The 125,281-nt window shown below is 39.1% G+C and overlaps 12 protein-coding genes across 13 annotated transcripts; 3 read left to right on the forward strand and 9 right to left on the reverse strand.

Annotated features, from left to right (window-relative positions):
- Positions 1–4,931: 4,931 nt before the first annotated feature.
- Positions 4,932–6,295, reverse strand: LOC104438743. The gene is made up of 2 exons (XM_018870527.2): positions 5,682–6,295; positions 4,932–5,302 (listed from the first exon to the last, which is right to left on the reverse strand). The coding sequence occupies exons 1-2, from the start codon at positions 6,076–6,078 to the stop codon at positions 5,157–5,159; spliced, it is 543 nt and encodes a 180-aa protein (XP_018726072.2). The 5' UTR covers positions 6,079–6,295; the 3' UTR covers positions 4,932–5,156.
- Positions 6,296–9,845: 3,550 nt separating this feature from the next.
- Positions 9,846–14,527, reverse strand: LOC104435955 (afadin- and alpha-actinin-binding protein). 2 transcript variants are annotated; one of them, XM_039310453.1, is made up of 16 exons: positions 14,322–14,527; positions 14,208–14,236; positions 14,019–14,130; positions 13,762–13,859; positions 13,324–13,420; positions 13,153–13,242; positions 12,989–13,051; positions 12,765–12,839; positions 12,622–12,687; positions 12,447–12,524; positions 12,109–12,219; positions 11,939–12,016; positions 11,737–11,856; positions 10,922–10,965; positions 10,799–10,826; positions 9,846–10,259 (listed from the first exon to the last, which is right to left on the reverse strand). In XM_039310453.1, the coding sequence occupies exons 1-16, from the start codon at positions 14,355–14,357 to the stop codon at positions 10,236–10,238; spliced, it is 1,149 nt and encodes a 382-aa protein (XP_039166387.1). In that variant the 5' UTR covers positions 14,358–14,527; the 3' UTR covers positions 9,846–10,235. The 2 variants fall into 2 exon arrangements, with proteins under 2 accessions (XP_039166387.1, XP_010046980.1); XM_010048678.3 differs by having other exon boundaries at positions 14,208–14,239; positions 14,322–14,526.
- An 11,793-nt stretch (positions 14,528–26,320) lies between these two features.
- Positions 26,321–32,354, forward strand: LOC104435956 (NADPH--cytochrome P450 reductase 2). Its single transcript, XM_010048680.3, has 18 exons — positions 26,321–26,982; positions 27,117–27,176; positions 27,285–27,361; positions 27,464–27,521; positions 27,613–27,696; positions 27,834–27,870; positions 28,443–28,512; positions 28,613–28,807; positions 28,913–29,005; positions 29,149–29,374; positions 29,471–29,554; positions 29,864–30,015; positions 30,334–30,430; positions 30,715–30,864; positions 30,949–31,026; positions 31,135–31,257; positions 31,344–31,457; positions 31,900–32,354. The coding sequence occupies exons 1-18, from the start codon at positions 26,710–26,712 to the stop codon at positions 31,978–31,980; spliced, it is 2,052 nt and encodes a 683-aa protein (XP_010046982.2). The 5' UTR covers positions 26,321–26,709; the 3' UTR covers positions 31,981–32,354.
- Positions 32,355–32,911: 557 nt separating this feature from the next.
- LOC104435957 (probable small nuclear ribonucleoprotein F) lies at positions 32,912–35,103 on the reverse strand. Its single transcript, XM_010048682.3, has 5 exons — positions 34,920–35,103; positions 34,011–34,098; positions 33,817–33,854; positions 33,615–33,679; positions 32,912–33,249 (listed from the first exon to the last, which is right to left on the reverse strand). Exons 1-5 carry the CDS (start codon positions 34,923–34,925, stop codon positions 33,180–33,182), a joined length of 267 nt encoding a protein of 88 aa, XP_010046984.1. The 5' UTR covers positions 34,926–35,103; the 3' UTR covers positions 32,912–33,179.
- A 14,198-nt stretch (positions 35,104–49,301) lies between these two features.
- Positions 49,302–50,500, forward strand: LOC104438744. The gene has a single exon (XM_039308365.1). It carries the CDS (start codon positions 49,379–49,381, stop codon positions 50,183–50,185), a length of 807 nt encoding a protein of 268 aa, XP_039164299.1. The 5' UTR covers positions 49,302–49,378; the 3' UTR covers positions 50,186–50,500.
- A 4,125-nt stretch (positions 50,501–54,625) lies between these two features.
- On the forward strand, positions 54,626–55,874 carry LOC104435958 (DNA repair protein XRCC3 homolog). Its single transcript, XM_010048683.3, is given in 2 exon segments — positions 54,626–55,040; positions 55,043–55,874. Coding segments are annotated over 2 exon segments (876 nt in total). The 5' UTR covers positions 54,626–54,763; the 3' UTR covers positions 55,642–55,874.
- Positions 55,875–58,402: 2,528 nt separating this feature from the next.
- On the reverse strand, positions 58,403–62,257 carry LOC104438745 (glutamate receptor 2.2). Its single transcript, XM_018869936.2, has 6 exons — positions 62,128–62,257; positions 60,507–61,828; positions 59,623–59,935; positions 58,963–59,348; positions 58,582–58,881; positions 58,403–58,486 (listed from the first exon to the last, which is right to left on the reverse strand). Exons 1-6 carry the CDS (start codon positions 62,255–62,257, stop codon positions 58,403–58,405), a joined length of 2,535 nt encoding a protein of 844 aa, XP_018725481.2.
- Positions 62,258–69,949: 7,692 nt separating this feature from the next.
- On the reverse strand, positions 69,950–73,362 carry LOC104430661 (glutamate receptor 2.7). The gene is made up of 6 exons (XM_039308507.1): positions 72,988–73,362; positions 72,186–72,870; positions 71,541–71,868; positions 70,982–71,294; positions 70,469–70,857; positions 69,950–70,385 (listed from the first exon to the last, which is right to left on the reverse strand). The coding sequence occupies exons 1-6, from the start codon at positions 73,331–73,333 to the stop codon at positions 70,023–70,025; spliced, it is 2,424 nt and encodes an 807-aa protein (XP_039164441.1). The 5' UTR covers positions 73,334–73,362; the 3' UTR covers positions 69,950–70,022.
- Positions 73,363–96,651: 23,289 nt separating this feature from the next.
- Positions 96,652–98,588, reverse strand: LOC120291304 (glutamate receptor 2.3-like). The gene is made up of 3 exons (XM_039308510.1): positions 98,306–98,588; positions 97,485–98,008; positions 96,652–97,377 (listed from the first exon to the last, which is right to left on the reverse strand). The coding sequence occupies exons 1-3, from the start codon at positions 98,586–98,588 to the stop codon at positions 96,652–96,654; spliced, it is 1,533 nt and encodes a 510-aa protein (XP_039164444.1).
- A 2,082-nt stretch (positions 98,589–100,670) lies between these two features.
- On the reverse strand, positions 100,671–107,788 carry LOC104430899 (glutamate receptor 2.7-like). Its single transcript, XM_039308511.1, has 6 exons — positions 107,590–107,788; positions 105,961–107,291; positions 105,400–105,712; positions 104,885–105,273; positions 104,499–104,801; positions 100,671–100,919 (listed from the first exon to the last, which is right to left on the reverse strand). Exons 1-6 carry the CDS (start codon positions 107,786–107,788, stop codon positions 100,671–100,673), a joined length of 2,784 nt encoding a protein of 927 aa, XP_039164445.1.
- A 7,616-nt stretch (positions 107,789–115,404) lies between these two features.
- LOC120291230 (glutamate receptor 1.4-like) lies at positions 115,405–116,410 on the reverse strand. Its single transcript, XM_039308312.1, has 2 exons — positions 116,068–116,410; positions 115,405–115,986 (listed from the first exon to the last, which is right to left on the reverse strand). Exons 1-2 carry the CDS (start codon positions 116,356–116,358, stop codon positions 115,627–115,629), a joined length of 651 nt encoding a protein of 216 aa, XP_039164246.1. The 5' UTR covers positions 116,359–116,410; the 3' UTR covers positions 115,405–115,626.
- A 156-nt stretch (positions 116,411–116,566) lies between these two features.
- On the reverse strand, positions 116,567–119,501 carry LOC104438746 (glutamate receptor 2.7). Its single transcript, XM_039308512.1, has 3 exons — positions 119,219–119,501; positions 117,615–118,936; positions 116,567–117,043 (listed from the first exon to the last, which is right to left on the reverse strand). The coding sequence occupies exons 1-3, from the start codon at positions 119,499–119,501 to the stop codon at positions 116,567–116,569; spliced, it is 2,082 nt and encodes a 693-aa protein (XP_039164446.1).
- Positions 119,502–125,281: the final 5,780 nt, after the last annotated feature.

The following is a 125,281-nucleotide window of genomic DNA, read 5'->3' on the forward strand; positions in this document are numbered from 1 at the left end:
TTGACTGCAAACGCCACATTTTCTATTTTCCGCGAAACAAACGAAACCTTAAATCCAATCTTCCATGACTCTCTCTTGATCTCTTGCAAGTTCACTCTACACTTTCCTCTCAATTCGAGTATGATTTTTGTTAGATCAAATTAAATATGGAAATATTTCAATAATATAGATCAACTCAAGTATAAATTGAGTATGAGTAACTAAATTTGTATTATAAAGAAATAAGTCAAAACGGTTTAAATAGGTCAATTGAAATCTGATCATTTTCAATAGATCCACTTGTTTGACGGATAGATATATTATGTGCATTCTAGCCGCCAAAATGCATAGAACAATAGAGGCGAAATGAAATATAAATTGAGCTCGTTCGATCTACAAAGCTACTGCTCTGAGCAATGAACACGACAATGACACTTTTCGAACTCCCATGTTGTTCTTTATTTTTCATGAATTATAGTGATGCCGGAGCCTTTACTGAAGCTGGTCCACTGGTTCCCAAACCACCCTACAAAAGGGTCGCTGAGGGCCGATGTACTTATAAGCCTCATTGATTGCACAAAATTGATAATTTCAATTGGACATAATTAAAACAATAGAGCAAGTACTTAAAAAGAAGGCAAGTCCATGTGCCTGACGTTCGCTTTATTGTCGTCTGTAATTCCAATTTTTCTTTCGCAAATGGATGAAGCAAAGTATAGAATCAATCGCAACGTCGAAAATTGAGCTAATTCTATATGCCTCTTCTAGAAGAGTTAGAGCACATCCCACAAAATTTAGCAAGCCATAATTGACTCAGAGTTGGTAAAAATGAACATAAAACGAGACTTTTTTGGTTTTTCAATCTACTCGTATTGCTCTTTCTGATTTCGTCACTCCTACCACGAGTGTTGACTTAGAAGAAACATCAATCGATCCTATTGTTTGCTCGAATCGTAAGAAATGGTTTTGAAGATAATGAAGTTACTTACTAAAGAGGAAAAAGGGAATCATAAGGAGGGTGTAATTATTTTCGAAAGTGACTAAGACTTGGTCAATATCAAGCTTAGGTTCGTCGAACTCATTATTTAGGAAGTTAGGCATCTACGCAATTATCCATTAGACCGTCCAAAAGACAATCATGCTGATCAAATCTAAGGAAAATTCAATGTCTTCCCATGTTAGGCAGCGTTTCTCACGCCCCCATTCTCTCTCTCTCTCTCTCTATGGGGTCAACTTGGAAAGCCTTTACTCAATCACGAAAATTTACGTAGTTGTTGCCATTTTCTTCCCTTATCTTGATCGGATGACTATTTCACTCCTATCAACATCATTTGATCATATTGGGAAGAAGGTGGAGTTGATGCCAATCTGGTTTATGGGTCCCGTTTCTTATCATTGAAATTGGAGGGCTTTCCTAATGCAAGTTCTAATAATTGACTCACAATGCCCGGCCGAAAAAATAATTCGACTCTATCATAATGCTTCCCACCCAAAATAATAATAATAATAATAATAATAATAATAATAATAATAATAATAATAATAGCTTGACACTTTATGTTGTTAAGCTTGAGTAAAGAGTAAGAGAGGTATCTGGACCAGTAATTCATTCTAATCGGGCCATCTTTCCTAATCCAAGCTGGGGCAAAAAAAAAAAGGCCCACTTTCGGTCCATTCGTCGGCCGGTGTACAGTTAGGATTGATCTTCAAACGCTTTCATTGGAAAATGTAGAGGCTCAATTATTTCATGGGATATAGATGTTGTCGGTAACAGGTGATCGGCCTTTCATAACATCTATCTTCCAAGCAAGATATGCAAGTGAAGGATCACCGATCTTTTGTTTGTCAAAATGGCCATCACTGAACTTTAGGAAACATATCTTCTAGGTGATGTCCTTAGGAGTGAGCAATCTAAAAATCGGAATGGACCACCCGAAAAATAGGTTCAGGAACTAGTTCCCATTGGGACTGGTCCCGAAATAGGTTCCAAATTTTAGGAACCAGTTGGAATTGGTACGGAAACAAGTTCCAAGTGAATACCCACCCAGGAACCGGATCAGATCTCCCTATTTTGGAATTGGTTTTGAAATCAATTTTTTGAACTAAATGCCAAAATCCAATTTCTTTTCTCCCTAAATTCTAACCTCAGCACTTCTTCGTATTTTATCCTTCCTCAAAACTTCTCGCTAATCATTCATCTTCCCCTAAATTTTTATGAATAAATGGAGAATGGAGTTTTATAATTTATGTTTTATGTTATGTATTTGAACTTTTTATCGTTTATAATTGTATGTGAGTATGCATTCATCTTATGGATTGTTGTTTTCTGTGGATAAGGATTTCTATTTTTCATCTTTCACTTTGAATCATTTTGTTACTCATAACCTCATATAATTTTGCTGTAAAAAAAGAAAAAAAAAAAAAAAAAACATGTCCTTGGGTAGACTCTAGAACCAGACCGGAAAAAAATAGAGCAAGTTTGGAGTTCAATTCAAGCAAATAGGGCTTTTAAGATCCAAAAACTAGGGGTTGTTTGTTTTGTGAAAAGAATTTTCGGAAAAACGTTTTTCTCATTTTCAGCGTTTGGTTCGTTTAGGAAAATGAGTCGACGGAAAATATTTTCTAGTCAATAGAAAATATTTTCCTTCCAAAGCTTAAATTCAAGGAAAATGATTTCCCATTTGAAAGAATCGGAAAACGTTTTCCAAAATGTTTTAAGGTCCTTGCTTGATGAAAAATTTATTATTAAAAAGAATTTCTAATCAAAAATTTTGAATTTGTTATTATTATATCTTTTCTTTTATTTTATTTTTTTTTCTTTTTTCTTGTTTCTCTTTTCTTTCTTTGCCTGTGAACGTAAACCCTAACTCCTCCTCTCCTCTCTCCTTCTCCTTCGCCCCCTCCCTTTGGTCACCGCTGCCTCCTCCAACCCTAGCCCCTCTTGCCCTCCCATTGGCTTCACTTCCTCCTCTTCCTCTTTGTCAGCGTCTTTTACACCTTTAATCATTTTTCAAATACAATCCAAACACCAGAAAATATTTTCAATCACATATCACCAAACAAAGGAAAACTAATCATTTTCCTGGAAAATGGTTTCCCATAAAACATTTTTCAAAAACATTATATTTTTCGTGAAACAAACACACCCTAGGAATTGGTTATAATAACATAGGTTCCAAGTTCTAGATTTGGAACCTATCTACCTTAAAACCGATCACTTCTACATGTTCTAGACCGTAGTGTGATCGATTTTGGCATTAATACCATTGTCACAAATTGTGGACTCGTGTACCTCCTAACATGAAGACTTAAGTATTGGACTAAAGTTTAGATATCATTTATTTTATTATCGTTTTGGTATAACATTTATGATATGTAAGCTCTGAAGAAGAACATCTCTTAGACCTAAATGGGTGCAATTTCTTGAAAGACTTTGCAAAGGAAAAAGAAACTAAGAGGATGTGTAGCACTTCCAAAGATTCAAATTTGCAAGTTCATGAGCTCTACCTTAGCAATTGTGTGTTTAGAGTTGTTGGGATTAGTCCAAGAATAAAAGAATAAAACATTATGTTTATAATCATCACACACCACCAATCCCAGATGAACTTCGAATAGAGGCCTAAATCGTTTGTATAGATAGACTTTTAGGGTGCTAAGATCCAAAATCGACAGGGAAACAACTCAAATCGTATGCTAAGGTCCCTAAGCAATCACTTAGGATTTATTTGTTTTGCAAGATATGAATAGTTTATAAAATATTTTCCTAAAAATAACCAATTATATCATTTGAAATAATTAGTAAATAAAAAATATTGTTGATATCAACAATAATTTATGTCAAAATATTTTCATAAATGATGAAAAAATTTCTTTTTTTTTATGAGCAATACAAATGATCATTTTTAGAAAGATATTTTTCAAATTATTCCTTTTTCTTGAAACAAACGCAGATTTAATAGAAAAGGAAATGATTGAGCAATGACAACAGGTGGGCTTGAAAGCAACCATCCTCAACTCTTATTCCAAATGAATTTCAGAAAATTCTTTTCGATTTTTAATTTTGAGGAACCATTTTGCTTATTGATGTCAAAATAGGGGTATAAAAATGGAGACTCTATGAAAAAGGAGGAAACCCCCTAATAAACAAACAAAAATAGGGCTTGAATGCACCTGTCTCCCAAATCTGTATAAATTGAATAGCCCATTTATATAGAACGGTAAAGAGGCCCTGATGACCATAAAAAATGACTACAATAATGAATGAATTTTTTAAACCGTACCAATTTGATCTTGTTGCCCCGGCCAACAAGCATGCATAGTCCCACTGGCTATTAATGGAATTAGAGATACTTCTAGCCAAAAAATATATAGAAGAGTTGGTGCAAGGCTAGCCAAAAATCAATGGTTTGATCCAAACTTCCTGAAAAGTCACACACCACTTACGTTCGACGTGTGACGCAACCAAACTTGCCGTAGCCTAATGGCATACCTAGCTCGGCATGCTATAACTGAGAGCCAACTACAACATGGAACTTAATTAGGTTGGTGTCTTGAAATGCATCCAAGACTAAAATGACTTCAAATTTAGAATCGTATGCTTTCACTATCATTGAAATTTTTGACAATATAAGGCACTGGAATAAGCTTATCTTTTCTGTCTTGGCCAACAAGGACTCGATGGAATTAATCATCTAGTACTCCATGACCATTAAAGGGAAAACGTGATCATCTTGAGGGCGACAGCATAAAATCCCATCATCACCAACATAGGACATAAAAATTTCTGCATTTTCTCAAATTTCATCAGAAGTCTATAGCTCGCAGTTAACTACATGATATACATTGGTGACAACAACACTAGCGCACACCACCCATAGGCATGTCTAATAAATTAAAGTTACATTTAATCTTCTGAATTTAGATAGGAATATGACGGAATAAGGTTGAATTATAAATCCTCTAAATTTCCGCCGAATGCTGCGTTTGGTAAATATATATATATGGATATGAATATCCTGGACCAAGTGTCCATTATCTCAAGTCACGTGATCAGGACAAGATGGCTGTCCGGTTCTTGGCGCCGTCCAACCTCAGCCGTCGCCTCACCACCATCATCACCCTCATCCCAGGTCACGAGCTGTCTCCATTTGGCTTTTATTCGCTTCTATCACCGGCCATTACTTTCCTTCATCTCCAATAGCCTTCCGTCTGAAAATTTTGGGAAAAGAAGGGGACTTTTCTTTTAAAGCTTCGATCCTTCTATTGGTTGCTAACACGTGCCCCACGCAACTCGGTTGATGATTCTCTTTCCAAGACTCTTCACCTGTGAACACAACATACACATCAGGGCTTCTTTTCCCAATCTCTCATCTCTTTCTTACATAATAATATCTCGACGGCGACGCCAAATTCACTTATGAATTTCATCGAAAAATTCGTTCACGCGCAACGATTGAATATGCTGATAGTTCCTTCGACCCCTCCTTCACTACCCACCCTTAGATGGGGTTTTTTTAGCCAGACTATATCCAAGCTATGTCCAAACAACTTCGGATTTCGCATCACTTCAAAGGCAGGATAGAATAAAAATTATAAAATTTATCCTATTCAGAATTTGTCTGACCAACCAAACGGTGCCTAAAATCGACAAAACTGACTATCATGGCCAGAAGTGCAAGGCCATTCATTTGAACTGAACTTACTCGTAGCTTCTGAGCCCCTTGCTTGATTCTTGGATCTGGACATCACCAACCGGGGCAACTTGTTCATGATCATCCTCCAAAGCTTCTTCTTTAACCATCTCGAAGACGCCTCTTTGATGCCACCATTATGTTTCGGCATCGATGGCAATTCCATACTCGAGGAGGCCGAGATTGGAGGGGGCTTGATTCTTGGGACGTTGATGGGTGGGTCGACTTTGCATTTTCCAGGCTGCAATTCCCATTCAAATGGGACTTGACCAGGGCTGCGATACTGGTCATAGTGGTTAGAGTTGCCCATCGACGGCCGCCTTGAAAGGATTTTCTGCACGGAAGAGCCTTCACCTTCTAGCACAGAGTCTGCCCTGCGAGCTTCAGCTGTTTTTCTGTGAAAATCCATTTTTTTTTTTTTTAACGTTTTTGATCCGAGAATGATGTCTGTGGGTGTGTCGTGTTATATTACACATCAGAGGTCGGAAGTGTATCCGCCAAAACTGGTAAGGTAATCCATCCTTAGCGGCAAAGGACTTTGGGAGTAATTATAATTCCTATTCCTTCAGATCCTCCTTACTCTTTTGTCACTTGCCGGTTTTGAAGAGAGAGACTTCCTTTCATGTATTTCCCGCATCTCAAATGGGCATTTGGTCCAGCTCTTTCTTCTTTTAATGAGCCAGACACTTCTTCTTTTTTCTCTTATTTGACTTTCGGGCCCAGAAAGTGTTCCCTATTGATTCCATGGTTGAATTAGCGCAACGATTCAATCATGACGCTTGCTTGGTAGATAATTCCAATCAACTTCGCATCCAAATCTCAAAAACCCATCTTTGATTAGTTTGCTTTGTCACATTTTACTATCACATGGAACGGTCAAAATATAAAACGGGCTCCTTGGACACCTACTAAGGATGACAACCCACGGGTGGGCTTGACAAAGGTGGGCTTGGAACAACCATTCTCGACTCGCATTTCAAATGAATATCAGAAATTTTTTTATTTTAAATTTTGAGAAACCATTATGTTTATTGGTATCAAAATAGGAAATAGTGTATAAAAATGGAGAGTCTATTCTCTCTTCCTTTTTCTTTGAAGAGGATGCCCTGATAAACAAACAAGAACAAGTTCGAATGTGCCCCTCTCTCATATCTGTACAATAGAGTAAGCCCATTTATACGGAATGGCAATGGGCTCCAATGACCAGAAAAATAAAACAAATTGTTTAAACCTTACCAACTTGATCTTGTTTCCCTCGACGACAAACATTGTTATAATTGGGATTAAGGATACTTCCAGCAAAAAAACGTATTGAAAAGTTGGTGCTAGGCTGGCCAAGGATCAAAGATTATTAAAAGCTTGGTTTAGAATTCCTGAAAAATTACACATCACTTACGTTCAATGTGTTGCATCAACCTAATTGACATGCCTCACTTGGCATGGTACAAAGGAGTGCCAAAGACAACACGAAAAATGTGTCCAAGACTAGAATGAGTTCAAATCTAGAATCGTATCCTCTTGCTATCTTTAAAATTTTTGAGCGATTTGATTCACTGGAATTAGCTTTATCTTTTCTGTTTTGGCCATCCATAATTCAATTGAATTAATCATCAAGCAGTCCGTGACCATTAAAGGAAAACTGGGATCATCAACATAGAATTCCACCATCACAAATATAGCAAATAAAAATTGCTGAGTTTCTCAAGTTTCATCAAAAAGTCTATAGCTCCATATTAACTACATGACATATGCTGGCGGTACCAGCGTCAGCGCATGCAACCCATAGACATGCCCGATGAACTAGATTCCCAAAACTAACAACTAAAACACAATTAATGAAAAAAAGAAGAAAAAATCCACGTCAAAAGAAGAAGGAGAAAAGGAAGAACATCTACATGCTCATCTAGAAGGCCTATGGTTACGTCCTTTCGCCAAGTCTGGTGACTGCGGAGGAGCAGCGAAGCAGAAAGACGAGGCCGAATGCGTTGACGACGACGATGTGGACGAACTCGAGTTGCTAGAAGAAGATGACATACGGTTGTCGTCGCTAGAAGTGCAAGAGGACCCGTTCGAACTGCACGTGCACGCGGCTGCGGGGCCTCTCGCTCGGTTCTTGGATCTGAGCATCATCAGCTGGGTCTTCTTGCTCTTGATGTTCCTCCAAAACTTAATCTTCAACCAGATCGAAGAAGACCCTTTGGGGCTATCGCCGCAGTACGGCCTCGGCGGCAACTCCATGCTCTTGGAGGCCAAGACCGGCGGGGGTCTGATTCTCGGGAGGTTACCAGGGTGGTCATTCTTTGGCGGGTCGAACTTGCATTTTCCAGGCTGCTGTTCCCACTGAAATGGGATCTGGCCGGGAAACCGGAACAGGTGGTAGCGATTGGAGTTGCCGACTGATGGCTCCCTCGAGAGGATCCTGGAGAAGTAGGAGCCTTCACCTTCCAGCACGGAGGCTGGCTGGTGGCCTTCAGCTTTTGATCTCTGAAGATCCATTCTTTTTCATCTTCTTGATCTGAGAATGATGCCCGCGGATGTGCTTGTGTTAGTGTTATGTTATATATGAGAGGTTGCCAGTGGAGTGTATCCGCCAAATCTGGCAACGCAAATCAATGTATAACGGCTTGGGATTTGACAGTGAGTAGAATCCCCTAATATCCCTCCAAATCCTCCTAATTTGTTTGTCATTTACTAGTTTTGAACAGATACTTCCCTTCATGAGTTCCTTCATCTTAAATGGGCATTTTGAACAGATACTTCTTTCCGCCAGCCAGACACTTTGGGTTGTTTTTTTCCCTATTTTTTTCCTTTCTCGATTTCAATGTTCGGGCCCAAAGAGTATTCCATAGTGATTTCATGAATGAATTGGTCATAATGCTCGCTCGATATGTAATCCCAATCGACTTCGCTTTGGAATCTCGAAAGCCCCCGTCTTTGATTAGTTGGCTTTTTTCGAATTTTACTACCATGTGGCATGGCCAATATATAAGACCTTTTTAAATGGGCTCTCTCGACACCTACTAAGCCACCAAAACGTCCCTTTGTAACTGGGTGATTAACAGGACTTGTGTGTTTCTTTCCTTCTTGGAAATAATACATGTTTTTCCACCTCCATCTTTCTTGCTTGTCTCACTTTTGACCTAATAGAATTAGAATATGTGCAAATTGCAATAAGTGTGGGCAAATAACAGTTTTGGGTTTTACCAAACCATATGGCAGCACAATCATGTCTATGCTACAATGAGGAAAGATGAAGACAAATGTAATAATAAAACTCTTTATAGCCTTCCAACAACCGAATGCAATTTCAATCTAACATTGGTCTTAAATACAGATAAATAAATAAACATTCAAATGTCACAAATTCTCTCTTTAGCACAATTTATTCATTTGATTTTTAAGAACGAGAGTAAGAAGATATTCGTTTCAAGCACTGGATCCAAATTTGAAAAATGTTTATCTATCAATAAGGGACCGCAAAAAGTTAGATAATTAGTTCAATATATTTGTTAAAAGGAAGAAAGTTTATTTGCTTTTCTCTTCTTATGAATAAGGACTAGCAGTCTAGTATTGATGCACACGGGATACATGTGTAAAGTTGAATTGCACGGTAAGAAACTATCAGAATTTAGTAAATTTTAATGTGGTTAGTAACTTCTTCTCCGTCACGTGTTACAAGAACCAAGTCTTTTTCAAACCGTATCCTAATCTCTTTGCTGGAAAAACAAGTTCTGTCCTTCTCAGATCGGCAATTTTGTCCCGTATATAGTATCTCCTACTGTTGACAACAGTTTTCAAGCTACCAGAAGTTAGGATTTTTTAAACACGATTAATGACTTTTAACGCGAAAGATATGAGACCATAGTTTTTTAACGAAAAATAAAAATAACTTAAAAAACATTTCTCATCGCTTAATATAATCAGTCAATTAAAAAATATTTTAATAATTGACAACAATTTCTGATTAAATATTTTCATGAAAAATCAAAATTATTTTTCATTCTTTCATTTTCATAAAAGATACAAGTAATCAATTTTTTTATTAAAAAAAATTCTCCAAATCACTGACTTTTCAGAAAAAAATTCAGCCTAAAGGAAGCTTTCCATATTAATTGATATATTTTGCATATTTGAAATAACATACCATTCATTTGTGAGATCTTCATGTCTAGTATCTTTCCCAAGCGAAAAGTAATTTTCAATAAGTTAAGTGGCCGATAACTTTTCACTGTGAGTTACTCAGAAAAGTCAGCATCACGATCTTCCGAAGTGTCCCACAGGCAATCAGCCTTCACTCTAACACCATTTGCTGAAGACAAGCTACAAGATGATCAATATTGACAGACAATGAGGTACAAACCTCCTGATGATCTACTGATAACTGTTTTACTAGCTTCTGAAGCAGTCTCACATGGAGTAAACGAAGGTTTACAATTTGTATCGCTGCCATCATCTCAGGGCATTGCTGAACTTGGGGGATGTTTGAAGGACAATAATACAGAGAGACAAGTTCAGTCTCCTTACTGAGTTGATAGGAGCCGACACCTTCAAGAGAATCTTTACCCATCAAGCTGGGTCAGTTCGGAGCCCCTAAAATTAAAACTGAAGCAGTCAGGGCATATCAATATGAAACTCCTGACACAAATTTATGGAAAGAGATGATAAGCATCTTGAATATGCATTATCCGCATGTGATAACAGGTAACCCTTTCATCCATCAAGTACAGTAGTCAGAGAACTGGTGGTCTTGCCCACAATAGGTAATTTCATTATCAGTGTCATCCTCACTTAATTTTCTAAAAATTACGGTCTCCTCAAATCAAAAGGGAACAGTTTAATTTGTCTAAGAGGATACTCAATCGTCGAGGGAGATATACCCTGAACCACCAAGACACCGTCCTTGCAGAGTTAAGGTTCCAAGAAATTACTCCATGCACATTAAGAGGCCACATTATCTTCTACAGATTAAAATAAGTTCTCAAGAGCCGAGACCAACTTGGCCAAAATATACACAGATAAAGGAATCACACAGCAGGACTAACTCTTTTTAGTTAGCATCATCATATGCATAAAAAAAAAAAAAAATCTAAACAGGGCACCACCCAATTTAGGTAATGATCAACCTATACCTCGAGAGGAGATGATATAATTGGCTCCCTGTCAAGGCAAAAAACATAAAACAGGTCCATTAGGTTTCCTTCTTAAGGTAATTCTGAACATGACATCCACTGAAAGGCAACATGAAAGGATACCTTGTTCTCTCGGTCTTTGCAAGATGTTTGGTCATTATCGATGCCTGCAATAAATGGTTAGGGTTATACAATGGTTCAACTTCAAAGAAGACTCACGGCAACCCCAAGCCCACATGTCAAACGAACCAGACAGGGAAAGTTATGTAAATGACAAGGAAAAACAAGAAATGGGACATACTCATCCCTGGTTCAGCTATACCAAGCCATGAACAAATTGGGGAATGGTTGAAGAACATTCAAGTGAAAAGAGTTAGTGAGTATTAGCCAAGACCTCTAAACTTGGACTTTTTCCCAACTCTAAAGCTGAAAAATAAAGGAAATCATCATTATTTACGTCTTTATTACCAGTTTACAGTGTATAGGTTCGCCAATTGATGGGTCAGAAAAATCAAATATTTTTTTAGTAATGAGCAGAGCACATTAACATGCCTCAGAAATTGCAGCAAAAAGGAGAGACAAGCAAATTGCAAAATTCGATGCACGAGTTTAGAACCTCTATGTGAGAATTAATGCTAGCAGGACATGCAAAATAAAATTATGGTAAATCATAGCTCCAAGCCTCCAGCAAACTGCCCATCAGGTGAAGTGTACAAAGCTTCTGATTGGAATCCACTTCTATGGCTAAAGATGATAAATGGTAAACAGGTTGATAGGCATAAATAAGAAGGGTTAAGCGGCAAGATACAACAAGATAATGTTACCTAAAAACTAATCAATAATTTTGACAATGATGACAATCAGCAGCATGACAAGCCTTAGAAAAACATATGACCTGAAATGCCCGTCTTTTATGCAGGATGAGCAAATTTCAGTACCTGTTCCTGAATGATGCTCCTTGCCTCAACAAGTTGAGCTTCAAGTTCAAGCTCTCTCTCAGTAGCTTCAGAAGTAACTTCTGCCCCTCTCTGTGCATCTTGCAGTTGGACCATCCGTTCCTACAGTGTCGCAGCATAGAAGTCAACTACGTGCTTGAAGTTGGCTAGATCGCTATTTTTTTCGAGGAAGGTTGAAAATTACCTTTATAGAAGCCATTTTATTTCTAAGACTTTCTTCAATTTGATCTCTGGCCATATGAAGGGGCAGATCGAAGACATCCTAGAGATATTAAACAATTAGTCACTCGAGTAAAAGCAGCAGCACTTCAACAAGGAGGAATAAGATACCACCAGTTTTAAAAGATGGCTCACCGTTCTCCCGCCCAACGGAGACTGGGAAGGGTCATTTTCATGTTTTCCATTGGCAGCTTGAGATTGCTTGGGTAATCCATTTGGAGCATTGAAAAATTCACGCATATCTGTCTGCAGGCCAATACCGGTGGTGTGACTTTAACTGTCCATTCAATCCAGACATTACCAGGCCCAACTAAATCGACTACTTTCATTCTATGAAGATGAAAAATAATTGAGTATGTGGATGGTCTAGTTAGCGAATTCATGCGGGATGCTCCCAAAGACAAGCCTACGACTCTTAGCTCAGCAGAAATGCAGATGGGAAAACATAATTGAGAAAGTTCTAGCATACATACTTGCATTGACCGCAATAATGCCCGCAGATCATTGTTCTCAGCCATCAGCTCTTGATTTTTGGCTTCATAAGCATCAACCTGTCGGTATCAGCAATGACATCATAAAGGGATAAAGGGAATGACATGCCAATACCCCATATATCATCAAGCTAGGCAATAGAAATAGGTTACGCACAATTTTTTTGTAGAAGTCATTATCAGCCTTCTTCCCGTTCCATGTCCCACGTTGCCGACCTTCTTTCTGTTTATACATAAGATATCATCAGGAACCCCCAACCAATAGACCAAAAGGCTAAACTGCAACAGAAAAATGGTTACCTGAAGCAAATTCATTATCTCCATCCCCGACCTAGATTCCTTCTTCTTTTCCATCAAAACTTGGTTTAGCCTCTCCTGCAAATGGAAAAGGAGTTCTTCAATATTAAAGCCACGGTCCACGGTCTATATAGTTAAATTCAAGGAATGCAGTATAAGCTGATACATCTATGACCATAGAGCATAGGTTCTCTTAAAGAATCTCAAAATACAACGTAGAAGTGAACCTGCAACTTTATGTACTCCTTTTCTTTTTTCTTCATCTCGTGTATCTGCTGAGTCCTCACTTGCTTTACAACGTCAGCAAAGCACATTAACCATGATCAGTATCCGACATTTCATTTCATGCAGCCAAAATGAAGACGCAGTGCTAAAATTCAACAATCCTAACCTGATTGCCAATGACCATCCTCTGAAATTCATCTCTCTCCTGTTGTAACTTCTCAATCTGGGCCTTAGACTGAGCTGCAGCTTTAGCTTCCTGATCATGACGAAGACATGAATCATCAACCAAACCATGGGTCGCAACTGTAAGCACTTCACAAAGGTCCGAGCTTCTTACCGTTCGTGTAATCGTAGCGATTTCCCTGTCCTTGGCCTGCAGTTGTGACTCCAGCCTCTCGACTTTGGCTTCCAATCTCGAGATGTCCGAAAGCAATCTATCACGCAGAAAAAACTTATCAATGCACGCAAAGATCACATACCCGGCACCATTTCAATTCCTCCCGATATACTCCTTCCAAGCCGCGCTACAAAAAAGTACTCCGTCCGTACTAATGGCAGATTCTACTTAACCACATTGTCGAGCAATCATTTATGCTAAAAGGCTAAGAAAAGCCAAGAAATTGATCTAAGCAAAACAAAAAGGACCGTGCTTTTCAGCAAAAAATTCAAAATTTGAGCTCGATCTGCCCAGATGGAACGATTGTCTCATTATTATTAGATCAAAATGAGGCAAAGAAGGAGAAAGGGAAGAAGACGAGACGAGATGGGGAGGTACCGCTGCCGCTGCTCGTTAGCGGAGTCTCTGAATTCGACATCGCGCTGCCTCTGCTGAAGCAGAGAGTAAATGCAGTTGCAGGTCCGGGCGATCGACACCTGGCGGAGAAAAGCAAGCGAGCAAGCGAGAGCAACCAGATCAGGACCACCGAAACGCAACCGCCAGCGGAGGGGGGCCCAACCTTTCGTCAACAACAACAACAAACAAACCACCCCCAACAAACAAACAAACAAAAAAGGGAAAGAGGGAGAAGGGACCGGATCGGCGGCGAAGAGGTCGAGGGAGGCGGGGAAGCCGAAGGTGACGAGCGTCTGGTTGAGGTAGCGAGCGCAGTGCTCCAAGTTGCCGGCGTCGGCGAACGCGTACTCCCTGCACGGAAGACCCCGAGCGGTCAATGGCCAGGGCACGCAAGCACGCGAGAAAGGAAGGGAGGGAGGGAGCGTTACCCGGTGGAGAAGGCGGCGTGGGGCGACGGCTGCTGCCGACGAGAAACGCAGACAGAGGTTAGAGAGAGAGAGAGAAGGGAGGAGAGAGAAGGGAGGAGAGAGAGTGGGACTTACGCGGAGATCGAACTGGTGGGTGTCAGTGGCTGCCATTGATGTGGGAGGAAGGAGAGGAGAGGAGAGATGAGGAGAGAGAGTCTCTCTCAGAGTAGATCTGCGGAGGAGGGAATTTGAAATATCGAAACCTCTCCCATCAGTATCACCACCACCACCTCGATGGATAGATGAGTCTCTTCTTCCTTTCTCCTTCTCCTTCTTCTTTTTTTTTTTTTTTTTGTTTAATTCGAAAGTTGGACTCGTCCCTTGGACTCCTCCTCCAACCCCCAACACCCCCTTTTCTTGGAATAAAATCTACTTCAAACCCCCTCGTCCTTTTCTCTTTCCTTTTTCTTTTTGTTTTTTTTTTTTTTTAAGGAAAACGAACATGGTGAAATGAAAAAAAATACAAAAGGATGACCAGCCCCATCTCTCCATTTCACTTCTCGAATAAAATATTGGGTGTTTCAAAAAATCGGAATTCATTTGACCAGCAGCACATACCAGACCAGAAAACGTGGTCTTGGAGATTCCTTCTTGCACCGATGAGGTAAAAGACGAATGAACCCCACGACATATAATCATTTACCTGTGAACGCAAATTCCCGGTTGAAAACTTCGCTTGATGAAATTATCACTTGGACCAAAATACCCTCGTTCTTCGTGTCGCCTCACCTCACCCCACCATGATTTTGGGATTCATATGCTTTTTATATATGGCCTCCTTCTCTATGATTTTGAGTTTTTTTGCGTTGGATTTTTCCATCGGAGTGGGTCAATTTCCATCCTTTCTCACATGTACGTCCACTCTACCGATTGAATTTTGACTTGCACATAAGGGTGTCGCGCGACCTAGATGCACCGACAATCTAAGCCATTTGCCAGCTCTACAAAGAGTTTAAGTTTTTTCCTAATATAAAAATATGGCCAAAACCCATTGCAAATTATTATTATTATTTTTTTTTTTGCCTAATATTTCATGAACCCAAAGTCACTTTACAAAGAGCTTTTATGGGTAATTTGCATTTCCTTAAAGAGTTTTGGTTTTCAGCATCTGTTTTATACCCAAAACCTATTTTCTAAAGTTGAACCAAACCTACCCTCAATTCTATTGCCAACACTTGGCATGCCATTTCAATTGCCCTCATGCTCTCCCTCTTATCGTCTTCATGGGCTTGATTGGAATTATCTTTACACCTTATTGTAATCGATATTATAAGCACTCTCATGTCCTTGCATAGTCAGTCGACAATGCCAAAGGCCAACAAGGGGCTTGATGTTGCCATCCAACTTCAAGCGACACTAGACTTAGCCTCACTAAAGGCTAACGAAGTTGGTAGGGAGGCAAAGGCATGGCTAGGCATGCTCATGTCCGATGGTCCAGGCTTGAGGTTGATTGGCAGTTCTGGTTGACGTTGCGGCTTGGGCTAGTATCGGGTAATTTGAGCAAGGGGCGAAATGAAGAGAAATGGGAAGGATAGGAGGAAAAAATTAAAAAGGAAAAGTCGATTGCTAATCAAAGCCGTCCAATTTTACTTGTCAATGACACACCGAAATTATAAGGAATAACTTTATTTAATTTTAGTTTTTTTTGCGTTGGATTTTTCTATCGAAGAGGGTCAATTTCCATCTGGGTCAATTTCCATCCTTTCTCGCATGTACGTCCACTCTACTAATTGAATTCCAATTTGCACATAAGGGTGTCATGCAACCCAAGTGATCGGCGCCAAATTTGACTTACCGGCGGCCTAAGTCTTTTGCCAACTCTAGACAGAGTTTGAGTTTTTTTCTAATAAAAAAATATAAAAATATAGCCAAAACCCATTGCATTTTTTTTTTGGCCTAATACTACATGAACCCATAAATCACTTTACACAAAGTTTTTATAGGTAGTTTGCATTTCTCTAAAGAGTTTTAGTCTTCAGCATTTGCATTACATCCAATACCTATTTTCTAAAGTTGAACCAAACCCACCCTCAATCCTATTGCCGATGCTTGGCCTACCAATCCAATTGCCCTCGTGTTCTCCCTCTTCTCATCTTTATAGGCTCGATGGCAATTACCTCGACACCTTACTACAATTGAGGTTACTGTCACTCTCATGTCCTCGCATAATCGTTGATGACACTAGAGTCATTTGCCCTAATAATACATGAACCTAGAGTCACTCTACAAAGAGGTTTTTTTAAATGTAATTTGCATTTCCTTAAAAAGTTTTGGTTTTCAACATTTGTTTTATACCCAAAACCTATTTTCTAAAGTTGAACTGAACCTACCCTCAATCCTATAGCTGATGCTTGAGCTGCCAATCCGATTGCCCTCGTGCTCTCTCTCTTCTCATCTTTATGGGCTCAATGGCAATTACCTTGACACCTTATTACAATCAAGGTTACAATCACCCTCATGTCCTTGCATAGTTGTCGACAACACTAGAGGCCAACAAGGGGCTTGATGTTGCCATCCAACTTCAGGCGACACCAGACCTGGCCTTGCTAAAGGCTAGCGGAGTTGATAGGGAGGCAAAGGCATGGCTAGGCATACTCGTGTCCGGTGGTCCAGGCTTGTGGTTGATTGGCAGTTCTGCTGAATGCAATGGCTTGGGTGGGTACCAGGCAATTGAGCAAGCGGCGAAATGGGAAAAGAGGAATGGGAAGGATAGGAGGAAAAAAATTAAAAGGAAAAGTGGATTCCCAATCGGAGCCCTCAATTTTACTTGCTAGCGACACGCCGAAATCATAAAGAATAACTTCATTTAATTTTAGAGGATCCCAGTCATTCGTGTAATATTCAATTTTAAGTCATGATTACTCGATTTGTTGAGAAATCACATGCTTGAAAGTGACGAATCTGTCATTGCAATGTACTCGGCATGTCTGGAGCTTCTCGACAAGAGGTAACAGATGAGTAGGTTTGGAAATTCGCCCGCGACGTGATTTAAATTTGTGATTACTTGGAAGGCAAACATCGTACTTGACTGAATGGAGTCATCAATTGGGTATTTCAAAATTCTAGAGTTGCACTCTTTTTTTTTGGTTGAAATGCAGGATCGCCGTATTGAAAAGTGATCGGCTTCTTCACGTTCACGTCAAAGGAGATTGTAGCTTGGAGGGACTTTGGCGCCAGATGGCACGACCAAGGGAAGGCGTGGAAGTAAAGAGCACTCAAAACTCAAGGACAAAATAATATGGGATGCCAATTAAAGTACAATTAAACCCTTCGAAATAAAAAAAATAATAATAAAAAGCACAATTGAACTCGAATTGAAAATAATTTAACCCAAATTAACTCATTTTAACTTATTTTGACCCATTTTTACAAATATAATAACCCGACTCAATCCATATTTGCTAAAACACTTAGGCTACGTTTGGTCGACCAAATAAAATCAGGATAGGATATGTTTTATCATATTCCGTGTTTGGTAGCTGCTTAGGATAGAATAAGGTCGGATATAAACGGGATATAAACCGGATAAAAAAGTCCGAGTGGGGTGGGATAAGGTCGGATATGATTTCTTTTATCCGAAACATAAAACCTTACACTTTTTTTCTTTCTCTATCGTTCACCCACAAACGACTCTCTATTTCCAAAGTATTGACGTTGAAACCTTCTCCTCAGTAGCTCTTCGATTCTCATCATAATTTTACAAAAGCCTTTTTCCTCCGCCAAGGTAAGACCCCCTCGTCCGTTGGCAATCGCCCGCTAATCACCCTCCCGATTGATTCCCCCCACCACGATGTTTTTCCCCTCTTTGATTGCGCCCCGGCCGCCGAGACTACCAGCGCCTCGATCGTCCCCATTGCGCCGCCGGGTCCAAGCGGTTGCAGCCCGTTTCAGCATGGCGGGGATGCGGGGGAAGTACGTGAATTCTTTTGTTGTTGTGTTTTTGACTTTGCAGTAAGTATTAGATTAGCATCCGGTTTTTAGGGCAACTGTCTTCCAATTTAGAATGGCATCCTACTATTTATCTTGGAGACCTCGTAAACTTCTTGTTTCAAATACAAGGTTGTCTGGGAAACAAAGATGATGGTACAGTTGAGCTGTGTATGTGCTCAATGGGCAAAATTTTTTGGAGTAGTGACTTATCAATTATGTCGATGTATTACCACCACCTTGGTAGCCGCGATGGTTTAGACTCTCTCCTCCTCATGAAGGGGAGGAATTCGAATCCCTTCACGATCGCTTGGGGTCTTAAGTGTGACGTCGGGGTGGTGGGTCCTCCGCTAGCGTCACTCCAGGATTTACCTACCGGCTGCCGGCTATACAGGGTTCCCTAGGTATAAAAAAAAATAAAAAATAATGTCGATGTTTTGCTTTTTTATTTTTAACTGATTCTATCTTGTCATCATATAAAGGTAAAACATCATAGTAGCTTTTAATATTCTAATTGGGTAGACTCCTATTGTTTCTTCTTTCTCAGTGAACATCAAATTGGATGGATGGGTGTTGTGGGCCAGAGGGGAAGAGTGTACAAGCGATGAGTAGTTTTTTAATGGATCTGGATTTGATAGTTTGAATGTGCATGTAATGCAAATTATTCTAAAAGTATGTACAATTTATGGGTGGTTTTTTTTATGAATCTGGATTGGAATTTTGAATGGGCATGTGCTGCAAATTATTCTAAAAGTTGGCTTCTTTTTCTTCATTCTAGCATTGATCGAAAAGTTTGTTCCTTACTCTTAGCTTGTGACAGATTCAATGTTTATCTAGCCTTTGGTGGGAAAGAACGAAACCTTTTTTTTATTTTTTTTGGTGGTGGGGGTGGGAAGAGGGGGAGCTAGAGATTTGAGATAAGGAAAACAAAAAAGCTAAACATAACTCCTTTTGTAATAAAATTTGGTGTGATTATCATAACTTGAATTCCAATTTTCATTTTTAAGAGCTTGAGATTCATGCTTGATTGCTTGAGTTTAAAAGGAAAATGATTGACAAAGAGAAGCACGCCATGGATGTGGGAAAAGCCCTGCTTATTAATCCCTTTCTATTCCCCTGCACTAGCATAATTTATTGCCATCTTGAAGGTTTACTGTTCACAGTTAGTTCAATACCTATAGCCCTCCACTAAAAGATTGATTCTCAATGAGATTGATCTCTACCATTTCCATTTTGCTTATGTGAGGCAAAGTCACTATTGATATTGCATCACTTGCGAGGGAAGGATATAACTTGTTGTGTGGGTTGAATATCGTGGCTGATTGAATGCTGAGTTAGTTTTCTGTTTCTCCATTTTTTATTACCTTAAGAAATATGGGAGTGGCTCAATTGACATATATGCTAAGTTAGTTTTCTGTTTCTCTCTCTATCATTAAATTTTCACTACCACGATATCTTCCATCATTAAATTTTTTGAAATTGCAATGAGATGTTTAGGAATCTAAGGTAGCGATTTCAATCAAACTCAAGGAAGGGGAACAAAGAGAGACCGACATATATGGACAATAGATGAAGAAAATACACTTCTAGATGGTCTTGAAGAATTACTTACGCGAGGAATGAAAGCCGATAATGGCTTCAAGAGTGGTTACATGATTATATTAGAGATGTGGTTTGAAGAAAATTTCCCTTGTTCTGGCATCAAGGGTAATCCTCACATAGAATTGAAAATAAAAAACTTGATAAAGTTGTATAATCAGATATATGACTTGAGGAATCAAAGTGGTTTTGGGTGAGACCATGAAAAGCATTGTGTTGATATTCATTCCAAGGATAGTTGGCAAAAATATTGCAAGGTTTGTGTCACTTCTTCTCATTTTTCTTCTTTATTAATTGTTTCATTTTTAACAAAATAATGTAATTTTCTTTGTAGACCTATCCAGGAGCTGCTTCTTTGAGAGGGAAGTCCTTCCCTCAATATGATCGACTAGCAACCGTATTTGGAAAAGACTGTGCCAAGGGAAATCTCTGTGAAGACCCTTCAGAAGCTCATGCGGCTGTAGATCATGAGGAATGTGAAAATCATGATAATGTGGCATGGCACCCAACGGTGTAAGTCAAAACTCACTGCCACTATCATCTTCTCAAAGTTTTTGATTCTTCAAGAAGAAAAAGGGCTAAAGCAAGTGACAAATGGGCTGCTGGCTTAGTTGAGATAACAAGAACTTTTGGATCATTCTTGGAAAAAGCTAACAAGAGAATGGAGATGGTCGCTAACCGCATTGGACATGCCAAGGATTTGGATAATGACAAACCAAAAATCAATGAGGAGCTTCTTCAAATGTCTTTAGGTACTATGGATAGAATAAAATTATGTAGAAAAATTGTGTAGGATCCTAAGAATATTCATCTATTTTTGGGATTTCAAGGAGACGACGGGAAAGCATTTGTGGAATTACTTCTCCAAGAGATGAGAGAAGAGAATGAGTGATGATTGAGTTGTTTCCGAGTTTGTAAGAGATATGTTTTCTCTCCATACTTTTTTCTTTTTTTCTTCTTTATTTTTTTAAAGGGTTTTTGGGGCTAGCTATAAGCTTTAATGTTATCTTTTTGGACCTTTCGGTTGTAGCCATGACTTGAAAAGAGATGGATATGGCTTGAAACTTTATCTCTATGTTCATTGCCAATAAAACAATTATCTATAATATTCTTTGCCTCTATCTTTTATTTTCATAAATAGTTTCTCCATCTCTTTGGCAAAAAAACCTAGCCATGAACTTAGTCAAGATAGTTTGCATCTACTATTTTAGATGGGTGTGAACATGAGTTTACTTTGATCAAAATGCAACTAGCCAATACTCAACAAATGTAATGTACTTTATAAATGCAAATTGTTCAGAGATCGTTTGTTAACGTGATTAACTGTCATTGCATCCTCATGACAGCTGGAAAAAAAAAAAGCGAATGAACTTTGGACTTTATGCTTTGTTCTAAATGGGCATTTGTTTGATTTGGTATTGGACCTGTAACAAAATGGAAACAAATGAAAAACTTGTAAGAGAGAAAAAAATTCATGTTTCAAAGTGAATATATTGAAATTGAGGTTATTCTAAAAACGTTTGATGTTGAAGGGGGTATGCAAAAGATTATTTCAAAGGAACGGAAAAGATTATTACGATGCGTAATCATGAAATTCGATGAGAATCTGTTAATTTGTAAACCTGCAAATTTGTACTTGCCTAATGTTATTGTTTTTAAAATATTAGAATTTAAATCCGTAGCTCACCAAACGATAGATTGGATAAAATATGAGGATATCCGATTTTAAATCCGTAGTTCACCAAACAATAGATTGGATAGGATATGAGGATATCCGACTTTAAATTCGTAATTCACCAAACAATTGATGTGATATGAAGAAATCCATGGATTTCTTATCATATCCTATCCAGTCCTATCTTGTTTAGAAATCTAGACGACCAAATGCAGCCTTATATGTTTTATTTAATTTAGGAAAACACATATCCAAACTAAGATGAGAATATGGAGTGAACGGGCATGAGATCAATTTTGAACATATAAATAAGTTGTAAACCCATTTAACGCCTACATCATTCTAAGTTTTACCATTTTAAACTTATTTATGATCCATTTATTGAATATAACTAACCCAAATAAAAATTTAGTCTATCAAATATGAGTTAAAAATAAGACCTATTTTAACAAATTTAAGTACACAAATTCTAGATGTCGTGTTGCTTGCGCATTTTGATATTTCAACTGCTAAATTTATATTTATCTCATGAAAAATAAGTGATTCAATAAATATCTTTTAAAAGAATTGTCTATATCGCTTCTAAAAATAAAAAAAACAAAAAAAATATGTTTTCATTGTTCACAAAAATATGTCGACATAAATTATTGTTGATATCGAAAAAAATTTCAATAACTAATCATTTTAAGTAATACATGAAATTAATTTTAAAAAGATAGTTTTCAAATCATTCATTTTTTGTGAAATAAATAAATCATAAATCTAGCTTTATTTTCAGCTAATCTTTTTTGTTTTCTCGTGACCTTTTTCGAAAGAGAATGCCAAAAAGAAGTCAAACTTTTAAGCCTTAATTTGTTTTTTCAAATGCCCCCAACCAGAAGTAACCCAAACACCAGAAGCAAGTATGGCCGCTTCACCAATTCGACAGGCCATTGATTCTTTGACATTAAAAGCGGTTCACCTAGATTTCCCAATTTCCTAACGTTTTGCTTCCTTAACCTAAGGGCCTAAGACTATGATTTATACTAATCAGTTGCATGGCCGAGTCGACAATACAAAATGATAATGTCGGAAAAAGAGCACGACATGTAAGTGTGGTGCACGAGCCGACAATCGCCGTTGATTGATTCAATTAATGACGTAGTGGAGAATGCACAAGATATCGAGTGCATTCTTACAAGCGCTCGTGACGATCGGTGCTCGTCCGGTTCGAAAGTGGGGTAGCATGCTCCATGAATTGAAAGCTGGCTTTGCCGTTAAGTGGGCTCTTCTGGATTCATCGATTCATCCTTCAATAGCGACGTGGCTAGTGGTCTTGACTTGAATGATTATATGCACACAGCTCCTCATCACCATCATCATCATCATCATCATCATATTCGTCCTTGCAAGAGTGCCTTTGAGCTGTTTTTTCAACGGAGATCACGTGCACGCACGTCCTTATGAATCCTCCCTCCAAGACCTTCCGGATCCGGCAGGCCAAAAAGGTGGGGGGCCCGAACCGTCCCGATCGGCTGGTCCTTAAAAGGCTTGGAGTTAGTGCCATCTTCGACAGTTGACAGCGGCTTGAAACTTTGGCCGGATGCTGCCCATGTTGCTGGTCCACGTTGATCGAAAATGATTTGATTTACCCTTAAGGCGTGCTATTTCGGAGAATAATTTTTTTTCAAAAATAATTATTTTTTTATTTTTATTTTGGGGAACAATTTCTAAATAAAATAACGAGTTTTGTAATTATACAAAATTTCTATTTTTAGAATGGAAAAAAAATAAAAATATATTTTGTATGATTCACAGATTTTTGTATTTATTCATTTTTTCCTTATGCTCATAGATGCCAAACACTGATCGCTACTTACCGCCGCATGACCATTGACCGTCGCTCGTTGCTGCACGATCGCCGCCCATAGCCCATCAATCGTTGCCGTTGATCGCCGTTGGCCAACGGCTAAGGGAGGGGGCGGCAATTGTGCGATGGCGGGCGGCGGCGACGATCGATAGTTGTGTGGTGGTAGGCGACGATTAGTGGTTGGCGGTAGGCCGCCGCGGTTGGGCAACGACGGGCGTGCGATGGCAAGAGGCGAGTGGCAATTAGCGGTGGTGGGGGTGGGTAGTGGTCAGCGAGTGGCGGAAGCGACGGGCAGTCGAGCGACGGTGACGGCGACGGTGGTGGCTGGAGGTCAGAAGATGGTGATGGTGACGACGGTCGACAGCCGGAGGTGGCAGGTGGTTGGTGGGCGGCCAGCAGTGGCCGAGGCAAGGAAGAAGAACAAAAGAAAAATAGAATAAAAAGATGACTTATTTTTAGAAATTATTCTCGACAACAAGAAGTAACTTTTTTTGTTATTTTTTTTGTTCTAAATCTATTCTCGGCTACTTTTTCCGTGGAGTAAAAAAATAAGTTGGCTTTACCAAACGCATTTCTATTCTTTTTTAATTCCGGGAAATAAAAGAACAAAAATTAAGAGAAACAAAAACGTTGACCCTTGATATTGGTATCTCACGAGGCTGTCGGAGCGGAGGGGGAAGCGTTCGTCATTCAAGCGGCGGTGAAACTCCTGGATTCGAGTTAACACCGCATCTCATCACGGTGATTCCTAGGAGCGCATAGACATCAACGGGGGTCATGTCATTTCCCTTCGCTTGCGTGGATGAGCTGGTATTTGGGAAACCTCAAACGAGATATCAATGGCGGCATCGAGGGATTCACCTCTCCGGCGGGGTGCCTACCAATTCGGCTTCTCGCACTCGTGCTTTTTCACGACGTGCTTCAGGACGAGGCGATTTGTGTGATCCAAAGAGGTTTTACTAATTTAAAAGAGCTAGGAAAATTGTCAAAAAAAGAAGAAGACATAAACCTATTGTATGGTAGCTAATTTAGTTATAATTCTTTCGATTGTGTCAATTTAGTTTTAAATTTTTTGACGATTTGCTAATTTAGTCATAAATTTTTTAACACTTTGTCAACAAAATCCTTTGGTGATTTTTAGGCAAATTTACTCTAAATGACTAAGGGTCTATTTGATAAAGTGCTAAACAGTTCATGATTATATCTTTTTTTGTTCTCTGGAATAATAATAATAAAAAGAACATAAATTATTTTTTATGATTTTTTTGTTCTCAATAATAGATTTGAAACAAAATGAATAAATAAAAAAATAATTTTTTATTCTCAAGAACAACTCCAAAATCAAACTATTTTTTTTCCCTTTTCCCTTTCTTTTCTTTTCTTTTATTCTTTCTCTAGTCGGTCGTCGAAGTCTTGCTAGGTTAGGGCGAGGTCTTGGCGAGCTCATTATAGCCTCGCTAGGCCGGGGTGACGTTGAGCCTCGCCGGTAGGTGAGGGAGGTCCTCCCGCTTACATCCAAAAAGGCCGATCTTGTGTCAACTGGGTGAGATCAAGTCTCGCCGATGGTTAGGCGAGCCACAAGCCACTAGCCACCAATGAGGCTTGACCTTGCCTAGATCTGGTGAGGCCGAGTCTCGTCCTAGCTTAGCAAGGCTCCAAGGAAGTTGCGGAAGAAGAAGAGAGGATAAGGGCCAAAAAAAAAAAAAAAAAGAAAAAGGAAAAAATATAAATGTATAATAAAATTATTAAAAAATTAAAAGAAATTCTAATTTACAAAAAAAGTTTGCAATTTTACCAAATATATTTTTATCTCGGGAATAGAAATTTTATAAAGTTATAAAATGCCTTCAAATATTAAGAAACTCGTTTGTAGAGTAGAATAAAAAAAATTATCGAAGGGAAATAGTTTTTGGGAATAAAATGGTTGCCAAATTGGTTTTACATTACCAAATTATTAAAATGTTTTAGAATAAAATTGATAAAATGTAGCACGGTTAAAATGTTTATAATCGAATTGGCTATTACATAATAGGTTTATAACCGAATCGATTGTCTTATAGTAAATTTAAGATTTTTTGGATAATTATTTTGAAAGAGGTGGAAAGGGGTATGAACTTATCTTGGGAAAAGAAAATTTGATTTAGAAAAGCATATATGGAGGGACGGAAATGGGGGAGGAAAACGAGTGGTGGAATCCTTGTCCACGACCCATCACGAGAACGAACGACCCCTCAAAGCCAGGAGGAGGAAAAGGTGTGGGGGCGACTTTCGCCTCGTCTTGTCCGAATGCTCGACAAGACCAAAGTCAGTCCCACTCGAGCAAAAAGCAAAGGTCAACATTTCTCCAATCCGGTCGGCGGTCCAGAAATTACTCCTAATTAAACTCCCTCCCATTCTGAAAAGGACAAGCCACAAAAAGAGGTACTTCATTAATCACGCTGTCTAATTGCTATTTATCCCTTTTCATTGGCAAAGCAAAGTTTAAGCGGCAATCACCTTTCGCCTTCAAGAGTAGGTGACCGCCATTCGCCATCTAACCATTTCTCCCTGCCACATAAGCCAAAGGGTAAAAAATGATCGAACTCCAAAATCAAGTATATCCTTTCCTTAAAAGAATAGTATATATAAAACTTGTGCGTTCGTCGCGATGTGGAGTTCAAGAAGCAAGCTGTGGATCTTGACAACAAAGTAATCGTATCGAACTATCGGTCAAGGGAGAAAAAACAAAATTTTTCTTCCATTGTCTAAGTAATGTATGTACAGAAGATTTACGAGTAGTGTTTTTGGAATAGACAAACGAAAGAGATTGATCATGATATTGTGATAATCGTTTTATCAAATTCAAAACTTTAAGTTCAACAAAAACTAAAAGTTTGCTTTTTTATCACAATACTGGAGAGGGCAAGAAGCCCGATTTGTTTGCACGGACGGTCTGAAACTCGAAAGGAAGAGAGATGAAAATAAGGAGAAAAAGTAGAGAAAGAAAAGAGAAAACTCTTTTCAGATGCATTTGACTTGTTTAGTCTCTCTCTCTCTCTCTCTTCTTTCTCTCTCTACCTCTCTCCCTCTCTCTCTCTCTCTCACTCCAACCACAACTCACCAAACCTATCGCCGAACAGAGAGAGAGAGAGAGAGAGAGAGAAGAGACAGAGAGGGAGAAGACGCCTCTGCAACTCTGCAACTCCCTCTCTCCCTCCCGAATCCGGCGGCGACCCATTTTTCTACGCCCCTATACAAGATCTGGGTTGTCCTTACTTTCCCCGAGCACCTCGTCAAGTCATCGCTTTCTGTGCCCCCCCTCTCTCTCTCTTCTTGAAGCGCAATCAAGCTCCGCCATCGTAGCCCTCCGAGTAACTCGAATTGCCGCCGCCGCCCCGTGTTGATCTCGCCTCGGCTGCCGGACGGGGGGCGACATGGACCGCCCCAATGCCTCGTCGGAGTACGTCGCCGAGCTGGCCTCCCTCCTGTTCGAGAACAAGGTGCTGGCGATTTTGACCACCATCATCGCGCTCCTGATCGGGTGGGTGGCGTTCCGCTGGAGCCGATCCGGCAGCCAGAAGCCGAGATCCTTCGAGCCACCCAAGCCCCTAATCGTCAAGGAGACCGAGCCCGAGGCCGACGACGGTAAAAAGAAAGTCACCATCTTTTTTGGTACCCAGACCGGTACGGCCGAAGGTTTCGCTAAGGTGTGTGGTCTGTGTGCACTGATGGCGCCGATCTTATCCGTGAACTTAATTCCCGTGCGGAAATCCGTGTTTTTTCATGGTTTGATTGGCGTGGACGTGTTTTGACTTTGGTCTCTCTGGTTCTTGGGCTGCAGGCAATGGCTGAAGAAGCAAAAGCTAGATATGAGAAGGCGGTGTTTAGAGTTGTTGACTTGGTAAAGTTTGACTGTTTCTTTGATTGGTGTTCTGGTTATGATTGCGAGTATAATTTGCGATTCGGGATGCTTGATGTGATTCTTGAGAGTGTTTCTGTTTGGCATTAGGATGATTATGCTGCTGATGATGAGGAGTATGAGGAAAAGCTGAAAAAGGAGACTTTGGTCATTTTCTTTCTGGCCACGTGAGCTTTTATATACCTGGAACGAGATATCATTCACAGGTTTCATCATTTCCTTACTTTATTCCCTTTCCCAATGTTAATTTACTTTCGATGTTGGTGTAGATACGGAGATGGCGAGCCAACTGATAATGCAGCAAGGTTCTATAAGTGGTTTACAGAGGTAAATTGGACGAACTCAAATTGACCAACTCTTTGCTAGTTGTGAGAACTAGAGTTTGGCTCATTTCTTGATCGTATGAAAATGTGGTTAGGGAAATGAGAGAGGACAATGGCTTCAAAACCTGCAATATGGAGTGTTTGGCCTCGGCAACAGGCAGTATGAGCATTTTAACAAGGTCTGACTCAAACCCGATCAAGTATTTAGCAATTTGTGTTTTTTCCTGCTATCCGTATAAGATGGAGAACCTTTGGTTTGATTTATACACAGTCTTCATCTTTCCATGTTAGTTTAATTTATGCTTTCCTGACATAGGTTGCAAAGGTGGTTGATGATGCCCTTGTTGAGCAAGGTATTTGAACCTGCTTCGTACATCCCTATTCTTGCTCTAGACTTTAAGTTGATTCTTGACCAGAACTGTGGGCTCTTTCAAATTGCAAAACAAACCTCTATTGTTGCGGTCGCTTACCTTCATACAGGAGGAATATGTATCAATGTTGTATTACTAATTTTTAATGTTATCATGGTAACTTTGTTTTATTTCTTTTCTGACACAATTGGCATTTTGAAATTGCTTTGCTGGTCAATCATATTTGTGGCATTGGTCATCTATTCGTCATCTTCACTAAGAAATGCTCGACGAGTTACGTTGCTAATAGATACTTAGAAAAGAAAGAGGGAAGAAAACAAATGGATTGGTTTACCTATAAATTTGTTTATTGATGATGTCATAGAGTAGGCTATGCAAGTCCATGCCCATCCTCATTCTTGTTGCTCTATACCAAGTGCTACCAGAGTAGCATTTGCAGGAAATAATTAGGTGGGAAAATAATATAGTTCATCCCAAGCAAGCATTAGCCCTCTTGGCTAGGTGGTCTGTTCTAGTTCTCATTGCTTTCTCTCTGCCGGTTTGTGGCTCTGCAGGTGCCAAGCGTCTCGCGCCAGTGGGTCTTGGGGATGATGATCAGTGCATTGAAGATGACTTCAGTGCATGGTAAGTGTCTCAGCATATGCTTGGTTTAATTCATAGCTCAAATACGTAAGGCCGATCAGTGCTGTGAGAGCTCATAATTGTTCGGTTGTCAATGCGACAGGCGGGAGTTGGTGTGGCCGGAGCTGGATAATTTGCTACGGGATGAAGATGATGCTACAGCTGCTTCTACTCCTTATACTGCTGCCGTATTGGAATATAGGGTGGAGTATCATGACCCTATGGATACACCGGCTCTGGAGAAAAGCTTAAGCATTGCCAATGGTAATGTCGTTATTGATGCTCAACACCCACGCAGGTAGAGAAATAAGTATCTTTTGAGATTGCATTTTGTTACTTTCCTCTGGCTTCTTGGTTATTTCCTTGTTTTTACCCTCCTATGTACCTTTTCTGCTGCATGAAGGGCTAATGTTGCCTCAAGGAGAGAACTGCACACTCATGAATCTGATCGATCCTGCATTCATTTGGAATTTGACATTGCTGGGACTGGACATGCGTAAGTAGCCAATGGTGTTGTTTCTGATATGTGTCTTCTGTCTTGTCGCTTGTGTCATTAAGTCTGATTTTTTGTAGAATGTAAAGATTTCTTGTGGGAGATATTATAGATTTTCCATCCTCTCATGCTTGCTTTTTCTCCAGATATGAGACTGGGGATCATGTTGGTGTTTACTGCGAGAATCTAACGGAAACTGTTGATGAAGCATTGAATTTATTGGGCGTGCCACCAGAGACTTATTTCTCCATCCACACCGATAAGGAGGATGGTACACCATTAAGTGGTGGCTCATTCCCTCCTCCATTCCCACCCTGTACATTGAGAACAGCCTTATCTAAATATGCAGATCTCTTGAATTCACCGAAAAAGGTCAGTGCGCAGTATATGGTTCGTATTATGTCATAATGTTTTCACATTTCTGTTTAACCTTACTGATGATTGATTGTGTTGTGGATGTGGTTTCAGTCTGCTTTACTTGCGTTAGCAGCTCATGCTTCTGATCCAAATGAGGCTGATCGACTGAGATATCTTGCATCACCTGCTGGAAAGGTCTGACTTGCAAATTATCGAAATATTTCTGCCTCCATCTTATCGTGGTAGTGTATTGTGTAATAATAAAAATAATACAGGCAGTGCTAGGGGTGCTAGATCTTACTAAATGGCCTGAATTATGCTTGGAGGTATTTGAATGGCTAATGAAATATGCGGGGCTCAAGTTATGGTTGTAAGCTTCATTCAATTTAGCAATGAAAACATCACATACCATTTAGTAGTCACTGAGTAATTGTTCTTGGTACGTCTATAGTTTCTCTGTAACTAACATAGAATATGACTCGTACTACTTTGTAAATGTGACAGGATGAATATTCACAGTGGGTAGTTGCCAGCCAAAGAAGCCTCCTTGAAGTTATGGCCGAGTTCCCTTCTGCAAAACCGCCTCTTGGTGTCTTCTTTGCAGGAGTTGCTCCTCGGCTGCAACCCAGATTTTACTCAATCTCCTCCTCTCCTAGGTGATTCTACGCTTACATATTGCTCTCTATTTTCCCTTCTCCTTTGTTAAACTGGATCTAAGGATCTGCTTTAGAGAGAGGTTTGCCTGTTGAGAGCTTCAGGCATGCTGGTGTAGTATGCTCCCTCCTTGGAGCTTGATGCTTGCTCAAAATGCACAAATGACAGTTCTTAAATCACAAAGAAGGGAATTTCTCTTTGTAACATCACAAAATTAAGATTGTAGTTCATAAGTTTTGAGCACTTACTAGTTTTCTTTGTACTATTTACATAATCATACTTGACTTGCCAAACTTAGAATGTCGAGTTAAAATTTCCAGGATGGCGCCCTCTAGAATTCATGTTACCTGTGCACTAGTTTATGGAAAAACACCAACAGGAAGGACTCACAAAGGAGTTTGCTCAACTTGGATGAAGGTATTATTGTTACTTCCCTTCTTATTGTTCTATTCTCTGCGTGAAGGAAGTAGAATAGTTGGACAATTATTGCTAGTAGGACTGGAGAAACTGAAAGTTATCAAGCTTTTGTTGAATACAAGCCTATGAGGATCCTTAAATTTCGAATGGATAAATTATGTGGTTCATCCATCTTGGCTTCTGCAGATTCCTTCTGTTCCTTTTCTAAGTTGGGGAGTGATGTGAAGGTTACACGTATTCATTATATTTTAAAATTTTTAATTAATTATTCCTCCTCTTTTCAGAATGCTGTGCCATTGGATGAGAGTGATCAATGCAGTTGGGCTCCTATTTTTGTGAGGCAATCAAACTTCAAACTTCCTACGGATTCTAAAGTACCCATTATCATGATTGGACCAGGCACTGGATTTGCACCTTTTAGGGGTTTCCTACAGGTTCAGCACAAGTCTTTATTCAGTTTTGTACCATGATCTCCTCTGTATTCAAGCCCCTGATATCACCAAGATAATCGTTTTCAGGAAAGATTAGCTCTGAAAGAAGCTGGAGTGGAACTTGGACCATCTATACTATTTTTCGGGTGCAGAAACCGCCGAATGGTAGGTTATTTCCTATTTCTGTGTAGATGTTTAGATAGATCTGGGGGCAGATGGTAAAAATTTAAAATGATGCGACTGTAAGCATTTAATTCGGTCTTCCTATTGCAGGATTTCATTTATGAAGACGAACTGAACAACTTTGTTAATGCTGGCGCACTGTCTGAGCTTCTTGTAGCCTTCTCGCGTGAGGGACCAACCAAGGAATACGTGCAACACAAAATGTTGGAGAAGGTGTTGGTCATCGTTTGCTTGCTTCTAGCTGATCCTCTTTCTTCAGCTTCCATCAACTGACTTCAATGGTTTCCATTTTATCTCAGGCTTCAGATATTTGGAAAATAATCTCTGAGGGAGGCTACGTATATGTTTGTGGTGATGCCAAAGGGATGGCTAGGGACGTCCACAGAACTTTGCACACAATTGTTCAAGAGCAGGTATGACTGAAATTCCGTACTCAATGCCTAGTTCCACCTACCTTACCTAATTGGCATGGCATAGTATTAAAGTGGAAAGACGTTATAACTTGCCAAGATTAACCATGCATTGTTACAATTTAAACATTGTTTGCATGCTTTTGTGTTAGAGAGCGGGATCTTGCAATTTGATGAGTTTTCACCTTAACAACATTGGCTTGGCATTAGATTTCAAACTATTAAGATAACCAACCAAATCCTTTTAATTTATGTACTTGTGTGCATGCTCTTGTCAGCGTTTAATAGATTCAATGCTCAGTATGTCATCATGCTTTGATATAATCGGATTCAAGTTCACCAGCTCATTTACGTTCATCCAATTGTGCGGTGCTCATGCTTTTGATAAGGTTGCCGGTCCAGCCCCGCCATGACACGTCTCTATTTTTTTTCTTGTGCGTCTCAGGGATCTCTTGACAGCTCAAAAACCGAGAGTCTGGTGAAAAATTTGCAAATGAACGGTCGGTATCTGCGTGATGTGTGGTGACACGCACCTCCTCGGTAAAACCATTTTGAAGAGGAGGGACAGAGGAAATAAAAGTACACAAGATTTCATCAGTGTCCATGTGACGGGAGCTGGGATAAATCAATGGTAAGGTCCTGCACCAAAGCCTGCCGTTGTACCACTCAAGTCACATGTGGTAGTTATAGCAAAGCTTATTATGTAATTCTTTTTAGTCTTCTGACATATAAGGTGCTATTTATTGGCCATAGTATTAAGCACATACAGATTGCTAATGACAATTTAGACATTACTCCGTGTATTCTCCAATTTTCGTTGTATAATCCTTGAAAGACGTTAAAATGACAATTATGCAGTTTTCCATGCAATTATACTGGGATTGTATTTGCCTTAATCAATGACTTTTGTGACTTGTGAGCAGAGAGTTTGCTTGCATTGGATTCCTGTCCTCTCCTGTAATCCTCACGTCATGGCTTTGAACAAAAATTATTTTTTGACGGCGAAACGGGGATTCCTTGAAAAGAAGAGTGAAATCTCTCTGGTAGCATGCTTTTGTAAAGAAAGGACGCAATGTTAAGTCATACCGTGGAAATGGAAATAAGACTTTAAGTCATACAGGACAAACGCAATGAGTTTTATAGTCGAGAAACTTCGGAGCAATTAGTTTCGATATTCGAGTACTTGGTGGAGCGTGATCGTTACAGGAAGGAGATACATGGCTCCGAATTTCTTTCACGATAGAATAAACACGATGTTGTGAATATACACGCGGTCTCGTCTTCCCTTATAATCTAACAGAGAATGTTGATTGGGGTTGCGAATTCATCACGTTGCCTTAATGCAAAGAAACCTTTCATCGTGTCACATGTTCCTCAGTCCAATTGTCTTGACCTTCGCTTGCAATGAAGATTGGGTAATTGCCTTACGAGACAAAAGAAACAGGGAACACATGATCTGCAGAAAAGCCCAACGTATTTGGAAGCTAAAACTCTAGTCAAATTCAGGTTAAACTCAAGTTATCCCACCAAATTCATATACAAGCCCATGGATGATTTTTGGAGTTTCAGACAAAAAAATGCTTCTCCGGAAAGACACATAAAAACGACACGAAATCCAGCTCTTGTTTTTGATGATTACGGTTCTCTTGGATGAATAACATTCGGCTTTACTCAGAACGCAAACCGCGTAGAGCTAAACATTTGATGTTTGAAGATGAATCGCAATTAGTCCTGATTTGCATCTTCAAGATCTTCATCCTCAGGGACACCTCGAAGATACAGGACATTGTTACATCTGCAAAGAGGGAGCGAGGGCGTGTAAAAGAAGTGAGGCTCCTGAACACTGAGCTTAGTCTATGAGAAAAACTCAGAAACATCAATGTTTACAATTCTATAATACCCAAATTACCCAAGTAAATAAAACAAGAATGTATATTGACCGCCTTAAAGGGTCCACATGCAACAAAAGAGCACAAGGATAACTACTAAATCATGCAAAGGCCACAGCAAAGTACAAATAAGATCACTCATCAAGAGATCAGATTTACTGCTACTGTAATATCTCGTTCTTGCTCAGACAGAAGTAACAAATAACAAAGAACTTAAGCTTGCCAAAAATAATGATGACGACTTCTTTTATCCAGCACGTTGGGGAGTTACCTGATCAGAATCTCTCCTAAACTTCCAGTGAATTGACCATCAATGTACTCTTCTGTGTTGGCAAGCTGCACAAGTTTTCAGATTAAGGAAATCCTTCTGAACCATTAATAATTACCAGGAAGAGCTACCAAGCCCATTAAGTAAACCGGATATTCAACCAACATAGAAGAATCTATTTACATATCAGTCAGAAGGGACAAACCTGCAAATTCATGTAGGAATCCACTGAGACAAGAAAACCTACAAAACACATAATCGAAATCGTACTAGGTTAGTCAAGAAAAGGCACGCTTACATATCTGATTGCAGCTAAAGAAGCCCAGCATATGTTTATCGCAGGAAATACATAGTGATAAAGTCTCCAATCTGGAAAGTTCACATGATTGCTGGAATTACCTTTGTATTCCATGCCCCACTTAAGCTTCACAATAACTGGCTTCCCAGTCAAGTTGTTCAAGAAAGGCTTAGGATTAACTGGAATAGTCTGCAGCGTATGGAAAACCAGTCATAAAGTGGATGAATACTATATCCATCAATTCCAAAAGTTCAGTGACTCGATAGACAATCTCGGGAAGCATGGCATTAGTGGAATCGCCTCAAAATGGCAGAAGCGAATTCAACATAACACAGAAACAAACATCTTTTTCCTCCCCTTTTCTGACTTAACAAACAAAGCAATCAATTTCTATGCTTTATTATTCCTACTCTAGCAAGCACAAACCTTTAAGGACAAATTTTTTATCCAGAGAGAAAAGGGGGCAAACGTACACAATACTAGAGATGAACCATGCGACTAAAGACTACATGGACATGCGCGATTGAGAGGAAACCCAATTTAAACAGCCGAACATATCCATCCGAAAAGTAATAAGAGAAATCTCATGGAACAAGATCTGAAGAACCTACTTTCCGCATCCTACTGCATCACTCCGTCTCTCTCCGATACCGATACTCATTTCTTACACAAAAAAGATCAGGCATTCCGCGCGCTACAGCTCCAATTACAACACCAGGAACAAAAATTTCTTCACAGAAACGGCTGGGAACTGACTGATACTTTCAGTTCCAGCACAGTTCAAGACCGAGCACGGAAAATTCCGAACGAAAGCGGAAGCTTTCACCCACGAAAAGAACCAGGCAATGCCCATTACGCTACAGCCCTAGATGCAACACATCAACCATCGCACGCGCAGAATCGAAACGGATCCACCAAATCGCACACCACATGAGTCCATACGTGAGAAGTGCACCAAGAAAAGACTAAAAAAAAAAAAAAGGATTCATGAAGCGCATCAAAGTACTCACAGCCATTGGAAGAGAAAGAAGGTGAGGCAAAGAGGCCTTTTTGGGGTTCGCAGAGAAGGAAAGGCGCGATCTTTTGCTCCCTTGAGTTTCTTCTCCGCTTGCAGCTGCTACTTCCCGATCGAAAGGTTTCTAGGGTTTTGCACCTTCACCTTCTTCGCCTGGAGCGGCTTGAGGGGAAGACGTTGGGTTGGGCTTTTTTTTGACTTTCAGTTTTCGCTATTGGGCTGCTATATGATGATGTTGGTGAAAGGCCCATTTGTTATCCTATTTTTCCTAAGGAAAAATAATAACATTTAACTCGTTTCATGGAAAAATTTGACACTTCTGAAAAATATTTCTAAAGAATGTCACCAAAAATATTTTCAATATTTGACTAAAATTTAGAATTGAACGGAAGATTATTTTCCGTCGTTCAAAAGGGAAAGTTTTATTTTATTTTCTTCTTTTTCTAAAGAAACATGCTTTTTTTCGTATGATATGAGGTTTGAAGCAGAGTCATTTTCTCAAAAAGAGAGTCGAGAATGGATATTTGTTTAAATAAGGGTTTGAAGTAAGTCAAGAATAGACATTCTCTCTAGTTGTTAAGAAACTTTGCACTTGTGGAAATATATTAAAACCAATTGGTGTGAAAGTCAACTCGATAATCACCGAGTCAAACTAGAAAGTACTAACGGGAAACTTGAAAGGCAAAAGTATCACATGATTCGTCTAAAGCTAGCTTCAAAGTGATTGCATCCAATAGATTTCAAAAGATTTTGAGAAAGCGAAAGTCCTATAAGATTCCATTTCCACAGTCGATACTTCCTTAGTGAATAGCAAAAAAATTTGAGAGTTACTAAATTGAATTGAATTCAATGATCTACAAAACAATTCTCGTTCAATTGATTTTACCAGAGGAATTATACGATACTCCGGTTTCGTAGCAACCTTGATGCCCAATCCTATCACAATATCGTCATCGCTTAAGAAAAGAAAAAGAAAAGGAAGATGAAATGATATCCATATCATGGATTGAAGCTAGCAACAATTGAAAGTGAATATGGTGGCGTTGCCGTGGTGGCTCCCAACTGTCGGGTACTTTGAAGATTGGACTTCCCAATGGTGGCGATGGTGATGTTAAGGGGGGTGGCAACGCCTTGGCGTGTGAGCGAAGAGAGGAAGAAATGGAGGAGGTTTCCATAGGTGTGACGGAAGGAACCAGAAAATCGAAATCGAAGTGGAAAAACCAATCTCAATACAATTGGGGGATTTCCTTGATTTTTTTACCCAATTACAAATGTCGGACAAAATTACCACAATTTAAGTTGTGGAAATGTTGGCTGGGGAATGTTCGGCCAGCCGGTGAGCTTAGACCGTCATTTGAAACTAAATTGGCCACTTCAAATTTTAATTTGACACAAAGTTCAATTCGAGCTCTTTTTTTTTTTTTTTTTTTTTTTTGGGTGAAAAAGTGACTTTATTTCAGATTCTTATTTTGGAATTTTCCTCATAATAAGACTTTGTATAAATTCTATCAAGTTAAATTTTCATCAATATATATATTTTAAAGATTGTCAACTAATTATTTTTTTTTTTTTATAGAACTTGGGTCTGGGTTCTTAAGTCTCGAGCTTAGTCGTGGGGTACTTGGGCTTGGATGTCGAGATCCTAGACCTAGCCACAGGGGCCTCAGGTTCGGTTGTCAGGGTTTCAAGGACTTGGCTATGACTATCGAAAGTTTGGGTTGAGGTATTAAGGTCTTGGGCCCAACCTCGAGGGACTCAATTCTAGTTGTGAAGATCTCAGACTTGAGTGCCTAGTAGAGCTGTTGAATGGGTAGGTTTGTTTGCATTTAGGTGAGTCATAAATGAATTCAATCCAAATTCACACATTAAACGCACATTGGCCAATTTATTTTCTAAACAATTTAGATAACCCATACTCAACCCAACCCAAACCCACCCAGCTAACTCACATTTTTTTTTTTTAATCTACCAATTTATCACTTAGCAAATTTAAAAGAATAAAAAGTCAAGGAAAAAATTGGGATGCAATATGCCCCTTCCTCTGCCAAGTACGAAATGAACATCGCTTGGCCCCTAGGAGAGGGAAATGGAGATTGACCTCGATTACTAAGCGCGTTCACGATTATTGGACCTAAAGCTGAACTTCCAGGTGAAAGGATTGCCGGATGTTGCCCTGATATTAGAACGCTCGAGGGATGCACCTTGGATCTCTTTTGAACCGGAGCATTAATTGAGGGTTGGGCTCCGCCTTCACCTTCAAGTGGAACTGACCCAACGAAAATCCCTTTTTCTCCTTGTCGATATTGATCCGCCCATTATGGAACATGCAGGCACTGGGCTCGGCCCAGAGGCACCGAGACCTTCCCTAGTAGCCTCCTAGAGCTAACGCCGCATGCTGTCGCTCGCCGGCCGGTGGAGACGGAGACATTCAGGCAGAGCTTGTTGGAGAAGATGGACTTTCCGGCCGCTTGTCTAGACTGGATTTGCTGAGGCAGAAGGTGGTCCTGTCGCAGCCGATGGCGTAGGGGCACCATCGGTGGCGGTCTTTGCCCTTTCTCTCTTTTTTACTGTCGATGAAGAAGAGAGAACTTTGGGTATAAAAAAAGAAGAAGAAGAAGAACAGAGATTTTTTTATAAAATTTTCCTTCAGTTAATTACTTTTTTGGGTTGAAAATGGATTTGTTCTAACCAACCAAAACCCACATCTAGATGAGTTTTTCTTTTTTCTTTTTTAGAACCCATTATGACCCACATTTTAAGTTTGAAGTGACCCTTGATAACCCACTTCCATAAATATTGGTTAAAATATAGATTTGTAACCCATCTTGATAATTTGAGTGTGAAGGACCTTGGCTCGGCATTGGGCACTAGGCCTCATTCCCGAGGCCTCCAATCCGACCATTAGGGTCCCCAAATCCAAGCTATGGGTTTGCTATTGTAGGAGCTGAGGTTTCTTGGGCCTAGCCATTGGAAACCTATACAAGGGCAACAAGAACCTAGGCCCAAGTGTCGGTGACTCAGGCGAGAGAGCGCATTCCTAGTCAATGACATTAAGGACCCAAGCACAAGCAAAAAGATCTTGCACTCAACCTTTATGGACTTGAGCTTCACTGCTAAGGAGTTGGGCTTGGGTGCTCGTAATTTGCTCCTGCAAGCCAATACCTAGGCAAAGGTAGTCAAGATTGAGGGCATGGGTACCGGGATCTCAAGCTCAGCCTTGGGACATTGGCAAGGATCGGCACAAACGTCGGTGTTCTTGTGCCCAAGTGTCAAAGGTCTCTGTCTAAATGTTGATGTCTTGTTGTATTTGGAACAATAAATTCTAACTATTTAAAAAGAGAAAATTATTTTTTTGAATTTAAGTTTAAATCTTTTGTTCTATGAAATTTTTTTCCATTATCAACTCATTCTTCTAATTAATCCAATAAAAAAATATTTTTGAATAGAATGCTCTTCGCAAAAAATACGAAACCTTACCAAAATAGTAATTAGTATAGTACGTTGCCTTACAAGAAAATCCAACTATTTAATGCTAGAGGTAACATAAAAATATCCCAAGTCGTGTATCTTTATATGCGATCAAGCATGCCACTGCCGAACAATCACCAAGTTAATTTCAAACAACTTATAATAATCCTTGCACCATCCAATGAAAAAAAGGAAATGAAAAAGACGACAATTCAACCGATCATATCTATGTGAAGAAACGCATCATGCCGATGGTGGGACTATCCTAGTCCTTGTTTTATTCTTCTTTAAGTAATTTTTTTCAACACCAAAACATGATTATTCTTTTTTCTTAAAAATTAACGAGGGAATGAAGAAGATAGAATTTTTTAGTTTCTAGAGATAGGTTGTCTCTGTCCCGGGACCGGCCGGCATTTATTGAGGAGGTCTTTTCTCCTTCTAGAAAGGTAACAGATTTTTCAACATTATTGGCCAACCCTCCCTATGCAAACACCTTACCTTATTTTCCATGGAAAAAAAGAAGCATTTATTAAGGCGCCTTGTTATTTCCGCATACCATATTGAATGCCAAAGACTTTGTAGTAAAGATTTTAAGAAGAGGGGCCGAGTAGGGTCCTAATACCATTCTAATAGTTGCCGTCATAGCATGTGCTTGTATAAGAAGTTGAAGATCGTAGCCATAAACGTGTCTATTCAGTCAAACTCTATTTCTTCAAATAGGTCACTTGTGGAAGTCAATACCGGTCTAGACGTAGCTTCATTAAGTAAATTCCTTTTAAGAGAGGACAGCATTTGGGACAGGCAACACCGCTCTTGCTTCCTAACCAGCTAGTCACCCGTTTGATTCGATAAAAATAGATTAGAACTATATCCCATGTCAAGAAAATAAGTATAAAAAGAAAACAAGCCGCATCATTAAAATGACAATGCCCCTAGGATCAAAATACATGCCCTCTCATGTTGCATCCCCTTTTGTGTATTTTAGTATAGATCCTGCAGCTATTTGTAGGTATGTTCATTATTCAAGTAGCTTTTATCGATAACTCTTAACTTTATGTCGCACTCTAACCATACTATAATGACTAGCCATTATTTATCCGATGATAGCTAACTATTTCTGCTTGGACAGTAGTCCTATGTTTTTATTGTGAGGGATCATGGGGCACAATCTGTCTTTAGGCCACCTAGAATTTAACTTTAAATTAACAAACTCTGATCTTATTCAAGAGGAAGAAAGATGAGACCTTAACTTTACGTAGCGCACTTGGAAGTAGATAGGCAACCACCAAATCAAAATAAAAAACCCTTTCTCTCTCTCTCTCTCTCTGAGATACCAAATGGGTGATATGGTCGGCACCCATTTTGTACTTCTGAATATATATATTTGTGGAAATTTTTCTATTTATGCATCTTGATTCGATCGGGTCATTTCCGTTGCTTTACCAAAAGGACAGGATGAGATGATGATCTCGAAAGTTGCGTCTCCTTTTGTGCCATTAGGCTTTACACGCAATGCTCTTTCAGAGAATTCGTGGACCAGATAAGAATCTCTGCCGCTTCCTTAAAGAAACAGTGAACAACCTTACAAAGTCGCATCGATAGTTGCCCTTTTGTTTAAGGAAACTAACGATAGAGATTCTGCCACTGCCCGTTTGGTTGGACTTTCCCAAACACAATCAATGGGGCACATTCATTTGCTTTGCGAAAAATGCTTGAGTCACTGTTCATTCTTCTTCCCCGCCATCTTCTTCTAACCGCTAACGTTAACCAGCCGAAGCCAATATTGATGCCCCCAAAGGAGTCCACGCGCTTCTCTTAATCAAATTGATTAAACCGCCACCTGGGCGTCGCCGGCGACCTCGGCGAGCCGCTCCCGCCACCGCCATTGCCTCCCCGCCACCACCGCATCTGTTTTTACTTTGAAATAGCTGAAAACATACACAAAAAAATTAGTTTCCAAACACACTGTTCCCAAAATGCTGCAAATTTCCCCAACTACACATGTTCATTTGTTCTTCCTTTAACCAGCCGAAGCCAATAATGCCCCCAAAGGAGTCCACGAATCAAATTGATTAAACCGTGACCCATCTGTGCCTGATGTCATGCAAATAACTACTGTGTTGTTCTTCCTTTTAAGTACGATTGATTAAGTTTTGTAATATTTTTAAGTTTGTAACTTTTCTCCATAAAATCCTACTTTGATTATACCCATCTTGCTTCACTTGTTGCCTCGTCAGATACCCTCATGGTATTCTTTAAGGAGAAAATTTGCCCCAGCCAAGATGGGGCATCGCGTCATTCCATTGCTATAAAGATTAATAGAAAAGTGATATTAAAGAGTTAACAGTGTAAGCGAAGTAGTGTTCTATGGACCAAAGTTATAGACTTAAAAATTAATCGATCATAATTTAAAAAGAAGATGGGAGAAGCGGTGGCTAATGATTAATTGATTTTCAAGCATAAAATGATGTTTGAATCAATTAACAATAAACATAGAAGGCGAAGAAAAGAGATAGGAGAGAAAAAATTAGATTGATCTTGTTTCTTATTATAGAAGATTATTTTGGTCAATTGATAATACAAAGTATCTACCAAGTCAAAAAGAGGGTGAAAATACGTCCACCCAATGTTTTTCGATAGAATATTTTTTGCAAAACAAACAAAGCATAAAATACTAATCAGTACAGTATATTGCCCTACAAAAAGAAGAAGAAGAAATCCAACTCTTTAATGCTAGAAGAAACAATAAATATTCTGACTGGCGTATTCTTACATGCGATCAAGCATGCGACTTCCGAACAATGACCAAGTTGATATAAAAAAAACTAATATTAATCCTTGCCCCATCAAATGAGACACAAAAAAGCAAAAGACGAAATGTTAACTGATCATCTCTATGTGAAGAAAAATATCGTTAGCGGGACTATCCTAGTTCTTGTGATGATCTTCTCTAAGGAGTTTTTTTTTTTTTTAATAACATGATAAGATTATTTCTTTTACTAAAATTTAACGAGGGAATGAAACTTATAATTGAGAGTGCTAGTATGAGCAAAATAAAGGAGTTAAGGAAGAGAATAAGAACACGAAATTTATAGTGGTTCGGCTTAATCCAAGCCTACGTCCACTTCTCCCACGATAACAACCTTCTTGGCTGGATTCCACTATGCAATCAACAAGAGATTACAACTCCGAGTGCAAATACTTAGTAGATCACACTATCTCACTAAGTCACTCTCTTGGTATTTCTCTCACGATTACAAACGTTTAAGCTCTCAAGAGACAAGTATATGATCTAAAGTCGCTTAGACTTTGGAATTATAAATTCTACGCTCCGTCTCTTACTTGCTCATCGGTCCATGATCTCCTTAAATACTCCTCCACTTCCAAACTACCCGTTGGACAGTATCCCGGAGAATCGTCTTCCAATATACCCATTGGACAGCTCGTATCTAGAAGATTTGGTAGCCGTTGAGTGACAAAGGTAAAATCCCAAATTGATTCCGATCGCCCATACAAACGAAATCTTGGTTTCCATAAGTAAAGCTTCTTCGTGTAGAAAGTTCTTGTCTTCAAGATCCAATCGTCAATCAATTAGATTGAATCAATCAAATCAATCTTGATGTGGAATCCAAACCAGATCACTAGCCGTTGTATGATTGGGCTTGAGTTACGATTCATTGAATCTGGATGTAAAGTCCGAGTCTCAGTAGACTTTACAATATGAGTCTCTAGACTTTACAACTGAGTCTCTAGACTTTACAATGGGTCCAACATATCCGCTTCGAACAGATTTAGCTTTAAGGTCTGTACCCGGTTCAACTTCGTATAGAGTCTCGTCTTCGGTTCAGCATTCACGTTCGGTGGAATTTGTCGAGTGAGCGGATTTCACGATGTAGAACAGACTTTGACACTAAAGTCTAGCGTTCCTTCGACTTTGAGTCTCGAGTCCTCAGCGAGTCTTCAGACTTTGAGTCTCGAGTCTGGCAGTCTTCAAACTTTGACAATATCCTTTACATGTTCTATCATCCGCATGGTCTATTACTCAACCATCAAACATGTTAGTAGCCTTTGATTTATTTTGTCATCTTCAAAACATCATAAGGGATTTCCCTAACAATCTCCCCCTTTTTGATGATGACAAAACAATCTCTGAATATGCAGATTTAAAAATTTAAATCAAAGGATATCAGAAGATAGAAAATAATTGCAGCTCAGGATATCAGAAGATAGAAAATAATTGCAGCTCAACATTATGCAATAAATAATATCAACCAATCAGCACATATGCATATTCATATCTTCTCCCCCTTTTTGTCATAATCAAAAAGCGATAATGGATTCACGTAGAGAATGATAACAAATATCTTGCATGAATCACAATTCCCAAAAATCAGCTTTTATCGAATATTAAAGATATGCAATATAGCTCACTGCGATCATATCAGCAAATATCCAATAAAAATCACGGATGCATCATAAAATGCACGTACCTTTTTGTCATAATAATATCAATAAGAGATTTGTTTAATGACAAAAGGTAATAAAAGATGCACTAACCGGATTTTTAGAATAAATTCTGACACATTTACCTTTCATTCCATCCATAATAAGATCATAATCAATCCAAAAGATTTTTCCATAATTGATCAAAGCTCCCCTCAATTTGTTGCCTTTTTTTGAGGTGATCACGATTCTTTTCCTTTTCTTTTGGATTTGATTTCTTCTCTCAAGCTCATCATCTTCTTTCATGATTCTTTTCTAGTTTTTTTTTTTTCCAAATTTCCTTTCTTTTCTACTCAGCTTTTTGAATTTCTCGACATTTTCTGAGTCTCTTTGATAAGATTATTTATTTTACTGGTTCCAAAATTTAACACGATCGGTCCCTTCATATGTAACATGAAGTTTATCCCAAACTTCTTTTGCTGTTTCACATGAATGAAACTTATAATTTCTTTTACAACATCCCATTGTAAGAGATCTCTGGATCTTAGTTTCTTTTGTTCTTCCAGATATCAAAATTTTCTTTTTTACTAGCCATAAAGAATCTTTAGCTCAAAAGTAAAAACACATAAACCTGCACTTGGCTCGATACCAATTGAGAGTGCTAGTATGAGCAAAATAAAGGAGTTAAGAAAGAGAATAAGAACATTTATAGTGGTTCTCGCTTAATCCAAGCCTACGTCCACTCTCCCACGATAACGGCCTTCTTGGTCTGGATTCCACTATGCAATCAACAAGAGATTACAACTCCGAGTGCAAATACTTAGTAGATCACACTATCTCACTAAGTCACTCTCTTGGTATTTCTCTCACGATTACAAACGTTTAAGCTCTCAAGAGACAAGTCTTTGGAATTATAAATTCTACGCTCCGTCTCTTACTTGCTCATCGGTCCATGATCTCCTTAAATACTTCTCTTCCAATATACCCATTGACAGCTCGTATCTAGAAGATTTGGTAGCCGTTGAGTGACAAAGGTAAAATCCCAAATTGATTCCGATCGCCCATACAAACGAAATCTTGGTTTCCATAAGTAAAGCTTCTTCGTGTAGAAAGTTCTTGTCTTCAAGATCCAATCGTCAATCAATTAGATTGAATCAATCAAATCAATCTTGATGTGGAATCCAAACCAGGATCACTAGCCGTTGTATGATTGGGCTTGAGTTACGATTCATTGAATCATGTAAAGTCTCGAGTCTCAGAGACTTTACAATATGAGTCTCTAGACTTTACAATCTCGAGTCTCTAGACTTTACAATGGGTCCGAACATATCTCGCTTCGAATAGATTTAACTTTAAGGTCTGTACTCAGCTCAACTTCGCATAGAGTCCGTCTTCGGTTCGGATTCACGTTCGAGTCTGAATTTGTCGAGTGAGCGGACTTCGATGTAGAGCAGACTTTGACACTAAAGTCTAGCAGCTTCGACTTTGAGTCTCGAGTCTTCTGCATGGTCTATTACTCAACCATCAAACATGTTAGTAGCCTTTGATTTATTTTGTCATCTTCAAAACATCATAAGGGATTTCCCTAACAATAATTTCTTTTATAGTTTCTAGATATAAATTTTCTTTTTCCCTCAACCTGCCTGCATTTATTCAGGGGGTCTTTCTCCTTCTAGAAAGTTTACAGATTTTCCAACACGAATCTTTCACGCTCTTTATACAAACACCTTAAGTTATTTTCAATTAATAAGAAATGAACATTTATTAAGGCGTCTGTTTTCACAACCATATTGAGCGCCAAAGACTTTAGTCGACTATTGTTTGCAAACGTGCCTAGTCAAACCCTATTTCTTCCAATAGGTCATTTATGGAAGTCAATATCCATTTACACCTAACTCTTAGTGCCTAGTCAAACCCTATTTCTTCCAATAGGTCATTTATGGAAGTCAATATCCATTTACACCTAACTCTTAGGTGAATGAGTCGCTTGATTTAGTTAATTCCCCTTTAAGGGAGGACAACACTTGGGACATGCAACATCGCTCTTGCCTCCTAACTAGCTAGTCATCCATTTGCATTGATAAAAATAGATTATAACTATGTCGCATATTAAGAAAAGAAATATAAAAAGGAAACAATCCATATTATTAAAATGAAGATGCTCTCGTGATCAAAATATATGCCCTCTCATGTTCCATCCCCTTTTCTGTATTTTAGTATGGATCCTGTGGCTTTTTCATAAGTATTTCGTTATTTAAATAGTCTTCATCGATAAGTCTAACTTCATATCAGACTCTTACCATATCATAACAACGAGCCATAGCCTGTTCGATAATAGCTATCTATCTCCTCCTTGGACGGTAGTCATATGTTTTCATTGTAAGGGTATCATATGGCACAAAAAATGATCAGGCGACCTAAAATTTTATCTTAAAGTTACAAATTCCTATCTTATTTTTCTGGAGTAAGAAAGATGAGTCCTTAACTTTACGTAGCACACTTGCCAGTGGATAGGCAACTACCCAATCAAAATAAAAAACCCTCTCTCCGATAGCAGATGGATAATATGTTAGGCACCCGTTTTGTACTTTTGAATATAGACGTTCTTTGGAGATTTTCTACCGATTCATCTTGTCTTGATCGGATGATTTCCTCTGCTTTTTCAAAAGGAAATGATAAGATGATGAGCCCAAAATTTGCGTCCCCTTTGGTGCCATTAAACTTTACATACAATGCACTTTCAGAGAATTAGTGGACCAGTTAAGAATCTCTGCTGATTTCTCAAGAAATAGCAAACAACATCAAAAGGTTGCGTCTACATTTTTTTTTTTTTATGAAGGGTAAGAATATATTGGAGCTTTAACCAATAATTACAGAAGATACAGCACCACAAAACTTGCACTCATCAAGACAACAAGTCAGAGTGAGTGGAAGGAAGCCGAATGCAAAAGAGGATCGCAAAAGCGGGCCTAAGGAAGTGAAACAGCCAAATAAGGCAAAAAGGCAGCAGGAGGTCACAAATGGCCAGATGAACCACAATCTACGCACACATCCGACAACGACAAACGTGAAGAACCATCAAGGAAGCAGCCGTGCAGATGAAGAGTATCCAGACAGCTAACACCAGGCTAGGGCCCTGCAGAAGTAGAAGAGTCCCAAGCTGAAAAAATGATCGGATAGAGATTCTGCCACTTGACTATACACATTATGGTGCACATTTGTTTGCCGTATGAGCCACTGGCATGTGTTAGTCAAGTCAGTGGCTTGACCATCGGGGGACTCGGGTTCTACTGCTGCGTTCCCCAAGTGCGGGCACCCGGGTCTTGGCTAGGGTTTCTTGGGTCCAACCACGGAGAACCCAAGCACAAGCCAGATATCCAAGCATGGTTGTCAGTGATTGGGGCTTAAGCACTAGGGTCTTGGGCATGGGATCTAGATATTTGTGCATGGCTGTCAAAGCGAGTACTAAGGTCTTAGGCTTGGCCTTTGAGGACCTAGCTTGGCTGTTGAAGACTAAGCATATGTTGTGGGGTTCCCTACCTAATCTAGGCATTGATATCTAGTTATATTTTAAAAACGAACAATCAATTTTAAAAGAGAAAATCAATAACCTAAAATTAAGCATAAATATTGTGTTAACCATGAAAATATTTTATGTTAACTCATTTTAAGTCATCTAAATGTTAGAAAATAGGGAAAATGTTTTTAAACATAATATTTTCCGTAAAACCAAACAAAGCATAAAATACTAATCACTACAGTACATTTCTCTACAAAAAAACAAATCCAATTCTTTAATGCTGGAAGAAAACAAAAATATCCTAACTGGTGTATTCTTACATGCGATCAAGCACGCGACGGCCGAACAATGAGCAAGTTGTTTTGAGACAACTTATGATAATCCTTGCGCCATCAAATGACAAAAGAAAAAGCAAAAGACAAGAAGTCCACCGATTATGTCTATGTGAAGAAACATATCTCACCGTTAGCGGGACTATCCTAGTTCTTGTATTGTTCTTCACTAAGGATTTTTTTTTTTGTTAAAACACTAAAATAAGATTAGCCTTTTCCCTCAAATTTAACGAGGCATAGAATATTACAAACGTTTTTATTCTCGAGAGATAAATTGTCTTTTTCCCTAGGCCTGCCTGTTTCAAGGGGTCCTCCTTCTAGAAAGTTAACAGGTTTTTCAACATGATTATGCCCACCAAACTCATTCAAACACCTTACCTTATTTTAAAAAATATTAAAAAACAGAGAACGTTTATTAAGGCGCGTTGTTATTTTCGCATACCGTATTAAATGCCAAAGACTTTATAGTAAAAAAATTATACAAAATAGAGGTGCCAAATGGGGTCCTTTAATATCTCTAATCACTCATGGAAGTCAATATCCATTAAATAAGGTTTAAACTTAGTACTTACATTTTACATGAACGCATGGCTCAATTAAGTAAATCCCCTTAAAGGGAGGACAACACTTTGGACAGACAACATTGCTCTTGCCTACTAGCGAGCCAGTCATTTGTTCGCCTCAATAAAAATAAATTAGAACCACATATCATATTAAGAAATAAAATATAAAAAGAGAACAGGCCATATTATTAAAATGATGATTCCCTGTGATGAAAATATACGCCCTCTCATGTATCATCCCCTTTTGTGTACTATAGAATAACTCAGCTTTTCATAAGTACGTTCGTTATTTGCATAGCCTTCATCGATAACTCTTAATTTTATATTACACTCTTTACCGATCATAACGACTACTCATAGTCCGTCCGTTAATAGCTAACTATCTCCTGCTTGGACAGTAGTCATATGATTTCATTGTGAGGGATCACAGGGCACAAAAAGGGTGCAGGCAACCTAAAATTAAACATTAAACTTACAAATTCCTATCTAATTTTTCAGGAGGAAGAAAGATGAGACCTCAACTTTCTGTTGCGCAACTTGGGAAGTCGCTAGGCAACCACCAAATCAAAATCAAAAACCCTCTCTCTGATACCAAATGGGTGATATGTTAGGCACCCATTTTGTACTTCTGAATATATATATTTTTCTGGGAGATTTTCTATCTATTCATCTTGATTTGATTGGATCATTTCCTCTGCTTTATCTAAAGGACACGATAAGATGATGAACTGAAAATTGCACATCCCCTTTCGTGCCACCAGGCGATGCATGCATTGCACTTTCAGAAAGTTAATGGACCAAACAAGAATCTCCGCCGATTCCTTAATGAAACAGTAAATGACCTCACGAGATTGCACCGAGGTTTACCCCCTTTTTGAAGGAACTAAGGATAGAGATTCTGCCCACTTGAGTATACACTATGGGGTACGCATTCATTTACCGTATGAGCCACCGGCGTGCGTTAGTCAATTCAGCAACTTGACCTCCATGAAACCTTACTGGAGAAAAGGACTTTTAACCGCTACCATCGAACGGGCAAAAGCTGATGTTGATGCCCCCTCAAAGGAGTCCACGCGCTTCTCTCGCTTTAAGTGGATCGAACCGTGATCCATCTGTGGCTGATTTCATGCGAAGAACGGCCGTGTTGTTCTGGTTCAGAATGCAAAGAATTGCCGTGTGGTTCTGGTTCAGAGTGTTACCCTTGACTTGTTCATGCGTTGCATCTACACGAGAAAGAATAGCGTTCAGTATGAGAGCTTTTGACACGTCTGGACCTCTCATCAATGTGCATGTCCATATATAGAGAGACATCACATACAATGAAATGCTCTAATTCTCTTTTATGCAAGAGTAATTGCTGTAGTAGTTTCTTTTTTTCCTGATGTTGCAGTCAGGTTTCATCCTAGGTTAGATTCACGCACCATGCCGAAAACTGAGCATGTATTTAAATAAAGGCGGTGGTCGGAGACACTTGTGATTTGTGTGGCGTAGAAAGTCATTATCCTCTCATATCAGCTCGAACCATCATCATCTATGCGGTTATGTTGAAGTTACTATTGTAAATGAGTTCCTAAGATATTTACCGGGTGATGCACAAAATGGTATTTTTTTCTGCATGATTTAACACTCCCTCATACGATGAATGTTGGTAATCGGTGGCATATATTCTACCATTCATTACGAGGTCAAAACACATACTCTCTCTCTCTCCCTCCTTCTAGAAACCATTGACAACGAAAGGGCCAAAGAGAATGGCCATTCGTCCAAGCAATCTCTCGCCCTAGACAATATAAGCTCAAACAGAAGTTTCCGCTAGGAACTATGCATGACATCGCATTATGACATGCCCAAGAGCTTCTCCATTACGCTCTTCGTATGTCAAGACAAAATGCCCTTCATTTCCCACCGTATCGCTCTGTCTCTGTCTCTGTCTCTCTCTCAATTCTGAATTAGTTATCATCTCCACCGGCATAACCACACGCTGTACCTCTCTACCTCTTCAAAACTCACTTCTTTATAACTTTAAATTCTTCATCGATCTCAATCACTCTATCTCCCCTTTCCCTTCCCTCTTCCATTCACTCTTCTCTTTCTCCCTCCCTCCCTCCCCCCTCTCTCTCTCTCGTCCATGGCGGATCATCAACTTCTTCCGCGGTACGACCCGGAAGAAGCAGAGGAGGCACTCTCTCTCAGGGACCTCCCGCTCCACGACGAACCCGAAACAGAGACTCCTGGCCACTTCCCCACCCACCACCGCCAATCGTCCTCCGATGTGCCAGAGTTCTTTGAGTTCTTCAGTGACTTCAGCTCCGACATGTGCTCTGCGGACGATGTCATCGTCTGCGGCAAGCTGGCACCTTTCTCCTCCATGCAATCTCCGACCAAGATGACTCCCCAGGAAGCAGTGAACAATGAAGAAAGCGAGCTAAGATTCGCATTCCGGCGGCGATCAGAGTCGATGTCCAAGTTGCAGAGCTCTGTCGCCGGATCGAACAGTGCCAAGTTGAACCTCACCAGGAATTGCAAGTCGCTTGATTACGGCAAGCTGAAGCCGAATCAGTCCCCTCAGGTGCTTCATTCGCATGAAGCGACGGGGAATTCACCGGCAAGAAGCGTAGTGAAATCGGGTTCGCTGGTGAAGAGGACTACGGCATCGAAGCCGCGGTGGTACGTGCTCACTTTCGGGCAGGTGAAGTCGCCGACAGAGATGGAGCTCCGCGACATGAAGAGCCGGCAGTTCCGGCAGAGCCCGTCGGCGATGCTGTTCCCAGCGCCAGGGGACTCCGGGGAGGGGAAGGCTCAGGGGAGCGCTGGCGGCGGGAAGGTGACGTGGAAGGTGCTGAGAGCGCTGAGTTGCAAGGGTCATGCAAGCGTCGCCGTGACCGCATCCATTGAAGAGACACAGAGTTGGCAAAAATACGTTGCGCAAAATTGAAGTAACACTAGCTAAAATTCCATGTTCCTTGTAATTATTGCCGGCTAAGTATTCTTTCTCACAGCCTTCAGCATAAGCATAGTACACATAATCTATAATTTTTTAAGAATATCAGGTTGCACGCCTGCCACGTATCTCACCTACTCTCCTAGGATTGAAAGATTTCTCATTGTACTAAAACTTTCAAGCAGTTTCGAGCCAATGGAGAGCGAAACTGATCTCTGTAAAATGAAAGATTGTATGATACGATCTGTGTAATACGTGCATAGAAGATATGCTTTCGAGTCTCGAATCGAAATGTCGATGTTTCTACCATTAAAGTGGCAAGCTTTGCTCGAGGTTTTGGAAGAAGATGCTATTCTTTCTTGCGTGGATGCACGCATGCGCTGGCATATGTAGATGGACCGCAAAAGACTGGAAAAGGCGATGTTAAACGTGATTACGATGTTTTTAATGAGTATGCTGTTTTTGACAGATAAACGTGATTTTCTAGCTTTTTCTTTTGTGCGTTTGTGGTGATCCTGCTTTGGCTTCTCCCTTTGCGATCCCCACGAGAGCGAAAAGGCGAAATGAGCCGTGGCTGGTCGGCTAGGGTTAGCGGTTCTTGTTTTTCTTCTTGGAGGAGAGGAATGGCGATGAAGGGGAAGCAGCGGGCTTGACGTAGAAGGGAAGGCAAGAGGACAGCGACGGTTGAAGAAGAACATGGTCGATGATGCTCCTGGGAGAGCTGAATAAGGTCTGGTCTCGGTCACGGAAATTGTAGGAAATAGAAATTGCCACAATTATCAAGAGAATGCCCGACGGTGACATGGGATGGATTTTCCATTTTATTTTGTGTTGCCGTCATGAATAGACATGTTAGTTGGGACCCTTTTTTGATTCCTATTAGTTTGTGGGTGGATGATGACACAACCGTCTATTCCCTGTCTTTATTAATAACAAAGGAAAAGAATATTGAGATACCATAACTTCAAATTTTTTGCTAGATCATGTAAGTGTAATTTTTTTTACAAATTGATCATTTAAGTGCTATTGCCGATTTGAGATGCCAATGTGGTAATGTTTTATCAATTTTTCTAAGTGACGCGGCTTGCCGACACTTCGAATGAGTATTAATAGTCCTAAATAATGCTGATCAACATTTTTTCTTTCCCAAATAAAAACCCTAATTTGGTACGAATACAGAGAGCACAATTCGGCCAGCACGCGGCCATCCTTGTTGTTATCGAGCATGAAGCCCACCCACTCCGGTAGCCGCTCGTTCTGGAATACAAACTTCGCGACGTCGAGCCGATCAACGGCAAAAATCGAGCTCATGAGGGTACAATTGGGGCAGAGAGTTTGAAGCCTTGGAGGCGAGGTCGGGTCGTGTTGGAATCAAGGATGGCCTCGATCTAGCCATGGTAGGGCGAGGAAGTTGGGCCATCGCAAAAGCCGAAGAGCTCGCAGATGAGGGAAGGAAAGGTGAGAGAACAAGCGGCGAGAGAAAGAAAGATTCAATTTGAAGAGGATACGACGCCATTTAGGTAAAAGGCTAGGTCATAGTGCACCTGGGATTTTTTTTTTTAAAAAAAAAGCATATAGGATTTTTTGTCTATGCTATCGGAGGTACTTAAGTAATTGTTTTTTCCTTCGATTTGGCATTTAAGTAAATCGGTAAAAAGTTTTGATATTAAAGTGAGCTCCGTACGAAAATTATGTTACTTTAATGCTCTTTTCCCTAAATGATAATATAGTCATCATTTATTTATCACTTGTATGTTTGTAACTACGTGCTTGGGGCCCAACCAGAAGCATGCATTGAAGCAAATACAATCGTGATTTACACATTGACAAGTGTGCAATTTTTTATTTTTGATGAGTTATATCGTTTCATTAGTAGATACGAATTTCTACTGCATGACTATTTGCGTGACATATATTTTACACCACCATGTAATTTATATAAAATGTTACGTTTTTTCTTCATCACACCATTTATCTCTTAAACTCATCAATTTGGCTCGGTATATGTCATTATATGTTGGACTTGAAAGCAAAATCCTAGGTAGGTCTTGAAAACAATGACAAACCTACTTTAGCAAGGATGCATCGACTTTGTTTGTGAATATAAAATTGGAAAGTATTTAGAAGGATTAGGCGAAAACGAAATCGAATTGGATTTACTAAACATTGTCAAATCAAAACGAGGTCAGCACCAGTGCAAACACGAGCAATATTGATCTAAACAAATCATCGACAAGTCGGATGTATGAAACCGAAAAATGACCAACTCTTAACAACTTCTTTGGCCCTATTGCAAAGGCTACAAGAGACAGTTGTTTCTTGAACTCATATTCTACTTCTCTCTTTGGGCTATGGTGAACTTTTGTGATGTAGAATCCAAGACCGTTTGCCCTCTTGCTCATAGTTCTTCCCAATCCTGTTATTACAAAGCCTCGCCCTGGGGCAGACTAGAATTCGGTCTGTCGCGTTCATACAACTCCCCGATTTCCAATAGCATCGCACGGTCGATCGCAAATAACGATGGATTGTCATGTCATGATGTATGGAAGGAAAGCGAGATGAAGAGCTTAATAAAAAGACATTGAAGAAGATGTCTAATTGGCTAAGATCAAAACCTCATGCAAAATGGCGGACAGAAGATGACGAAAAGTTCAAGCATTATCGCCCGTCTATATCTGGTGATATAAGCCCATTTATAAAATATGTTTCGTAGTTCATAGAATATGGAGCTAAATATGGACTTATAACGACCATTATATGTCAATATAATATTGGGTCTGCCACACCTTTCGGTCCTCGAGTTAAGCATGAGAAAATTCATGTCCAAGTGTCATTGATCCATCATCTTTTCTTATGCATAGTTGACAACGATGTCGATGAATCCATCATTCATGTATTCGTGGATTGTCTATTGCACCCTAATGTCATACATGTGTTACTTGCGAAATTTATGCGGCGACGTATGTAAGTCGACAACAAGAATTGAGGGTTCCTACAGCTCAATGTGACTTTATGATGGGGCATTAATTAGCTAAATGGCCTTGGCATTTCCTCGCGAGATAACTTGATTTAGATCATCCACGAGTGCGAATTACTTTTCGAGACGTGAGAAGTTAAGAAGATGGATCGATGTAACTCCTCAACAAGAAGAAGATGATAGCAATTTTTGAACATCTCTCAAGGGACCATGGAACGGAGGTCGCGTCCTCTTGTGACTGAACAACTAATTGAAAAAAGAAGAAGCAACAATATTCATATATAATGGATAATTTTAGGGGTGATTGGTATTAAGGTGAGCGATTCCCACCCTTGAATCGGGAACTTTCTACTAATAATTAGTTTAAAAAAACTGGAATTGAGAATTGCTTGTTGGTATCATGAAACCGGTCTAAATCCCCAACAAATTCATTCTTGGGTGTTTTGAACAATTGATAGGTGCAGCTCCAACCCAGATTGGTATCGTTAGCTTTCAAATCCCATCATCACTCATCTTACTGCAATTGCTTTGGACCATGAACCAATCCTCCTCAATGCCTAAGGTGAGCAATCCCTTGTTCCATTATCTCCTTTCAAGTTTGAAGAATGTCGGACTAATACCCAAGTTATTTACCCCTCATGGTAAACTCTCATTAGAGATTTCCCTATTTTTCATTTTGGCCACATCATCAAACTTGCTAAAAGAGCTCCCAAAGCTGGAGTTGAACTCACTTTGATCATCCCTAGATTCAAATACGTCAAACTCAAGAGCACATAGATGCTTTGCACAAAAATATTGGTTCGATTTAGGTGGGTGGTTCCATATTTAGAATTAGAAATCGGATTGGTACTCATCAATTCCAATAAATTGGCATTAGGAACTAGGCTGGTGCCATGGGAATCACTGGTTCTGAGTTAGTTTGGTTTGGTTTTGAGTGATTCGAGTGATTCCTGATTCTTTTGCATACCCCTAGATAATTTTATCGTTTTGCTCGTAAATGAACATGTTGTTGGATTTCTAAAAGAAATGATAAGTGTAGGAAATTATTAGTAAAACAAATCACTCATCGCCTAATTCTCAATAACTTGGTGACTTGCGAACACTTCAATAAAACAACCAACTTTTTTGACAATTTGAAAATTATTAACTTTTCTTTTTTAATACTTCACAAACTTTTATTTTTCTTGTTTACCAAGATCTTAAATCTATCAATTCTCATATGAATTTATTGATCTTTATTAGAGTGACTTGCCAGCTCTTCATCAATCAACTTATGGGCTAGTTTCGAGTTACCAACCTTTATTCTAGTTCATCTCTCAGATTAATTGAAAGCAAAATGGCAACTTTTTACATTTTAGGATCATAATTTAAAAATGATTGAAATTTAAAAAACTAATAAGAAAAATGTACCATAAGTCTTCGTGCCAACATTTGTAATTTATAAAAATTCAAAATTACTAGAACTTTAAAAAAAAAAAAAAATTAAGTGAGGAAGCTCCCATAAGCTCCCAAAAAAATTTAAGAAGGAATCTATATTTACATGTTTCAAAGATTTGAAAACATGTCGTAATCTCTTTCCCCGCCACTGTCGGACGATGAAGCCGGAGGACCTCCTCGTCCGCCCCCGGCCGACCGCCAAGTGCACCGCCGGCTGCCCCGTCCTCGACCGCTGCCTCGGCGGCGGCGTCCCCTGCCGCTCCGTCACCGAGGTCGTCGGCGAGAGCGGCTGCGGGAAGACCCAGCTCTGCCTCCAGCTCCTCCTCTCCGCCCAGCTCCCGCCCTCCCGCGGCGGCCTCTCCGCCTCCTCCCTCTACCTCCACTCCGAGTTCCCCTTCCCTCTCCGCCGCCTCCGCCAGCTCGCCCGCGCCCGCCCCCTCGGCCCCCGCCACGACCCCTGGACCACATCTTCGTGCACCCTCTGCACTCCGCCCACCACCTGCTCGACGTATTGCCCAAGCTGGAATCTTTCGTGGAAAACTTCAAGAGCCGGTTCCCGGTTCGGCTCGTTGTCATCGATTCCATAGCGGCGTTGTTCCGGTCGGAGTTCGACAATAACCCGCTCGATCTCAAACGGAGGTCGTCTATGTTTTTCAAGATCGCAGGGAAATTGAAGTGGTTGGCTGAGAAGTTCGATCTCGCGGTTGTGGTGACGAATCAGGTGGTTGATTTGGTCGTTCCCAATGAGGGGATTAATGGGCTGAGGATTGGGAACTTGGGGTGCTTGGATTCATCTGGGAGACGGGTTTGTGCTGCGCTCGGTCTGTCGTGGGCGAATTGCGTGAACTCGAGGCTGTTTTTGTCGAAGGATAAAGAGATTGTTAGTACAGTGAATGACATGAGGGATGGGTGTGGTTGTGAACCGATGCATTTCGGAACAAGGAGAAGACTCCATTTGCTTTTTGCCCCTCACATCCCTGATACATCCTGTGAATATGTAATTACCAGAGAGGGAGTCTCAGGGGTTTGTAGATAACTCTTGGTCTCTATTTATACAGTCTGAGCTTCTGCCAGAGGTAAAACTGACACGGTTGGTCAGACTTTACTCTACTGAAGTGGAAATGAAGTTGCTTGCTTTGATCCTTTTTGCCAACCCAAGTATACAGCATTCTCAGTTTGATGAGTTGTCTACCAAACTCGTTACTCATCGTAGTCCAAAGCATGTTTCCACAGAACCAATTGCCTAAAGGATGGTTGGTTTGATTTACATTTATCGTTGTCCATCGTTTTTAGTGCACAAACTGCTTGACATATTCTGTGCCCCGATCCATTCTTTCATAGTCATCTAGTTTTGAGAATTAATTCCGTCTCTTGTACTTAAAATATATGAGAGACATTTTATCCGGGTTTTGTGGCCTAATATGAATTCATACGGGATAAATTAAGTGGATAGAACAATGAAAAAGGAATTTTCGCGTGAATAGAACTAGATAGAACATCAACGAGGAATTCACCTTCAAGGAGTTGAATAAGAACAGAGATAATAATAACTGTCCAGGTAAAAGAACAAAAAGCCAAATGCGTGTGAGTTTGTCATGATAGGAGAGTCGATGAGGGTGCACTTCCCTTTGATGTTCTTCTGCTGAAGTCACAAACCGTCACTCATTGATCTTGTTGTCTATGTTAACTGCCATTTTTGCATTGATCTCCCTATGTCTCTCTCTCTTCTGCCGTACATATGGGTGGGCAATGGATTGACACTGCTTGTAAGGCTTCTTAATTATTATTATGAGTAATGGCATAAATCATGAGCAATCTGTTATCAACTGATGACAAGTTTTTCGACAAGCTTTTCGTCACTTGTTACCTATCAATGAAGAGCTTTTTCTCACTAATTACCAACTAGTGGGAAGGTTCTATTCATTAAGTTAATCTTATCTTATTTCCTTATGGCTAAAGGATAGTTTATATTTGAGATATTCTACGCGTCTTAAATTAAACATGATACAGTAACTACTTACATGCTTTCTCTACAGTGTCATCATGTGCCATTTTTTGGAGCTTCCAAATCATTTAAACATACTTATAATTGTGTTCATTTTTATTCTATTAGTAATTGGAAAAGTTTAGAGCATAGGTTGAGGGCCATAACTTCATTTTAAAGAAGGGGCTTACGATTCCAAGAAGGTTTAGCTTCTTTTGGGTCAAATGCTCGATCTTGTGGATTTAAATCTAATTTACTTATAATTGTATTCATTTTGGTTTTATTAGTACCTGGGAAAGTTTAGAGTACAAGGTGAGGCCCATAACTTCATTCTAAGAAAATGACTTCCCATTTCAAGAAAGTTTGGCTACAGTTGTATGAAATGCTCGATCTTGTGGATTTTGGAGTTTCCAAAATCCATACTGACCGAAGCGCTTGAAGTTCACCTGAACCGTTTTTCCATATCCATTGGGTCATGATAACTACAGTTATTGTGAGCCGTAGATGGAGAGCTCTAATCTCTAGTATTTCTTTAACTGTTGTGAATTCTGAATCCAACTCATCTTTTCATTGCAAATTGTGAAATTGTCGAGCAATTGCTGCCTTTAGTAAAAGAATCTCGTAATGATATCTTGCCTTTACTTGCATTGGTTTTGATATATTGTATCTTTTGTACTTCCCAATGGTTTTCCATGACTTTGTCTTCTCCTCTTTAAGTTCAGACTGGATTGAGATCTCACACTGGAATTCTCAGGTTCTTAGCAGATGGTGCATCTGTTGTCAAAAGTTGGCCAAGGGAAGTGGGAATTAAATCATTTGTGTCTTTGCCAATCTGTCAAAATGGAGAAAATTGAAATGGATGATATTTAGTATCTGCAGATTGGCAAAGAAACACAAACATTTTCAATTCCCACTACCCTTGGCCAACTTTTGGCAACAAATGCAGATGGAGAAAATCAAAACAAACGATACTGATTGTCTGCTCCTTTTTCCTGGTAAGACTTGCATGTTAAATTTGCGGATTGTATTTGTGAAATCTTGAGAGATGATTCTGCTTAGAAGAAAGTTGGCATTCCTGGTAAGTATGCCCAAAAAGGTTTCTTTATAAGCCAAACGAAACTAGCATTTTCAGAAGCTGATTTAGATGCTTCTTCATTGTCTTGGCTGGCACTGTTTCAACTACTCATACTAACAAGAGATATGCTGGTGTGGTTAATCTTTCAGAGAGATGGGTTTTATTCAGTTGAGAATGGTGGACTCCATTTTGCTGCAGCACCTTTAGAATTGGCAGCGGCTTTGAATTATAATTTATCAATTTTGTTCATAGTTGCATTGACTGTGGAGGTACTTGCAGAAGTTTGAGCATTTTGTTGTCCTAACTATGTTAGTTTGAGCAAAAAGAGGATTGCACTGTTATGACTTTGTGTGTAAGCAAAATGTGATATGTTGTGGTATAAATAAGATTGCCTGTTGCCTCTACCAAAAAAAAAAAAAAAAAGATTGCCTGTTGCCTTACACTGTTCCAACTGACATGTCATTTCTGAGATTGTTAAGGGCTTACCCACTAGATTGGTGTTGTAGGCTTTTTATCTGGCATAGTTAGATTGGTCTCTTAAATGTTTACTAAAAAGAAAACAATGCTTTGTTGAAATGATAAAACAATAAGTATATGTTGCTGCGATGCAGACATAAATAAGAGCATTGGCATCTCTTATGGTTAATTTTGAAGAAGTATTAAATAATAGAGCAAAAGATGTAAGATTAACATATTCTTATTTCAAACATCTTCAAAGTTCTAACAATAGCACACTTTTCATCGTACAGCTGGAAAAATCCCAAGAAGCTTCAAAGTTCCTGGCATGTTGCCACATATAAGCACTGCAATGTAAGTCGATATCTGCATCATCTGAGGACTTGACAGTTTGTTCTTATTCAACAGGAATGTCTTCTGATGTGTGTGCAACTGGTTCTTCTCGATGGGATATTACTAACTAGTGAGGACTTCTCTTTAGCACGTTGATCAGCAACCTCATGTTGTTTCACAGTTGATTTCTTCTTCCTAAATTTATAGGATGCTATCAGAGCTACAGTTGAAGTGATGCCTGTAATAAGAAACAGACCGCGAAATCTGTATAAGTCAAGTCTAGCAACTTCTGTTGCAGAATCCTGATCTGGGAATAGGTAATGGTCTTTAAACCAATTTTGGCCTATTAAATAAAGCTTTCCATCTTCTCTCAATTTTGCTATTGATGCAGAAATGTCAGGGACTAAAGGTGACCCCTTGGGAAAAGCCTGCATAAAAGGGCCTAAGAATCATTAATTGTATCGATCCCAATAAATTCACTCAACTGTATAGAGAAAAAAGAGACTTACAAAGCCAAATCCATTGGTGTTGTTGTATAAGGGCTCAACCATGGTGTATTGAGCAGAGTACTTGGAAAGAAAGAGCTTTACATAAGGAAGTTCATCAATAATTGCTGCAACGCCACCATTCTGGCTTCCTTCTCTCAGAGCATTTGCATAATCTTCAACCGTTTGCAAAAGGGGAAAAGACGTTTCTTTGGAGGAATTGATCAGAACTGGCTGATTAACTGGACTACCAAAAGGGACACCGACAGATTCACCCTTTGGCAAGTACTCAAGCTGACGAACTGTTAGCATTGAGCTCAGGTTTGCTGTGTAACTGGAAGTTAGTATTAGAACTACAAACAGCCATACGATCACCACAACTTTGGACGAGTTGCTGATTAATTTTTCCCCTGCAAATCATTACATGGCAATTTAGCTTCATACCGTGTCAACTCACACCGTTATTGGACAGCAGACTCTAAAAATCCGCTACAAATGATGGGGTGTATTCCTAATGCCTACGATCAATGAGTATTAATTTGCTTCTTTTTGCCCTGAAATTTGGGTTTTATTTAAAAACTATATTGGTGGAGAAACCTTGATCGAGTACTCAGTTAATCCACTCATCATAAGAAATTTCAAAGCACAGGACATGAACATCAGAAACATATAGAGAGTCCATACATTGTGGAAAAACTAGTGTTGAGAACGAATACCACACCACTGTCCCAATTTGTCGAGCTAATGCTCCCTTGAACCCACTGTTGTCAATGTGCTCAACTGTCCACACTACGCATCCTGTAAAGACAAAGAAAGCGCCTATGGCTAACCATAGATCCACCTTGAGAGGCTGTAGAAATATCCACATGCTTGTGCTTTGTGTTGTCTCAACAGGCACGATCATCGCTACTCCAGCTTCTGTGAAAGGCATTGTGAAGTCCACATATGATGATCTATTTGCCGTGATGGTTAAATCACCCACTGCTGCATCATAGTGCTAGTACATATTCCCAAGGACCCCAAAGAAATGGTTAGTACTTTTCATAAACAATGTATATGAGCATACAAGCACATACAGTTGCAAATACACTTGGGCACTTTCAACCTGCATCACTCAATTTCTTTTGCTAACATTCTTTTCCCTGATATAGATAGAGTAATCGAGTCATCTCAGAAATTGGCACCGTGGTGACCCTTATCCAGACTATGCTTACTATTATGCAGTAACATATTAAACAATTACTGTCCTAGACTTATAACGTGAAGGAAATTTGGCTCCAAGAATTGTAGTTTTTGCCTGCACAATTATGGAGACAGAAAGTCATCTCGCCTGGTCTAATCTCACTGCTGCATCTTGACTGGCTATTAATTCCCTAAATAAAATGTTGTACTACAATTTTTATCAACCAATTTTAAATTCTTATTTTAATGAACAAAATGTCATGTTTATGTACTTGGATGAGCTATTTATCTGGTGTTATTTCTTGCATGGAAGCAGCACATATTATTTGGTTGCAAACACTAGAAGAAAAGACAATCCTCAAGGTTTACTGGTCATTCAAGATCACCTGGAGGTATACATGGTAGATCAGGTCCTCATAATGGTTTCCAGTTGTTGAATTTGGAAAGGGAATGAAGTCAAATTTTACTTCATAAGGCAACAAATCAATTGCAGCCTTGAACACATCTATGCAAAAGCCCGTTACAATTGTTGTGTTTGTCTCAGGATCGAGTTCCACTCCCACCAGTTCTTTGAAACCTGGTTTAACAGGAACTGCGATTCTCATTCTCTTCCCAGTCTTTCGCATAACCTGCTTACCTTTTGGTACAGCCGAGGATGATCCAGGCCATCCAATGGAGCCCATTTTTCTCAGAGAGGGTGATTGAGTTGCAACACTAGACCCATTTAGCCCTTGCGTTATCCCATTCCATTGGGTCCAAAATCCGATTCTCTTGACTCTTCTGACAACATTCACTATTTCAAATGCTAGCGGTTGTTGCAGCTGTCCATTCTTAAGTTGAATTTCCCCACTTAAACCCGTGAACTTGCCACGTAGAATTGTGCGGACTAGATCGGAGCCTGTTCGTCTTGAGGGAAAGGCAGCAAGATGAGCAAGCTTATTGGCAGAATCATTCTTCTGCATAGAAGTTGTCGGACCTAAATGATATACTGCTTTGGCTAAGGCCCAGACAGAATCATATGCCCATAAGCAATACACATTTACTTCAGGAATTCGATGATGCTGGTTTGTGAAAGAGTTGTTCCTCCAATGCAGTGAGAAGTTGTGAAGCCGCTCTGAGGATGGAATATAAGGTCTGATTCCTATGACTCCTTGCATCGAGTCTAAAACTGACTGATCCATCACAGGCAGCTCGTTTATTATCCCATCAGTCACAATCCAACCATAGCCCGTACTCATCATTCCCAACTCATTAACCTTAACGAAAAACCGAGATGCAAGGGAAGCAGACATGTGGACAATGAATATATTGGCAGACAGAGCCATCAGTTTATAGAGTTGGGCTTCTACGTATATGTCCCTGGCTTGTGGTGGAATGGCAGTTCGATGCGCCACACGAGCATTGCCTTCATCTATTGCAAGAAGAAGATCGGGTACAATTCCGTTTCCATAGGAACTGTCCTCATGTATAATAACCAATTCTCTCCACCCGAATTTTTGAACTAGAGCAGCAATGGCTCCAACCTGGGAGTTATCATTAGTCGTCATTCGGATAAAGTTTGGACATTTCTCTCTGGACAAGAAAGGGCTACTAGCAGAAAAGGAGATGAGAGGCACTCTATCTCCCAGTTCTCCCAGAAGCTCGGCTTCTTCAGATGTTTGTGGGCCTATCAGTGCCTCAACTTGTTCATTCTCCAAAAGCTCCACAGCTGCTCCAAATGGCAATAAACAGATCAATTCTAATTACAAGTACTAGATGGCAAGTCTTCTCTCGTTTACCTGAGCGCCTAGTCACAAAATGAATATATCGCTAGCTCATACAAACCGCTGGTCGCTTCTTTATACACGAATATGTGATCGTGAACCTCATCATATTTTTCAGCACTGTGACTGGTTTTATTCAGTGGCAGAATGAATGCACAGTATAATTTCCTTTCTTCCGGTTTGCATGGCTTGAGCGCGAGTATGTGCAAAGAATGACAGAGGGGGAGAATCGACGAGAACTCACCTGAAGATAGAGCCTTGAGAGGCTGTCCCATGGAATTCCTAGGATGCAGAATCAACTTCAGGCTATGGTTAATGTGCGATGCCGAGGCATTCAAGTCAGCGATGGCCACGGTCATGCACTGTTGCGCCATCTTCCCAACTTGTGACTCCATATCAAGAATCACCCCAACATGAATGTGACGATGATGACGATGATGAGTGTTTAGTGCCATTGACCTACCGATGGAATGGAAGGCGTGTAAGATCGCCGACAAGATGAAGATGCGCGCCAATCTCTCCAACTTCATTGGCAGCTGCATATTACCACAAAGTTTGAAGCCTAATATCTCCAGCAAGTTTTGATGATGGTAATGTTGACAAGTCGTCTTTTGGAAAGTCAAGTGTTGCGTCTCCAGCGAGTTTTCTTCGAAATTTCGGAAGCCAAACGGAAAAGTTGGATAAATTTCTTCAAGGTCTCAACTGTTTAGTTGTTTGAAAGCTTAAAGTCTGCCGCCACGTTTTTAATAAGTTAATTCAGGATACTGGTCTTAATATGTCTAGCATTGCTCTTACCACTTTAGGTTTCAGTATTTGTTGTGGCTAACTTTTTTATGTCTATCTCTTGAACTCATTTAAGGCTCCGTTTATTTTGTGGAAAATGAGATCTTTAGTATCACTTGAAGTAATTAACCCACAAAAAAACGTTTTTATTATCAATAATAATTTATATTTAAACATTTTCAAAGACGATGAAATATTTATTGATTTATATAAGCAATCATGTTTAAAAAATATATTCCAAATCATTCATTTTTTGCGAAACAAACAAAGCTTGAATATATGTTTGCCATCTAATCAAATCCCGCTTCCAATGTAGTTATTCTGTAGTTGATAATTTCTATAAGAATTGTAAGTTTCTAAATTGAGAGTAAAAAAATGTAACCAGCAAATAGCAATTTCTCTGGAGACTTGTTATTAATTAACCATCTTTCATATGAATTCACCAATGCTTATTTGATTTTTTTTTTTTTTATCAATTTCCAACTTCTCTAATAAATTTCCAACTTTTATTTGCGTAACTTACCAACGTTGTATATTTATCTTTTTCTTTTATGAAATTACCAACATTAATTTTAGTGGCTAAACAATTTTTCTATAATTAAATTACTAATTAGTTTTATGTTATCTACTCTTATTCAGTACTTTACCAACGTTTATATGGTTGTTTGAAAATTACCAACCTTTCTAATAACTTATTTCTTTTTGTATAACTTACCTACTTTTAAATTTACTAACTCATATCAAATTACCAACCTTAATTTAAGTGACTTACGGACTTGTCTCCCATTAGGTTATCAACTTGCTTCACCAATCTTTATTTGAGTCACTTACAAATAGGTATAGTTTTTTTTGGTTGTTTGTAGAATACCAACTTTTTTGATAACTTATTAACATTTACGTGCATAGTCAATCAATTTTTTTCTTTTTGAATCTACCAACTATAATATCAAATTATTGACCTCTATTTGAGTGATTTAATAATTTTTCTTCTATTAAATTACCAACTAACTTGATGCTACGACAACTTATTTGAGTGACTTACCAACACGTATCACGCCGCTGGTAAATGAATATCAACAGTATCACGACTTCCCTATTTTTAAGACCAGTTTATCATGCAAAAGGGAGGAAGCGCAGACAAAGGAATGATCAAGGAGATGTTCCACTATAATCTAGGTGAAGAGAATGTAATCGCTCGGATCACACACTCATTCAAGTGTTTCTTGACCCCGATTATACCCGAATAAGCCACACAAAGGTTGATAAGGAGATCCGCAAGAGTTTCTCACTTCCTCAATTCCTCTTAACGGCTCTGCAAAGCTCTCACTTAAGTTAGGCCTAGCATTACGATCCAAATAGGTAAAAAAATCATGTTTAATTTGGTCGGTGCGCGTCCCCCCGGAAAGGACTGGCTGTCCAAAATCCTCTTCGCCAAAATCTGCTTTACTCTCTAACCCAAAAATAATTCTTAAACGTCTTTAAGAATATTCCAAAATGAGGAAACAAATCAACTACTAATCTGCATAGTGTGACAGCCTGAATTTTCAGATTTCGTTTTCGATTAAATAAATCGGGCATTTCGTCGATGCACTGATAGTGCTATTCTCTGAGCTGATCACTCACGAGATAACTGGACTATCTGGAGAAGCAATTAAGGAATCTAAATGCAATGAACTTGAGAATTCGACCAGAAATCGACTGCTCGATCGTGTTGATTAGTAAAGGTCATTATGACACTGTCAGAATCGATCAGAGATCGGAGATAGGTTGATTCGACTAAGATATGTGATCAAAATGTGGGTGATTCCATCTGATTGCAAAATTCTTGTCGATCGGCACTAAATTGATTTTCTATTGTTTTGGGTACCCTGTGTCAGTAATTGAAACATCAAGATTTTCATGACGATCGAGAGTTGCCAATGTGTCGAAGATGTACATTGTGACTCGAGATAAATCAATCACATGTCAATTGCACTAAAAATTCCTAAAAACTATATGATGGACCAGGTCACGCTGAAAGCGTGCTGGATTGAAATTAACTGCGAATTTGAATCCGATTTCAGAAATTGAAAGTTCTGTCGTGTTACGATTTATTTTAGGAACGTCGACTCCTCCTCCAAAGATTTTTCGGAAATTCCGAGATTTTTATGAAAATTCGGTTCGGACGTTTCGAAAAATGAACGGAAATTCGGATAGGCCAAATTGAATGGAATTTCGACTCCCAAGCCAAGCCTTTGGGTGTTGGGGATTTACAGAAAATTGTATGGGATTTTTCGACATCAAAATTGGACTTCAATTTTGGGAATTTGTTGAAGAAATTGAAGACCAAAAATTGTGAAATTCGGATCTAGAAGAAGACAGCAATTTTGAGCTTCAAAATTTGGATTATTTGGTGGATTTTTATGCAAGAAAGTATTGGAGATATAAGGGATAAAGTTGGAGGCTAAATGGGGACCAAGCATTAAATTTTTGGAGATATTTTGGACTTTAATCCCTCTCACCCTCAATCTTCTTGCTGCCGTTCCTATATTCTTCGTGTGCTTCCCTTTCACCGCCAAGCTGTCTCTCTCTCATCCCCTTGCTTCTGTTCTTGCTTTCGTTTTCCTCGCCAAATTGTTTTCCTCTCCATCTTCGTTGCTTCTTTTCCCCTGTGAAGCTGCCGAGTCAAAGTTCAACTCCAGCAGTCCACAAAGTTCTCCACCGAAACCGAATTCCTCATTCAGCCGATCCACCGAGTTCTCCTCTGCACGCCAGCCTGCTCCACTATGCTTTGTTTCCCACGGTCAATCTTCAGCAGAAGTCTTCAAGCGACGCCACCTTGTTGACTCCGCAAGCTGCACGCCCGTCCCCATCGATTCACTCAGCCACCGAATCAACCGCCTTCACCGCCCACGATTCCACCGAGCAGTCCAGCGAAATTTCTTCATGAGCCCAGCAATTCGGCCCAGCAGTTGAGCCCGTCCTCGCTCGGCCCAGCTCGTTCGTGGATCAGCCCAGCAACAGCCCATTTGAATTCCATCTCAGCCCAGCGAATTTCCAGCCCATCTTCAGTTTTGGTCAGGCCTATTTGAAGCCCAAGCCCACGAAGCAAGCCAGCCCAATTTAGCAACAAATCTCAGCTTGGGCTGAGATTTGTTGGCCGATTCTAGGCCCGGTCCAAGCCCGTTGGTGTCGTCACGAGCCCAAGTTCAGCCGCCGTCGCGCCGCCGTCATGGTGAACCGGTTTCCGCAATAAACCGGTGAGTTTATGCACTAAACTCTTCTTAGTAGGCTAATGATGTTTAAGGGGTGTTTAGATTTATTTAAGTGTAATTAGTTTAATTATTAGTTTAGTTAGTTAAATTAGGATAGCTAGATTAAGTAATTAGGTGGTTAGAAATTTATAGTTAATTAGATTAATGTATTGTTATATAGCTAGGATGCTTAGAATAATTTAGTTAGCTCAATAGGTGGTTAGATTAGAATTATTTAGTTTAAGTTAGCATTTTTAGTATTTAATGCATTTATTTAATTAATTTTAGAAATTATTTTTCCGGAAATTAAGCCGAGGTAGCCGGTGACTGGAATTTCGTGCTGATTGCAGCGTTTTGATTAATTTCTGCAATCGAATGTTAAATTGTGAAATTTGAGTGCTGATTGGAAATTGAGTTAATTATTACAAAATTTGTGAATTTTGACAGTTATCCATAAAATCCCGGGTGTTGGGTTTTAAACACCAAAAATGGTTTTATATACTATATAAACTAGTGGGATTTTAAAAAGAGGGTTATGAATTTTCCGGGTCCAATTTGACTGTGTACCCACGCACGACTATTTTTACCGGGTGTTTTTAATACGAAGAAAATAGGCCAGGATCACTATCTTAATTGAGGTATTTGAGTGCAATGCACAGTGTCCTGAGCCGAGTATGAGTGGTCGTGTGTTGGTTAAGAAAACCCGTCCCCGAATTGTGTTGGATGGGCATTGGATACCCATTTATTGGGATTTGGGTCGCAGTAGAGGCTGGACCTCTACTCCTTCGGGAAAGTCATCTTTGAGAGACGAAATCGTGCTCAATGGGGTGAGACGATGCCTGGCTACGCCAGTAGACCGCCGAACTTCAAGTAGGCCGTACCCTAGAGTGGGTGTAATTACCAATTAGAACGCATGTTGAGTGGAATTAATGCGCCGGATTATGGGACAAAATTATGTGATATGGTATGGGATGTGTCATAACGATTTGGCCATATAATCAGGACCCTGTGATTTATTGAGTTGAGTGATGCGTTTCAATTGTTATGTGCATCGGTTTTATGCATAATTTGTATAGACTATGCTGATCTACAGGGTGGAACTGAGGCGAGGTAAGTCCTCTATGCTAAATGCGTGATTGTGTGGTTAGGATGCTTTTAGGTGTGTGACGGCTCAAAGCGCGGGGGTGCGTCTCTTGTCCCACATCGCTTAGGGGGGAGTCCTGGGGCTAGTTTATAAGGCTTAGGTCCCTTTAACCTGTGTAACGTGTTTTAAAGTCGTGAGGACTCAGTGTCCAAAGCGGGTAATATTACACAGTGGGACTCGGGTCGTTACAATTATTCATCGTCACTTCAACACATAAATAATTTCCTTATTTTTCTGTATACTTTATGTCACAACCCAAATCCTAAAGGGATGGGGGTGACACGGCCGTCCTTCCTTTTGAAGGACGTAGCCTTAGACCACCCAAAATCCACCTCACAAAAGCCCCCGTGATGACGCTCTCGCTCTAATGACCACTAATTGAGGGACTTGAAAAATATGATAAGAAGAAAGGAATGAGCTACTACGGCCTAGTGAGTAATACATTTCTTCTAAGTGGATCGAGCAATCGCTATGCACAATTAAAACACAATATAACTCATTTTCACCAAACTCAGAAATTTAACAAACCTTCAAGGCCAAAATGTAACCTTTCTTACTTTAGCACAATACGTTTCAAAGCAAAATTATTCAAGATAATAATAGGCAAACGCCAATGGTCTAATCCATTGGTCAATCTCGTAAAACATGTATCAATGATCTATTCCATTGTTTAATCTCATCAAACCACGCATTGATAATCAAATGAAATTACATGTTGATGGTCCATTCCAACGACTAATCTCAAATTACACGTCGATGGTCTATTCCATCGACCCAACTCATATCACATGTCAATGGTCCACTCCATTGACCAATCCGCTGCTCAATATCAAACCATGGTCACAATACAATGCCTGGTGACGAGGTGACCAAGATTCCCCCTATGGCAAGGTCTCCACCTATTATTAGCCGGTGGCTCAGCCCACAAGGATATCTTAGAATAGTATGCGCATACCCACAAGCCCCTCACCGGGCTCACAGCGATATTGAGCATCAATACCAATCCAGAACAATATCATCCACAATCCACAAAACCAAGTCCATAAATCATTTCATATATCACTAAAAGATTTCGCAACTCAACTTATTTGCCAAAAATACTTTTCATAAAACATTCTCAAATAATTTCAAGACTCTTACCAAATCAAATCAAATGCATATCATAAGACATTTCACAAATCGATAAGCATAATATTCCATAATCCATGCTCAAAAAGCTTTTCGTAAAAAGGTTTCGCAAACCCAAAATATATAATATTTCTCAACTTCGTTTCCCAAACAAAATATATCTTTCCACTAAAAAGTTCTCACACTATTTATAAATATCAAAATGTAGTAAATGCCCGATCCAATTTTATGCAATAAACATGCTTATTCATAACTCATAAAATGTCAAATCTTTATAATTTTGAAGACATGAGTTTATAAATTCTTAGAAGAAATAGTATCACTCACCTGGGAAAGCCCAAACCAACCTACTACAGTTACTCGAGCCCACGTATTCGAATTCCTAACAAATAACCGAAGAACACTATCAAAAGAATAAGTAAAACAATATTTTTATAAATGACTCGATTACACTATGCCTATTCATTGAGAAAACGACATCCAAGCGCCAACCAACGCTTGCCCATACCAAAAATCTATCGTTGTCCCATCGCGCTCTAAACTTGTTCGGGCCATAATTTCCTCCGCATAGGTTCTTTTCAAACGAACATACAGTCCATAGAAAGCCATTTCGATGTATTACAAAAACCCCGACTCAGCCACCCCAAAAACTCACTCAAAACAGCTGAAATTCAGGCATGAAAGTTACTGTTCGGAACCCCACCAGCGCGCGCGACGAACTTCGAAATTTTGTTCCAGCCAAACAGTAAGCCCAATTTGATATTCGTAAAATTCTATAACTTCACAACACCTTAAACTATCACTTCTTTAAAAATACACAGCTTAACGACTTAAAAATCGGACTTCGCCGCACAAATCTCCAATAATTCCGAATTTTTAGTCATAACCTTGAAAAATAATCCTATTAGAAGAACGATAGGTGCGAGCGTTTACCGGGCGTTGCAAATCGGAGTTGAATCGGCTTGGGGAGGCGTCAATGACGAGAATCTCGTCTCTTTTCTTCCTTCTTCTTCTTCTTCTTTCCCTTCCTTTCTCTCCTCTCCCTTTCTTCTGTCCGATCATGCTTTTTCCTTTTCCTTTTATCTCTTCCCCTCTCTTTTTCTTTTTCTCTTTTTTTTTTTTTTTTCTCTTTCCTTCTTTTCCCCAATGTTCTCGGTGCCTCCGCATCCTTCTTCTTTTCTCCTCTTTTCTTCTTTGACTTTTCAACATTTCTTTTCCTTTTTTTTTGTTTTGCTGGGTCCCACAATGCCATATCTTATACTTTATTCGGATCGGGATTCGTCTGATGGACTTAAACTTGAGACATATTTAATCCTTATTGTCTTCGTTTGAGCGAAATAAAAAATTGTACTTATATGACTAATTTGTGTATATCCAAAAGGTGATGGGTTGTATTATATATACAATTGACGGACAGTTTACTCTATTCCAACTGATTTGCCATTTTTGAGATTGTTACGGCCTTTACCCCACTAGATTGGTCTTGTAGGCTTTTTTTTTTTTTTTTTCTTCTGGTATAGGATGCATGGAAATTTCATGTTAGATTCGTCTCTTAAATTTTTACTAGGTAGAAACCAACCCTTAGTTGAAATGATAAAACAATAAGGATATGTTCTCGTCATTTCTTTTGCCCCTGTATTGAGAAAAACAAAGCAATAACATACACAAGAATATTGACATTTCCTACTGTTAATTTTGCGGAAGTAGTTACAAGAGGGACTTATTCTAATTTTAAACATCTACAGCTAAAAATCCTAAGAAGCTTAAAAATTCCTGGTATGTTGCCACATATAAGCACCATGATATTGGTTGGTATCTACATCGGCTGTTGACCTCGCACATTTTTCCCATTCAATAGGAATATCTTCTGACATGTTTCAAATTGGTTCTTCTTGATGGGATATCACTAACTGGTGAGAACTTCTCTTCAACAGGTTTATCAGCAACCACGTGTTGATGTGAAGTTGTTGATTCTTTCTTCATATATTTACAGGATGCTATCGCAGCTACAGATGAAGTGATGCCCGTGATAAGGAAGAGACCCCGGAAGCTGTATAAGTCAAGTCTGGCAACTTTTGTTTCCGAATCTTGATTTGTGTATAAAGAATGATTTTGAAACCAATTTTGGCTTATCAAGTAGAGTGTTCCCTCTTCTCTCATTTTTGCTATTGCTGCAGAAATGTCAGGGACTAAAGGTGACCCCTTAGGAAAAGCCTGCATAAAAGGGCCTAAGATTCATTAATTGGATCGATCCCAAATTATTCACTCAATTGCATAGAGAAATAGAAGAGACTTACAAAGCCAAATCCTTTGGTACTGTAGTGTGAGGGTTCAACCATGGTGTACTGAGCAGAGTACTTGGAAAGAAAAAGCTTTACATAAGGAATTTCATCAATAATTGCTGAGACACCACCTTTTTGGCTTCCATCTCTCAGAGCATTCGCATAATCTTCAGCCTTTTTCAAAGGGTAAAAAGAGTGCTTTCTGAAGGGTAGATTGATCAGAAATGTCTGGTCAGCTGGACTGTTGAAAGGGAAACCGATAGATTCATCTTTGGGCATGGACTGTAGCTGATGAACTGTAAGCATTGAGCTCAGGTTTGCAGTGTAACTGGAAGTTAATATTAGAACTACAAACAGCCAAACGATCACCACCTCTTTGGACAAATTGCTGATTAATTTTTCCCCTGCGAATCATGAGATTACAATTTAGCTTCGTACTGTATCAAGTCACACTGTAATTGAACAGCATGTGGTAGTATTCTAGAGATAACAATCCACTTGAACATTGAAAACACAGAGAGTTCTTACTTTGTGCAAAAACTAGTGTCGAGAACGAATACCATATCGCTATCCCAATTTGTTGAGCTAATGGTCCCTTGAATTCATCATTGTCATTGTGCTCAATTGTCCACAATACACATCCAGTGAAGACAAAGAAAGTGCCTATGACTAACCATAGCTCCACTGTGAGAGGCTGGATAAATATCCACATGTTTGTGCTTCGTGACGTCTCAATAGGCACAATCATTGCTACTCCAGTTTCTGTGAAAGGGATTGTGAAGTCTACATACAACGATCTGTTTGCTATGATGGTTATATCACCCACCGCTGCATCATATTGCTAGCACATATTCCCAAGGACCCAAAAGAAACAGTCAGTAGATATCACAAACAAGGCATATAAGCATACAAGCACGTACACTTGCAAATGTCATGTTTTGTTCAATGATTAAAATGTCATGTCTATGTACTTGGATGTGGTGTTTGTCTGGTGTCATTCATGTGTGGAAGCAGTGCATCATTTTGTGGCCAAACACACTTGGAAAGCAGACAATCCTGGAGGTATACTAGGTTCATGTATGATCACCTGACGATAAACTTGATATATCAGATCGTCATAATAGCTTGCAGCCATCAATATGTTTGAATTTGTAAATGGGATGAAGTCAAATTTTACTTCATAGGGCAACATATCAATTGCAGCCTTGAACACATCTATGCAAAAGCCCGTTACCATTGTCGCATTTGTCACAGGATCAAGTTCCATTCCCACTAATTCTTTAAAACCTACTTTAATTGGAACTCCAATTCTCAATCTCTTATCAGCCTTTGGTATAATCCGTTGAACTTTGGTATAGCCAAGGATGATCCAGGCCATCCAATAGAGCCCATCTCTCTCACAGAGGGTGATTGAACTGCAACAGTAGATCTATTTAGCCCCGTCGTTATCCCATTAAATTGGGTCCAAAATCCAATTCTCTTGACTCTTCCAAAAACATTCACTATTTCAAATGCTAGCGGTTGTTGCAGCTGTCCATTCTTAAGTTGAATTTCCCCACTTAAACCAGTGAACTTGACACGTAGAATTGTGCGGCCTAGATTGGATCCTGTTGGTCTCGTGGAAATGGCAGTCAGATGAGCAAACTTATTTGCAGCATCATTCTTCTCTATGGAAGTTGTAGGACTTGGATGATGTGCTGCTGTGGCTAAAGCCCACACAGTATCATAAGCCTATAAGCAGTATGCATTTACTTCGGGAATTTGATGATGCTGGTTTGTGGAAAAGCTGTTCCTCCACTTCAGCGAGAAGTTGTGAAGCCGCTTTGAGGGTGGAATATAAGGTCTAATTCCTATGACTCCTTGCATCGAGTCTAAAGCCGACTGATCCATCACGGCCAGCTTGTTTACTATCCCATCAGTCACAATCCAACCGTAGCCTGCACTCATCGTTCCCAACTCATTAACCTTCAAGAAAAAGCGAGATGCGAGGGAAGCAGACATGTGGATAATGAATATATTGGCAGACAGAGCCATCAGTTTATAGAGTTGGACTTCGACATATATATCCCTGGCTTGGGGTGGAATGACAGTTCGATGCACTACACGAGCATTGGCTTCTTCTAATGCGAGAAGAAGATCAGGTATGATTCCGTTTCCATAGGAACTGTCCTCATGTATTATAACCAATTCACTCCACCCGAATTCTTGAACTGGAGCAGCAATGGGTACGACCTGGGCGTTGTCATTAGTTGTCATGCGGATGAAGTTCGGATTTTTATCTGTGGACAAGAAAGGGCTACTAGCAGAGAAGGAGATGATAGGCACTCTATCTCCCAATTCCGCCAGAAACTCGGCTTCTTCAGATGTTTGTGGGCCTATCAGTGCGTCGACTTGTTCATTCTCCAAAAGCTCCGCAGCTGCTCCGATGGCAATAAACAGATTAAATTATAATTACTAGGACTAGATGGCAAGTCCTCTCTTATTTAGCTAAGCGCCTACTCACAAAATGAAAATCTTCCGTACCTCATACAAACCCTGAGTCACCTTCTTACATACTAATATGTGATTGCGAACCTCATCATATTTTTCGGCACAGTGATTGGTTATATTCAGTGGCGGATTGAGTGTACAACGTAATTTCCTTTTACTCCACATTGTGTGGCTTGAGTGCGTGAGCGTGAAGAGAACAGAGATGGAGAATCGACCGGAACTCACCTGAAAATAGAGCTTTGAGTCAGAGATGGCCATGGTCATGCATTGTTGGGCCATCTCCCCAACCGGCGAATCCATATCGAGAATCACTCCGACATGAATATGACAACGACCAAGATGACTGCTTCGAGCCATCGACCAATCGATCGAATTGAAGGCGTGTAACATGGCCGACAAAATAAGGATGCGCGCCGATCTCTCCATCTTTATCGCTAGCTGCATATTTCCTCAGGGTTTGGAGCGTTATATCTCCAGCAAGCGTCGGCGATGGTGGTGATCTTGGTACGTCATTTTCTGAAAGTCAAGTCCTACGTCTCCAGCGAATGTTCTTCGAAATTTCTGAAGCCAATTGGGGAAGAGTTAAACTAATTTCTTCTCAGCTTCGGCACAATTAGAGGGATGTTGACGGCATGCGTTTCCACACCAGTCACTGTCTTAACGGGCGAGTCTATTAATAATGGATTTCGATAAGATCAGTACATGACTTTATTTTAGTCTTTCTGGGATCAGGTCTTATATTAGGAAGTCTAGTACTGGTGTTACTCGTCAATCCAATTTATTTGGCCTTTTCCTTGTGATTGGTTCTTGTTTCTATATCTTTGTTTTATATAATGTAGCGGCTGTGCAGCTCCTTATTTATGTAAGAGCTATACACATTTTAATATTATTCTGTAATGTCCATGCATCGTTCAGAATATTACAAAGATCCGAATCTTTGGATTGTTGGAGATGAGATTACTTCGTTGGTTTGTGCAACTATTTGGTTTTACTAACGAGTGCTCTTTTAGATACATCTTGTTATGAGATTATTTGGATGACAAAGTCAGACCAAACTATCAAGCCAAACTTGATAGGTAATAGTCAACAAATCACAATTCATTGATCAATAGATTTTTTTCTCCCCGTTTGAACTCATTTCTGTAATTCTTCCCCAGGAGGCACTTTTCACCATTGGAACAAGAAGCAAAAACTCACAGCCATCCAGATTGTGATCTGTTGAATTGTTAAGATCTGTCTCATTTTAGTTCAACGACAAAAAATTGTGAGGGGACAGTGCCTCCTGGGAACCATGGAAACACCCGTGTAGAGGCTAACACAGAAGGCAAGGGAGTGGTGGAGTGGTCTATCTAAGCAAATTTGCGGATGACTTAGAGAATATTCTTTTGCAGATTTTTTTTTTTTTTGGTCGGTCTTACTCTAATCTTACTCTAACACTTACTCTCGACTTTTGCCCCCGCCTCTTGCAGGGCGTGGGAGTCGAAACCCACTCCCGAAATGAAATCGCCCCCACCCCGATTCCCCATGAGAATGTGGGGATTTGAACCCTCCACCTCCCCCTTCCAAGTTGGAAGGGTGGCTACTGGGACGAACCTCCAGTGATTTTTGCAGAATGAGACAATTGCAGATGCTTCCATATTTGACAAACTACGAAAGAGTTGACGAGTTGGAAGATATGCGAGCAATGGATTGGTTACTTTCTTTAATCTACATCCACTCCAACAGACTAACGACTGCGAAACAGGTTGCAACCCGCTAATATTGTCAAGAGTTCACAGATAGTAGAATGTGCTGCTTCTACTGTAGATAATTATACAATACACAAGCACCCCAAACACCACAACATCGACAGCTCAAGCCATATTTCAAATTGAGATCATATGAGAATTCATCTGAGAATTCAAAGATAGAGAGAATAGAAGTTTCTCATTCCTGCTAAGGTCCTCAACAACCCTTTCCCCCTTTAAATAATCTTCCGGAATCACATACTCACTCATGTGTTTCCGGACCCCAATTACTCCCAAATAAGTTCTCCAAGAATTAAAGAAGAAATCGCAAGAGTTTCTTACCCCCTCAATTGCTTTTTGACGGCCCAACAAAGCTCTCACTTGACTTAGGCTTAACATTTTAGCGAAATAGGTCAAGAATCATGTTTAATTTGGTTTGTGTACGTTCGGGGAAATTGTCCAATTTTTTTTTTAATTTATTATAATTTTATTAATTTATTTTTAAACTTTTAATTTTGCCAATTAATTCTAAAGCTTTGCCAATTGAGTTCATTCAACCAATTTTTATCGAAAATTGCTGACATGGACATAAGACATCCTACGTGGCATGACCTAACGTAAACATTTTATTTTATTTTTTTAATTTTTTCTTTTCTTTCCTTTTGTATTTTCCCCCTTTTGGATTAAGGGCTAGTAACACTTACCAGCATTGGGCGAGGGTTTTGTGGCCCTCACCTAAACTTGGCGAAGGGCTGCGATGCCCTTGCTGGCCAAATTGAGGGCTCTTCAGCCCTTGTCCAAAGTTGGTGAAAATATAATAAGTTTATGATTTTTTTGATAATTTTCCCTTGAGACATTCACTTGCAAAGGACTTAGTATGCAAAATCTTCTTAGCCAAAATCCGCAATGCTCTCTAACCCAAAAATAATTCTGAACTTCTTTAAACAGATTCTGAATGAGGAAACAAATCAACTACTAAAAATAATTCTTCCAAATGCACTTACCTGTCTCCATAGACCGTTAGAAATTTAATTTGAATGTCTTTAAAATGTTACAAGATAAAAAATTATAATCTAAATATGGAACATACAAATATAAGAGACCTATGGACTGAAAGTTGTTTCGGCTCATCTAAATTAACATTTTGTTGGCTATTTAGTCGAGTTCTGTCAGTATTAATTTTAAAGCATGTAGATACTTGTTCCAAATCAATTTATTTTAATTTTATATAATTTTTTACTTTTTTACTTTTTTCCCTTTCCTTTTTCCTTTTTTCTTTTCTTTTTTTTTTTTTCCTTTTTCTCCTATTCTTCTTCTTTTTATTCTTCTTCTTGTGGCCGGTCCTCGGACCGGTGACCGGCCGACGAGGGTCGGCAACCTCACCGGAGTGTCGCCGGCCCTCGGCGAGACTCACCCAGCCTTCTTGGGCTGGGCGAGCGAGGCTGCCCCAGCCCCGACGAGGCTTGACTAGCCCCGGTGAGGCCGAGCCTCGCCGGTGGCTGGGCTTGCCTTCGGCGAGCTCGTCGGACCTCACCCTGGCCTGGTGAGCCTCCGGCGAGCTTGCTGGACCGGCGGACGGCGACCGGCGGTGGCGGGCGACGGTGGACGGCGGCGAGCGGTGGTGGACGGCGATCGCGGGATGGCAGAAGGGAAGAAGAAGAAGAGTTGGTTTTGATTCTCAAATTTGTTCCCGGAACAAGAATTAACTTTTTTTTTATTCTTGATTCCACTCCAAATTTGTTCCCGCGAACAAAATTTTTACCAAACGCGATTCTGTTTCAAAACTACTCCCGGGAACAAAAAATTAGAATTGGGTACTGTTTGGCACATTACCAAACAGCCCCTTAACAGCCTAAGCCTCAACTAGGACGTTAATTCGTCTCGGAGACAGCCTAAACACGCACGATATACAAACTTACCTCGTCTTAGCGCACTCCTACACGTTAGTACATCTCATATGGCAATATTAGTGCAACAAGTATAAATAATAATTAGAACATATTTCGATAAATTTCATGCGCATTGCCAACATAGGTGTTCCAATTATTACAACCCCTTGGGCCATGGCCAACATAAGAGTTGGCGGTCTTTCGGCATAACCGGGTATCGTCTTGCCCCATTGGGTACAACATCGTCTCGCGTACTCATATGTATTAGGACGGCATTCCATTAAGAGCATTGGTATGGTTTCAACTACGACTCGACATCTGAACTCCTATCGAACATCCAATAAAAATCGAGCATCATCTCGCATATTCATATGCATCAAGACGAAATCATTACCTAGCGTAATCATATGCATCAGGGCCATTTTGTGACCACATGAGCACTCAACCACTCAAACAATTTTTTTTTTATCTTCTGACTTAGCCAATGCAGACGTGATTCATGCTCAAATAACAAATCCCAGAAATTTTTACTTTTAAAATTCTTGTAAAATAATCTCATGTGGTCACATACTTAAAAACAACTTGTCAAATTTTGCACACCTTTATTTTAAAACCTCATTGCCCCATTTAACTCATAAAATCTGATGTCCAAATCCGACATCTCACAATTCTCTATTTTCTTGTCCATAAAACCTTCTTTGAAAATATATTAACTAAGGTCTATAATTGCACAATCAATATTATGGCATGACCAATACAAACAATAGGAATTAAGCATAAACTCATCCAAAAAAACGAGTATAAAATTCTACTTAATGACTAACACGAATGCGATTAATTAAACTAAACTCGATTAATTAATCTAACTATAATTAATTAAAAATTAATTAGTGTTAATTAAAATAATTACAATTAAATAAAATAACTATGATTAATTAAGCTAATTACAATTAATTAATCTAACCATGATTAACTAAGACTAATTAATCTAACCATGATTAACAAAGACTAATCGTAATTACTTAAACTAATCACACTTAAAATTAATCTAAACTGTCCTTAAACATGATTAAGGCTAAAACATACTTATTTCAAACTTAGCGATAATTCAATGGACAATGAGGCGACGCCCAATAAATTAGTCTTGTGACTCTTGAAAGTTCGATACCCAAAATCAAATTAAATTTCATGGTTAAAATTGTTTAAATGCGACTTTAGTATGATCAAAACTATTGAATGCAACTTTAGTATAACCTAAACTATTGGGTGGCTTTTAGGGGTTCTCTCGTGGTTGACCCGTGTTAATAATTTTCGATCCACGTTTGTGCCTCTTCGAATTGTGGATGCCCCTCAGTTGTCATGTAATCTCGAGAGTTCAATTACATATTATTTGTACAATATCAATAGAAGATCGATTTATTGTTGTTTGACGCAAATAACACAATCGTGTGGAATCATCTACGAACTGACTACATGCTTCCGTCAAATCGATTTATATTAATTTGCTAATTGACTTATAACAGTGTAGTATTGACCCTTGTCATTCCTTATGGTCGAACGTTCAATTCCTGAAGAATCGCCTTGGCAAGATGGTCAGAGATAAGGCACTGACATTCCATCAGGTGCCGGATACCCTAGCCAATAGGAGGATGCAACAGAGCTAGAGCCTTAGCCCATCTATCTTTTCTTGAACTGAGGCCTCCCTTGTTTTTTCCTTCTCTTTTGTATGAGGTTGCTGTCGCGGGCTTCCTTGTTTGTATCTTTGTGCTAGTGGAGGAAGTATAACCTTTGGGTGTCAGGTCTTTCTTGTTTTCGTTTTGAGGGTCGCCGTTGTTTGGCTCCCCCCTCCTTTCCTTTTCTTCTCGGCACCCTTCCACTTGTTTTGACTTGTTTGTCTTCGTGAGTGCAAGTTTTGTTGGTGCCGAGGCTCTTTTGCTGCATAGCTTTCTTGGTTAAAAGTCAATATATATCTTACCTTTACAAAAAAAAACTAAGACTAATCGTAATTACTTAAACTAATCGTACTTAACATTAATCTAAACTGTCCTTAAACATGATTAAGGCTAAAACATACTTATTTCGAACTTACCGATAAATCAATGGACAATAAGGTGACGTCCAATAAATTAGTCTTGTGACCCTCAAAAGTTTGATACCCAAAATCAAATTAAATTTCATGGTTAAAATCGATTGAATGCGACTTTAGTACTACCAAAACTATTGAATGCAACTTTAGTATAATCTAAACTATTGTGTGGTTTTTAGGGGTTCTTTCGCGGTTGACCCATGTTAATAATTTTCGATCCATATTTGTGCCTTTTCGAATTGTGGACATCCATCGGTTGTCATGTAATCGCGAGAGTTCAATTACATATCATGTGTACAATATCAATAGAAATCGGTTTATTGTTGTTTGACGTAAATATCACAATTGTGCGGAATCATCCGCGAACCGACTACGTGCTTCCGTCAAATCGATTTATATCCATTTACTAATTGACTTATAACAATGTAGTATTGACCCTTGTCATTCTTTATGATCGAACATTCAATTCGAATTCTCTAGTCTTTCGCGTTTTAATCCTTAGCGGCCTCACTCAATAGATTAGTTAACTCGTAAGTCATTAATTCAGAGTAAATCATAAGCGCATAGATGAAATAACTATTTTATATATTTTGAAATAGATGCCAAATTTTGAGATATCACAAAATCACTATTTATTCAAACTAATAATTGTACACGAAGTGATAGTTTGGCGTGAGTTGACGGAGGACCTACATAGTACAAATGTGTCCTGTATGTGGTAAACTTGAGACCCACTATAGACCATGCATCAACACTCAAGCACGACCGTGCAGGGACTGCAGAAGTTTGAGCATTTTGTTAATCCTTATTATCTTAGTTCGAGCAAATGTTGATTGTACTGTTATGGCTAATTTATGTGTAACCAAAACGTGATAAATTGCAGTATAATTAAGATTGCCTGTAACTTGACACTGTTCCAACTGATTTGCCAGTTCTGACATTGTTAAGGGCTTTACCCACTGAATTGGTCTCTTCAATGTTTCTAAGAAGAAACCAACCCTTTGTTGAAACGATAAAACTGCAACAACATGTCGCCCTTAGTTGCTTCTTTCTCATCAATGCAGACATTTCTAAGAATATCGGCATCACTTGTGGTTAATTTTGCAGTAGTAGTTACAAATAGAGCAGAAGGTACAAGAGTAACATATTCTTATTATAAACATCTTCAGAATTCTAACAAGAGGTTTACTCTTCATCCCTACAGATAGAAACTCCTAAGAAGCTTCAAAGTTCCTGGTATGTTGCCACATATAAGCGCCATGATCTTGGTCGGTATCTACATCATCTTAGGACCTCACACTTTATTCTGATTCAATAGGAATATCTTCTGATGTGTTTGAAACTGGTTCTTCTTGATGGGATATCACCAACCGGTGGGAAAGTCTCTTCAACAGGTTGATCGGCAACCTCATGTTGTGCAGTTGTTGATTGTTTCTTCCTAAATTTATAGGATGCTATCACAGCTACAGTCGAAGTGATGCCCGTGATAAGAAAGAGACCACGGAAGCTGTATGAGTCAAGTCTAGCAACTTTTGTTGCAGAATCTTGATTTGTGAATAAGGAACGATTTTGAAACCAATTTTGGCTTATCAAGTGAAGTTTTCCATCTTCTCTCAATTTTGCTATCGATGCAGAAATGTCAGGGACTAAAGGCGACCCCTTAGGAAAAACCTGCATAGAAAGGGACTGAGAATCATTTATTGGATCGATCCCAATATATTGACTCAACTGTATCTAGAAAAAGAGACTTACAAAGCCAAATCCATTGGTGCTGTTGTATGAGGGCTCAACCATGGTGTATTGAGCAGAGTACTTGGAAAGGAAGACCTTTACATAAGGAATTTCATCAATAATTGCTGAGACACCACCATTCCGGCTTCCATCTCTCAGAGCATTCGCACTATCTTCAACGGTATCCAAAGGGGGAAAAGAGGGGTTTTTGAATGGTAGATTGATCAGATCTGTCTTAATAAGTTTACTGTCGACATTGGAACCGATAGATTCACCCATTGGCAAGGACTGAAGCTGATGAACCGTTAGCATTGAGCTCAGGTTTGCAGTGTAACTGGAAGTTAGTATTAGAACTACAAACAGCCATACGATCACCACAACTTTGGACAAGTTGCTGATTAATTTTTCCCCTGCAAACCATGAGATGACAATTTAGTTCGTACTATATCAACTCACACCGTTATTGTACAGCAGGGTATAAATATCCAGAGAAAGAACTGAGCATATTCTTTCTGCCTTCTCAATATGCACTATCTTTTAGTTCTTTTGCCCTGAAATCTGGGTTTAATTCTAAGAACCGTATATTGCTGGGGAAACCTTGATCTCGTACCCAGTTAATCCACTCATCATAAGAAATGTTAAAGCAGGACATGAACATTGAAAACATATAGAAAGAGTCAGTACTGTTGAAGATACCGTTGCCGATGTCGATTGATCTTAATTGACTTTTTGATTATAGGGAATATTTTATGTACATCTTTGGGATATTGTGTATATTTTTATTCCTTTATTATTTTTGACTCTCTGTATTATAAATAGATTGTAATTACATATTGAGAGGAATATAGAAAAGCAACATACAATTCTCCCAAAACTCCAAGCTTTCTATTTTTCTGACAAGTACTTTGCGCAAAAAATAGTGTCGAGAACGAATACCACATTGCCATCCCAATTTGTTGAGCTCGTGGTCCCTTGAACTCATTGTTGTCACCGTGCTCAATTGTCCACACTACGCATCCTGTGAAGACAAAGAAAGCACCTATGACTAACCACAGATCCACCGTGAGAGGCTGTAGAAATATCCACATGTTTGTGCTTCGTGATGTCTCGATAGGCACGATCATCGCTACTCCAGTTTCTGTGAAAGGCATTGTGAAGTCCACATATGACGATCTATTTCCTGTGATGGTTATATCACCCACCGCTGCATCATATTGCTACATCATATTGCCAAGGACCCAAAAGAAATGGTCAGTACATTTCATAAACAATGTATATGAGCATACAAGCACATACAGTTGCAAATACGCTCGGGCACTTCAACCTGCATCACTTAATTTCTTTTGCTAACATTCTTTTCTTTGATTTATATAGAGTAATCGAGTTGTCTCAGGGATTGGCACCTTGATAACCCTTATCCTGACTATGCTTACTATCATGTGGAACATATTAAACAATTATTGTCCTAGACTTATCATGTGAAAGATATTTGGCTCCAAGAATAGTAGTTTTTGCATGCACAATTATGTAAAAAGAAATTCATCTTGCGTGGTCTAATCTCACTGCTGCATCTCGACTTGCTATTAATTCCCTAAATAAAATGTTGCACTACAAGTTTTATCGACTAATTTTAAATTCTTATGTTTGATGAACAAAATGTCATGTTTATGTACTCAGATGTGCTATTTATCTGGTGTTATTCTTGCATGGCAGCAGCACATGTTATTTGGTTGCAAAAACTAGAAGAAAAGACAATCCTCAAGGTTTACTGGGTTCATTCAAGATCACCTGAAGGTATACATGGTAGATCAGATCCTCATAATAGCTTCCAGTTGTTGAATTTGGAAAGGGAATGAAGTCAAATTTTACTTCATAAGGCAACAAATCAGTTGCAGCCTTGAACACATCTATGCACAAGCCTGTCACAATTGTTGCATTTGTCTCAGGATCGAGTTCCACTCCCACCAGTTCTTTAAAACCTTTTTTAATTGGAACTCCGATTCTCATTCTCTTCCCAGCCTTTGGCATAACCCTTTGACCTTTTGGTACAGCCGAGGATGATCCAGGCCATCCAATAGAGCCCATTTTTCTCAGAGAGGGTGATTCAGTTGCAACACTAGACCTATGTAGCCCTTGCGTTATCCCATTCCATTGGGTCCAAAATCCGATTCTCTTGATTCTTCCCACAACATTCACTATTTCAAATGCTACTGGTTGTTGCAGCTGTCCATTCTTAAGTTGAATTTCCCCACTTAAACCCATGAACTTGCTACCTAGAATTGTGCAGACCAGATCGGACCCTGTTCGTCTTGAGGGAATGGCAGCAAGATGAGAAAGCTTATTGGCAGAATCATTCTTCTGCATAGAAGTTGTTGGACCTAAATGATATACTGCTTTGGCTAAAGCCCAGACAGAATCATATGCCCATAAGCAATACACATGTCGCGACCTCTTTTTTTCTCGGCGCCTGCAATCGGGTACGGGCGCCTAAGGAGGTTAATGGCTCGGCTGAATTTAGTTAAGCCCGGACTCTCCCAAGTCCACCAATTCACGACCTAATGGTATGAGTTTTTAACCCGTAAATCAATTTTTAAATTGGAGTCGCCACTAATCGATTTGGGGTGGGTTGATTAGAAACCCAAGTGAAGTATCGGAGAAATACTCACTCTGCGCAACCGAGAAATTAAGATCGGGGACTTGATTACACTAGTTAATCACTAATGCCATTTCGGTACCTAATCTTGTTTAAACCCTAAGGTTTTTTGGATGTTCGAGGGATTTTCCATGCATTTTTGGGAGGAAAACATTTTTTGAGTCATTTTCTAATTTTTGGATACAAAAGGGATTTTTTTGGGGTTTTTGGTATATTTTTTTTGGAAAAATACAAGTCTTTTTGGCTTTTTCATGAATTTTTGGCCTTTTTTTGGATTTTTGGCATTTTTTGGAAAATATGAAATATTTTTGATTTTTTTGATTTTTCGGAAAATAACATATTTTTTAAATATTTTTTAAATATTTTTAAATATTTTTTAATATTTTTTAATATTTTTGGAAAATAAATTATTTTTTGATTTTTCTCGATTTTTTTAGAAAATAAAACATCTTTCAACAATTTTTTAATATTTTTCGATTTTCTGAAATTAAAACATTTTTGATTTTTTTTTTTTTAAAATAAACCATTTGTTTATTATTTATTAGAATATTAATTTATATTAAAATAATAAAACAAAATAAAACCAACCCGGGTCGGATCCGCGGGTTAGGTCCGACCGGGGCCGCGCGACCCAAACGCGGACGGGCCCGCAACGCGGGCCCGACTCGGATTTTCGCCCCCTTTTAAAAAAAAAAAAAAAATATTAAAGCGACGCCGTGGCCGGGCGTTTGGGGACACCCGGCCCGGCCCGACGACCCGGCTCCACGACCCGCTCCGGCTCGCAACCCGGTTCCTTCGGAACCCTACCCGACCCGGATCCGGCACACGACCCGACTTGCAGCCGCCCCCGGATCGCAAACCCTACCCGATTTTCCGGGTCCGGATCCGCTTCGCGACCCGGAAAATCGCAAACCCTAGGGTTTTTGAATCCACGGCGCCGGGGAGAAAACCAAAGCGATACGACGGTGACGATGGCCACGGCGGCGACGACGATGGGAACCACGACGACGGCGACGGTTTTTACCTTTTCTTGAACGGAGGCGATGACGGCGACGACAGGAGTTGATCTACGACGGTGGCGGCCACGGCGAGGGCAGACTGATGGCGAAGATCGCGGCGGACGACGACGGCGTCGGTGGGTCCTGGACGGTCAAATCCGACCAGATCCGGCGCCGAGTTACCTTCTCTCTCCCTCGGGCTTGCCCTTCGAGCTCCCCGAAGTCTCTCAGGGGACCCCAAGCCTCGGCTGGCCTCTCTCTCTCTACCTCTGCCTTCGGATCTGGGCTTGCTCGTCTTCGGCTCCCCTTCTGAAGTCTCTCAGCAGGAAGCTCGAAGCTTTGCAGCCTTCGATCGTTCTCGGCGTGCTCCTCAACGACGGAAATGGGGGCCTATTTATAGGCGAGGGGCAGCCAATCGACGGAGCTTCGACCGCCGGTCCCCGTGCGCCAAGCGGCCTCCGCCGGCCGAACCGGCGTCCCATCCGCCACCTGTCCGCCAGCTGCCCCCCCACGCGCGTCGCCGTCCGTCCGCTCATCCGGCGTCGCGCCCTCTGCGCGTGCGCTGCAGAGGCAGACGGAGGAAGAAGATGACCCGGATGGGCCGGGCTGAGGCAGAAATGGGCCTCTCAGGCCCATGTGAGGGCTGCTTCTGCTTCTTTTTCTCTTTTGTTTCTTTTCCGTTTTTTTCTTTGTTTATTTATCATCCGAAAAAAAGATAAAATAAAAAATAAAAACAAAAGTAAAACCTAATTAATTAAAATGAAATTTTAGGCGTCAACAACACATTTACTTCAGGAATTTGATGATGCTGGTTTGTGAAAAAGCTGTTCCTCCACTTCAATGAGAAGTTATGAAGCCGCTTTGAGGGTGGAATATAAGGTCTAATTCCAATGACTCCTTGCATCGAGTCTAAAGCCGACTGATCCATCACGGACAGCTCGTTCGCTATCCCATCAGTCACAATCCAACCATAACCTGTACTCATCATTCCCAACTCATTAACCTTAATAAAAAACTGAGATGCGAGGGAAGGAGACATGTGGACGACGAATATATTGGCAGACAGAGCCATCAGTCGATAGAGTTGGGCTTCTACATATATGTCCCTGGCTCTTGGTGGAATGACGGTTCGATGCACTACACGAGCATTGCCTTCGTGTAATGCGAGAAGAAGATCGGGTATGATTCCATTTCCATAGGAACTGTCCTCATGTATTATGACCAATTCTCCCCACCCGAATTTTTGAACTAGAGCAGCAATGGCTCCAACCTGGGAGTTATCATTAGTAGTCATTCGGATAAAGTTTGGATTTTTCTCTCTGGACAAGGATGGGCAACTGGCAGAAAACGAGATGATAGGCACTCTATCTCCCAGTTCTCCCAGAAGCTCGGCTTCTTCAGATGTTTGTGGTCCGATAAGTGCCTCAACTTGTTCATTCTCCAAGAGCTCCACAGCTGCTCCAAATGGCAACAAACAGATCAAATCTAATCACAAGTAGTAGATGGCAAGTCTTCTCTCTTTTAGCTGAGCGCCTAATCACAAAATGAATATATCGCTGGCTCATACAGACCGCCAGTCGCTTCTTTACACACGAATATGTGATTGTGAACCTCGTTATGTTTTTCAGTACTGGACTGGTTTTATTTAACGGCAGAATGAGAGTACAATATAATCTCCATTTTCTCCGCACTGTGTGGCTTGAGCGCAGATACGTACAAAGAATGAGGGGCAGAGAATCGATGAGAACTCACCTGAAGATAGAGCTTTCAGAGGCTGTCCCTTGGAATTCCTAGGATGCAGAATCAACTTCAGGGGATGGTTATTTTGCGAGGGCGTAGCATTCAAGTCAGAGATGGCCATGGTCATGCATTTTTGGGCCATCTCCCCAACTGGTGACTCCATATCAAGAATCACTCCGACATGCATATGATGATCAGGGTGACGGCTGTTTTTAGCCATCGACCAATCGATGGAGTTGAAGGCAGATAACAACGCCAACAAAAAGAAGATGCGCGCCAACCTCTCCAACTCCATCGTCAGCTGCATGGTTCCACCAAGATTGGAGCCTAATATCTCCAACGAGCGTTCTTCATAACGGTGACGATAATCGTGTTTTTCAAAGTCGTCTTGCGTCTCTGGCGAGTATTCTTCGAAATGTCTGAAGCCAAACGGGAAAGAGTCGACAAATATCTTCAAGGTCTCAGCTTCTCGGCAAATAGAGTTATGGTCAGAGTCGTGTTTCCACCGGAGTCGGTGTGAGGATGGGCGAGTCTATGGTCTTCAGAAGGCTCTAGCCTCGTGGACTTGTCACCGTTGAACTTACAAGCAAAGATGGACAACCATGACTTTTCACCATTGAATTCAAAAGCGAAAAAGACAACCATTCATACTGCTTTCATTGAATGACGGAGATCTGTTGCATTAATAGTTCGATAGGAATTGGCATTTAGATTCCGAACTTTGATGGGCACACTAAACCTGATTTATAAAATTAGTATATTGAGTTATATGGTAAAATTTCGTTGGTTCGTCAAATATGGTTCGGTTGTTTGAAAGTCTGGTTATAATCTAGTAATAAAGATGTCGGCCTTATTATGCGTAACATATTAGATTTAAGGTTTCACTAATTATTGTGGCAAACTTTTTATGCCTATCTTTTGAAATAATTTAATATATGTTTGTCCCCTAATCAAATGACTGAAAAGATTTCCTGATTATGATGCAAATTTTAGCGATAATGACACATAGCCCGAAACTTTGGATCAATGTGCAATTTGATCTCTGAACTTTTAATTTGTTCAATATAGTCTTCGGACTTTTGAAATAGTCTTTGGTTCTTCTTGATGGGATATCACCAACCGGTGAGAACGTCTCTTCAACAGGTGGATCGGCAACCTCATGCTGTTGTGCAGTTGTCGATTCTTTCTTCCAAAATCTATAGGATACTATCACAGCTCCAGTCGAAGTGATGCCTGTGATAAGAAAGCGACCGCAAAAGCTGTATAAGTCAAGTCTAGCAACTTTTGTTGCAGAATCTTGATTTGTGAATAAGTAAGGATTTTGAAACCAATTTTGGCTTATCAAGTGAAGTTTTCCATCTTCTCTCAATTTTGCTATCGATGCAGAAATGTCAGGGACTAAAGGCGACCCCTTAGGAAAAACCTGCATAGAAAGGGACTGAGAATCATTGATCGGATCAATCCCAATATACTGACTCAACTGTATATAGAAAAAGAGACTTACAAAGCCAAATCCATTGGTGCTGTTGTATGAGGTCTCAAACATGGTGTATTGAGCAGAGTACTTGGAAAGGAAGTTTGAATGGTAGATTGATCAGATCTGTCTGAATAAGTTTACTGTCGACAGTGAAACCGATAGATTCACCCTTTGTTGAGGACTGAAGCTGATGAACTGTTAGCATTGAGCTCAGGTTTGCAGTGTAACTGGAAGTCAGTATGAGAACTACAAACAGCCAGACAATCACCACAACTTTGGACAAGTTGCTGATTAATTTTTCCCCTGCAAACCACGAGATGACAATTTAGTTCGTACTATATCAACTCACACCGTTATTGTGCAGCAAGGTATAAAAATCCAGAGAAAGAACTGGGCATATTCTTTCTGCCTTCTCAATGGGTACTATTCTGTACTGCTTTTGCCCTGAATTCTGGGTTTAAATCTAAGAACTGTATATCGCTGAGGAAACCTTGATCTTGTACCCAGTTAATCCACTCATCATAAGAAATGTTAAACCAGGATATGAACATCGAAAACATATAGAGAGAGTCAGTACTTTGTGCAAAAATAGTGTTGAGAATGATACCACATCACCATCCCAATTTGTTGAGCTAATGGTCCCTTGAACTCATTGTTGTCACCGTGCTCAATTGTCCACACTACGCATCCTGTGAAGACAAAGGAAGCGCCTATGACTAGCCACAGATCCACAGTGAGAGGCTGTAGAAATATCCACATGTTTGTGCCTCGTGATGTCTCGATAGGCACGATCATCACTACTTCAGTTTCTGTGGAAGGCATTGTGAAGTCCACATATGACGATCTATTTGCTGCGATGGTTATATCACCCACTGCTGCATCATATTGCTAGTACATATTGCCAAGGACCCAAAAAATGGTGAGTACATTTCATAAACAATGTATATGAGCATACAGGCACATACAGTTGCAAATACATGTGAAAGAAATTTCGCTCCAAGGATAGTAGTTTTTGCCTGCACAATTACGTGAACAGAGATTCATTTTGCCTGGTCTCATCTCAATGCTGCATCTTGACTGGCTATTAATTCCCTAAATAAAATGTAGTACTAAAAGTTTTATCAACTACTTTTAAAAACTTATGTTTAATTAACAATATACCATGTTTATGTACTTGGCTGTGCTATTTATCTGGTGCTATTTTTTGCATGGAAGCAGCACATATTATTCTGTTGCAAACACTAGAAGAAAAGACAATCCTCAAGGTGTACTGGGTTCATTCAAGATCATCTGAAGGTATACATGGTAGATCAGATCCTCATAATAGCTTCCTGTCGTTGAATTTGGAAAGGGAATGAAGTCAAATTTTACTTCATAAGGCAACAAATCAATTGCAGCCTTGAACACATCTATGCACAAGCCCGTTACAATTGTCGCATATGTCTCGGGATCAAGTTCCACTCCCACCAGTTCTTTATAACCTTTTTAATCGGAACTCCGATTCTCATTCTCTTCCCAGTCTTTGGCATAACCCTTTGACCTTTTGGTACAGCCGAGGATGATTTAGGCCATCCAATAGAGCCCATTTTTCTTAGAGAGGGTGATTGAGTTGCAACGTTAGACCTATTTAGCCCTTGCGTCATCCCATTCCATTGGGTCCAAAATCCGATTCTCTTGACTCTTCCAATAACATTAACTATTTCAAATGCTAGCGGTTGTTGCAGCTGTCCATTCTTAAGTTGAATTTCCCCACTTAAACCCGTGAACTTGCCACGTAGAATTGTGTGGACTAGATCGGACCCTGTTCGTCTTGAGTGAATGGCAGCAAGATGAGCAAGCTCATTTGCAGAATCATTCTTCTGCATAGAAGTTGTTGGACCTAAATGATATGCTGCTTCGGCCAAAGCCCAGAAAGAATCATAAGCCCATAAGCAATACGCATTTACTTCAGGAATTTGATGATGTTGGTTTGTGAAAAAAAGTTGTTCATTCACTTCATTGAGAAGTTGTGAAGCCGCTCTGAGGGTGGAATATAAGGTCTAATTCCTATGATTCCTTGCATCGAGTCTAAAACCGACTGATCCATCACGGGCAGCTCGTTTACTATCCTATCAGTCACAATCCAACCATAGCCTGTACTCATCATTCCCAACTCATTAACCTTAATAAAAAACGGAGATGCGAGGGAAGCAGACATATGGACAATAAATATATTGGCAGACAGAGCCATCAGTTTGTAGAGTTGGGGCTTCTACATATATGTCTCTGGCTTGTGGTGGAAGGACGGTCCAATGTACTACGCGAGCATTGCCTTCATGCAACGCCAGAAGAAGATCAGGTATGATTCCGTTTCCATAGGAACTGTCCTCATGTATTATAACCAATTCTCTCCACCCGAATTTTTGAACTAGAGCAGCAATTGCTCCAACCTGGGAGTTATCATTAGTTGTCACTCGGATAAAGTTTGAATTTTTCTCTCTGGACGAGAGAGGGCTACTAGCAGAAAAAGGAGATGACAGGCACTCTATCTCCCAGTTCTCCCAGAAGCTCGGCTTCTTCAGATGTTTGTGGGCCTATCAGTGCCTCAACTTGTTCATTCTCCAAGAGCTCCACAGCTGCTCCAAATGGCAATAAACAGGTCAATTCTAGTCACAAGTACTATATGGCAAGTCTTCTCTTTTTTAGCTGAGCCCCAAGTCACAAAATTAAAAAAATCGCTAGCTCATACTTGTTGCCTTTTTACATACTAATATGTGATTGTGAACCTCATCATATTTGTCAGCACTGAGAATGGTTTTATGTAGTGGCAGAATGAGTGTACTTCCCCGCACCGTGTGGCTTGAGGGCGTGTGTGCAATGAATTACAGCACTGGAGAATCGACGAGAAACTCTCCTGAAGATAGAGCTTTCAGAGGCTGTCCCATGGAATTCCTAGGATGCAGAATCAACTTCAGGGGATGGTTAATGTGCGACGGCGAGGCATTCAAGTCAGAGATGGCCATGGTCATGCATTGTTGGGCCATCTCCCCAACTGGCGAGTCCATATCAAGAATCACTCCAACATGGATATGATGAGGACGATGATGACTGTTTTGAGCCATCGACCAACCAAAGGAACTGAAGGCGTGTAACATCGCCGGCAAAATGAACATACTCACCATTTTCACCGAGGCCATTGTCAACTTCATAGTTCCACAAAGTTTGGAGCCTAAGATCTCCAGCAAGTGTTCTTGAAAATGGTGATGATAATCGTTTTCCAAAAGGAGTGTTACGTCTCCAGCGAGTATTCTTCGAAATATCTGAAGCCAAATGGGAAAGAGTTGACAAATATCTTCAAGGTCTCAGCTTGTCGGCAAAATAGAGGTACGGTCAGAGTCGTGTTTCCACCGTCAGTGTGTGAATGGGTGACTCTATGGTATCCAGAAGGCATCGCGGCTTATGGACTTCTATGTTGACTGACTGAAATCTGTTACATTTCAATTCAACAATCGAAAATTAGGACACGGTACTTCTTGGGAATTCTAAATAGAGCCGTCGAAGCAATTGGCATTTAAATTCCTTATCGGATAATAATACAGATGATTCTTAAATTTTGACTCAAGATAGAGCTGTGCGCCTATCCCTCGAATTTCATTGGCGGCTGCATATTACCACAAGGTCCAGCAAATTTGATGGTGGTAATGTTGACAAGTCGTCTTCAGGAAAGTCGAGTCTTACGTGTCCAGCAAATTTCCTTCGAAATTTCTGAAGCCAAATGGAAAAGTTGGAGAAATTTTTTCAAAAGGTCTCCGCAGTATAGTTGTTTGAAAGCTTGTATAAAGTCTGCTACGCCATTTTTAATAAGTTAATTCAAGATACTGATCTTAATATGTCTAGCATTACTCTTAATACTTTAGGTTTCACTAATTATTGTGGCTGACTTTTTCAATGTCTATTTCTTGAACTCATTTAAGGTTTCGTTTGTTTTATGGAAAATGAATGATTTAAAAATATTTTTCTAAAAATGATCTTTTGATAAAAGCATTTTCCTTATTTATAACAATTTATGTTTAAATTTTTTCAAGGGCAATAGAAATATTTGTTGGATTAAATAAGCAATCATGACTTTTATTTACGTAACTTATCAACGCTTTATATTTATCTTTTCTTATATGAGATTACCAAAATTAATTTAAGTGACTAAACAATTTTTCCACAATTAAATCACTAATTAGTTTTATGTGATCTACTATTATTTCTATTTGTGTAACTTACCTCCTTTTAAGTTTACCAACTCCTATCAATTTAGCAACCTTAATTTAAGTACTTACCCATTTGTCTCCTATTAGGTTACGAACCTGCTTCACCAATCTTTATTTGAGTCACTTAAAAATACATACATATATATATATATATATATATATATATTTTATATATATTTTGTGGTTGTTTGTAAATTACTAACTTTTATGATAACTTACTAACATTTATGTGCATAGTCAATCAGTTTTTTTAAATCTACCAACTATAATATCAAATTACTAACCTTTATTTGAGTGATTTAATAATTTTTCTCGTATTAAATTACCAACTAACTTGATGTTACCACAACTTATTTGAGTGACCTATCAACATTTATTGAGCTGCTGGTAAATGAATATTAACATTGTCACAACTACCCTATTTTTAAGACCAATTTGTCATGCAGAAGGGAGGAAGCGCAGACAAAGCTAAGTAATCTAAGCGAGAAGTAAATGCAGAACTAGACATAAAGGAAAGATCAAGGAGATGTTCCACTACGATCAAGGTGAAGAGAATGTAATCGCTCGGATCACACACTCTTTCAAATGTTTCCTGACCAAGGCTCTGCAAAGCTCTCACTTGAGTTAGGCTTAACGTTACAATCCAAATAATTAAAAAAATCATGTTTAATTTGGTCCGTGCGCGACCCCCCGAAGGGACTGGCTGTCCAAAATCCTCTTAGCCTAAATCTGCTTTACTCTCTAACCAAAAATTAATTCTTAAACTTCTTCAAGAAGATTCCAAAATGAGGAAACAAATCAACTACTAATCACCATAGACCGTTAGAAATTTAGTTTGAATGAATGTAAATTGTTGCAAGATAAAAAAGTTTAATCTTAATTTGAAATATACTTTCCAAAAGACTTATGGACTGAAAGTTATGTCATATTGTTCATTATTTAGTAGTGTATTGTCAATATCTATTTTATAGGATGTATGAGCTTAATTAGAACTTAATAATAGGAACTTGAGGTCGAAAATTTTACAGCAGTGAGAAATCATCAACAAAGGTTTCTTTCCTCTTCTACTAATCGATTAAGTTTAAGCATTGGACTAGAATATAGGGCAACGCAACGTTAGAGATCAAATCGACCGATCGAGCAGTTAAGATAACAACAAGCTAAATGCTTCAATGAAATTAAATTCTACGTATAGAGCTCACTTTCCATTTTTTTTTTGAGAGGCTTTTTTGTGCTCTCATGTCACAGAATCTCCATCCATACAATCCATACAAAACAGTCATATGTGCTAAGTAATAATTGGCTTGAGGGGACGGAGAAGGACTTACAAAATACAATTTTGTACTGTATGCGGTATGCTCTCTTTAGGCTCGTCTTTACTGGAAACTTGAGGGCCGCTAAGGACCATGGCGCCAAAACTCAGGCATGACTTTGGAGTTACTTGCAGAAGTATCAGCATTTTGTCATCCTAATCATTGCGAAAATAAGCGATCGAATAATAAAATAAACAGAATAAGAAAATAATTCGGACATTGGATTTACGTAATTCAATAGATATGACCTACATCTATGGGACAACAGCAGAGAATTGCACTATAAGTCGAACAATATTGTTGATACCCAAGTTTACCCCAGAAGCACGTACTGATTGTGAGAAAGTTTTAAATGAAACGTCCTGTTTTGATTTGTAAAATTAGTGGAAAGCAATTCTCGTGAAGGCTACTTAAACTAAGCCTCGACGAAATTATAGGAGCTAAACTCACAGTCAATGACTGGGAAATTAATTACCGCGTGTGAGGCTATAAGGATGATATGTTGAATTTGAAGATTAAGAAAAATTAAAACTAGAATCTGAACGAAAATAACCACTGCAATAAATGTGCGTAGAAATAGGGAATGGTTATTTACTTGAAGGGCAGGCTACACGAGCATCGTCAGCAGGTCAGGGAGCAATTGCTAAAAGATAAGGACCTCCAGGGGGAAAGAAACACGTGGAGATTGTAAAGAGTAGTGCCCAAGAAGGAACAATCGACTAAGGAATGGTCAGCTCCCTATAAATACCACTATAGTTTCTCCACTGAGAAGCCCCCTCGCGAAAAACACAACAATCGTCTTTATTTTATCTTTACTTAATTGCATCTTAGTTGTAGCTTTCAAGATTCCCATCATTGATTAGATTCCAGTCTGTATCTCCATTTGGTCCAGCATCGTTGATTAAATTCTGGTGCTGTTCCACAAGGTTCAGCGTCGGTGATTAAATTCCGGCGTTATGCTTATATCCAGAAGTATTGTTGTTAATTTGGTTCCAATTTTACACTTGAAGCAAGTTGTGATGTTGATTAAATTCCGTTATAATTTGAGTCCAGAGCATAGGCTACCTAACTATTTGTGCTCAGATTACGTCATTGATTAAATTCTGGCATAATTTGTGTTCGGGAGCTATTTGTCTTTGAGTCATTTAGGTATAAGTTGTTAGGGTTATCTATAAAAGTGGAGAATAAAACTCCGTTTTGCATTTGACATTCTCTGTCCAAATTCAATACAAAACCTGAGTTTCTTATAATAAAAACAAAATGCAACGTTTGGTGAAAGTTTATTCATTTGAATCAAAACTTGAAACAAATATAATGGAAATTACAATCATATTTGAGATATTCAGGCGCTCAATGTTTGTCAGCCTCCCATTATATTAAATAATTCACGTAGTATTTAACCATACAAATTTAACCATACAGTTCCTAAACGAAGATAACCTATTGCCAAGCACTCGGTGGAATGGCGCTTCAACCAATTCTCGCGGCCAAAAATTGGTTCTATGAAAGAAACACAACTTCCAAGATACATATGAAAGAAAATCCAAGTTGACCGAATCAACCCAAGTTGATCGAATCAATGCTCAAATCAAAGTCCATGCATAAAAATATCGAAGTTGACCGAATGCATGACTCTTCTGAAATTGCCGCGAGCTTCAACAAACTTCTATCCAAATACAAGGTCCAAGATTGACTTTCCATTATTCATCATCCCTTCAACCCATAAAAAATTTCCGAGTTTTTCTGCATATTTTATTTGGGTCGGGATTCATCTGATGGGTTAAACTCGAGACATATTTTAATACTAATTGTCTTAGTTTGAGCAAAATGAAAATTGTACTCTTATGGTTAATTTTTGTGTATCCAAAACGTGACAGATTGCAGTATAAATAAGATTGCTTGTCACTTTACATTGTTTTAACTGATTTGCCATTTCTGAGATCCTAGATTGGGCTTGTTAGGCTTTTTTCCTGGCATAGGATGCATAGAAATAGGATGCATAGAAATTTCACGTTAGATTGGTCTCTTAAATGTTTACTAAATGGAAACCAACCCTTACTTGAAATGATAAAACAATGAGCATATGTTCTCGTCATTTTTTTTGCACCTGTATTGACAAAAATGAAGCAAAAGCATACATAAGATTATTGACATTTCCTACTATTAATTTTGCGGAAGTAGTTACAAGAGGGACTTATTCTAATTTTACACATCTTCAGAGTTCAAACAAGATTTCTCTCTTCATCCCTACAGCTAAAAAATCCTAAGAAGCTTCAAAGTTCCTGGTATGTTGCCACATATAAGCACCACGATATTGGTCGACATCTACATCAGTTAAGGACCTCACATTTTCTTCCAAGTCAATAGGAATATCTTCTGATGTGTTTCCAACCGGTTCTTCTTGATGGGATATCACTAACTGGCGAGAACTTCTCTTCAACAGGTTTATCGGCAACATCGTGTTGTTGCGAAGTGGTTGATTTTTTCTTCATATATTTACGGGATGCTATCGCAGCTGCAGCTGAAGTGATGCCTGTGATAAGGAAGAGACCACGGAAGCTGTATGAGTCAAGTCTGGCAACTTTTGCTGCAGAATCTTCATTTATGTATAAAGAATGATTTTGAAACCAGTTTTGGCTTATCAAGTAGAGTTTTCCCTCTTCTCTCATTTTTGCTATTGCTGCAGAAATGTCAGGGACTAAAGGTGACCCCTTGGGAAAAGCCTGCATAAAAGGGCCTAAGAATCATTAATTGGATCGATCCCAATAAGTTCACTCAAATGTATAGAGAAAAAGAAAGAGACTTACAAAGCCAAATCCTTCGGTGCCGTAGAGTGAGGTCTCAACCGTGGTGTATTGATCAGAGTACTTGGAAAGAAAGAGCTTTACATAAGGAATTTCATCAATAATTGCTGAGATACCACCTTTTTGGCTTTGATCTCTCAGAGCATTTGCATAATCTTCCACCTTTCTCAAAGGGTAAGAAGAGTGCTTTTTGAAAGGTAGATCGATCATACATTTCTGGTCAGCTGGACTGTTGAAAGGGAGAACGATACATTCACCTTTGGGCATGGACTCAAGCTGATGAACTGTTAGCATTGAGCTTAGGTTTGCAGTGTAACTGGAAGTTAATATTAGAACTACAAACAGCCATACAATCACCACAACTTTGGACAAGTTGCTGATTAATTTTTCCCCTGCAAATCATGAGATTACAATTTAGCTTCATACTATATCAAGTCACACCGTCATTGTACAGCAGGTGTAAATGTCTGAGAGATAATGGTCCACTTGAACATTGGAAATTTATGGAGAGAGATCGTACTCTGTGCAAAAAATAGTGTCGAGAATGAAAACCACATTACTATCCCAATTTGTCGAGCTAATGGTCCCTTGAATTCATCGTTGTCATTGTGCTCAATTGTCCACACTACAAATCCAGTGAAGACAAAGAAAGCACCTATGACTAACCATAGATCCACTGTGAGAGGCTTAAAAAATATCCACATGTTTGTGCTTCGTGATGTCTCGATAGGCACAATCATCGCTACTCCAGTTTCTGTGAAAGGCATTGTGAAGTCCACATACGACAATCTATTTGCTGTGATGGTTATATCACCCACCGCTGCATCATATTGCTAGTACAAATTCCCAAGGACCCAAAAGAAATGGTAAGTAGATATCATAAACAAAGGATAGAAGCACACAAGCACGTGCACTTGTAAATGTCATGTTTTGTTCAATGATTAAACTGTCATGTCTATGTACTTGGATGTGGTGTTTGTGTGGTGTCATTCATGCACGGAAGCAGAGCATGTCATTTTGTGGTTGCATACTTGAAAAGCAGACAATCCTCAAGGTATACTAGGTTCATGTAAGATCACCTGACGGTAAACTTGGTATATCAGATTGTCATAATAGCTTCCACCCATCAATATGTTTGAATTTGTAAACGGGATGAAGTCCAAAATTACTCCATAGGGCAACATATCAATTGCAGCCTTGAACACATCTATGCAAAAGCCTGTTACCGTTGTCGCATTTGTCACGGGATCAAGTTCCACTCCCACCAATTCTTTAAAACCTACTTTAATTGGAACTCCAATTCTCAATCTCTTCCCAGCCTTTGGCATAATTCGTTGAACTTTTGGTATGGCCAAGGATGATCCAGGCCATCCAATAGAGCCCATGTCTCTCACAGAGGGTGATTGAGCAACAGTAGACCTATCTAGCTCCGTCGTTATCTCATTAAATTGGGTCCAAAATCCGATTCTCTTGACTCTTCCAAAAACATTTACCATTTCAAATGCTAGCGGTTGTTGCAGCTGTCCATTCTTAAGTTGAATTTCCCCACTCAAACCTGTGAACTTGGCACGTAGAATTGTGCGGACGAGATCGGATCCTGTTGGTCTCGGGGGAATGGCAGCCAGATGAGCAAACTTATTTGCAGAATCTTTCTTCTCTATAGAAGTTGTAGCACCTAAATGACGTGCTGCTGTGGCTAAAGCCCAGACAGAATCATAAGCCCATAAGCAATACACATTTACTTCAGGAATTTGATGATGCTGGTTTGTGAAAAGCTGTTCCTCCACTTCAATGAGAAGTTATGAAGCCGCTTTGAGGGTGGAATATAAGGTCTAATTCCAATGACTCCTTGCATCGAGTCTAAAGCCGACTGATCCATCACAGACAGCTCGTTTGCTATCCCATCAGTCACAACCCAACCATAGCCTGTACTCATCATTCCCAACTCATTAACCTTAATAAAAAACCGAGATGCGAGGGAAGGAGACATGTGGACGATGAATATATTGGCAGACAGAGCCATCAGTCTATAAAGTTGGGCTTCTACATATATGTCCCTGGCTTGTGGTGGAATGACGGTTCGATGCGCTACACGAGCATTGCCTTCATGTAATGCGAGAAGAAGATTGGGTATGATTCCATTTCCAAAGGAACTGTCCTCATGTATTATGACCAATTCTCTCCACCCGAATTTTTTAACTAGAGCAGCAATGGCTCCAACCTGGGAGTTATCATTAGTTGTCATTCGGATAAAGTTTGGATTTTTCTCTCTGGACAAGGATGGGCAACTGGCAGAAAACGAGATGATAGGCACTCTATCTCCCAGTTCTCCCAGAAGCTCGGCTTCTTCAGATGTTTGCGGGCCTATAAGTGCCTCAACTTTTTCATTCTCCAAAAGCTCCACAGCTGCTCCAAATGGCAATAAACAGATCAAATCTAATCACAAGTAGTAGATGGCAAGTCTTCTCTCGTTTAGCTAAGCGCCTAATCGCAAAATGAATATATCACCAGCTCATACAAACTGCTAGTCGCTTCTTTACACACGAATATGTGATCGTGAACCTATCAAGTTTTTCAGCACTGTGACTGGTTTTATTTAGCGGCAGAATGAGCGTACAATATAATTTCCATTTTCTCTGCACTGTGTGGCTTGAGCGTGGATACGTACAAAGAATGAGGGGAAGAGAATCGATGAGAACTCACCTGAAGATAGAGCTTTCAGAGGCTGTCCGTTGGAATTCCTAGGATGCAGAATCAACTTCAGGGGATGGTTATTTTGCGAGGGCGTGGCATTCAAGTCAGAGATGGCCATGGTCATGCATTTTTGGGCCATTTCCCCAACTGGTGACTCCATATCAAGAATCACTCCAACATGCATATGATGAGGACGATGATGACTGTTTTGAGCCATCGACCAACCAAAGGAACTGAAGGCGTGTAACATGGCCGGCAAAATGAACATACTCACCATTTTCACCGACGCCATTGTCAGCTTCATAGTTCCGCAAATTTGGAGCCTAAGATCTCCAGCAAGTGTTCTTATAATGGTCAAGATAATCGTTTTCTAAAAGAAGTGTTACGTCTCCAGAAAATACTTCGAAATATCTGAAGCCAAATGGGAAAGAGTTGACAAATATCTGCAAGGTCTCAGCTTGTCGGCAAAATAGAGGTACGGTCAGAGTCGTGTTTCCACCCGTCAGAGTGTGAATGGGCGACTCTATGGTGTCCAGAAGGCATCGCGGTTCATGGACTTTTATGTCGACTGACTCAAGTCCGTTACATTTCAATTCGACAATCGAAAATTAGGACACGGTACTTCTTGGGAATTCTAAATGGAGCCCTCGAAGCAATTGGCATTTAAATTCCGAATCGGATAATAGCACAAATAATTTTTAATAAAGATGGGCGCCGATCTCTCTAATTTCATTGGCAGCTGCATATTACCACAAAGTCCAGCAAATTTGATGGTGCTAATGTTGACAAGTCGTCTTCAGGAAAGTCGAGTCTTACGTGTCCAGCAAATTTTCTTCGAAATTTCTGAAGCCAAATGGAAAAGTTGGAGAAATTTTTTCAAGGTCTCCACAGTTTAGTTGTTTGAAAGCCTGAACAAAGTCTGCTACGCCATTTTTAATAAGTTAATTCAAGATACTGATCTTAATATGTCTAGCATTAGTCTTAATACTTTAGGTTTCACTAATCATTGTGGCTAACTTTTTCAATGTCTATTTCTTGAACTCATTTAAGGTTCCGTTTGTTTTATGGAAAATGAATGATTTAAAAATATTTTTCTAAAAATGATATTATAATAAAAGCATTTTCATTATTTATAACAATTTATGTTTAAATATATTCAAGGACAACAGAAATATTTATTGGATTATATAAGCAATCATGTTTAAAAAAATATATTCTAAATCATTCATTTTTCGTGAAACAAATAGAACCTGAATGTATATTTGCCATCTAATCAAATCTTGTTTCTCTATTCTATAGTTGATCGTTTATATAAGAATCGTAAGTTTCTATAATTGATGGTAAAAAGAAGTGACTAGCAAATGGCAAATTCTTTGAACACTTGTTAGTAATTTACCAACTTTCATATGAATTCACCAATGCTTGTTTGATTTTTTTTTGTCAATTTCCAACTGCTCTAATAACTTTCCGACTTTTATTTACGTAACTTATCAACACTTTATATTTATCTTTTCTTATATGAGATTAACAACATTAATTTAAGTGACTAAACAGTTTTTCTACAATTAAATCACTAATTAGTTTTATGTGATCTACTATTATTAAGTACTTTACCGACGTTTATAAGGTTGTTTGAAAATTACCATCCTTTCTAATAACTTATTTCTATTTGTGTAACTTACCTCCTTTTAAGTTTACCAACTCCACTTTTTTTTGATAACTTACTAACATTTATGTGCATAGTCAATCAATTTTTTTTTAATCTACCAACCATAATATCAAATTACTGACCTTTATTCGAGTGATTTAATAACCAATTCTCTCCATCCGAATTTTTGAACTAGAGCAGCAATGGCTCCAACCTGGGAGTTATCATTAGTTGTCATTCGGATAAAGTTTGGATTTTTATCCGTGGATAAGAAAGGGCTACTAGCGGAAAAGGAGATGATAGGCACCCTGTCTCCCAATTCTGCCAGAAGCTCGGCTTCTTCAGATGTTTGTGGGCCTATCAGTGCCTCGACTTGTTCATTCTCCAAAAGCTCCACAGCTGCTCCAAATGGCGATAAACAGATCAATTCTCATCACAAGTAGCAGATGGCAAGTTTTCTCTCATTTAGGTAAGCGCCTACTCAGAAAATGAAAATATTTGCTAGCTCACACTAACCGTTTACATACTAATGTGTAATTGTGAACCTCATCATATTTTTCAGGACTGTGATTGGTTTTATTCAGTGGCAGAATGAATGCACAGTATAATTTCCTTTCTTCCGGTTTGCATGGCTTGAGCGTGAGTATGTGCAAAGAATGACAGAGGGGGAGAATCGACGAGAACTCACCTGAAGATAGAGCCTTGAGAGGCTGTCCCATGGAATTCCTAGGATGCAGAATCAACTTCAGGCTTAATGTGCGATGCCGAGGCATTCAAGTCAGCGATGGCCATGGTCATGCACTGTTGCGCCATCTTCCCAACTGGTGACTCCATATCAAGAATCACCCCAACATGAATGTGACGATGATGACGATGATGAGTGTTTAGTGCCATTGACCTACCGATGGAATGGAAGGCATGTAAGATCGCCAACAAGCTGAAGATGCGCGCCAATCTCTCCAACTTCATTGGCAGCTGCATATTACCACAAAGTTTGAAGCCTAATATCTCCAGCAAGTTTTGATGATGGTAATGTTGACAAGTCGTCTTTTGGAAAGTCGAGTCTTGCGTCTCCAGCAAGTTTTCTTCGAGTTTCTGAAGCCAAAAAAGTTGGAGAAATTTCTTCAAGGTCTCAGCTGTTTAGTTGTTTGAAAGCTTAATTAAAGTCTGCCGCCCCATTTTTAATAAGTTAAATTCAGAAATACTGGTCTTGATATGTCTAGCATTGCTCTTACCACTTTAGGTTCCATTATCGTGTCTAACTTTTTTATGCCTATCTCTTGAACTCATTTAAGGCTCCGTTTGTTTTGTAAAAAATAAATAATTTGAAAAATATTTTTCTAAAATTGATCTTTTGTATTACTTGAAGTAATTAACATACAAAAAACGTTTTTATTATCGATCACAATTTATGTTTAAACATTTTTAGAGACGATGAAATATTTGTTGATTTATATAAGCAATCATGTTTTAAAAATATATCCAAAATCATTTATTTTTCGCAAAACAAATAAAACCTGAATATATGTTTGCCATCTAATCAAATCCTACTTCCAAGTTATTTTGTAGTTGATAATTTCTATAAGGGTTGTAAGTTTCTAAATTGAGAGTGAAAAAAATGTGACCAGCAAATAGCAATTTCCCCGGAGCCTTGTTAGTAATTAACCAACTTTCGTACGGATTCACCAACGCTTATTTGATTTATTTATTTATTTATTTATCAATTTCCAAATTCTCTAATAAATTTTCAACTTTTGTTTGCGTAACTTACCAACATTGTATATTTATCTTTTTCTTATATGAAATTACCAACATCAATTTAAGTGGCTAAACGATTTTTCTACAGTTAAATTACTAATTAGTTTTATGTTATCTACTCTTATTAAGTACTTTCCCAACGTTTATATGGTTGTTTGAAAATTACAACCTTTCCAATAACTTATTTCTATTCGTATAACTTACTTACTTTTAAATTTACTAACTCATATCAAATTACCAACCTTAATTTAAGTGACTTACCTACTTGTCTACCATTCGGTTATTAACTCGCTTCACCAATCTTTATTTGAGTCACTTACAGATACATATAGTTTTTTTGTGGTTGTTTGTAGACTACGAACTTTTTTGGTAACTTATTAACATTTACGTGCGGTCAATCAATATTTTTGAATCTACCAACTATAATATCAAATTACTGACCTTTATTTGAGTGATTTAATAATTTTTCTTCTATCTAATTACCAACTAACCTGATGTTACGACAACTTATTTGAGTGACTTACAAACATGTATCACGCCGCTGGTAAATGAATATCAACAGTATCGCGACTTCCCTATTTTTAAGACCAGTTTATCATGCAAAAGGGAGGAAGCGCAGACAAAGCCGAGTAATCTAAGCAAGAAATAAATGTAGAAATAAACTCGACACGAAGGAAAGATCAAGGAGATGTTCCACTATAATCTAGGCGAAGAGGACGTAATCGCTCAGATCACACACTCATTCAAGTGTTTCCTGACCCCGATTATACCCGAATAAACAACACAAAGGTTATTTCATGTTTAATTTGGTCGGTGCGCGTCCCCCCGGAAAGGACTGGCTGTCCAAAATCCTCTTCGCCAAAATCTGCTTTACTCTCTAACCCAAAAATAATTCTTAAACTTCTTTAAGAAGATTCCAAAATGAGGAAACAAATCAACTACTAATCTGCGTAGACCGTTAGAAATTTAGTTTGAATGTACGTATATTATTATAAGATAAAAAGTTTAATCTACATTTGAAATATACATTTCCAGGAGACTTAAGAGCAGAAAGTTATTTTATGTTGTTCGTTATTTAGTAGTGTATTGTCATTATTTATTGGGATGTATGAACTTAATTAGAACTTAATAATAGGAACTTGAGGCCGAAAATATTACAACAGTGAGAAATCATCAACAAAGGTTTCTTTCCTCTTCTACTGACCGACTAAGTTTAAGTGTTAGACTAGAATAGAAAGCACCGTTTGAGATCAAATCAACTGAGTGAGAAGTTAATAACTCAACAAGCTAAATGCTTCAATGAAATTAAATTCTACCTACAGAGCTCACTTTCCATTTTTTCCAAGAGATTTTTCTGTGCTTTCATATTACAGAATCTCCATCCATCCGAATTAGTCATCTATGCTAAGTAATTATTGGCTTGAGTAGACGAAGGAGGACTTACAAGATACAACTTTGTATTGTAAGTGGTATGCTCTCTCCAGGCTCATCTTCACTCAGAAACTTGACGCCCATTAAGGACCACTGAATCAAAACTCAAGCATGACTTTAGAGGTACTTGCAAAAGTTTCGGCACTTTGTCATCCTAATTATTGTGAAAATAAGCGATTGAATAATAAACTAAACAAAGTAAGAAAATAATTTGGATTATGGATTTATGTGGTTAAATAAATATGACTTAAATTCATGGGAGAGTAGAATGGAATTGCACTATTGATCAAGCGATATAATAGAAGATACAATCATATGCGAATTATTGAAGCACTTAATGTTTTTCAGCTCCCAATTATTTTTAATAATTCACACTTTGTTTATCCATACAATTCTTGAACGGAGATAACCCATTGCCTAGCACCAGGTGAAATGGCGCTTCAACCAATTCTTGCGGCCAAAAATTGGTTCTACATAAAAGAAAATCCAAGTTGACCGAATCAATGTTCCAGTAAAAAAGTCCACGTTGGACTTTCCAGTCGGAGAACGAAGATTCCAATTCGTATCCTGAAATTGCCGCGAGCTTTAACCAACTTGTGTCCAAATACCAGGTCCAACGTCCAAGTTTGACTTTCCATTATTCATCGTCACTTCAACACAGAAATAATTTCCGTATTTTTCTGTATACTTTATTCGGGTGGGGATTCGTCTGATGGACTTAAACTGAGACATATTTAATCCTTTTTGCCTTCGTTTGAGCGAAATAAAAATTGTACTTATATGACTAATTTGTGTATATCCAAAAGGTGATGGTTGCATTATATATAAGATTGACACACTTTACTCTGTTCCAATTGATTTGCCATTTCCGAGATTGTTACGGCCTTTACCCCACTAGATTGGTCTTGTAGGCTTTTTTTTTTTTTTTTTTTCTGGTATAGGATGCATGAAAAATTTCATGTTAGATTGGTCTCTTAAATTTTTACTCGGTAGAAACGAACCCTTAGTTGAAATGATAAAATAATAAGGATATGTTAGTTGAAATGATAAAACAATAAGGATATGTTCTCGTCATTTCTTTTGCCCCTGTATTGAGAAAAACAAAGCAATAACATACACAAGAATATTGACATTTCCTACTGTTAATTTTGCGGAAGTAGTTACAAGAGGGACTTATTCTAATTTTAAACATCTACAGCTAAAAAATCCTAAGAAGCTTAAAAATTCCTGGTATGTTGCCACATATAAGCACCATGATATTGGTTGGTATCTATATCGGCTGTTGACCTCGCACATTTTTCCCATTCAATAGGAATATCTTCTGACGTGTTTCAAATCGGTTCTTCTTGATGGGATATCACTAACTGGTGAGAACTTCTCTTCAACAGGTTTATCAGCAACCTCGTGTTGATGTGAAGTTGTTGATTCTTTCTTCATATATTTACAGGATGCTATCGCAGCTACAGATGAAGTGATGCCCGTGATAAGGAAGAGACCCCGGAAGCTGTATAAGTCAAGTCTGGCAACTTTTGTTTCCGAATCTTGATTTGCGTATAAAGAATGATTTTGAAACAAATTTTGGCTTATCAAGTAGAGTGTTCCCTCTTCTCTCATTTTTGCTATTGCTGCAGAAATGTCAGGGACTAAAGGTGACCCCTTAGGAAAAGCCTGCATAAAAGGGCCTAAGATTCATTAATTGGATCGATCCCAAATTATTCACTCAATTGCATAGAGAAATAGAAGAGACTTACAAAGCCAAATCCTTTGGTACTGTAGTGTGAGGGTTCAACCATGGTGTACTGAGCAGAGTACTTGGAAAGAAAAAGCTTTACATAAGGAATTTCATCAATGATTGCTGAGACACCACCTTTTTGGCTTCCATCTCTCAGGGCATTCGCATAATCTTCAGCCTTTTTCAAAGGGTAAAAAGAGTGCTTTCTGAAGGGTAGATTGATCAGAAATGTCTGGTCAGCTGGACTGTTGAAAGGGAAACCGATAGATTCATCTTTGGGCATGTACTGTAGCTGATGAACTGTAAGCATTGAGCTCAGGTTTGCAGTGTAACTGGAAGTTAATATTAGAACTACAAACAGCCAAACGATCACGACCACTTTGGACAAATTGCTGATTAATTTTTCCCCTGCAAATCATAAGATTACAATTTAGCTTCGTACTGTATCAAGTCACACTGTAATTGAACAGCATGTGGTAGTATTCTAGAGATAACAGTCCACTTGAACATTGAAAACACATAGAGAGTTCTTACTTTGTGCAAAAACTAGTGTCCAGAACGAATACCATATCGCTATCCCAATTTGTTGAGCTAATGGTCCCTTGAATTCATCATTGTCATCGTGCTCAATTGTCCACAATACACATCCAGTGAAGACAAAGAAAGTGCCTATGACTAACCATAGCTCCACTGTGAGAGGCTGGATAAATATCCACATGTTTGTGCTTCGTGACGTCTCAATAGGCACAATCATTGCTACTCCAGTTTCTGTGAAAGGGATTGTGAAGTCTACATACAACGATCTGTTTGCTATGATGGTTATATCACCCACCGCTGCATCATATTGCTAGCACATATTCCCAAGGACCCAAAAGAAACAGTCAGTAGATATCACAAACAAGGCATATAAGCATACAAGCACGTACACTTGCAAATGTCATGTTTTGTTCAATGATTAAAATGTCATGTCTATGTACTTGGATGTGGTGTTTGTCTGGTGTCATTCATGTGTGGAAGCAGTGCATGTCATTTTGTGGCCAAACACACTTGGAAAGCAGACAATCCTGGAGGTATACTAGGTTCATGTATGATCACCTGACGATAAACTTGATATATCAGATCGTCATAATAGCTTGCAGCCATCAATATGTTTGAATTTGTAAATGGGATGAAGTCAAATTTTACTTCATAGGGCAACATATCAATTGCAGCCTTGAACACATCTATGCAAAAGCCCGTTACCATTGTCGCATTTGTCACAGGATCAAGTTCCATTCCCACTAATTCTTTAAAACCTACTTTAATTGGAACTCCAATTCTCAATCTCTTATCAGCCTTTGGTATAATCCGTTGAAATTTTGGTATAGCCAAGGATGATCCAGGCCATCCAATAGAGCCCATCTCTCTCACAGAGGGTGATTGAACTGCAACAGTAGATCTATTTAGCCCCGTCGTTATCCCATTAAATTGGGTCCAAAATCCAATTCTCTTGACTCTTCCAAAAACATTCACTATTTCAAATGCTAGCGGTTGTTGCAGCTGTCCATTCTTAAGTTGAATTTCCCCACTTAAACCAGTGAACTTGACACGTAGAATTGTGCGGCCTAGATTGGATCCTGTTGGTCTCGTGGAAATGGCAGTCAGATGAGCAAACTTATTTGCAGCATCATTCTTCTCTATGGAAGTTGTAGGACTTGGATGATGTGCTGCTGTGGCTAAAGCCCACACAGTATCATAAGCCCATAAGCAGTATACATTTACTTCGGGAATTTGATGATGCTGGTTTGTGGAAAAGCTGTTCCTCCACTTCAGCGAGAAGTTGTGAAGCCGCTTTGAGGGTGGAATATAAGGTCTAATTCCTATGACTCCTTGCATCGAGTCTAAAGCCGACTGATCCATCACGGCCAGCTTGTTTACTATCCCATCAGTCACAATCCAACCGTAGCCTGCACTCATCATTCCCAACTCATTAACCTTCAAGAAAAAGCGAGATGCGAGGGAAGCAGACATGTGGACAATGAATATATTGGCAGACAGAGCCATCAGTTTATAGAGTTGGACTTCGACATATATATCCCTGGCTTGGGGTGGAATGACAGTTCGATGCACTACACGAGCATTGGCTTCTTCTAATGCGAGAAGAAGATCAGGTATGATTCCGTTTCCATAGGAACTGTCCTCATGTATTATAACCAATTCACTCCACCCGAATTCTTGAACAAGAGCAGCAACGGGTACGACCTGGGCGTTGTCATTAGTTGTCATGCGGATGAAGTTCGGATTTTTATCTGTGGACAAGAAAGGGCTACTAGCAGAGAAGGAGATGATAGGCACTCTATCTCCCAATTCCGCCAGAAACTCGGCTTCTTCAGATGTTTGTGGGCCTATCAGTGCGTCAACTTGTTCATTCTCCAAAAGCTCCGCAGCTGCTCCGATGGCAATAAACAGATTAAATTATAATTACTAGGACTAGATGGCAAGTCCTCTCTTATTTAGCTAAGCGCCTACTCACAAAATGAAAATCTTCCGTACCTCATACAAACCCTGAGTCACCTTCTTGCATACTAATATGTGATTGCGAACCTCATCATATTTTTCGGCACAGTGATTGGTTATATTCAGTGGCGGATTGAGTGTACAACGTAATTTCCTTTTACTCCACATTGTGTGGCTTGAGTGCGTGAGCGTGAAGAGAACAGAGATGGAGAATCGACCGGAACTCACCTGAAAATAGAGCTTTGAGAGGCTGTCCCATGGAATTTCTAGGATGCAGAGTCAGATGGTTAAAGTGCGAGGCCGAGGCATTCAAGTCAGAGATGGCCATGGTCATGCATTGTTGGGCCATCTCCCCAACCGGCGACTCCATATCGAGAATCACTCCGACATGAATATGACAACGACCAATATGACCGCTTCGAGCCATCGACCAATCGATCGAATTGAAGGCGTGTAACATGGCCGACAAAATAAAGATGCGCGCCAATCTTTCCATCTTTATCGCCAGCTGCATATTTCCTCAGGGTTTGGAGCGTTATATCTCCAGCAAGCGTCGGCGATGGTGGTGATCTTGGTACGTCATTTTCTGAAAGTCAAGTCCTACGTCTCCAGCGAATGTTCTTCGACATTTCTGAAGCCAAATGGGGAAGAGTTAAACAAATTTCTTCTCAGCTTCGGTACAATTAGAGGGATGTTCACGGCATGTGTTTCCACACCAGTCACTGTCTTAACGGGCGAGTCTATTAATAATGGATTTCGGTAAGATCAGTACATGACTTTATTTTAGTCTTTCTGGTCTTATATTAGGAAGTCTAGTACTGGTGTTACTTGTCAATCCAATTTATTTGGCCTTTTCCTTGTGATTGGTTCTTGTTTGTATATCTTTGTTTTATATAATGTAGCGGCTGTGCAGCTCCTTATTTACATAAGAGCTATACACATTTTAATATTATTCCGTGATGTCCCTGCATTGCTCAGAATATTAAAAAGATCCGAATCTTTGGATTGTTGGAGATGAGATTACTTCGTTGGTTTGTGCAACTATTTGGTTTTACTAATGAGTACTCTTTTAGATACATCTTGTATGAGATTATTTGGATGACAAAGTCAGACCAAACTATCATGCCAAACTTGATAGGTAAAAGTCAACAAATCACAATTCATTGATCGATATATTTTTTTCTCTTCCGTTTGAACTCATTTCTGTAATTCTTCCCCAGGAGGCACTTTTCACCATTGGAACAAGAAGCAAAAACTCACAGCCATCCAGATTGTGATCTGTTGAATTGTTAAGATCTGTCTCATTTTAGTTCGACGACAAAAAATTGTGAGGGCACAGTGCCTCCTGGGAACCATGGAAACACCCGTGTGGAGGCTAACACAGAAGGCAAGGGAGTGGTGAAGTGGTCTATCAAAACAAATTTGCGGATGACTTAGAGAATATTCTTTTGCAGAATGAAACAGTTGTAGATGCTTCCATATCTGACAAACTACGAAAGAGTTGAAGAGTTGGAAGATATGCGAGCAATGGTTTGGTTAATTTCTTTAATCTACATCCACTCCAACAGACTAACGACTGCGAAACAGGTTGCAACCCGCTAATATTGTCAAGAGTTCACAGATAGTAGAATGTGCTGCTTCTACTGTAGATAATTATACAATACACAAGCACCCCAAACACCACAACATCGACAGCTCTAGCTATATTTCAAATTGAGATCGTCTGAGAATTGATCTGAGAATTCAAAGATAGAGAGAATAGAAGTTTCTCATTCCTGCTAAGGTCTTCAGCAACCCTTTCCCCCTTTAAATAATCTTCCGGAATCACATACTCACTCATGTGTTTCCGGACCCCAATTACTCCCAAATAAGTTCTCCAAGAATTAATGAAGAAATCGCAAGAGTTTCTTACTCCCTCGATTGCTTTTTGACGGCCCAACAAAGCTTTCACTTGACTTAGGCTTAACATTTTAGCGAAATAGGTCAAGAATCATGTTTAATTTGGTTTGTGTACATTCGGGGAAATTGTCCAATTTTTTTTTTTTTTAAATCTATTATACTTTTGTCAATTGAGTTTTAAACTTTTAATTTTGCCAATTAATTCTAAAGCTTTGCCAATTGAGTTCCTTCGGCCAATTTTTATCGAAAATTGCTGACATGGACATAGGACATCCTACGTGGCATGACCAGTGTTGACGTAAACATTTTATTTTTTTTCTAGTTTTTTCTTTTCTTTCCTTTCGTTTTTTTTTCCCCTTTTGGATTAAGGGCTAGTAACACTTACCAGCATTGGGTGAGGGTGTCGCGGCCCTCACCTAAACCCGGCGAAGAGCTGCGATGCCCTTGCTGGCCAAATTGAGGGCTCTTAAGTCCTCGCTTAAAGCAGGTGAAAGTATAATAAGTTTATGATTTTTTTGATATTTTTCCCTACGTATCGAGATATTCACTTACAAAGGACTTGCTATGCAAAATCTTCTTAGCCAAAATGCGCAATGCTCTCTAACCCAAAAATAATTCTTAACTTCTTTAAATAGATTCTGAATGAGGAAACAAATCAACTACTAAAAAATAATTCTTCCAAATGCACTTACCTGTCTCCATAGACCGTTAGAAATAGACCGTTAGAAATTTAATTTGAATGTCTTTAAAATGTTACAAGATAAAAAATTATAATCTAAATATGGAACATACAAATATAAGAGACCTATGGACTGAAAGTTGTTTCGGCTCATCTAAATTAACATTTTGTTGGCTATTTAGTCGAGTTCTGTCAGTATTAATTTTAAAGCATGTAGATACTTGATTAGAACTTAATAATAAGAATTTGAGGTTGGAAATATCACAGAAAACGAGAAATCATCACAAATGCTTCTCTCCTCTCGTACCAACCGGTTAAGTCTAAACATTGGACTGGATTGTAGAACAACATTTGAGATCAAATCGACCGATCGAGTAGCTAAGAAATCAACAAGCTAAAGGCTTCGTTGAATTTAGATTCTACCTATAGAGCTGACTTTCCATTATTTTTAAGACGTTTTTGATGTGCTCTCTTGCTAAGAAATTTGTCACGCCCCATACCTCAAGTGCTCGAACATCCCACAATGGTCAATTAAATTGCAACGTCTTAGGACGAGTCGCCGACCTATTCTTTTTATTTTTCGATTAAATGCATGCGGGAACAATTTTATATAAACACCTAGTCAACCAACAAATAACAGGAATAGTAAAAACCACAAACATTTCCAAAGGCACAACCTTTATAAATTAACTTATTAACCTTAGGGAGTTTAATAATTACAAGCCCATTCTAAATGACGACTTCCTACCGACCAACTCGAAAACCTATTGGGGTTAAAGTTAACCTAACTTCTCTAACGCAAGGCCAACCAAAAGTGATGCAAGGCACGCCTGTGTCTTGGCCCAAACTGCAAGTGACGACGTTCCATGCTACGAGCTTGAAAATATTTAACAATAATAGGGTGAGATATTTTAGCAAGTTAACAGCCTAAGCGTCAACTAGGACGTTAATTCGTCTCGGAGGCAACCTAAACACGCATGATATACAAACTTACCTCGCCTTAGCGCACTCCTACACGTTAGTACATCTCATATGGCAATATTAGTGCAATAAGTATAAATAATAATCAGAACACATTTCGATAAATTTCATGCGCATTGCCAACATATGTGTTCCAATTATTACAACCCCTTGGGCCACAGCCAACATAAAGGTTGGTGATCTTTCGGCATAAATGGGTATTGTCTTGCCCCATTAGGTACGTCATCGTCTCGCGTACTCATATGCATTAGGACGGCATTCCATTAAGAGCATTGGTCCGGCTTCAACTATGACTCGGCATCTGAACTCTTGCTGAACATCCGATAAAAATCGAGCATTGTCTCACATATTCATACGCATCAAGATAATAACAAATCCCAGCGTAATCATACGCATCAAGGTCATTATGTGACCACATGAGCACTCAACCACTCAAACAATTTTTTTATCTTCTGACTTAGCCAATGCAGACGTGATTTGTGCTCAAATAACAAATCCCAGAAATTTTTACTTTTAAAATTCCGGTAAAATAATCTCTTGTGGTCACGTACTTAAAAACAACCCGTCAAATTTTGCACACTTTTATTTTAAAACTTCACTGCCCCATTTAACTCATAAAATCCGACGTCCAAATCCGACATCTCACAATTCTCTATTTTCTTGTCCATAAAACCTTCTTTGAAAATATATTAAATAAGGCCTATAATTGCACAATCAATATTATGGCATGGCCAATACAAACAATAGGAATTAAGCATAAACTCATCCAAAAAAACATGTATAAAATTCTACTTAACAACCAATCTGTCATTAACTACACAATCGCGATTAATTAAACTAAACTAAATTAATTAAAAATTAATAGTGTTGCTTAAAAAAAATTACAATTAAATAAACTAATTATGATTAATTAGACTAATTACAATTACTTAAAATAAATCATAATAATTAATCTAACCATGATTAACTAAGATTAATTGTAATTACTTAAACTAATCGCACTTAAAATTAATCTAAACTGTCCTTAAACATGATTAAGGCTAAAACATACTTATTTGGAACTTACCGATAATTCAATGGACAATGAGGTGACATCCAATAAATTAGTCTTGCGACTCTTGAAAGTTCGATACTCAAAATCAAATTAAATTTCATTGTTAAAATTGATTGAATGCGACTTTAGTACAATCAAAGCTATGGAATGCAACTTTAGTATAACCTAAACTATTGGGTGGCTTTTAGGGATTCTCTCGTGGTTGACCCGTGTTAATAATTTTCGATTCACATTTGTGCCTTTTCGAATTGTGGACACCCCTTGGTTGTCATGTAATCGCGAGAGTTCAATTACATATTGTTTGTACAATATCAATAGAAAATCGATTTATTGTCATTTGACACGAATAACATAATCGTGTGGAATCATCTACGAGCCGACTACATGCTTCCGTTGAATCGATTTATATTAATTTGTTAATTGACTTATAACAGTGTAGTGTTGACCCTTGTCATTCCTTACGGTCGAACGTTCAGTTCCTAAAGAATCGCCTTGGCAAGATGGTCAAAGATAAGGCACAGACCTTCCATCAGGTGCTGGATACCTCAGCCAATAGGAGGATGCAACAGAGCTGGAGCCTTAGCCCATCTATCTTTTCTTGAAGTGAGGCCACCCTTGGTTTTTCCTTCTCTTTTGGATGAGGTTGCTATCCCAGGCTTCCTTGTTTGTATCTTTGTGCTAGTGGAGGAAATATAACCTTTGGGTGTCAGGTCTTTCTTGTTTTTGTTTTGAGGGTCGCCGCTGTTTGGCTCCCCCCTCATTTCCTTTTCTTCTTAGCACCCTTCCACTCGTGTTGACTTGTTTGTCTTCGTGAGTGCAAGTTTTGTTGGTGCCAGAGGCTCTTTTACTGTATAGCTTTCTTGGTTAAAAGTCAATATATATCTTACCTTTAGAAAAAAAAAACTAAGACTAATAGTAATTACTTAAACTAATCGTACTTAACATTAATCTAAACTATCCTTAAGCATGATTAAGGCTAAAACATACTTATTTTGAACTTACCAATAATTCAATGGACAATGAGGTGACGTCCAATAAATTAGTTTTGCGACCCTTGAAAGTTCGATACCCAAAATCAAATTAAATTTCATGGTTAAAATTGATTGAATGCGACTTTAGTATGACCAAAACTATTGAATGCAACTTTAGTATAATCTAAACTATCGTGTGGTTTTTAGGGGTTCTCTTGCGGTTGACCCGTGTTAATAATTTTCGATTCACATTTGTGCATTTTCGAATTGTGGACACCTCTCGGTTGTCATGTAATCACGAGAGTTAATTACATATCATGCGTACAATATCAATAGAAAATCGGTTTATTGTTGTTTGACGTAAATATCACAATCGTACGGAATCATCCGCGAACCGACTACATGCTTTTGTCAAATCAATTTATATCCATTTACTAATTGACTTATAACAATATAGTATTGACCCTTGTCATTCCTTATGATCGAACATTCAATTCGAATTTTCTAGTCTATCGCGTTTTAACTATTGATAGCCTCATCCAATAGATTAATTAACTCATAAGAAATCAATTTGGAGTAAAATAACTATAAGCACATCGATGAAATAACTATTTTATATATTTTGAAATAGATGACAAATTTTGAGATATCACAAAATCACTATTTGTTCAAACTAATAATTGTACACGAAGTGAAAGTTTGGCGTGAGGGGACGGAGGACATACATAGTACAAATGTGTCCTGTATGTGGTAAACTTGAGACCCACTATAGACCATGCATCAACACTCAAGCACGACCGTGCAGGGACTGCAGAAGTTTGAGCATTTTGTTAATCCTTATTATCTTTGTTCGAGCAAATGTGGATTGTACTGTTATGGCTAATTTATGTGTAACCAAAACGTGATAAGTTGCAGTATAAATAAGATTCGACGTGCATATCCCTGGAGTGCCATAACTTACGAAAGGTACACTTAAGTGCTAAAATTGGAGTAAAAATGATAACTTGAGTGTCAATCCGGCCAAAACGCCGGCATACCATTTTTCTGGCAAACGGAGCTCAAAACGACGCCGTTTTGCAAGCTGACGTGGCTAAATAATGCAAAAACGGTGTCGTTTTGGGCTGACGTAGTAAAACAATAATAAACAAATAATTAAATTAAATTAAAAACTAAATTTAGTTAAAATATTAAAAAATAATAATTTTAAAATTAAATTTGGTTAAAATATAAAAACAATAATTAAAAAATTAAAAAAATTAAAAAAATTAAGGAAAGGGGGAGGCGGCTAAGGGATCGGCCCTCGACCGTCACTTCTTTGTTGCCTTGCCGCCGGAAGGGGGCTGGCGACGGTGGGGGGAGGGTCGGCCAGGGTCGCTGGGCCCTGGCTAAGGGCCGACGATCCCAGTCGACCGGCGGCGAGGGCTCGCGAGCCCTCTCCCCAGATCGGGGCAAGGGTTGGCGGCCCTCGCCCGCCGGCCAAGGGCCGCTGCTCGTCGGGGTTGCCTCGGCGAGCGGTGACCCTTGTTCCGGCCGGCGAGGACCGCCGACCCTTGCCGAATCTGGGTGAGGGCTGTGAGCCCTCGCCATTGGCCATAAATCTGGGAGGGTTGCGACCCTCGCCCGGCCGGGCCAAGGGCCGTCGCCCTTTGGGCGACCCCCGCGGGCGGTAGCCCTTGGCCCGGCCGGGCGAGGGCTGCCGACTCTCGCCGGATCTAGGCGAGGGCTGCAACCCTCGCCCCGGATCGGGGTGAGGGGGCTCGTGAGCCCTCACCACCGGTTGGCCGAGGTCGCCGGCCCTTGGCCAAGGCTCGGCGACCCGGCCGATGGCGACGACGACGGCGGGGCGGCAGCGGCGGTGGCTAAGGGCTGATCCCTTAGCCGCTTCCCCTTTCTTCTTCTTCCTCTTCTTCTTTTTTTAAAATTTTAAATTATTATTTTTTAACATTTTAACTAAATTTAATTTAAAACTATTATTTTTAAATATTTGAATTGAATTGAATTGAATTAATTTCTTTTTATTTTTTTTACCACGTCAGCCCAAAATGACGCCGTTTTGGCATTATTTGGCCACATCAGAATGCAAAACGGCGTCGTTTTGGGCGCGCTTTGTCGGAAAAATGCCACGTCGGCGTTTTGGCCGGAGTGACACTTAAGTGATATGTTTCTTCGAACGTGGCACTTTAAGTGTATCTTTTGTAAGTTATGGTACTAAAATGTCTCTTTGTGCAAAGTTATGGCACTTGAAACGTTCTTTTGCCAATAAGATTGCTTGTAACATGACACTGTTCCAACTGATTTGCTAGTTCTGACATTGTTAAGAGCTTTACCCACTGAATTGGTCTCTTCAATGTTTACTAAGAAGAAACCAACCCTTTGTTGAAACGATAAAACTGTAACAACATGTCGCCCTTAGTTGCATCTTTGTCATCAATGCAGACATTTCTAAGAATATTGGCATCTCGTGGCTAATTTTGCAGTAGTAGTTACAAATAGAGCAGAAGGTACAAGAGTAACATATTCTTATTTTAAACATCTTCAAATTTCTAACAAGAGGTTTACTCTTCAACCCTATAGATAGAAACTCCTAAGAAGCTTCAAAGTTCCTGCTATGTTGCCACATATAAGCGCCATGATCTTGGTCGGTATCTACATCATCTTAGGACCTCACACTTTATTCTGATTCAATAGGAATATCTTCTGATGTGTTTGAAACTGGTTCTTCTTGATGGGATATCACCAACCGGTGGGAAAGTCTCTTCAACAGGTTGATCGGCAACCTCATGTTGTGCAGTTGTTGATTGTTTCTTCCTAAATTTATAGGATGCTATCACAGCAACAGTCGAAGTGATGCCTGTGATAAGAAAGAGACCGCGAAAACTGTATAAGTCAAGTCGAGCAACTTTTGTTGCAGAATCTTGATTTGTGAATAAGGAACGATTTTGAAACCAATTTTGGCTTATCAAGTGAAGTTTTCCATCTTCTCTCAATTTTGCTATTGATGCAGAAATGTCAGGGACTAAAGGCGACCCCTTAGGAAAAACCTGCATAGAAAGGGACTGAGAATCATTGATCGGATCGATCCCAATATATTGACTTAACTGTATATAGAAAAAGAGACTTACAAAGCCAAATCCATTGGTGCTGTTGTATGAGGGCTCAACCATGGTGTATTGAGCAGAGTACTTGGAAAGGAAGACCTTTACATAAGGAATTTCATCAATAATTGCTGAGACACCACCATTCCGGCTTCCATCTCTCAGAGCATTCGCACAATCTTCAACCGTATCCAAAGGGGGAAAATAGGGGTTTTTGAATGGTGGATTGATCAGATCTGTCTGAATAAGTTTACTGTCGACAGTGAAACCAATAGATTCACCCTTTGGCGAGGACTGAAGCTGATGAACTGTTAGCATTGAGCTCAGGTTTGCAGTGTAACTGGAAGTTAGTATTAGAACTACAAGCAGCCATACGATCACCACAACTTTGGAGAAGTTGCTGATTAATTTTTCCCCTGCAAACCACGAGATGACAATTTAGTTCGTACTATATCAACTCACACCATTATTGTACAGCAGGGTATAAATATCCAGAGAAAGAACTGAGCATATTCTTTCTGCCTTCTCAATATGCACTATCTTTTACTTCTTTTGCCCTGAAATCTGGGTTTAATTCTAAGAACCGTATATTGCTGGGGAAACCTTGATCTCGTACCCAGTTAATCCACTCATCATAAGAAATGTTAAAGCAGGACATGAACATCGAAAACATATAGAAAGAGTCAGTACTTTGCGCAAAAAATAGTGTCGAAAACGAATACCACATCACCATCCCAATTTGTTGAGCTAATGGTCCCTTGAACTCATTGTTGTCACCGTGCTCAATTGTCCACACTACGCATCCTGTGAAGACAAAGAAAGCACCTATGACTAACCACAGATCCACCGTGAGAGGCTGTAGAAATATCCACATGTTTGTGCTTCGTGATGTCTCGATAGGCACGATCATCGCTACTCCAGTTTCTGTGAAAGGCATCGTGAAGTCCACATATGACGATCTATTTCCTGTGATGGTTATATCACCCACCGCTGCATCATATTGCTACATCATATTGCCAAGGACCCAAAAGAAATGGTCAGTACATTTCATAAACAATGTATATGAGCATACAAGCACATACGGTTGCAAATACGCTCGGGCACTTCAACCTGCATCACTCAATTTCTTTTGCTAACATTCTTTTCTCTGATTTATATAGAGTAATCGAGTTGTCTCAGGGATTGGCACCTTGATAACCCTTATCCTGACTATGCTTACTATCATGCGGAACATATTAAACAATTACTGTCCTAGACTTATCATGTGAAAGATATTTGGCTCCAAGAATAGTAGTTTTTGCATGCACAATTATGTAAAAATAAATTCATCTTGCGTGGTCTAATCTCACTGCTGCATCTCGACTGGCCATTAATTCCATCAATAAAATGTTGTACTACAAGTTTTATCGACTAATTTTAAATTCTTATGTTTAATGAACAAAATGTCATGTTTATGTACTCAGATGTGCTATTTATCTGGTGTTATTCTTGCACGGAAGCAGCACATGTTATTTAGTTACAAAAACTAGAAGAAAAGACAATCCTCAAGGTGTACTGGGTTCATTCAAGATCACCTGAAGGTATACATGGTAGATCAGATCCTCATAATAGCTTCCAGTTGTTGAATTTGGAAAGGGAATGAAGTCAAATTTTACTTCATAAGGCAACAAATCAGTTGCAGCCTTGAACACATCTATGCACAAGCCCGTTACAATTGTGGCATTTGTCTCAGGATCGAGTTCCACTCCCACCAGTTCTTTATAACCTTTTTTAATTGGAACTCCGATTCTCATTCTCTTCCCAGTCTTTGGCATAACCCTTTGACCTTTTGGTACAGCCGAGGATGATCCAGGCCATCCAATAGAGCCCATTTTTCTTAGAGAGGGTGATTGAGTTGCAACGTTAGACCTATTTAGCCCTTGCGTCATCCCATTCCATTGGGTCCAAAATCCGATTCTCTTGACTCTTCCAATAACATTAACTATTTCAAATGCTAGCGGTTGTTGCAGCTGTCCATTCTTAAGTTGAATTTCCCCACTTAAACCCGTGAACTTGCCACGTAGAATTGTGTGGACTAGATCGGACCCTGTTCGTCTTGAGTGAATGGCAGCAAGATGAGCAAGCTCATTTGCAGAATCATTCTTCTGCATAGAAGTTGTTGGACCTAAATGATATGCTGCTTTGGCCAAAGCCCAGACAGAATCATAAGCCCATAAGCAATACACATTTACTTCAGGAATTTGATGATGCTGGTTTGTGAAGAAGTTGTTCCTCCACTTCATTGAGAAGTTGTGAAGCCGCTCTGAGGGTGGAATAGAAGGTCTAATTCCTATGACTCCTTGCATCGAGTCTAAAACCGACTGATCCATCACAGGCAGCTCGTTTACTATCCCATCAGTCACAATCCAACCATAGCCTGTACTCATCAATCCCAACTCATTAACCTTAATAAAAAACCGAGATGCGAGGGAAGCAGACATATGGACAATGAATATATTGGCAGACAGAGCCATCAGTTTATAGAGTTGGGCTTCGACATATATGTCCCTGGCTTGTGGTGGAAGGACAGTCCGATGCGCCACGCGAGCATTGCCTTCATGCAACGCGAGAAGAAGATCAGGTATGATTCCGTTTCCGTAGGAACTGTCCTCATGTATTATAACCAATTCTCTCCACCCGAATTTTTGAACTAGAGCAGCAATTGCTCCAACCTGGGAGTTATCATTAGTTGTCATTCGGATAAAGTTTGGATTTTTCTCTCTGGACAAGAGAGGGCTACTAGCAGAAAAGGAGATGATAGGCACTCTATCTCCCAGTTCTCCCAGAAGCTCGGCTTCTTCAGATGTTTGTGGGCCTATCAGTGCGTCAACTTGTTCATTCTCCAAGAGCTCCACAGCTGCTCCAAATGGCAATAAACAGACCAATTCTAATCACAAGTACTATATGGCAAGTCTTCGCTTTTTTAGCCGAGCCCCAAGTCACAAAATTAAAAATATCGCTAGCTCATACGAACCGTTTGTTGCCTTTTTACATACTAATATGTGATTGTGAACCTCATCATATTTGTCAGCACTGTGAATGGTTTTATGTAGTGGCAGAGTGAGTGTACTTCCCCGCATCGTGTGGCTTGAGGGCGTGTGCAATGAATGACAGCACTGGAGAATCAACGAGAACTCACCTGAAGATAGAGCTTTCAGAGGCTGCCCCATGGAATTCCTAGGATGCAGAATCAACTTCAGGGGATGGTTAATGTGCGACGGCGAGGCGTTCAAGTCAGAGATGGCCATGGTCATGCATTGTTGGGCCATCTCCCCAACTGGTGACTCCATATCAAGAATCACTCCAACATGGATATGATGAGGACGATGATGACTGTTTTGAGCCATCGACCAACCAAAGGAACTGAAGGCGTGTAACATCGCCGGCAAAATGAACATACTCACCATTTTCACCGACGCCATTGTCAGCTTCATAGTTCCACAAAGTTTGGAGCCTAAGATCTCCAGCAAGTGTTCTTGATAATGGTGATGATAATCGTTTTCTAAAAGAAATGTTACGTCTCCAGCGGGTACTCCGAAATATCCGAAGCCAAATGGGAAAGAGTTGACAAATATCTGCAAGGTCTCAGCTTGTGGGCAAATAGAGGTACGGTCAGAGTCGTGTTTCCAACCGTCAGTGTGTGAATGGGCGACTCTATGGTATCCAGAAGGCATCGCGGCTCATGGACTTTTCTGTTGACTGACTCAAGTCCGTTACATTTCAATTCAACAATCGAAAATTAGGACACGGTACTTCTTCGGAATTCTAAATGGAGGCCTCGAAGCAATTGGCATTTAAATTCCGAATCCGATAATATCACAAATGATTCTTAAATTTTGACCCAAGATGAATACGTGTGCCAATCCCTCTAATTTCATTGGCAGCTGCATATTACCACAAAGTCCAGCAAATTTGATGGTGGTAATGTTGACAAGTCGTCTTCAGGAAAGTCGAGTCTTACGCGTCCAGCAAATTTCCTTCGAAATTTCTGAAGCCAAATGGAAAAGTTGGAGAAATTTTTTCAAGGTCTCAACAGTTTAGTTGTTTGAAAGCTTGATTAAAGTCTGCTACGCCATTTTCAATAAGTTAATTCAAGATACTGATCTTAATATGTCTAGCATTACTCTTAATACTTTAGGTTTCACTAATTATCGTGGCTAACTTTTTCAATGTCTATTTCTTGAACTTATTTTAGGCTTCGTTTGTTTTATGAAAAATGAATGATTTAAAATATTTTTCTAAAAATAATATTATGTATCACTTGAAATAATTAACCACAAAAGCGTTTTCATTATTGATAACAATTTATGTTTAAATTTATTCAGGGACAACGGAAATATTTATTGGATTATATAAGCAATCATGTTTAAAAAAAAAATGTATTCCAAATCATTCATTTTTTATGAAACAAATAGAGCTTGAATGTATATTTGCCATCTAATCAAATCTTGCTTCCAACGTAGCTATTCTGTAGTTGATAATTTCTATAAGAATTGTAAGTTTCTATAATTTATGGTAAAAAAAAAAAGTGACTAGCAAATAGCAATTTCTTCGAAGACTTGTTAGTGATTTACCAACTTTCATACGAGTTCACCGATGCTTATTTGATTTTTTTTGTCAATTTCCAACTTCTCTAATAACTTTCCGACTTTTATTTACGTAACTTATCAACACTTTATATTTATCTTTTCTTATATGAAATTACCAACATTAATTTAAGTGACTAAACAATTTATCTACAATTAAATTTACAATTAGTTTTATGTGATCTACTATTATTAAGTACTTTACCAACGTTTATAAGGTTGTTTGAAAATTACAAACCTTTCTAATAACTTATTTCTATTTGTGTAACTTACCTCCTTTTAAGTTTACCAACTCCTATCAATTTAGCAACCTTAATTTAAGTGACTTACTCATTTGTCTCCTATTAGGTTACGAACCTGCTTCACCAATCTTTATTTGAATCGCTTAAAAATACATACATATATATATATATATATATATATATTGTGCTTGTTTGTAAATTACTAACTTTTTTGATAACTTACTAACATTTATGTGCATAGTCAATCAATTTTTTTAAATCTACCAAATATAATATCAAATTACTAACCTTTATTCGAGTGATTTAATAATTTTCTCGTATTAGATAACCAACTAACTTGATGTTAACCACAACTTATTTGAGTGACCTATCAACATTTATTGAGCCGCTAGTAAATGGATATTAACATTATCACAACTACCCTATTTCTAAGACTGGTTTGTCATGCAAAAGGGAGGAAGTGCAGACAAAGCCAAGTAATCTAAGCGAGAAATAAATGCAGAACTAGACATAAAGGAAATATCAAGGAGATGTTCAACTACGATCAAGGTGAAGAGAATGTAATCGCTCGGATCACACACTCATTCAAGTGTTTCCTGACCACGGCTCTGCAAAGCTCTTACTTGAGTTAGGCTTAACGTTACAATCCAAATAATTTTAAAAAAAAATCATGTTTAATTTGGTCCATGCGCGACCCCACTGAAGAGATGGCCATGGTCATGCATTGTTGGGCCATCTCTCCAACTGGTGAGTCCATATCAAGAATCACTCCCACATGGATATGATGAGGACGATGATGAATGCTTTGAGCCATCGACCAACCCAAGGAACTGAAGGCGTGTAACATCGCCGGCAAAATGAACATACTCACCATTTTCGCTGACGCCATTGTCAACTTCATAGTTCCGCAAAGTATGGAGCCTAAGATCTCCAGCAAGTGTTCTTGAAAATGGTGATGATAATCGTTTTCCAAAAGGAGTGTTACGTCTCCAGCGAGTATTCTTCGAAATATCTGAAGCCAAATGGGAAAGAGTTGACAAATATCTTCAAGGTCTCAGCTTGTCGGCAAATAGAGGTACGGTCAGAGTCGTGTTTCCACCGTCAGTGTGTGAATGGGTGACTCTATGGTATCCAGAAGGCATCGCGGCTTATGGACTTCTATGTTGACTGACTGAAATCTGTTACATTTCAATTCAACAATCGAAAATTAGGACACGGGACTTCTTGGGAATTCTAAATAGAGCCCTCGGAGCAATTGGCATTTAAATTCCTTTTCGGATAATAATACAGATGATTCTTAAATTTTGACTCAAGATGAAGATGTGCGCCTATCCCTCTAATTTGATTGGCAGCTGCATATTACCACAAAGTCCAGCAAATTTGATGGTGGTAATGTTGACAAGTCGTCTTCAGGAAAGTCGAGTCTTACGTGTCCAGCAAATTTCCTTCGAAATTTCTGAAACCAGATGGAAAAGTTGGAGAAATTTCTTCAAGGTCTCAACAGTTTAGTTGTTTGAAAGCTTAATTAAAGTCTGCTGCCCCGTTTTTAATAAGTTAAATCAGAAATACTGATCTTAATATGTCTAGTATTGCTCTTACCACTTTAGGTTTCATTATTTATCGTGGCTGACTTTTTCAATGTCTATTTCTTGAACTCATTTAAGGCTGCACTTCTTTTATGGAAAATTAATGATTTGAAAAATATTTATGTAAAATTGATCTTTTGTATTACTTGAAGCAATTAACGTACAAAAAACGTTTTTATTATCGATCACAATTTATGTTTAAACATTTTTAGAGACGATGAAATGTTTGTTGATTTATATAAGCAATCATATTTTAAAAATATATCCAAAATCATTTATTTTTCGCAAAATAAATAAAACCTGAATATATGTTTGCCATCTAATCAAATCCTACTTCCAAGTTATTTTGTAGTTGATAATTTCTATAAGAGTTGTAAGTTTCTAAATTGAGAGTGAAAAAATGTGACCAGCAAATAGCAATTTCCCGGAGCCTTGTTAGTAATTAACCAACTTTCATACGGATTCACCAACGCTTATTTGATTTTTAATTTATTTATCAATTTCCAAATTCTCTAATAAATTTTCAACTTTTATTTGCGTAACTTACCAACATTGTATATTTATCATTTTCTTATATGAAATTACCAACAACAATTTAAGTGGCTAAACAATTTTTCTACAGTTAAATTACTAATTAGTTTTATGTTATCTACTCTTATTAAGTACTTTCCCAACGTTTATATGGTTGTTTGAAAATTACAACCTTTCCAATAACTTATTTCTATTTGTATAACTTACCTACTTTTAAATTTACTAACTCATATCAAATTACCAACCTTAATTTAAGTGACTTACCTACTTGTCTACCATTCGGTCATTAACTCGCTTCACCAATCTTTATTTGAGTCACTTACAAATACATATAGTTTTTTGTGGTTGTTTGTAGACTATGAACTTTTTTGGTAACTTATTAACATTTACGTGCGGTCAATCAATATTTTTGAATCTACCAACTATAATATCAAATTACTGACCTTTATTTGAGTGATTTAATAATTTTTTTTCTATCTAATTACCAACTAACCTGATGTTATGACAACTTATTTGAGTGACTTACAAACATATATCACGCCGCTGGTAAATGAATATCAACAGTATCACGACTTCCCTATTTTTAAGACCAGTTTATCATGCAAAAGGGAGGAAGCGCAGACAAAGCCGAGTAATCTAAGCAAGAAATAAATGTAGAAATAAACTCGACACGAAGGAAAGATCAAGGAGATGTTCCACTATAATCTAGGTGAAGAGAACGTAATCGTTCAGATCACACACTCATTCAAGTGTTTCCTGACCCCGATCATACCCGAATAAACAACACAAAGGTTATTTCATGTTTAATTTGGTCGGTGCGCGTCCCCCCGGAAAGGACTGGCTGTCCAAAATCCTCTTCGCCAAAATCTGCTTTACTCTCTAACCCAAAAATAATTCTTAAACTTCTTTAAGAAGATTCCAAAATGAGGAAACAAATCAACTACTAATCTGCGTAGACCGTTAGAAATTTAGTTTGAATGTACGTATATTATTATAAGATAAAAAGTTTAATCTACATTTGAAATATACATTTCCAGGAGACTTAAGAGCAGAAAGTTATTTCATGTTGTTCGTTATTTAGTAGTGTATTGTCATTATTTATTGGGATGTATGAACTTACTTAGAACTTAATAATAGGAACTTGAGGCCGAAAATATTACAAAAGTGAGAAATCATCAACAAAGGTTTCTTTCCTCTTCTACTGACCGACTAAGTCTAAGTGTTAGACTAGAATAGAAAGCACCGTTTGAGATCAAATCAACTGAGTGAGAAGTTAAGAAATCAACAAGCTAAATGCTTCAATGAAATTAAATTCTACCTACAGAGCTCACTTTCCATTTTTCCCAAGAGATTTTTCTGTGCTTTCATATTACAGAATCTCCATCCATCCGAATTAGTCATCTATGCAAAGTAATTATTGGCTTGAGTAGACGAAGGAGGACTTACAAGATACAACTTTGTATTGTAAGTGGTATGCTCTCTCAGGCTCATCTTCACTCAGAAACTTGAGACCCATTAAGGACCACTGAATCAAAACTCAAGCATGACTTTGGAGGTACTTGCAAAAGTTTCGGCACTTTGTCATCCTAATTATTGTGAAAATAAGCGATTGAATAATAAACTAAACGAAGTAAGAAAATAATTTGGATTATGGATTTATGCAGTTAAATAAATGACTTAAATTCATGGGAGAGCAGAATGGAATTGCACTATTGATCAAGCGATATAATAGAGGATACAATCATATGCGAGTCATTGAAACACTAAATGTTTTTCAGCTCCCAATTAATTCTAATAATTCACACTGTGTTGATCCATACAATTCTTGAACGGAGATAACCCATTGCCTAGCACCAGGTGAAATGGCGCTTCAACCAATTCTTACGGCCAAAAATTGGTTCTACATAAAAGAAAATCCAAGTTGACCGAATCAATGTTCAAATCAAAGTCCATGCCGATATATTAGAAAATCCAAGTTGACCGAATCAATGTTCCAGTCAAAAAGTCCACGTTGGACTTTCCAGTTGGAGAACGAAGATTCCAATTCGTATCCTGAAATTGCCGCGAGCTTTAACCAACTTGTGTCCAAATACCAGGTCCAACGTCCAAGTTTGACTTTCCATTATTCATCGTCACTTCAACACAGAAATAATTTCCGTATTTTTCTGTATACTTTATTTGGGTGGGGATTCGTCCGCTGGACTTAAACTGAGACATATTTAATCCTTTTTGTCTTCGTTTGAGCGAAATAAAAATT

Source organism: Eucalyptus grandis, chromosome 3 (genome assembly GCF_016545825.1).
Source record: "Eucalyptus grandis isolate ANBG69807.140 chromosome 3, ASM1654582v1, whole genome shotgun sequence".
Lineage (NCBI taxonomy): Eukaryota > Viridiplantae > Streptophyta > Magnoliopsida > Myrtales > Myrtaceae > Eucalyptus > Eucalyptus grandis.

Coding starts and splice junctions, on each gene's coding strand:
- LOC120291230 (XM_039308312.1), bottom strand. CDS start 116,358: ATGCTAACAGTTCATCAGCTTCAGTCCTCGCCAAAGGGTGAATCTATT. Junction 115,987..116,067: donor GCACCAATGGATTTGGCTTT/GTAAGTCTCTTT, acceptor CTTTCTATGCAG/GTTTTTCCTAAGGGGTCGCC.
- LOC104438746 (XM_039308512.1), bottom strand. CDS start 119,501: ATGGCGTCGGTGAAAATGGTGAGTATGTTCATTTTGCCGGCGATGTTA. Junction 118,937..119,218: donor TCTGAAAGCTCTATCTTCAG/GTGAGTTCTCGT, acceptor CATTTGGAGCAG/CTGTGGAGCTCTTGGAGAAT. Junction 117,044..117,614: donor TCTACCATGTATACCTTCAG/GTGATCTTGAAT, acceptor AATATGATGTAG/CAATATGATGCAGCGGTGGG.
- LOC120291304 (XM_039308510.1), bottom strand. CDS start 98,588: ATGGCGTCGGTGAAAATGGTGAGTATGTTCATTTTGCCGGCCATGTTA. Junction 98,009..98,305: donor TCTGAAAGCTCTATCTTCAG/GTGAGTTCTCAT, acceptor CATTTGGAGCAG/CTGTGGAGCTTTTGGAGAAT. Junction 97,378..97,484: donor GGATAGCAAACGAGCTGTCT/GTGATGGATCAG, acceptor GTGGAGGAACAG/CTTTTCACAAACCAGCATCA.
- LOC104438745 (XM_018869936.2), bottom strand. CDS start 62,257: ATGGCGCAACAGTGCATGACCGTGGCCATCGCTGACTTGAATGCCTCG. Junction 59,936..60,506: donor TCTACCATGTATACCTCCAG/GTGATCTTGAAT, acceptor AATATGTACTAG/CACTATGATGCAGCAGTGGG. Junction 59,349..59,622: donor AACACTAGTTTTTCCACAAT/GTATGGACTCTC, acceptor AATGATTTGCAG/GGGAAAAATTAATCAGCAAC.
- LOC104438743 (XM_018870527.2), bottom strand. CDS start 6,078: ATGGATTTTCACAGAAAAACAGCTGAAGCTCGCAGGGCAGACTCTGTG. Junction 5,303..5,681: donor AAGGGGCTCAGAAGCTACGA/GTAAGTTCAGTT, acceptor TTGTGTTCACAG/GTGAAGAGTCTTGGAAAGAG.
- LOC104430899 (XM_039308511.1), bottom strand. CDS start 107,788: ATGGCTCGAAGCGGTCATATTGGTCGTTGTCATATTCATGTCGGAGTG. Junction 107,292..107,589: donor TCTCAAAGCTCTATTTTCAG/GTGAGTTCCGGT, acceptor CCATCGGAGCAG/CTGCGGAGCTTTTGGAGAAT. Junction 100,920..104,498: donor TTGAAGAGAAGTTCTCACCA/GTTAGTGATATC, acceptor GGTAATATGCAG/CTGCCAATGAAGTTGGAGAG.
- LOC104430661 (XM_039308507.1), bottom strand. CDS start 73,333: ATGTTACACGCCTTCAATTCGATCGATTGGTCGATGGCTCGAAGCAGT. Junction 71,869..72,185: donor GTAAATGCATACTGCTTATA/GGCTTATGATAC, acceptor CTACTGTTGCAG/TTCAATCACCCTCTGTGAGA. Junction 70,858..70,981: donor GACACTAGTTTTTGCACAAA/GTAAGAACTCTC, acceptor CATGATTCGCAG/GGGAAAAATTAATCAGCAAT.
- LOC104435957 (XM_010048682.3), bottom strand. Junction 33,855..34,010: donor GTGGGGCATGGAATACAAAG/GTAATTCCAGCA, acceptor TGTGTTTTGTAG/GTTTTCTTGTCTCAGTGGAT. Junction 33,250..33,614: donor TTAGGAGAGATTCTGATCAG/GTAACTCCCCAA, acceptor CCCTCTTTGCAG/ATGTAACAATGTCCTGTATC.
- LOC104435956 (XM_010048680.3), top strand. CDS start 26,710: ATGGACCGCCCCAATGCCTCGTCGGAGTACGTCGCCGAGCTGGCCTCC. Junction 30,016..30,333: donor TCAATCTCCTCCTCTCCTAG/GTGATTCTACGC, acceptor TAAAATTTCCAG/GATGGCGCCCTCTAGAATTC. Junction 31,258..31,343: donor AACACAAAATGTTGGAGAAG/GTGTTGGTCATC, acceptor ATTTTATCTCAG/GCTTCAGATATTTGGAAAAT.
- LOC104438744 (XM_039308365.1), top strand. CDS start 49,379: ATGGCGGATCATCAACTTCTTCCGCGGTACGACCCGGAAGAAGCAGAG.
- LOC104435955 (XM_010048678.3), bottom strand. CDS start 14,357: ATGGCAGCCACTGACACCCACCAGTTCGATCTCCGC. Junction 12,688..12,764: donor AGATAATGAATTTGCTTCAG/GTAACCATTTTT, acceptor ATGTATAAACAG/AAAGAAGGTCGGCAACGTGG. Junction 12,525..12,621: donor ATGACTTCTACAAAAAAATT/GTGCGTAACCTA, acceptor TGATACCGACAG/GTTGATGCTTATGAAGCCAA.